The following is a 121,896-nucleotide window of genomic DNA, read 5'->3' as shown; positions in this document are numbered from 1 at the left end:
AATGCTTTCCAGGATTTACCTTAAAATCTGCCTCTTTGCAAAAGCAGCCATTGGCATATTAAACTCACTTAATATTGACCGACGTATATTGAAGGCTTTCTAAGTTCAAGACACAACTCCAAAAGCCTTGTGTTTACTCTTTATCTCAATGGTATCTTGTACATGATGAGGCTCATAACATCCCATTTTATACATCATACAACTGAGGCATGGAAAGGTTAATTTGCCCAGATAATACAGCTGGCAAACGGAGGACCAGGTAACTACTAAAATTAGTAACTACTCACATTGTGCTAGTTAAGATAGGACTCTAACTAATGCTCACAGTAGGACCACATCATCTAGTTCAGTGACTCTCAGTTAGGAGGGATTTTCTTCCAGGGAACATTTGGGCAATGGTCCGGAGAAATTTTTGGTTGTCACAGCTGTGGGGTGGGTGCTACTGGCATCTAGTGGGTAGAAGCCAGGAGTGCTGCTAAACATGCTACAATGCACAGGACAGCCCCCTCCTCCCACCGAAGAATGATTCAACACAGAATGTGAGCAGTGCCAAGGTTGAAGTAGTAGGCACTACTACTGAAGAGGTCGCAGAGTCTCTCACGTTCCAAAACAGGTAGCTTGACGTGCAGCCAGAAAATCTCATGGACTTTGTCACAAGAAACCCTTTTAAACAATGACCTGGAGCCAAATTGCAGGCACATTCATCTTGCCATCAGATAAGGCAATGGAAAGCACTAAATGGGATGAGGTGGTTGGGTAGAAAGGAACAGGGAAACATGGAACATGACAAGAGTCAAAATGATAGCCAACAGCTGCTAGTACGAGGAATGGAGACAAAAGGAGAAGCAGGAATAAGCTCTTAGCAGAAGCCTTGGCCGTAAAAACCCCTGGAACAGACAGCCACGTGCACAGAGGCAGCTCGTGGGACCAGGCGGAGAGGGTGCGTGGGCAGAGAGGTACATGCCAGGACATCGGGATAAGGGGCAGGCCACCAACAGCACCTGGTTCATCACACGTGATTGAGCTTCTGTGATTGCTTTTTTTCTTTTTTTTAAGAAACCCGAGACTGTCAGTTGAAGAAGACAATCAGTACGAAAAGTTGGAGATTTGTCTGGCGACATTTTCTGTATCAACTGCAAAAGAACCAAGTGAGTCAAGTGGGCTTAACTACTTGAACAGGAAGAGGAGGCAGGAAGCTCACCTGAGTATTTTTGCTTTATTGAATCTAATAAACATTTTATTTATATAAAAGACAAAACAATGCATAGAATGAAAATAAGTGCTTGAGACTTTTGATATAAAAAAGAGTATATAACATTCACATTCCTGTTTTAATAAGTGAGTACAGCTGAAGTGTTCCATAAAAGAATAAAACTTTCCCTTTATGTATAGTAGTGAAAAAAAAAGTCAGTATGTTTAGGAACTACAGAATGTTATTCCTTGGTCTTTTTCTTGAATAAGGAAAAAAGAAACATAAAACAAGCCACAGTATCATCTGCCACTACATTCCAGTTTACACTGCCGATAACCCAGAAGTGACAACACTCTTTTGAATCTTGGAAGATCCCATCAATGGACCAGTATTCTAGAAATTCACCACTAGAGGTCAATGAGCAACAGCGATTGGGATGGCAGAAGCAAGCCCAAAGGTGCCAGTGGAATTTCTAGGCACTCTCATGGTGTTGCAGCCAAACTGTCCTTAACTTTCGGCCCCACCACACTGAGCAGGGTGCCTAAAGGTTCCCCCTAACTCCAAACTTCTCCATGTATCCTAAAACCTCAGTGACATGAGATCTTCCAAAATCCAAACAGCGCTGATTTGCTCACTGCTAGTCCCTCTCTAATATTCCTATTTGGCTGTAAATAAGTAGCTTCAAAAACATTTTTTTTTTTTTTTAAAAAGAGATTACTTGCAGCATTAACACTTGTTTGTGGATTAACAAGTTTCCTATGGAGAGTATTAAAGCTCATTCTTTGTTCTTATCCGTGTGGATACAGATTTCTTAACAGCAATTGGGACTTTGGTGTCCCACATATAAGTCCTTGCTCCCAATTTCTGCAAAGGTTGGGAAGGCTGGTGTGATGGAGACTCCGGTCATTACGAGGAAAGCTTCTTGGAGTAAAGAGCTTCCCTCTCTAATGAAGAGGGGAAAAACTATTAACATAGAAGCAAAAGAGACTTGGGTTAACTGGAACCATTTAAAGGATGTCCCCTTTAGTCCAATAAAAGGTCAACTTAAAATCTTAACACCAGGTAAGTAGTCAAAAATCATACTATGTAGCCAGAGAATGACTGCTTGAATGCACATTTCTTACAAGGACTGTGGTCAGGGGCACGTTTAATTCCTGGACTAGGGTCGGGGGGTGGGCAGTGGAGAGGGCATATGTTTACAGTGAGAAGTAAAACAGCTTTATAAGCATGTCCACACCTTCATTTTGTGAATGTGGACTGGAGAGAACTGGAAACCCTCTGCTATCCTTACCTGGGGATCCAGATTTTCCTGCAAAATCTCCAAATATTTAAAAAGTGACATATATTTTTTTTTTTTCAACACTGTGCTGGCCAAGCAAATCACGTATCTAGAGTGCCCAAGGACAGTGGCAGTATTGTGCCACTAGTTCAAATCCTTTCCACTAGGCCAAACTGTGCTTGAGCATTCAGGAGCCCAAAAAAGATGGAACTCACTGGTGTTTGCACAGAGAGCTAAAGACTCACACTAAGTGTGATAAAAAATTTAAACACAATGAACCCCAGAGTAGGGGTCTGTTCCCTTTTAGGGAAGGATGAAGGCTGCAAGTGGAGAATAGTATTATAGATATAGGGGTAAAATAAAAAAAGAAGAACAATCTCTCATTGATAGATGGTATGGCAATTTCATGGGTGGGGAAATGTGATCTTCTGATTTTTCTGCAGCCTGTGAAGGGAAGAAACAGGGTTCAAGATGTTTACGCTTTTAGAAATGGGGCAGTGCTTCTGAACTAGGATGACAAAGGTTGTTCACAAATTAGACGTGGAGCTTGGAGCTCAAGTGAAAAGTCCAGGAAAAACAACGGCACACAGGAACCTCAGGAACATTGGTCCCCAAACAGTGTCACTGCGTTTAGCTCCATGGCCAGAAGAGAACCCCCGTGCAGGGAATGATTGTTTTGCAAAAGCAAGTGCAATGTGGTCATGGCAGGCTCTGAGACATGGGGCCTTTCTCCTAATTCAAAGTGCCCCCGTTCTATAGTCAGAGAACTGTCGCATGTGTGATTGTCAAGTGCTAACGCTGTCATGGGTCCCTTCCTCGTCTGCTGGGTTCTGGAGCTCACCAATAAAACCAATTTCCTGGGAATATTTGATCTTTTTCCTTGTCTCTTTTCAGAGTATGGCTATAGATATAGACATATATAGTCATATATAAAACATAGCTATTCCATATTTATATACAGGCATTAATAAAGTGCAAATGTTATTGGCTATTGTAAAAATCAATCTCATTTCCTGAGGAAGTGCTAACACAGCTTGTCCTATGACAACGTCAAAGGCATAGAATGCTTTATGTCACCCACTCCCTGCCGCTGTTGTTTCTGCTCATCCCCGCAGCTTACAGGGAGGGGGGTGACCCTCTTGGCTTTCCAGGAAGCATCAGTTCAGGGGCAGCTTCCTGCTGCCTCTATTCTTTGGTGAGAGGGATGGCCTCTTTGGACTTGACCCAGCCTGCTCTGGGAGAGCTATTTGGTAGTGTTCAGAGAGCCGTCTTCGGGAATCTTCTCCTCCGAGCAGCTCCTCCCCGAGAGTCTGTCCAGGTGCTCCAGCTCGCTGAAGCGTTCCGCCACACACTGGGCCGTGAGACGGGCCTCCGGGTCATGGTCCCAGCACTCGGTCAGCGTCTCGCACACCATCTGGATGCCCTAAAGTGGGAGAGAGGTCAACAGGGCACCATGAGTTGGTGGGCTCTGCAGACGGCAAGGTGGCCTGCTGACCTCGTTTGTGCGGAGCACGCTAGGTCCAAAAAATGCCTGTGCATTGAACAGGTGCTGGCTGAATGCCTACTGTGTGAGGCCAGCCAGTTCCACAGGAAATGAGGGGTCTTGCAGGTGGCAGCTGCCCTCAAAACCTGCCATACCTGTTTGCTCTGGTCCTACCCAATGGCAGTAGGTCCAGACAGTACAGTGACCCTTTGCTGGACTTCTGGGGTACAGTAACATCCCCAACACCTAAAAATTCCCCATGAAGAGGCCCCTAACACTATTTTCATACCTTTCTAGATTATTTAGAGTAGTTTAGGCACATGGCAAAATTGAGTGGAAAGTAGAGAGCTTCCATGTACCCCTCTTGCTACACGCATGGCCTCCCTCACTTTGACATCTTGCTTCTATATGATACATTAGTTACAATCAATGAACTAACATTGACACACAATCAACCAAAGCTCACAGTTTACATTAGGGTTTCTTCTTGGTGTTGTACATTCTATGGATTTTGACAAATGTATAACGACATGTATCTGCCTTTAAAGTACTATACAGAGTAGTTTCTCTGCCCTAAATATCCTCTGTGCTCCACCTATTCAACCCTTCCTCCCCTTGCCCCCAAACTCCCGGCAATCACAGATCTTTTACTGTCTCTGTAGTTTTGTCTTTTCCAAAGTGTCACACAGCTGGATCATATACACCGTTTTATTTTAACATAGCTGAATACCCCTGGTTTCATTTTGTAAAGTCCACGTGTTTCCTGGAGTGATTCAGTAGCAGCTTCTAAGAGCTGCCAAGGAGGACCTCTGCGATGCCCCATTCCTCTCCAACAATATTAGGTTGAACCCTGTAAACAGCTGTCTTTGTAGATCAGATGTGCTTGACTGTAGGCCATTGCATAGGGTTCATGCGAACACTCAAAAGGCCCCAACCAATGAACCCACCCAGAAAATCCCGCCCAGGCAAGAGTTTTCTCTCACTGGTTTAATTGTTATTTTGCATTGCAAATATTTTTGTTATCATTTCAAGTCCTTTTGGGAAATAAAGAAGGCAGGAATTAAATAGGTAGTGTGATAGGTAGAATTAGAATGTGCTCCTCCCCATTGGAGGATCAATACTACCAATGGTGTTCCCTTTCACAGGAGGCTGGGGGGGGGAGAAGATAAATCCCAACACTGCCTGGGAGAACTGGCACTTTCCCTGCCTGCCTTCTAATACCAACAACTTTCCAACACACCTAAGAGCCTCTCTCTCCCTCCCCACCTTGTGAGTTCATGATGTTGAATTAATTGCATAATTCACCTAAATGATGGTATTGATTGATGGCCCTGTTAAGAGGAGAGTGTTATTGTTGGTACACAAGTAACATTTATTTTATTCTGGCACTGTAATTATAGGCAGTAAATTAAATTAAATATTAAGCATTAACTTGAAATCAATAGGGCAACAAATCTCATTATGAGAAAAATGTATTATGCAAATTCTTTCCAGAATTTTATCATTATGAATAATGGCTTCATTACAAGAACTGTGCAGCAGAGGAGGCAATAGAGTTTGAAAGAAACATAACACTCTAGCACCGTCTGATTTCAGAGTTTATGCAAAACAGTCTTGCATTTTTAGAGTCAAAGAGGATTTGCCCAAAACCTCGGAGAAGGCCTTGACCCGACACAGCCTGGTTCACTGCTGCAACCTCCAGACCTCGACTTTATTAAGGTCTGTCCCCTGCAGTGGCTCAGGGCCAGGACTGGCACAGACCAGGCTTCCTGCCCCATTTGTCTTCCCGATTGCGCCTGACTTGTTTCTGTTTCTTATCTGAACTTGCCTTGCCCTTAGGAAAACCTACAACTTAGCCTCAGCTTTCATGGATGAGGGAATTCATCCAAAAGAGGCCATAAAAGGTTTTAGTCAGTAGAAAGAACGGTTTTGTCAGCGAGATAGGAGTACACTGTTCTCTCTCTCACTCTTTTACGAAGGGCTCTTTCCTGGGTGTGTCAGACCTAGAGACAGTTCTTTCTCACTCACAACATAGTGTTTTCTGCTGTTTTTTTTTTCTTTTTTTCTGACCGTTGCCATCATCGAAGTGCCTCCAAACCAAGAATTTGGATAGTCCTCCCTGTAAGTCAAAACCAATGCCCTGCTATGCAGCCTTAGCCACCCCGTTTCTTGAAAAGAAAACATAAGAAGTCATTAGGATGTTCCCAGCTAGACAGGTTTCCTAAGCCTTCACTGGCATTCTCCTCTTCTTTGCTTTCCTGCATTCCAGAGTGAGGAGCCAGCATCCTCTTTCCCATGTGTGCTCACGCAGGTCCCTCCCAAGTCTGTGAGCACAGTCTGCAAACACCTGTGCATGGCCCTCTGCACGCCGCAGTCCCTTCTCGGTCCAGCTGCCTGACAAACCCTGCTTGTTTCGCATCTGCTAAGTACTTCCTTCCGGAGCTGAAGATTCCCAGCAGAAAACATTTGGAACCCAGAGGGAATGAAATGTAAACTCCCCATGCAAAAGCATGGGAGTGAGTAGCAGAGGTTGCAAAGAAAATATTTTGACCCAGAACCCAGGGGGCTTGGAAATATAGCACAAATGCCCTTCAAATGATGATCCATGAGTTCTCTTTGGATGCTGTGCATACCTGATGGTTGAACTTATAATAGTAGCACCATCCACGTTACTGACATTTTCTTTATAAACAAAACCTAATAGGGTCGTACATAGATCATCAAGGGACCTGCCCTCAGATTTATGACCAATATCCTAGAATTAATTCCTTCCTAAAGAGGCTACTTTGGATGAATCTTACTCTTCTGAACAGTCACTCCTTACCTGGTGGTTGAGCCAGAAGCTGGGAATTTCTGGTCGTCCTCGATCTCTCAACACGTTGTCCTTCATGCTTTCAACGCAGGGGTGCTCCCTCACCTTGGAACCGAATGGAGGCTCATAATCTTTTACTTCTGCGAAGGAAGCAGGCAAATGACACAGGGTCATTGAGAATGGTGTGTGCAGCTGAGGGAAATGAGTGTGGTGAGATGCTTGGCTCTGTAGCATGAGGCACTGAGTGTCAAAACACATCTGTGATTACTGGAAGGGCAATTTTTAATAACAGTGGCTTCAAAGAAGGAGGAAGAAATGGTTAAGGAAGGAGCCTGAGAAGTATTCAACAAATGGTTGTTGAACGATTACTATGTGCTAGGAATTGTGCCACTAGCTGGGGACAGAGTGGACAAGAAGACAGACAGGATCTCGGAGCTTACATTTTAGGCAGGCAATCTCTGCAGGGCAATATTGCCCCAAAGGGGTGAAATTGGTTCTTGGAAAGTAGGAACATTTTACATGTTACAATGGTTTGTGGCCCTCCAAAGTTCCATAGTACACAAACCAGAGTTGATATGTGATATTAAATTTCATGAGCATATTCAGCCATAAAAAGGAATGAAATTCTGACACATGCTACAACATAGATGACCCTTGAAGACATTATGCTAAGTGAAATAAGCCAGACAAAAGGGCAAATATTGTATGATCCCTCTCACACGAGGTACTTTGAACATGTAAATTCATAGAGACAAGTGGTTGCCGGGGGCTGGAAGAAGGGGAAATGAGGAGCTATCCTTCAATGGGTAAAGAGTCTGGGGAAATGAAAGGTATGAAAAAAATGGGAAATAGTGGTGGTTATACAACATTGCGAATATACTTGATGCCAGTAAAATGAACACTTAAAAATGGTTATAATGGTTAATTTTATAATATGTATATTTTACCATAGAAAAAACTCATGGACAGTAGTGGTTAGAAAAACTGTCTATACAGGCCCCTTACAATAGCACTGATGTAAAACAGGTTGAGAAATGCTGTTTCAGTGAGATGAAGGAGGGGATGGATTAACAATAACATCCACAAGCAAAATTTTAAATTTTTTTTTTTTTTTGAATGACAGGGTCTCACTCAGGCTGGTTTCTAACTCCCGACCTCGAACAATCCGCCCACCTCAGCCTCCCAGAGTGCTAGGATTACAGGCGTGAGCCACCACGCCCGGCAACAAGCAAAATTTTAAAATGATAATTTTTCTTGAATTATGCATGCTATAAAGAAAATAATAGAGGATGATGTAACCCTTCACCCAGGGCTTGGGGTTTCAACTGAGGTCTATTTTTTTTTTTTTTTTACAGAAACTTCCCTCAAATCATTTTTGTTCAGAGTTCCTGGGCAGAGCTTTATTTTAGCATGGATCATATTTTAATAGATTCACCTGCTTATTTGTCTCACTCAACTGAACTGTGGGCACTCGGGGGCAGGTTAAGTGTCCCTTTCTCATCCTTGTATTCCTAGTGCCAAGGACAAGGGTCCTCCCACACAGCAGACCTTCAGTGAATGCTCCGTGAGGGAATGAATGAATGTATAAACGAATCTCAGATCTTGCCCAAAGTAGCAGTGCATAAACTTTGGATGAATATTAAAACAACACACTACTTTGAACGAGCAGAACAATATACATGTCAATGGAACGTAGGGCAATTTAAAAGCTAGAAAACATCCTGGTACTATAATAAAACATGACTGGGCTGGAGGGAGAGAATGGGCTGGATTCAACATTTTTCTCCAAAGTAAGTAGGGTCTTTGGCCTTTGGCCTCAAAATGATCTTGTTTCATGAGTAAAACTTCCAACAATTTGCACTTCCAGGCTAAGAATCCAAGAAGATTTCTTTCATGGCAAAACAACATGCTTAAATGCGATGGCTTGTTTTTATCCTTTGTTTGTTTTCTCTTTTCCCCTTTCCCAGAACCCTAATTGCATATTTATCTTCTTCAGCCTCACCCAAATAGAAGGCTACTTTCCTTCTGCCAGGATATTTTCTTTTTTTATATAGTTTGAAATACAGGGAAATTGTGATGAAGGCCTTCCATCACATGGAGACAAGCACAAACTAGCCTCTGCGTGTCTGCTTTTGCCTTCAAGAGCCCAAGCTCTTAATCCACACTGTTCTTGGACTGAGTGCTGAATTTTGATTTGCCTAACATTTATGTGTCTTATTTCTTTTTTCCACTCCCTATCTTCCACCAAACTGTAATTTTCTAAGGCCTCAGGCAAAGGCTGAGTTTTGTCTTTCAATTCCCTGCTCAGCGCCTAAAACTGTGCCTTATACATAGTAGGCATTCAATAAATGAGTTGGGTTAAATTCAAGCAAAAGCAGAAAACTGGGAATCTGAGCTGATTCTCAGTAAGGATTTACTCTGACCTACTTCTTCTCTTCTATAAAATGAATAAACTGAACTGAACAACCTCCATGTTCCTCCCCAGATTTATTTTGTAATCCAATCTAATAAAATAATATGATGTTCTTTAGTATTGCATAGTATAATACAAGATAACGGGATGGGATAGGATTTGTATATGATACATATTGCTCTTTGGATAATGTACAGTTCACAGATTCTCCATTTCCAACCATTTTGGCTGCTGTGATAGTGGTGACTTGTGCCTGCCCAGTTCCCCTTTACCAAGCCAAGCCCAGCAGAGTCCACCTGCCACAGGTGTTGGGTCTTAAGAACTCACACCTTCTCTGAGAGATTGGGTTGATGGGAAATGCTGCCTGGAGATTCCTGGACATGACAGCCTTACTTCCAGGGACAACCTGTAGCCCATAACAAAATGACAGTTGGAAGTTTAACAGTCCAACCCTCTGGGCTCTTGGTGAGATAACTCGATGGTACAATTCACACTCTAGAGCTTCCTGTGAGACCAGGCTGATGCTAGACCTCTCCCCAAACTGCAGGTTTGCTTAAACTCCTTGCATGCTCCTTCCTGCTTCTCCTACTTCCTTCTCCTGAGACCTTATCCTTGTCATTGCACAAAAATCTTTGTGTCAGACTCTACTTCTAGCAAAGCTGGCCAAGACAACTGCCAAGGAAGTGCTTTTTCCTTTCTGCCCAGGTCTCTGTGTCTGCTAAACTGCACCATCTGACTACGGCTGCAAAGCCAGCCCGAGGAAGTCCTGATGTAGTAGTCTCTTCCTCTAAAGCTGAAAGTGCTAAACCAGGAAGCGCATGCAGAACTGCACACTGTATTACTGTTACTCTGGTGAAACTTTTTTTGCCTTTTTAGGAAGCGTTCCTGCTTTCTCCTTTTCACCAAGCAGTTTCAGAGAGTTCTTTCTCCCCTCACCATCAACAATTTCCACAGCCACTCCCAGAAGGGAAGAGGTAGACATGACCAGCGTCAGAGGAGGTAAACGCTGGGGGTCAGGACCAATCCCAGCTGTCAACCTCATAGCAGGGAGCCTTTGAGAACAAAGGAAAAGTTTCCATAGTTAACATTATAATCCAAAGCCAATTTATTTCAAGTCTTAATCTTCAAAGTCACATAAGCCACAGCAATTCATTTTAATTTTGTAAATTCTGTGTGGACCAAAGCAGGTTTCCATGGGGAATGGGAGAAGATGGCACTAGGTGTATTTCTACTTAAAGGAAAAGTAATGAGTGTTCCTGTGGGGGACAAAAAAAAAAAAAAAAAAAAGGCAAAGCCAATAATCCTTTCCCAGAGCAAAGAGATTTGCAAATGGGTTACTTCCTACTTTCCCTAAACCCTTGGAAAGTTGTGAGATTCCCTAGTATGCCCAGGGGATACAAGACCTGCTTCCCATCCTTGACTTGTGGGGATTTCATAGAGGAGGGAGGTCAAGGTTAGTCTGCAAGGCACTGGCAAAGGGACTGACTCCTTGAGCCACACTGGGAAGATCTACTAAATCCTCTGCCTCCTTCTAAATTTAAAATAGGCAAATGTGGGAAATCATCATTTGACCCAAACTAGCATACTCCAATCCCTTAATATTAAAGTGGTTTTCCAGATTAGGAGTGGGGATGGAGATGTGGAAGCGTGTGCATGTTTCAAGATGACCTTTCTTTAACTCCTGGGAAATGTCGTATTTATATTATATATATATATTCCAAAATAGCTACATACATGTTTGCTTTTTTTTCCTATTATGGATTCTTGTGATTCTTCTTTCTTTGCCTTGCTCCCTCATTTCGAACATCCTACTCTCAGCGTTATTTTTCTCATGCCCCGCAATGTGTAGGAAGGCGACTGACTTAGGGCTTGGCAGTGTGTACACATCTGCCTCCCAGTCAACAGCTTTGAGGTTTGATTGCAGCAATCAAGCAGTTTTGCTTGTTTTTCCTCTTGTGGCAATGAAGGTAACTTCATTCTCAGGGCCTCCATTAGGACTTGAAGGATGACCCTTTAACAGACATTATGCTGGGGAGGGCATTTCCTAGCTGCTCCTCATTTATTCTAAGTATCCCTTAGAGTGTCACGGACATTTGCTTTGACCAAGCAAAATAAGGTGTCTACAGACCCCTGGGTGGAAGCCCGAACCTTGGGGGAGGAGGTTAGAGGGCAGGAAGCACTCTGCCAGTTGGGCAGGTACTAATGGTCCTTCCCAGGAAGAGACCTCGTGTACCCAGATAGTTCTAGAGAGTCGGTGACCAGCAACAAGTTGGTGGCCTGGCCCTTTGCATCTCTAACTTTCTCCTCACAGTTTCACACAGCTAGAAGCTGAGATGCTTAATCCACTTTGGCAAAAATCACTGGGCCAAAACCGCATATGGTTTATCACTACCTCTCTACATCTCATGTTAGTGCTTAAAATATTTCGATTTTAGAAAACGCATGTGATTAAAACTATGAAATTACTAAATAAATGTATACAGAGAAAAGCAAATCTCTCTGGCACTCCTAACCCCTAGTTTCTTTCACAAAAATGGCTTGGGTCGAATTGTGGGATTTAAAGTGATTTAAATTTTTCCATTGTTATTTATAAATGAGCACTTATCAATCTATTTTTTTTTATAAAAGACCAAGTGTTTTGCCCTCAATTCATAGATGATAAAGGCTTTGGTAAAACACAGTAGAAATGAATTACAAGAAAAATGAATTCCACTTGGGTGTCGTGGCAACATCAACTTGCTATTAAAGTTACTAAACACCTACTCTCAGTTTCTGTCCTTATCATATTGAAAATCTGAAACAAATAGTTTGCAAACCGGCATCTTCCACAGACCATACTTGAAGCAGCATTGTTCTAAATGTTTCACATGAAATGTGAGTTGTATCTTGCCAGAGGAAAAAGAATACAAGTTACTGAATGTAGTTTAAGGGTTTCAAATGAGTCAGACAGAAAATGTTGAAGAACAGTCTTTAGAGATATGATCAACACCCTCAATTTACAGTTTAGAAAACTGAGGCCCACAGAGTACCCAGGATTCCGGAAAGAACACTTAGAATTACATACTGTATTACTGTTACTCTGAAGAAATCATCTTCCCTTTTTAGGATGCTTTCATGCTTTCTCATCTCTGCCAAGCATCTTAGTGACTTCTTTCCCCCTACCAGAGCAAGGACAGCTGAGGCAGCCCCCTATGTGAACATGCCTGTCACAAATTTGACAGATGTGTCCCTCTCCAACCTTGGTGAGGCCCACCCCACCATATAATCTTGAGAAGGGGAAACTTATGGGGTCTGTTAGATGGCTGTCGTTTGTAATTTCTGAACAAGCTATGCAAAACACTACTTATTATAGAGAGCAGCTTTCTCCCTAGCTGCTATTATTTACCATATTAAACTCAAATACTGTCCTCTCTGAGTTTAGGGAAGTAGGTGGGACTGGTAGTGGTGGAGGGTGGGAGAGAATGAGAATGTCTCACTGTAACCACAGGCGCTAGACCAGGGCATGGCTGGCAACAGGGTTACTGCAATATTTTCTAGAGTTCCTCTTTGCATGTTTGTTCAAATGATGCCCAAACTCGGGCCTCCCTCCTGTGAAGAACTGCAGAGAAAGCAAGTTAAGGGGTGAGTGGGTTGAGTCCAGAGAGAGTGCTACAACTGGCTAACCTATAATAAGAACCACCTTCTAAAATAATTTGGAATTGCCTTTAAGAAAATAGCAAAGAGCTTAGAGAGTAAGACTAAGTTGAGCGCTTAGGGAAAAAAAATAGCACTAACAATATGTATTATAAGGAACAGCATTATTCATTGTTTGTGCCGTGGCTCCTTCATAAACTAGCTATGAGGACTTGGAAAAGAGATGCCATGACCTTGGGCCTTAATTTCCACATCCACAAAATGAGAATAGTTCTATGTGCTCTCTGCCACTGCTGAGCATAATGCTACAGGGCCCTTTGCACAGCCCCTGCATTTGCTCTTCCTTTCATGCTGGCCCAGCTACAGGGGGGCAGGCAGGTAGTGCTGTGGAATTCACCTTCCCAAACTTGGCCTTGAGAAGCTCTCCACCAAAGACAGATGGGAGCTGGAAGATAAACACCCAGTTTCCTTTGAGCTAGGTGGTATGACACTGAGGCATGTGTTCTATGCTGCATGCACTTACACTCCAGTAACCTGTGGTGGTAACCCACTTGATAAGACACCCTTAAAATACCTAGCAATATATTTAACCAAGGAGGTGAAATATCTCTACAAAGATAACTATGAATCACTGAGGAAGGAAACTGCAGATGATGTAAACAAGTGGAAAAACATATCATGCTCATGGATTGGCAGAATCAGCATTGTTAAAATGTCCATACTACCCAAAGCAATTTACAGGTTCAATGCAATCCCCATCAAAATACCAATGTCATTTTTTGCAGATATAGAAAATAATAATTCTACATTTTGTTTGGAACCAGAAAAGAACCCAAATAGCTAAAGCAACCTTAAGCAAAAGTAACAAATCTGAAGGCATCACCTTACCAGACTTCAAGCTATACTACAAGGCTATAGTAACCAAAACAGCATGGGACCGGCAAAAAAATAGAGACATAGACCAATGGAACAGAACAAAGAGCCCACATATAAAACCACCCACATACTGCCATCTGATCTATGACAAAGTAGACAGCAATATACACTGGGGAAAAGAATCCCTATTACATTATTGAATGGTGCTGGGGAAATTGGATAACCAAACGTAGAAGATTGAAACAGAATCTACATCTCTCACCACCCACAAAAATTAATTCAAGATGGATGACAGATTTAAACCTAAGGCATGAAACCATAAGAATTCTAGAAGAAAATGTTGGAAAAAAACTCTTCTAGATATTGGCCTAGGCAAAGAATTTATGAAGAAGACCCCAAGGGCAATCACAGCAACAACAAAAAGAAATAAATGGGACCTGATTAAATTAAAAAGTTTCTGCACAGCCAAGGAAACAAGCAATAGAGCAAATAGACAACCTACAGAATGGAAGAAAATATTTGCATGCTATACATCTGATAAAAGGCTAATAACCAGAATCTACAAGGAACTCAAGCAAATCAGCAAGAAAAAAAAAATCAAACAACCTCATTAAAAATGGGCAAAAGACAAGAACAGAAGCTTTTCAAAAGAAGATAGACTAATGCCCAATAAACACATGAAAAAAATGCTCAACATCACTAATCATCAGAGAAATGCAAATCAAAACCACAATGAGATATCAGCTAACTCCAGTGAAAATGGCTTTTATCAGAAAGTCCCCAAACAATAGATGCTGGCGGGGATGTGAAGAGAAAGGATCACTTACACACTGTTGATGGTACTGCAAACTAATCCAACCTCTATGGAAAACGGTATGGAGATTCCTCAAAGAACTAAAAGTAGACCTACCACATTTGATCCAGCAATTCCAGTATTGGGTATTTACCCAAAAGAAAAAGAAGTCATTTTATCAAAAAAGACACCTCTACTAGAATGTTTATTGCAGCACAATTCACAGTTGCAAAGATGTAGAATCGACCAAGTGCCCATCAATTCATGAGTGGATTAATAAAACGTGGTATATGTGCACCATGGAGTATTGCTCAGCCACAAAAATGAATGAATACCTTTTGCAACAATCTGGAAGGAACTGGAGACCATACTCCTAAGCAAAGCATCACAAGAATGGAAAAACAAACACCACATGTACTCACTGTTAAACTGGACCTAACCAGTCAGCACTCATGTGAACAGATGGAAGTAAAACTCAATGGAAATCAGGCAGGTGGGAGGGGGGATAAGGGGATGGGTGAAATCATACCTAAAGGGTACAATTTACACTATCTGGGTGATGGGCACACTTAAAACTCTGACTCAAGCAGTACAAAAGCAATCCATGTAACCAAAACATTTGTATACCCCTAACATTCTGGGGGAAAAAAAAAAAGATATCCTTTACTGGCTTCCTTCCCTTTCCTGACTCATTTCCCCATTCCATTGCAGTCATTTCCTGTGATCTCTTCCCAAATAAACTACTCGCACTCAAATTCTCAGTGCAGGATCTGGGGCACCCAGCCCAAGGCAGATGTCCACAGAGCAGACTCATTTAATCAAAGCAAGTTCCTGTCTCACTCTCAGACCACTTTCCAAGCCAGGCGTACTGAGACGGAGGACCTCAGTCTTCCTCGGAGTGCCCCAGACAACATCCTTTCTAAGAAACCTCCTGATTTCATTGCCTGAGAACGACTTTCTCTTCCTTCTTTTTCCCTTTTCCTCCTGCCTCTCGCTGCAGTCTTTTCTCAAATGGAAGCCGCCCACAACTGCCCGGCTGGGCCCCGGCAGCCTCTCTGAATTTCTCTCAGGAGGCTGTTAAGATAAACTACGCCAGCCTCTCTCCCTCAGTTCTGCAGCACTCCCTCCCAGGGCAGGTCTCTGAGACAGCAATGGCGTTGCTCAGAAAGTCAGCATCTGGTGCACAGCTGTTGTTTTGATTGTAGCTCCAACTTGACAGGGCGGCAAAATCGCCCACAGTTTCCCCCAAAGCGGTACCCCTGAGTTTTCACGTCTGCTTTCTAAATTGTGCTGCCCTGAAATCCAGGAAGATGAAATGCTCCGATCCAGGTCTCTCTCTCTCTCCTCAGCCTTCTCTCCTACCCCTCCCCTTTTCCCCCGTTCTTCCTGACAACCCCTTTCCTTTCTTTTCGGTTCATTTGCGCTTTTTGTCCACCCCACAGACTGCAGCAACCTGACAATATGCTGAGGAGCCATTCTTGGGGTTGTGTTACTCCGTTCAACACGTGCTCAGCTGGCTGCCATGTGTCAGCTTCTATTCAAAGGCCCTCAATGGCCAGGGATCTAGAAGTCGGTTTGCTCCCGGGCAGCGTTGGCTGGGAATGATGTGAGTATTGCGCCTGCTGTGCTCAGCAAAGGAGGCCTGAATAGGACCCCGCCTTCGCCTCCCGCACACCACACAGATACTTGCGTGAACACCAAACAAACCAAAAGCCTGGGACAGAGACATTTCTTTGTCAAAGACAGCCAGCCTCCAGGTCTGCCCTTGCCTTGCTCAATGGTGATTTCATGACTTTGTTCCTTCTTCTTAAACCAGTAACACACCATCTCTGTCCTGTTCTTTCTTCAAACAACTCTGAAAGACTTGTGTTCTTGGTTTGCCTTTTGTATTCTTTCAGAGGATTGAAGTGTCTGAAATGACACCCTCCTCCATCATTACCTATCCCCTGCGGCTACTTTGTTTTTCTTTCTACAATCATCATACCCACCGTCCATCCCTCCCCCAACATCTATGTAAATCTATTTGTTCATTACCCATCTTTCTAGATTATTAGCTCTTCACTAGATCCCCTGTCCCTTGGGGAGAGACACTCCTATTTAAACTCCCAGATCCCTGGCATTTTGAATAATGCCTATTAATCAGAAGGTACCCAGTAAGTACTTTTTTGAGTGAATGAATGATGGATATATTTTCTGAGACGTAAAAATAAGGAAGTTATCTCAAATTTTAAGGCACTGATACTGTGACGAGCTACAGAAGTGAACAGCCTTGGGATTCTGTTAACAAGGATTCACCCAGAGAAGTGAGGCCATCACTGCATGCTCCTCCAGCGTGCGACAGCCTCACCACATCTTCTAGAAAGGTTTCACATCAACCTCCAGGGTACACGGAGTAGCTCTGATGACCCCGTTCATAATAATAACCGAAATCACAGCTACTATTTTTTAAACATGCTCTCCATCCGTCAGGCCAGCACTATACCAGGAAGGTTAAAGCCCATGGGCTATAAAGCCAGACACAGCAGGGCTTTGATTCCTGCCTGAACAACTTTCCCACATCCCGAAGCCTCAATTTGCTCGTCTGTAAAATGGGGTTAATAACAGTACATACTTCAAAGAGTTCTTGACACATTAAATGAATTGATCTATGGAGCAAGTTCTCAAGCCATGGTAGCTATAATTCTTTTGTGGCTTTCTTCATCTGAACCAAACCTACTTCCAATAGGAAGTCTTTGTCTTTTGACTACCGTCTTCACTTATTACCACCCATCTCTTGAGCTCTCCAGTGGAATTTCATGCTAAATGAAGCTGTACCATCTGGCTTCAGAAGGGCGCTATTATTATCTGTTTACATTTTCTCACCCAAGGCTTCTCCAGTATAGTGCTGTATCTTTCTCTGCTTCCCCTGTGCTGCCTTGCACAGAGGAGAGGCCAGCAGACAAAGACGTAACTAAAAAAGACACCCCTGAGTCTTCCTCTTCCTTTAAGAGCCGACTTAACCCTCCTTCCCTGCCCCTAGCCAGCACTCCCTTTAGAGCAGGGGTCCCCAACCTATGGTGAGTTGTAGAATTATTTCATTATATATTACAATGTAATAATAATAGAAATAAAGTGCACAGCAAATGTAATGTGCTTGAATCATCCCAAAACCATCCCTCCTTCAACCTCCATGGAATAATTGTCCTCTTCACCCTCCATGAAAACAGTCCCTGGTGCAAAAAAGGTTGGGGACTGCTGCTTTAGAGGACCTAAGCATTCAGTCCCCTGTGACCACCGCCTTCCCTTGCTGCAGCGTTTATCACAACTGCATTTCACCTGCCTGTTTAAAAAGCCTATTTCAGTGTTCCAGTGCCAGTAAATAGCACGAGACAGAGCACAGAGGTGAAACCTAAGATATTCATAATAATGAATGCAAAATAAGAATATGGTATGGAGATTAGCCTAGAGTTGGCCCTTAACATCCACGTAAGGAGTTTAGGCTCAACCATAAGAACAGAATGGAGTCACTTAAAGGCAGGAGAGGTGGGATTTCACGTTCTTCTGTGAAACCTTCTCTCCCCTAATGCTTAGTATCCTACTTCCTTCAGTTAGATGATCTGCTATCCTTAGAACATTTTTTTCAAGTAGTGAGTAGCGTAATGTTAGCATCCAAGAAAGTAAAAAAAAAAACTAGTCACCTCTGCAGTAGCTTATGAACAACTGGTAACAGATAGAGGTCAATGTTACTGAGCTTTTTTTTAAAAAAAAAAGTATGGATAAAATTGTGTCCCCCTTAACTATAGGATGGGGTGCTGTATCCACATTACCAATGATGGTCACCCTAAGAAATGCAAGCAGCCACAGCCACCCTCCTTCAGGGAGAAGATCCACTCTAGTTGTCATGTAGATCAGCTACATGTGTCACTGGGAGACTCAGATCCAACCATCTTCCTGCACATGGTAGAGGTGCACTGTACCTCCTGATTGGCTTCTCTGTTGGTGCTTGGTAGGTGGCTCGAAGAGCCAGATAATAGCCCTTCCAGGTCATAGGAGTATCCCTGAAACATGACCCCATAAGCATAGAACCATGACCCCACACAGCCAGAACCTACAGAGACTGACCCCCGAAATCTGTTCCCTTCACTGCCCACATAGTTGTGAAATAAAATGTTGACCTCTATAATTCATCATACTAAGGTAAGCATCTTCCACGTCTCCTGTTTCGAAATGAGACGGCCAGTAAAAAACAGTAAGTACAATAAAAACTGTGTGTATTGCAAAAAGACGCAGAAAAGAAGTTTAAACTTAAGGAAAAAAAACGTCAACATCCCTTCCTCTTCCTTACACTTTATATAAACGAAAGTCTAACATCAACTAGAAGAATGCGTTTCCTCTTTTATTCGTAAGGTAACAAACATACCTGCGTGTATGCATTTTTTAAAAAACAAAGGAGAAAAAAAATGAATGCCTGTTTTCAGTTGACTGCAAGCTTCTTGAGGTCAGGGCCTGTCCCTGCATCTGCGTCTCTACTGCAGCTGGCGCGAGGAAAACACAAAGCCACACGCACCTGGGGGAAGCGCGTCTGCCTTTAGGGTTTACGTGCTTTCCAGAGGACTTTTTGAATGTAAGAGAAAAGTCTCTGAAACCAAGACTAGACTAAAAAAAAGTCTGTCTTTGAGGTTTTAAAGACATACCCAGAAGAAAGAGAAAACAAAAAACAAGGATGCTTTTAGAAGAAGCAGCCACGGTAAGAGAAGGAGCTTACTACGTGAAGTCAGCACGCATGCTCGGTTAAGGGAAGGGCTCTGTGTGCAGGGGAGAAGGGAGAGATAACGCCAGTGTCTGCAGCCCGAGCAGAGATGGGAGAAGCAGCACTGTGGGCTTACGATCAAACAAAATCAGAACCAGGATGGCCTCTTTCCGGCTCCCCCAGAGCCCGTCTGTTCTTATCCTAAAGGTTATGAAAGATTGCTTTTTTGAGACTAGCTGAACAAACCAGAGCCTGTTCCTTCCTTGGGAAAGCTTGTTTATACTGTATCCGCTTTTAGACCTCGTAAAAGTTGGTGAACTTGGTTCTTCCCTCTTAGCCTAAATTCTTCTGTACTCAGCAAGTATCAACAGGAAAAGGGCTTTCGTCCTAGATAACGGAGGGAGAACAGGGAGCTCACCTAGGGCCTTAATAAGCTGGCTGCACTGACAGAAAGACGGAGACACAATCTCCAGCTCATGTTTATAGAATAACAAGTTTGAAAGGCTAGGGGAAGATACCGAAATCCAGGTAAATTTATTCTGACAGTGACAACAGCATTGTCTCTGACACAACTCATACCCGTCTAAAGATTCATTTTGGAACTGTCAAAGCTTTCAAGCAGAAAATTATTCGCAGTGGCTGAAACTTGCTTAAACAAATTTCACCGTGCAAGGAAAAACAAAGTTACTTTTGGAATTGTTATGGGGGGAAGAAAGCTGAGGCAGGAAACCAAGAAATAACAGCGTCAGCCAGATAGGAAGTGCCATCCACGTAAAGGGGCCCAGGAAAATAAGTGATGGTTCAGCAAGATGCAGGGTCAGGGGAGTGACCTGTACCCACCCTCAAGAGTCTAGTCGGCTACACGTGTTCAGAACCAGATGAAGAATCAGCCAGCAACCGCTGCGAACTGAATCTGCCTTAGGCAAAACACTGGAGAGTTTGGCCCCATGACTGCAACTGTGGTGATCTGAGTAACAATATAAGTAGTGACAATGCTGGATACCCTCAGAATATATTTTCAAAATTTCATACCTCCATAAATACATAATTAATACACAGGTAACAAGGGTTAGTAAGAGAAAAGACAGATCTTCCTTACAGTAAAATGCCTATTAAATGTAGAAGGAATAAGAAAAATAGAAAATCTTCATTAAGCAAACATTACATTAATAATCGTTATAGGCAAAGAGTTATTGACCGATCCTTGAATTAGTGCATAAAATTATGAAAAAAGTTTCTAGTACATTTACTAAAGAGGTGTTTAGTATTTTTAGAAACATGTCAAAGTATCTTCCCAATAGGCATGTGTTAATTACAAATGGACAAATAGTATCTTTACAGGGAAGAAATCTGGCTGATCCCACTGTAACAGAGTGATCAAATTCAATATTAATATTCAGACATAGGGGCATTTTGTGCTCCCTTGATATCATGCACTGGGAAGGGCACGCCATCATTTCTGTGGTATTCTTGCTCAATAATCTCAACCTAATCATGAGAAACCCAAAGTGAGAGACAGTCTGTAAAATAACTGGTCTAAACTTTCACAAGTGTCAAGGTCATAAAAGACGAAAACAGACTGAGGAACTGTCACCAGGTGAAGCAGACTAAGTAGGCAGGCACAGTACGTCAATGAGGGGTCCTGGGCTGGATCCCATTCCAGAAAAGGACATTACTTAGAACTTAGAAGTGCAAATAAGGTCTATAAATTAAGAGCATGTACCAATGCTAATTTCTTGTATTATGGTTTAGGTTGGATGTTAACAGTAGGGAAAGCTGGGTTAGGAGTATAAGGAACTCTCTGTGCTATTTTTGCAACTCTTCCACAAATTCGAAGTTATTATAAAACAAAAAGTTAAAAAATAGAATCGGGGTTAGCTTGGCTTTATTTGGCAGCCAAGCAGGACTCAGGTGGGATACATATATTTCTCAGGTGAGACCTAAGACTCTGATGGAAACTACGGACAGGAGTGTCAGAAAAGGATACAGTAATGTAGACCTCAGCCATTCTCAACCTCCTGGACAGCAAGAGGGACAATCCACTCTAGAACAAGGGCCTTGCTCCTGCACCCCAGGTGTTGCCAATCCTCACATACATTCTCACCTGTCAGTCGTAGGAATAGCCTCTAACAGTGAAAAGGACTGAGCATGCAAGATGATGGAGCAGAGGAATCTGGGAAGCCCTAGCAGTGTTGTCAGGGAGAAATGACTCTAAAAGAGAAACAGAAAGTAATTGGCTGAACTTGGGGAAAAAAGAGCAAGCCAGATGGACCACCTTGGGTTTGCAGAGGAAAAACAGGAGAAAAGTAAGTCTCCCAATCAGTCGTGGAGGCTTAACTGGAGAGAGGATGGCCTTCCTCAATAACCTCTTTACTGGATTTTTTAAAACCTAAATAAAGACATCAAACCATTCTGCTTGTTTTGCCCAACTAAAGAAAGTCATATCCATAAAAGTAAATTTTGAGTCAAATCCTTTTTCCCCAGACCTTATAGTTTGGAAAAACCTTAAAATAAAAAAAAAAAAGAAACAAAAGTCAGATGCTCATCTATATACTATTATCTAGTTGATAGAGATAATTCTTATAAATATTGTCATATATCTGTGGAGAGATGTGTTAAGAGAAGAGTAATTATACAAAATTTTATGAAAAAATATATAGAGTTTTACACTCCAAACATGGCTTTCAGCTTAAAAAAACCTAAGCTCTTTATAATAATCCCAAATAACTCTAGGATGGCTGTATAATACCAGATCTCAACAACCTCTTATTATGGAGTTTACTGATTTGGAACCCCTGGAAGAAAATAACATGATATCATTTTGAAGACGAGCCCACCACTACACCAAGATAGTGGTCTGCACATACCTCCCACTGCATTACAGCGAGAAGTCATTTCCCAGAGCACCAGAGCCATGGAGTAGACATCGGTCTGCTTGAAGGACTCAACATTCTCCAAATTCATTCTGGATTCTAGGACTTCTGGAGCCATGTATCTTGCAGTTCCCACCTGTAAGCAAAAACAAACAGTGAGGCCAATCATTTCATTCCAGCTGCATTTTTGCTTGCACAATAATATAGTTAATGCTTCTTGCTCACAGGTGCAGATGATCGCCTAAAAAAGTCACAATGCTGTTTTAAATAAAGGGAAAGGTACAGCATAAATGGTTATTTTAATAAATATGTGTTCTCTGCTTGAAAACCCTACAAAGACTATAATTAAAGTATGTCAAAAATAAGGAAGTGCCAAGTCCCAGAGCTGCCTTATCTAGCCCCAAGATACATGTTATCACATTTTTCAATAACATCCTTAGAGATACCCTGGGAGACAATATTTGTGATATTTTAGATGTTTGTTTTTGCTTTTGAAAACTAAATATTTTTTCACTCCTAATACTCCAAGACTTATGCTAAAAATAAAAATTGCTATCAGTTTTGATCATTTAAGGACGCAGTCTTAATCTTTGTTTACCCCATGGCACACTCCAGTGATTCAAGGATATAGTATAATTTCATAAAATCCCTATGAAATTAAGTTGCATGAAAGTATTTGCACAGTAAAAGATCGAATCTGGATCACTTTATAATTTTGATGTGTGTGCCATGTAGTTTTATTTTGACTTTTAGGCCTGCACTAATCTCTGTGACTGACTACATGAAAACATGGGATCCACAGGAAAAAGGAAAAAAAAATATTTTCTAGAGAATGGATCACTTAAATATTTGATATCGTAGTAGTCTGTATAGATGGACTAAATAACAATAAAGTCCTACCTTCCCAGACAGAGGTCTAAGGAAGGCCAAGAGAGCTAATTTATCCTTCCAAGGAATGTTTCTTATTGGCATGTATTAGAAGAAATTTTTCTTTTTAACAGGTCATTGCATGACTCATTACTCCGGCACATTAGTTTCCGTGTGTTTCGGTACCTCAACACTGCACATGCTGCCATGGACACAGAGGCCTACTGGGTTGTGGCTGAATGCTGCAGAAGCATGCCCAGCCACCTGGCTAGAGACAAGAATGGTGCTCTGGATGGATGACAATGCATTGTGTAAAAACGAGAGGTCCATCATTCGTACAAGATGTCATGATAATTTCCAATTACTTTTCAATAGTTCCTTAGCCAAAAAGGCTTCCATTTTCATCTGTCAGAATCCTTCAGAATGCAATTGCAATGATTGCAATAATCACACAATGAATACCTATTGGTCACTTTCACTGTTCAAGGTATTGCACTATGTATCTTGGGTGACCACATGGACGTAGATTTGGACTTCAAGGAGATCGCCCTCTAGAATGGTACAAAGAAACTAATATAACTACCAATGGTATAGGGTAGAAAAAAACTGAGTACAACTACAAAACAGTGAAAAAATAGAGGTAAAGTGCTCACAGCGTTTGAAGCAAAGAAAAAACATTTGCAAATGGAAGAGAAAGGAGGACTGAGTCAGGGGGAACAATGTCTCTCCTGAGTTGGGAAAGATCTGAAGGCAGGAGGAGAAATACTACCTATCAGCAAAGATACCTAAGCAGGGGAGAGAGAGGTCTGCCCAAGGCAGACTCCGTACTCTGGCCAGATTCCCGAGACAAGCGTCCGGAGGCAGGGCTGTTTCAGACAAGAGGCAGTAGACACGGTTCAGGAGGTGAAGTAAGGCCAGGCTCAATAAAAACGGGATCTAGCACCAGCTCTTACTTACCTGCCCACTGTTGGCCAGGTCATCCACAGACAGAGTAGGGTCCAGACGCAGGGAAAGCCCAAAGTCACAGAGGCAGCAGGTCAGGTCATTTTTCACGAGGATGTTGGAGCTCTTGAGGTCCCTGTGCACGATGGGCATCTTGGGCCTCCCGCAGGGAGTGTGGTCACTGTGGAGGTGAGCAATGCCCCGGGCGAGGGAGCTGCCCAGCTTGCGCAGGTCCTCCCAGCTGATGACATGCCGCGTCAGGTACTCCTGCAGGTTGCCCTTGGCGTGGAAAGCGGTGATCAGCCAATACTGCTTCCCCAGCTCTGTCTTCCGCTCCTCAGCTGTCAGGAACTGGAGTATGTTCTCATGCTTCAGGTTGATGTCCGAGAAGATGTCCTTCTCCGTCTTCCAAGAGGCATATTCCTCGTAAGGGAAGATCTTGACTGCCACGGTCTCGAACTGCTCTGAAGTGTTCTGCTTCAGCTTGGCCTTATAGACCTCGGCGAAGCGGCCCTTCCCCACCAGGGTGTCGAGCTCGATGGGCAGCAGCTCCGTGTTGTGGTTGATGTTGTTGGCGCATGTGGAGCTGATGTCGGAACGGTCATCTTCTATGATGATGGCACAGTTCTCGCTGTACTCCATGAGCTTCCTCTGCTTGCCGGTTTCCCAGGATGGGCTCAGCTTCTGCTGCCGGTTGACACGGTAGCAGTAGAAGGTGATGATGACAGCTATGGCGATTCCCAGCGGTGGCAGGAGGCTGACGCCCGTCACTTGGAATATGACTACCCACAAGTCAGGATTGCTGCTGTTATAGTCTGATGTGGAGACAAAAGAAGGAGACGAGGAGTTGGGTTCAGCAGGTGTCAGAAAATGGGTCCACGCCTCAAGCGTCTATCCAGGCTTCCCTGCCTCAGGCCACTCGTTCAACATTTCCTACTCTTCCCCCCAACTTTCAGCTTAAATGTCACTGCTCAAGGGAAGCCTAGGAAAACTTGGAAAAATGATGTCTTATTTTATACATTCTCATAGCACCATACACTTTTCCTATGTAACAATGCAACACAATTTAAACTAAATAAGTATAACCCCACTTAATGGTTTTGTATCTGTCTCTCATTACTCTCCCCAGCCCCTGCAGGCTGGAAACTCCACACTGGCAAGGAACATGTCTTTCTTTTTCACTACCGTAAACCATACTTGGCACACACTACCGTAAACCACACTTATATACAAATACCTGGCAATATCAGGTCCTCAATATTGTTGACTAAAGAGACAAAGCATGTGCTGAGTGTTAACTAAGCTCAAGGCATTGCAGGAGGCATTGGGTATATAGAAGAAATGACAGAGCACCTGCCTTTAAAAAGCTGGTATATACGGTATCTGGTAAAAATAAAGAGACTGCCACAGTTCTGCCCTAGTCTTTGTTTTTTTTCTTCCAAGCTTCAACTTGTTCTGCTCTGATCAGCACCCAGGCTACCTTGGAACACCAACTCTGGGCGTATGGGTGGTGGGGAGAGGAGTTTGTGGAAAGGGTCTCTTTGGAAAGTTGTCTTATATCCACTCAATTTTCCTCCTTGCAGTGTGCATGCAATTTATAGTTTGACGGAACTGAAATATTTAATAGCAATAATGGGAACATTGCTGCAGAGGTAAGAGACGTTAAAGATGGCAATGCAGCCAGTGTTATGACTTGGAACACTGAAGCAGGCCCTTGTGAGTTGATGGAGTTGAATTCTTAGCAACAACTTCTAAGTACAATGTCTTGTACATCCAAGTTTGGTTCATGTGCTAGCCTTGTTGGCTCTGGTTAAATAGTTTTCCTCTAGGGAAGAAGGAGATGAATAGAAACATACAGTAGGCAGGAGATAGCAAAAGACAGTCAAAGTTTAATGAGAGCTTGTGCTGGGCTGCTTCCACTGGGGAAGACTGCCAGAATTTTATCACTTTATGTGTCATTCATTTGCCCTCAAAGGCACCCACTGACAAGCAGGTCTCACACTCAGATGCTAGATTTATTTATTAAATATATCATGGCTGTCTACCATGGCATTGTACTGCCAAGAATAGCCAGTAGAGGAGTTAGGGCATATATACAAATACCTGGCAATATCTGGTACCCGGGGTGGGAGCTAAACATATGGCACAACCTAGGTATTGGTGGAGTGCGGAAAAGCTTAGAGAAACATGGAAGGTGCAGTGACAAGTACTGCCTTTGAATTGGTCTCTAAAGAAAGGGAAAATTTAGTGATGGGTGGAAAGAGTGTTCTGTTATGGAGAAAGAGCATTTCTCCCAAGCTGACTACTCTGCAGGGGAGAATAGAAAAGAAAAGGTTGGGTAGGTGATATGGAGCCAGATTTCATTTCAGAGAAGGGTCTTGTTATTACTCAATTGTCAGTTTTCACCTACTGTAGGTGTTTGACAAAAAAAAAAAAAAGTGATGAAGTTGATGAGGTGAGGAGAGTACATTCCAGGTGGAATGAGAATAACCATAATCTCTTGCAGGAAACCCATTACCTACATGGTATTTGATACCATCACTTAACGAAACAGTGAGAAATGAAACTTGTGCATGCCAATCTGGAATGTTTAGGTTTAATCTAATTCACTACCTGTTCTTAAGGTGAGTCTAAGTGGAAATGGCAACTTGCAATGACTGTATATTATAGATGAAAATCTTAGGTCTTAAGTCGAGTTGATGACACTAAAACTGGGTAAGCAACACCAAAGCGTCAGAATTTCAGCAATCAGGAGAAAAGAAATACAATTTTTCTGAAACATATATTAAAACATTTAAAAAATAAAGGGAGAGATATGAAAGTTGGATTGGGACACAGAATAGGCAGGACTCGGGTAGAAGTGGCAGAGGGACAAAGCCGTTATAGAAAGACTGGAATGCAAAAGAAAAAAAATGCTCTTGTGGAGACCTACGCACTGTCCCTATTGCCCTGCAAAGTATGACCCTGGCGAGCAAAATCAAGGGGACAGAAGAAATCACGTTCAAGTGCAACAGCAGATCGCAATGTTCCTCCCTGAAACTCCACCTCTGTTATCTGAAGTACCCAATGAATGTGTTTGCTTGAAGAACACACTTGTTTCAATTCCCCAGGTCTGTAACTACATGCAATGTCTTACAATCATAAATGGGGTTGATGGTTGACTGCTTCTCTCACGACAAAGTCAAGTCATGGCCAGGTCTATTTTGATCACCATAGCACCTGGCACAGAATGGGACAATTTATGGGACTCAACAAATGTTTGTTGTAGAAGTTGAATGTATGATTACTTATGTAGAATAATATTCCTTACATTTTTTTATGTTCTACAGGGGACATACTTTGGGAAACTATGGCTCAAGGGCTGATGGTCTGTTTTTGTATAGCCCTGTTGACCTAAGAATCGTTTTTTGTTTTTTGGGTTGTTTTTTTTTTTTCCATTTTTAAAGGGTTGTTCAAAAAAAATAAAAAGAACCAACAAGTTCATGCAATAGAGATCATGTCTGGCTTAGAAAGCCTAAAATATCTACTGCCTGGGCCTTCATAGAAAAAGTTTGCTGACCCTTGTCCTACAGGTGTTGTTTTAATAATCTGTCATATACTGGCAGAATCTGGAGAGAATTCACTGGTCAAATGTGAATATTTGGCCAAATGTGAATAGGCTTTTTCACATATGAGGAAAGTAATTAGAAAATTTTAAATATTAACTGATATTTTTAATATTGATTAAATATTATTAATTTTAAATATTAACTAATACAACTAATTACTGAGTTGTATCTCCAATTCATTAAAGCATCCAAATGCCTTTTTCATTTAACACAGTAATTTTATAATTCCTAGCCATACTGAAAAGGGTCTTCCTTGCTACTTTATATTCCTTTTCAGGCTAAAGGAAACACAAAAACAAAAATCCCCTGAAGTTTATGTGTGGCATTGATCGAACCACATTTTAGAAATCCCCACCCAGTTCAATGTCAGAAACCAAAGACTCACTTTCCCCTCAAATTTCCTTTGAAAACCTACAAGTAAAAACCTTTAGGGGTGGGGAAGAATTATTGAACAACATCTATCAATCATGAAACTTCAAAGAGGTAGTGAAAAACCCTAACAATAACAAACCAGGCTGGAAGGAAACTTTGGGATGTGGCTTTATCTAAACAGGAGCCACCCACACATGCTGTGGCAGTATTAACCCTTGGGCTGCTGCTAGAAGGACCAACAGCTATGGGTGCAGGTACAAGCTAGCATCTCCTTTACTCAGAGACCAACAGGAAGTATTTCTTCTTACCAACCCCCAATTACAGAGAAACTCATACACTGAACTTTTAGTATATATGGCACCGTGTGCTAACGATTTTTACATGATATGTAAATTTAATTAACAGAAAAACCCTACGATGCTGAAACTGCTATTATTATAAACCCCATCTTGCAGATAAGGAAGCTAAAGATCAAACAGTTTAAGTAATTTTCCAAGATCATAAATTTAGGCAGCAGCAAAGCTGACATTTGAAATTAGCTCTACCCCATTGAAAAGACCCCTGATCTTAAACCCACGCCTGATCTCTAAACGTCACATTGTCAAATGTCGACAGCCAATTAAGAATGACATCACGTAAGCTCTCAATTTAAGAAAGTGGTTTTCTTTATTGGGCAGAGGCTGGACTAAGTGATTTTATAGCCATCCAATGAGTGATAGTGCCAATTCTTGGATAATGTGTCTATAGCGGTATATTCTAGGAGACTATTTCTGTTGGTTCATAACTAAAAACCACAGTTGTAGTGTCCTTGCAAATATGTATCTTTTCCCCGCCTGGGAAGAAAAAGTTTTACATGAAGGAAAACCTGAAAATCATTCTTTTTTTTTTTTTTTTTTTTGAGACAGAGTCTCGCTTTGTTGCCCAGGCTAGAGTGAGTGCCATGGCGTCAGCCTAGCTCACAGCAACCTCAAACTCCTGGCTCAAGCAATCCTGCTGCCTCAGCCTCCCAAGTAGCTGGGACTACAGGCATTCGCCACCATGCCCGGCTAATTTTTTGTATATATATTAGTTGGCCAATTAATTTCTTTCTATTTATAGTAGAGACGGGGTCTCACTCTTGCTCAGGCTGGTTTCGAACTCCTGACCTCGAGCAATCCGCCCGCCTCAGCCTCCCAGAGAGCTAGGATTACAGGCGTGAGCCACCGCGCCCGGCTTGAAAATCATTCTTGTTCTTTCCTCAGGACCTATCTCAGTGCCTAGAACATAGGGGGACTCAACACATAATTGTTGAACTACTGGAACCTTCTATAATAGTAACAATATCAAACTAGATACAGCTCTGACGGCTATTATCAAATAAGGGCTGACTTTCTCCGAGGTTCATAAAAAATGAGGCTTTACACTATAATAGTAAACATTGTTAGCCTGGGCTTTATAAATAAAGTTCAGTGAGTCTGTGAATTTAAATGAGCAAAACTTGCATCTTTTTATTTTCTCTAACCTTTAATTAAAAATTAACATTTCCAACTCTTAGTTGTACTGGTGGCTTTGCCACCAATAGAAACCACAGAGTTTCCATACCACATCATATTTGTTGCAGATGTCTCAGCACACTTACACTCATCACTTAGACATTTCAATGTTTTTGTATCTGCTACTACCATGTTTCCCCCAAAATAAGATCTACCCATAAAATAAGCCCTAGCAAGATTTCTAAGTACTTGCTCAATAGAAGACCTACCCCAAAAATAAGACCTAGTGATGGGCGTGGCTACGCAGCGCATCTGCACAACCCATGCATTTCATCGCAGAGCGGTAAAGAAGAGGAGCAGCCCTTCTCATCTGCCCCATGAGAGCTCAATCGCTCCACATGAGAGATTGGGGCCAATGGTTCTAAAGGAAATAGAGTCACAAGAAATTCAGGATGGAATTTGGGGTTTGGAGAGTTATGATGTTCCAGAAGAAGACAACTTAACTATATTTGAATAAAAGTAGATGGTTGTACCATACTTAAAAAAAAAATAACACATCCCCTGAAAATAAGCCCTAGGGTGTCTTCTTGAGGAAAAAATAAATATTAAGACCCTGTCTTATTTTTGGGGAAACATGGTATATCTGTTACTTAAAACATTACTATAGAAACACCCATGACTGTATCACGAATTCATTGTAATAATATTAGATCACTATATTTCAATGTAATTGGTTTTCTTTGAAATACTGTATATTTTAAACGTTTAGAAACATCACTCTGAGAAGGGGGTGCCACCGGCTTCACCACTTCAAGAAGTCCATGGCACACACTCAACAAAAAGCAAAGTGCCCTTGGCAGAGTGAAGGCATTTGAGCTCTATTCTCTTTGCCAGGATTTCCTAGAAGACATTTTGAGATTCGTTCCTTTCTTTGGGGAGTCGGTAACTTGTGCCAATGGGAGATCCGTCTGTCTCAATGTGTTGTGCTCCACAGGGCCAACAGTGATTATCAGAGCTTCTGCCCATTGTGAAGGGAGCTCTGCAGTGGAGAACGATGGGAAACCCTCCTTTGAAATCTCTTAATGAAAAAGGTGACTAACATATAATGTGCTTTACTGGGTTGCAGACTGAGCGATTCATCTTATAAACACCATCTTATCTTATTTCCCCAAAAACCCTGAGAGTCAGATTCTACTATTACCCTTATTTTACAGAGGAGGATATTGTTTACTTAGTAAATAAGTATTCTTACTAAGTAAAAGCTGCCCCTAGTCGGTGCTCAATAAAAGAATGCTATCCTTTTAATGTTATATAATTAACATAATGACTTGAGACAGGAAGTTCTTCCTTTCCCTCAGCATATCTCTATTTAGCAAGATTTCCCTCTCTGGAACTCAGGCAGTTGCATGTATACTGTGTTGCTTTAAGTGAACACACTGGTGAACACCTTTGTGATTAGATCTTTACTGTCAGCTTCACAAGAATCTCTTGGTATGTGATGTTCCTTAGTATACCAATGCACCAAAGTGTGTGGAAAGCTATCATCTGTGCCCCCTTCTGTTGCTCAGATAAATTAATATCTTAGCAAATTTTTGCCCTAAGCTCCTTTATTGAATGGAGGAGTTGCCAAAGCAATTCAAATATTAAAGTAGGAGTCTATCTCTCAAATTTGGCTGTGTTGATTTGTTTTTTTATCAAGATGCATTAACTGACCCACTTTGGCTTTTTACCATGTTGGCCTTAATTTAATGTCTTTTTTATTACACCAAGTGATTTTTATTTAAAATCATGAATTAGAGAGGTTCAGTTTTAAAATCCTTTTAGAAATAGTGTCAGCATGACAAAAGATTTGAAAGGGGGTGGGAGCAACCTGTTTTCACTGGCCCCTTGTGTGTGTGCGTGTATGTGTGTGTGTGTGTGTGTGTGTATGTGTGTGTGTATGTGAGCATGCATGCACATACCCATACTCAAGTTATAAAGCAACTTGTTTACTTTTCAATCATTCTAAAGCAAAGTATACCATGGGATTTCCCCTTGAGGTTTTCTGCCAGTTTTTTTTTTTTTTTTTTTTTAATGGCATACTAACATTTATCTTTGGGAAACCAAGAAAAAAAAGAAAAAGGAAAGAAAGAAAGAAAAAAGAATCTGACATTTGTCTTTAAAAAATATTTATTTATTAAGACTCTGACATTTGCAAATGTCTCCTTATTTTGCAACTAAGTCTGGCCTCTCTATGTGAGACATATGTGGTTGGAAATTTTCAGCATTATTAAACAGAACTCTAGATTCACTGTTAGGCAGGCAGCCTGGTAGTACGGAAAGAACAAAGGCTTTGGAGCCATTGAGACCTGGAGGAAAAGGGGCTCCACCTGCCAGCTGGGTGCCCTGGAGAGAATCACTGTTCTTCTTAATTACTTACTCCTAAAATGGAACTAATATTTGGAAGGGGGATTCTGAGTATGAAATGAGATTACATATTTGAAATTCCTGGAACATAGTAGGTAGTCAAAATATAAAAAGTAGTTAGTTCCCCCTTCCTCTTTCCTTTCTCCCAGGAGGATATGAATTCATATACTTAGCCCAGGAGCAAGGCATGGCCTTCCTAAATTATTATTCTGATTTCCTCTCTTGTAAAAAACCGAATTCACTCCAAAATAAAACACAAACACAGAAAAGCACATAAAACAAACATCTGGCTTAATGAATTATTAAAAGATGAACACTCTTGTAACTACTATTCAGGTGAAAAAACATAACTTTGCTAGCCACCCAAGAAGTCCCTCCTTGTTCCCCAACTCAATCACAGACTCCTCCCTCCCTCCAGAAAGTAACCACTATTCCTGACTTTTATAGTTATCACTTCCTTGAGTTTTTGTTTTGTTTTGTTTTTTAAATGGTTTATCATCTAAGTGTGTTTCTGCAGTTTTCTTGGTACAAATAATATGACTGCATACACATGGCAGAATTTGTTTTTTTCAGAATTATTGTAAACAAAAATCCTCCTACAATAAAAAAACGCCAGTATAATCCTATTAAAAATATTTAATCAGAAACTAATCAAGTGGGAAACATCAGATAAATACATGAAGTCCTTCTAACAATATAAATGAAATGGCCTGGCTTGTCCAAAGTCAATGTCATGAAAAACAAAAAACATATTAAAGAGGCAAAACAATCAAATTAAATTTGTGGTCCTTGACTGGATTCTGAATTTAAACCACAAACTCATAACTTTGGGGAAATTTGAATGTGGACTGTAATATATACATATATATACACATACATACATACATATATATCTATTTACATGTATATACATGTGTATCTGGGCATTTATATACATACATACATATACACACATATACATATATATATAGAGAGAGAGAGAGAGAGAAATCCAAGCTATGACACTAAATATATGCTTTGCAACTGTAGAGTTCAAAGATCTTACCACTGTTTTCTGCATCTTTAAAAACTTTTGTTAGCATGTTGCAGGAAGAATATTTTGTCACCCTGTTATTTAAAGTGTGGTTGCCAGACCAAGCAGCATCAGCCACACCTGGGAACTTAGTGGCAATGCAGATTCTCAACCCTGTCCTAAACTAGCTGCATCTGCATTTAAAAGTTTGTTAGGTGATTCATTTACACATTAAAGTTTCAGAGGCACTGCTTTAGCAAAAATAGAGGATTGTTCTTTGGTACTCTGCCACAGGGAAGCTTCCCTCTTAACAATAAAATTCTTAGTGGCATTGTTTGCAAAGCTCTGGTACAACTGTATCCAGTACTAGACAGAGAGAAAATGAACCCTGAGAATGTTCTAGTCAATTAACTGGTGGAGGAGTGCAGAATGAGATATGATTCCCCATCCATCATCCCAACAGAAAGCAAACAAATTCAGGCTAACAATAAAAACAATCATTTAAATTAAACAACACGAGCGCAGTGAGTTCACGAGGTATACAGGATTTAATTTAACTTTCAGCATATTGACAGTGCTGTTTAACATTCTGGACAGATTTTGAGAATATTTTTCCCCAAATGATGGAAGAAGCCTTCTCTCCAATCAAAATGTGATGGTTTTATTCCAATTGCACATATTTCACAACTAAGCTATACCTCACCACTCCAAATCCATTCCACCATCTCCTCTGTATTATTTCCTTCTTGCCTCTCTCCCCAACGAAAGAGCTTTACATGTAGTCTCTAATCCAGCATGACAACCTCTTCTGGAATACTCCTGAGATGTAGGGGTAAAATCTCTGCCTGAAAATGTTACACTTGAGGGACACCACTCCTCTGTTATCATCCCATAATCAAATTTCAATATAGCTAACTGCAAATCTATTTGGATAAACTTTAAGATATTTTAAAAAATTATTCCTTATATTAAGTAAAATGTAGCTTCATTGTACCTCTACTTACTACTGTTCCTCATGTTGCTCTCTAAAGCAAAAGACAACAAAAATATTCCTTTTTCTATGGGATGAGAGCTCTTAAACTCCTGTTGGACATTAAGCCCATATCCCTAAACCATTTCTTTTTCAAATGGAATATCCTTACTTCCTTTAATTACTTTTCAAAAGGTATATTTATCAGACCCTAAAGTCTGATGATGTATTTATCAGACCCTAAATTCAGCCTGCCAAGCATGTAGCACCCAATGAATGCCAGGACCTGTTTTCTAAGTATAAAGTGATCTATTCTCTGAAACCATTCTTGCTATTTAAGATTCTCCATGATGTGTTTTGCCAGTTACAACGCTTAGAATGTAATCCGTGCAGCAAGGATTACAATGGGACTGGTACCTCCTCTTCTACTAAGTGCAGTTTAAGACTACTGACAGTTTATTTTTTTGTTGTTTTTATTCTTTCAACCAGATTATCTTGATTTCAGAATGACCTTAACTCATCTCTAAGCCCCTGAGTCTTCAAAACATGAACAGAGGCAAGCAGCAATGTATTTCTCATTTCCACATCTTCTCCAACAGGAAGACTAACTAGATGCTTGGGGAAAGCACATTAATTATTCACACTATCAATACCTGTTGGGCCACCAAAATACATCCTCTCTTTTCTTCTGGCTCTCTGTGGGAGCCACAGGTTTCGGCAGTTCCTTCCCCACTGAGTATCTTCACCTCCTAAAACCATGCACGCTGCCTCCCTGGTCCCTGCCTTGTCTTTGCCAACAGAGTGGCCCCCAAACCTTGTCATCTAACCTTTGGACACATTAAGGTTTAAAATGTGCTTTCCCTTAATGTAGAATGTAATGAGCTTTAAAACCTCCGATGCCTATTCCCAGTGAGGCCACCCTTACCCTCATTCTGAAGTTATTGCTTGTAAATTGTAGAAAACACAATAATATCCTGTAGTAAAGAATCCTGGTATTCCTAAGGGATGGGGTAATATCGCTGTGTGTTTGGTTTTCTCCTCTTCTAACCTTAGAAGGCTGAATTCCGGCTACTTCCTGTGTTGGTTGCCATTCTCTAATTGTTACCGTCCTTTTCCAGGTTATATGGGGAACAGGATGAAAAATATAAAAAGATTTGGCAGAATAAACTGTCTTGAGTCCAGTGGTTTCCACTGTTGGCTGCATATTGGAATATCTTGGGGAATTAAAAAAAAAAAAGTCTTGATACCAGGCTCCAGACCAATTAAGTCAGAAACTGTTAAGACCCAGTTAATGAGTAGTTTTTAAAGCTTCTCAGGTGTTTCCATTGTGCAGCCAAGGCTGAGACTGACTACATTTGCCTGGTGGGAGAAATAGATATTTTGAATAGGATGGGGCCCAGAAAATGGAAGAAATTTTAATGATTGAATTTTGGATCAATTGTTTTTAACATTGAAACCAATTATATCCTCTACTGAGGCAACACAAGATACATATATTTTTTTTAAGTAGAAAAGCAAATATAAATTATTTCTTTGCAGTTAACTTTTTAAAAATAAGCATAATAACTGATGGCAAAATTGATAATTTACATAACAGGCAGCACACAAGAGTGAGTTAGGGTCAGAAAAGATTTTCTCAAGGCAAGTCAGACAGATGTTCGAATGGTAGTGAATACAGCCACAGGAGTTTTTTAGGGTAAAAATGAAAAGTCAGCCTCACAGTGGCTAGCTAGCTCCCTGAGGTTTTTCCTCCTGGCAGCACACTGGAACACTTACAAAGTAGCAAAAAGTCTCTGTAGACCCTTTTTGCTGTTGCCGATCGGTATGGGGTTTATGGAACACATGGAAACCACAGTGGCAGAGACAGGAGACTGCAGAGGAATCCCCAAACACTGCTGCAATGCCAGCAGTATGGATCCAACTGCTTTATTGGCCACTCATACACACTGGATGGAATTCAAGACAATCTATGTCCACACTGGATTTCCCTCTGCAATGATTCATATCAGAATGAGAGTCTAGTGGATAAACATTCACAACCAGAAATCACAACTGGTCTCAGGGCATCTTTGTTTACTTTGCTGCTTAGGGGAGAAAAAAAAAATCTAAAAAAGTGAGTTGCTTTGCCTTAAGTCACTTCAAATACAGTCTGAGTTTCGCTTTACTGAGTCACCATGCCGTCTAGCACGGACAATCTTTATTATTTCCTTGGCCCGACACGGGCCATATTGACAGAGTCAGAGCTTGCTTTCTAACTGAAGTTTGTTCACAATCAAAGGCTCCTTCAGCTCTGAGTCACCACCTCAAATAACTGATTTCTCTTCCCAGGAATGAGACTAGTGACTTTAATCCACAATTTTCTTCCTCTTTTAACAACTTTTCTCAACCATATTTCCACACTTATTTTTTTTTTCTTCTGCATTTAGACCGGAAAAGCAAATCTGGTTTGTTTCTTTTGAAACAAAAATGCACAGCTGGCAAGCCGACTATTTTGAGGAATGAGTGCACAGTTCTAAGGCAGCACACCCAGAATCCTCCAGAGCTGCCAAAGCACCATTTATTTTATTCATTTCTTGTACACAAGAACCAAGCGTTTCCCCTAGAAGCCAGCTTCCCGATGTTGGAGCTGAATGAACACAAAATGAGATCTGGGAGAAAGAGAGCATTTCTAAGTCTTCCCTTACTCAGAAAGCAACGCAAGTCAACAAAATGTGCAAGGCATGTGATCAATACACAGAAAGGATTTGCTGCATGCTGTGTAGCAACGACATGAAGGGTCACATGGGCCAGAGGGAACCAACTAGCTGAGATGTTCTGCTAGCAAGTGAAACATAGACAGGAAACCGTGTGTCTGATACTGTAAAAAAAAAAAAAATCATTTGTCTTCCTGCCAGAGTTAGGCTTGCAAGCCAAAGAGGCTGCTTTCATTTAAAAGAAATTCTACAATAATGAGAGAGGGAGGAATGAAACTTTGTGGCTACGAGAAGTCCTCTTCTCCTCCCTTCTCTCGGCTTCACAGATTAGAGAGCGTGCGTCACCACGCTAACTGCTAACACCCGCACATAGCTTTCAGGTCAGCAATGTGCACCACTGGGTGACAGCGTATATCTGATGGTCTGCTTCCCTATTTTACCACATAGGTTAACATTTGAGGCAGAAGTGGTTTCTACAGTCCTGCTTTCTACGCTAGCTAGTTATAATTGATGCATTTGCTTATAGCCCTATCCTGTTACAAAAAAAGAAAAAAAGAAAAGAAATTAAAAAGATCTCATGCAACCTACAAACAGACACAGTGAAAGAGGATAGAGGAAAAGTCAAAATAGGAGCAGGAATTATAACAAATGGGATATAAATGTGAGAAAACAGGGTAAAAACAGATAACCAAGCAAGGGTGGTATCAGCATACAAATTGTGTGCACACATACTTGCTAGAAGCATGACTCAGGTTTGACCATAAGTTTTTCTGATAGTTAGAGTTTTAAGAGGGAAATACAAAAAAAAAAAAAACACAATTACTTCTACCAGGCACTGGCCTGAGACCTGTTTTTGTAAATGAAGTTGCATTGGACCACAGCCACGTGCAATCGCTTGCATACTGTCTGTGGCTGCTTCCACGGCAGAGGTGATGAGCTGCAACAGAAGACTATCCCCTGCAAAGCTGAAAATCTTTATTATCCTGGCCCTTTATGAAAGAAGTTTGTCAACCCCTGCTTGACATCCTTCAAAGAGGCCTTAAGATCCGAGAAGCATGAGGAGAACACGCTTCATGAGGAGAAGAACATCTTTCTAAGGCAGAGAGGTAAAAGAAACTTCTGGCTTCCTCATGAAGATGACAATACAATGCAGCGTATAGCATCCTCAGCGTTCTTTACAGTCGACATATCACTCTGATTCACAGGACTGCTTATGACGGATGGCACCTCAACACAATTCACGTGGAGGGATTTTCAGGAAGGAGGAGAATAAGTGATGTTGCTACAAAGCTCCTCACTCATCTAGCTAAAGCCAAACATAAGACATTTCAATCTAATGGAATAACAGTAACTATTTACTGCCAAAATTTATTGAATACTTGCTCTGGGCCAGGGACTGTGCTAAATTCTCCACATAAATAAATTCATTCATCCTCAAAATAATCCTCTTTAAGATTAAGAGTGGCCTAATTTGTATAATGTAATAAAGTCAGACAAAAGGCATAATACTTCATATAATAGTTTCAGGATTTTCAATATATAAAATATGTCCACTCCTACCTAGACATGTCTCATTAAAAAATGGAAGATTTTAAATAATTTCCTTACAGATGTTTTATTTAAGCAGGTAGCACAATCTACTAATGTTGTTTCATCGGTGTTTGTTACATTGGTTGTAATTAATTTTTTAATTCATAAACTAGCAGAAAATGTATTAAATTAACTATTAACTACATTCACCTTGTAAATTACTGTATAAAACTTGTTTACAATGTACTGACTTTAGAAAGATGTTAATGTACATATACGGAGTGTAAATAAAATAGTATGGATGTACTGAAATATGAACTGTACAAAGAGTATTGGTAATTGTATATGGAGTGTACCTGTTTATCTGTAACTATTAAACTATTATCCAAACAAATTAACTACTGTGGATGCCTAAAAAAAAAAAAAAAAAAAAAAAAGATACTCATTATTTCTAACCCCATTTTTCAGAAGGAAAAACTGAGGCAAAGTAGTTCACCCAAGGACAAAGAGTTTATGAATGGCTGAGTTGGGATTTGAACCCAGATAATCTTACCAGGGAAACCATGGCTTTAACCTCTACCCTATGTTGTCTTCTCAAAGGATGAGTGTCGTGCTGACCAGCATGCAGGAACCTCATTCCTCACAGACACAGGACAGCGTTGCTGTTCAGCACACAGAACGGGGAGCCTCTCAGTGAGGAGCTCAGCCTCCTGTGTCTGTAAGATGGATAAAAAAAGCACACACACATCCCAGCCGCGGGAATAATGTGGAAGGGTCAGGGTATTCCTTGAAGAAGGGGTAAGATTCTCTAATTCTTCTATGCTTTTCCTATGGACAAAAGGTGGGGAACTCAAGCTACTCTCTGGAGACCCACTTCTCTGTCATTAAAAATGAAAAGCTCGGATAAGCCAATTTCATGGGTTTCGTTTCAGCATAAAAATGTAATAATTCCACGAAACAAGACAACACACCTGAAAGTGGGTAGCACAGCTGAGCACATCCAGAGTAGGCTCCAATCCGGGGCAGTGATCGTCACTACTGCAGTTCTGTGAGTACCCACAGCCTGGGCCACAGGCACGGTGCCACCTTGCCTATACATCAGTTAAGGAAGGGGTGGGCTCCTGGCCTTGCAACACAACTGCTGGAAGTCCAGGACTGAAGTCCAATGCTAATTCCCTTTCCTACATGGCCATAGGACCTCTCGTTTTCCAGAACAAGCAGCTTAGCTCTCCGTTAGAGGAAAGGTAGGATGGCCAGGATCCAGACACGGGGGAGCTGGAAGCAGTCCAAAAGCACTCCTCCCTTAATTCTCCACGGGTTACCATCCTGTTTTCCATGTCCCCAACTCCAGCAGACGATTGTGACAAACAGCCAAGGAACAAACTGACTCAGGACAACTCTTTTTAATGCCACATTGTTACTCCTCTGGGGCTTCCCGGAGCCACCAAACATCTTCTTAGCCCCAATTCAGAACAATATCTTGTAAAATGCATCTTGAAAACATTTCGAAGTGTCTTCTTGCTCTGGGAAATATTAAGGGACAGTCCCACAGGAAAACTAATACAAATACAATAAACTACTATGAACATGATCATGGAAACAAAAGAAATGCTTACTGAAAAGGTGTCTTGTTTTCCCTACATCCAGATTCACACCAGAACAACATTTGTGGAGTATATTTTAAAAATGAGCTTTAATATCACTGCTTAATAAGACCCACGTATCACTGGGGGTTTCTGTTATTCTGTTTCACGAGCAGACTGAGTAAAGCATATTTAGATCATTTCCAAATGACCAGATTTAAGACCAGATTTATTCCTCATGAGCCTATTAGCTCAGCAAGTTACTGGCATAAAGTTACAAGACCCCAATCTCTGGTTCCACCCCTACCTTGGGGAGTTCACACCAGTGCTTCTCATACTTCCGTGTGCAAACCATTCACCGAGGACCTTGTTACAGGCAGGGGGACCAGGAGGGCCGGAAGTTGTGCAGTTCTAACAAGCTCCCTGGTAATGCTGCTGCTGCTGGTCTGTAGACACTTTCAGTAGCAAGGGTTTTCACCATTCAGAAGGGGCATGTTCCCTGGCATAGAGTGTTCTCCTTAACCAGGGGAGGAAAGAGTAAGGAAGGAGGCAGCCTGTTGTGCACCAGCCATGGTACTGGGCGCTCCCAATCTCCTTGAATCCTGCAACACCCCGCAGGTGCCATGAACAGCACTAGCTCGCCACCAGTGGCCCCACTATTCAAAGAGAAGGCCACGTGCCCCAAAGCAAGTTTTCCATGGAAAAAAAGAAGAGAGAATGAATCCCTTTGGCAAGTACAGAACTGCGATTACCCTAATCACTGATCTGAAAGGCACTTGTGAGTCGTTGCAGTTTTATTTAGCTGCTTCCTGCTGTGATTCTGAGTCAAAACAGGAACAACGTGCCTAATTTGTAATATTATCCAACAATGTCAGGGATGTGGTTAGCTTTGATTAGAAATTCTAGACCCAGCATGCCCCCCTTGCCTCTGTGAAGGCATGTGGAGAAAAAGAGAAACTGGATGAGGGAGGGATTAACACATTGATTGCCACACTAGAAAAAAAACTTTTTTCTTTGGGGCCGTGGTGTTTTATTCCGAAAATAGAATAGAAACTTCAAAAACAAAACAATCCTTTCTAACTTAATGAAAAACTTGTTATTTTTTTTTATTGTTTGCCATACATGAGCTGGATGCAATTAAATTGTCAATATTAACTGTAACAGCAAGAACATCAACAAGTAAGATTTTCATGAACCAACTGCAGGGTTTTTCCCAGGGGGCCACCCATCATGTAACACGTATGTTACAACATGGCAGTGTGAGTTGACTGCACACCATGTGGCTCCTAAGGTAAAGAGACATGTGAGTTACATATGCTTCATGAGGCCTCAAGCTCAAAACTAGCGTGAGTGAAATACAACTCACATGGGAATTAATGTGTCAAAGCAAAGCAAGCCCCTCCAAAACACTTCGGTGTGATTCCTACGTATCTGAACGTTCTGCTTGTTTGCCATGGTCAAAACTCAACAACGAAACCTCAATGTTGGAATAAACCTAAGGCTAAGCTTAGGTTTGGCTTCCTGCAATCAGACAAGCACAAGTCCCCAACCCTATAAAAAGCCCGACTACTACTAACAGCTAGCGGATAGCGACTACCTGTGACATGCCAGGCACTGTTGCAAGCACTTTACATGTATTAATCTACTCAATCCTCACAACACCTCCCACTCCCTTTGGAGTTCCATTTTACAGAGAGGACCGAAGCCCAGAGATGTCAGGCCAGGTCACTGGCCTAAGGTAGCAGAGCTAAGTAAACAGTAGAATAGGCCTTAAATCCAGGAGACCACCTCTGGCTCTCATTCTTGAGCATTACACTAGACTGTTTTTACCTAAAACAGCAGAAATCATCTCCTTGCTCATCGTTCCGCAAATTAAACGTCTTTACTGCACTTGGACACCATTTATGAAATGAATGAAACTGAGTGGTTGTGCTTGATTCTTAAAGGTTCAATGAAAGATCAATAACCACAGCATGTCTCTGCAAAGCAGGAATGCCATGTGCAAGTAAACGGCAGCTGTTTGCTCAGGACCCTTTCCTCTCCCACGTCCTGTGCTGGCTTCAGTCCTGCTGCCTCTCAGGACTGAAGCCTGATTGACAGCTGTCACCAGGCCATCAGTCATGACCAACTCAAACGCCTTCTCTCCTAAGTGGAATTTTTTTGCGTTGGTGAGTACAAGGGTAGATTTTTACTTCCTCAGCATTCTACACAAAATCTTTTGGCAAGAGGAACTCTTCAGAGACAGGACGTGACTGTTAGAGAGCAGCCGTGAAAGCAGAGCTTGTTTTATTCTAGTTATTTCTCTACTCTGCCTGCCCTTGGCCACTGCTGGGAGGCAGGGGACCCTCACAAGAGGGAATTCAGGGGCAAGGGTAGGTACCTGGTTCAAAGAGAAAAAAACAGCAAGGTTTTTTGTTTTTTTGGTTTTTTTTAACTCTTTCATTCTAGAACAATGGTTTGCAAACTCAAGAAATCTAGCAACATACTTTTCTGGAATCCCTATGTTCTACTGGAGCTCAGTATACAGGGCAGGTAGAGGAAGGCTGCCCCATCCCTTCACTCTCTGTTCTGCAGAGCAGCCCCTAATGCCCTTTAGAAGGCAGCTTTCAAACCCTCTACTAGGGAAACAAACCAGAGTCCAGACTCTGGAGACAGTAAGCTGTATTCCCAGCTTGCCACTTAACTAGCTGAGTAATGGCAGGCAAGTCACTTAACTTCTGTGTCCCTGGTTTCCTCCATCATCACCTCCAGGTAGTAATCTAATCACCCTGCTGGGACTTAGAAGGATTATCTCGATGCATCTTCAATGCATTTTCTGTATATGTCTCCTGTATAGAAAGTAAAAGTGCCTCAACACAATGGACAAGACCATAGGCATATAAGCCACGATTGCAAATTGACCTCCAGGATCAGGAAATGAGTGGAGATGGAAAAGCCTAGAGCTTAAATGCAGGCCCATCCTCCCACCAAACCACCTGCCAGGCCTCATGACCATTCACTGCATGGTATACAGACAGGCTACCTGGAATGGCAGAGAAAATGTATGGTCAATGGAGCAGAGATTTAACATTGGTTCCTCTTTTTTTGTTATTAGACTAGGCTTGGGTGTCTGTAGAGGCAGGGGAACAAACACAGCAACATCTTGGCATCAGAGGCCGGGGAGCATTCTTCAGAGATGCCCATTCTCCAGAGGACTGAGGACATGTTCTTCCTTAGCTGAGTATTTTAATTGGAAGTCACAAAATATAGGAAGGAAACAAACAAGTTTTTAAAATAAATCTAAAAATCCCAGTGGCAACCACAAAAGGGCATGAGGAAACTTACTGTGAGTCACGGAAACGTTCTCTATTGACTGTGGGGGCAGTTGTATACACTTGTTGCAATTCAGCAATTTAAAACTAAATTAAATTTAGAGAGTAAACTTTATTTTATGTATATCATATGTCCATAAATCTGACTTTTAAGAAACCTCAAGGATGTGCTTTATCAAATTCAGGGTGTATCCATAATTCCATGCAGAAAAATCTCTCTGGAAGAATGGATGATCAACTGTTAACAATGGCCCTGAGGGACAGGGAGGTTAGGAGATGAACTGGAAGAAAGATTGTCTTTTCTTTGTACCTTATTTTGTGGCATTTGAATATTTTTTCATGTGCATATATTATCTGTTTAAAAGACAGAAAAAGAAACAGAGACATAAAGAGAAAGAAGGAAATAAAAACAGAGAGGAAAGAGAAAGAAAGAAAGAAAGAAAGAAAGAAAGAAAGAAAGAAAGAAAGAAAGAAAGAAAGAAAGAAAGAAAGAAAGAAAGAAAGAAAGAAAAGAAAGAGAGGGAGAGAGGAAGAGAGGGGAGAGAGAGAGGGAGGGAGAGGGAAGAAGGGAAGGAAGGAAGGAAGGAAGGAAGGAAGGAAGGAAGGAAGGAAGGAAGGAAGGAAGGAAGGAAGGAAGGAAGGAAGGAAGGAAGGAAGGAAGGAAAAAAGGAAGTTGTGGAGTGTGGGGTTTTGGGAATAAAAAGGAAAGAAAGCAGAAAGGAAAATCTTTTCAGGTTTTAGTGCCACACATAGCCCATTGTAAATCCTAGCTCTGATATTCACTAGCTGTTTGATACTGGACAAAGTTAAAATCTCTAAGCTTGGTATCCTCCTGCATAAATGGGGATACTAACAGTGCCTACCCTCATGGGAGGGCCATGATATGAAATGAGGGACCATGGCTTGGAAAGGACTGAGCACCCTGCACAGAAACAGTAGGTTTTCTATGAATACTGACTATCATTAATGCTGGCACCAGAAATAAAGATCTACACTTAAATCTGTGTCTCCACTTATTCTTTTTTTCTTACATATTGAAGAAAAGTGGAAGATGTATGTAATTATCATTCATGTGTGGCTGCAGATCAGATATATGGCAATGAGAACAGTGCTAATAATAACTAATAATGAGTACTAATAATAATACAGTGCAACACACTCTACAGCCTTTGTGTTTACCAACCTGTTTGACTTGGAGTGGAGAAACAAAAATTATTCCAGGAGTTTTCATTCCTTAGTATAAAGAAGAGAGGGTGGCAATAAGAGGAGAAATGGAACACAAAAGGTTGCTCCTAATATCTGCTTTTTTTTTAGGTGGGGGAAATATTCTACCGCAGAGAAGAGAGATGCTTAAAAAGCGAACACTGCCCACCCAGCCACCCACCCCCGCAGCATCTTAGATGACTCTGAAATCACCCAGACATTTGAGTCATCAGCTGTGTGTGGGGGTTCCTGAGCTGTACAATGGGAAACTGTCTTCATGCTCATTATCTCACTTCATAAGGAAAGAAATATTAATCGGAGAATAAATAAGAGGGGAAATAAGATGGATACCCATGATTATCACCTGAGTTGAAATACTCTGAAAACTGAAGTCATTAATAATTTGAAAGGCTCATAGTAAAATATATATTTCCAACTTGCAGGCCATTTATTAACTTTTATCCTTTTGGGTGAAATAAATTCTTGCATTGTAGACAAGCTAGTATACACAATGAGAGAAAAGTTTCATAGATGGTAGTTAACATGCCTATACATTCTACTATTAGAAATTAATTCCTTTGGTTTAGTATAGGTCTTCTTTTGAAAGGTGAACTATTTTAGGAAAGCTGACATGTTAAGCCAGGTATCAGGCGTTACTATGCTTGGTGTGATTTAATCTATTTATATCTCCCCTCCTAACTCAAATCGCATAAGGAAAATGAGAGAAATGGACCATTTATTGCATGATAAAATAGGAAGGAGGAGAGATTTAGGAAAGTATTGCCCTGACAAGATGTGCATAAGTGTCTCCAGTTCACTGAGAAGTTGGCACAGGTGGGGAGTTGGACAGGAAGAGACAGAGAATGGCGATGGGTGAAGGACATAGAGAGAGAAAGAGCTGGATTCGCAGGGCTGCTGGGCACCAAACACAAAACACGAGAACTTACCATTTCCCACAGTCGAGACACACATGGTAGCAGGTATAGTGTGTAGACCAGCGCTTGTGTTCCAAAATGATTTTTTTATTAAATCAGACCTATTTTTGAGTAACTTAACCCTTCTCCACTCTGAATTTACATTTCTAGGTCCCAGAGAGTATTATTTACACTATCAGACTGACAAAAGTGAAAGCCCTATTCATCTCCGTGTGGGAGAAGGTACATGGAAATATACATGCTCACATATCTTGTTGGGAAGAGAATAATCTAGTAGTGGTTATTCCAATTTAAAATATATATAACTTCTAATCCAGAAATTTCACTTCTAGCAACCTATCTTGCAGACATATTAACACAAATATTTATAAGATATTTTTACAAAGGTGTTCAATGAAGCATGAAGTGGAAAACTGGAGATACCTAAGTAAGCCACCAACAGGAGAAGAGTGATCAGTCATGGAAGATAATATATATTATGGAATTCTAGACTACAATTAAAATATGTGCAGTGTATCTATATATACTATCTTGTTAAGAAGGAAGTATAAAACCAGTTGGGTGAAAAAAGTGCTGCAAAACAGCATTTATAGTATGATCAAAGATTTGCACTGAAAGATGAATGAGTGAATGGCATGGATGGAAGGATGGACAGATGGATGAAAGGATGGAAAGAGGACAGGAGCAAGGAAGGGACTGGGGAGGGAGAGGAAGAAGGGAGAGATAGTAGGAAGGAATAATAGAGACCTGTGTGTATATCCAACCAACTGTCAATGTAGATTATCTGTTGGTTTGGGAATGAGAGGATGAGAGAAATGTACTTTCTTTCTTTCTTTTTTTTTTTGGTTGAAACTTGAAAACATTTTATTTAGTAACATAAACCAGTCACAAAAAGACAAATACTGCATGATTCCACTTACATTACATATCTAGGGTAGTCAAAATTCAAAGAAACATAAAGTAGAATGGTGGCTGCCAGGGGCTGCAGAGACAGGGCAAAGATTCGTTGTTTAATGATTTGTAGAGTTTCAGATATAGAAGATGAAAAGTTTCAGAGATCTGTTTCACAATAATGTGAATATACCTATCACTTCTGAACTGTACACTTAAAATGATCAAGATGATAAATTTTATTTTTTTTACCATAATAAAAAGTGATCCAATAATACAATAGCAACAGAAAGCAAACCAATTTCTTCCTAAAGGTGGAGTTGGGGAGGTTTGGCTATAAAGGAGTATGAAGGAATATCTTGATTTTCATGATGGTTACTCTACTTCAAGGGTGTGAAAAAACTTATAGAATTGTAAACCAAAAACTGAATTTTACTGTTTACTTCATGGGTGTGAAGAAACTTATAGAATTTTAAAATCCAAACTGAATTTTACTGTTTAAGTTAAACTTTAATTAAAAAAAAAAGTATAGGCACTGGAAAAAAAGAAATAAATCGTTCTAATGATAAATAAAATTATTTCATAAAATATGAGAGTGTGAAAGCAACATTTTGATATTGTAACAGTTTATGTTCTAATAAAAAATAAAATATATGTTTGATTATTTTATCTTCCTGATTTAAAGTTTTTCTATTTATGTTTGTCAAAGGAAAGATTTAGAAACAGGAAAACTTTAATTGGAAATGAGGAATCTCTTAGGTGAGTATTTAGTTGGAATTAATAAACTAAAATTTGTTTAACAATGTAGTATTGATTGCTATTTAATTTGATGCAATTATTTTGTCACTATAAAAAATCCTATTGATTTAAAATATATCCTATATACTCATGTTTTTACTTTCATGGTGTAAGGTCCTAGGAGTAGGCTGTATATATATAGTATTAATTCAATAGCTATATGTATATATTTTTAAGCTTTTCTGAGGTATATTTGATATACAAAAAAACTATACATGTACTTTAATTTTTAACTTTCACTACTGTTGGATTGTTTGAATTTTTTTTTGTAAGGAACATATACTACTTTTGTAATTAAAAACCACAAACTAAGGCCGGGTGCGGTGGCTCACGCCTGTAATCCTAGCTCTCTGGGAGGCCGAGGCGGGCGGATTGCTCAAGGTCAGGAGTTCAAAACCAGCCTGAGCAAGAGCGAGACCCCGTCTCTACTATAAATAGAAAGAAATTAATTGGCCAACTGATATGTATATAAAAAATTAGCCGGGCATGGTGGCGCATGCCTGTAGTCCTAGCTACTCGGGAGGCTGAGGCAGAAGGATCACTCGAACCCAGGAGTTTGAGGTTGCTGTGAGCTAGGCTGATGCCACGGCACTCACTCTCGCCTGGACAACAAAGTGAGACTCTGTCTCAAAAAAAAAACAAAAAAAAACCACAAACTAGTTTTCTAAATTCAAGGAATAGTGTGTGCCTTCTTTACAAGCTGAACTTCAAGGATAGAGGTTAACATTTAATCTAGTCTTCCCCTGGTTCCATGGGTAAATTCGGCTCACTACTTTCCCTCCGCATTTCAGTTATTTTCTCAAATGGGACCAATGGTAACTACACTAAAGAAAAATCCTAGAAATATGTATACAAAACTACTTCAGTTATAAATAAAGTCCCTCTCCAGGATCAAGTAGCCCCTGCCAAATCTCTAGACCAGGGGTTCTCAAATTTTAGCTGCATCAGAATCACCTGGAGGGCTTGTTAAAACACAATGTTTCTGAATTAGTTGTGGTCGGGGCCTGGGAATCTGCATTTTGAACAAGTTCCCAGGTGATTCTGATGCTGGCTACTCCAAGGACTATACTTTGAGAACCATTGCTTCAGGTGAAAGAAATATTTGTTAAAGACAAGTAATAGGCCGCGTGCAGTGGCTCATGCCTGTAATCCGAGCACTCTGGGAGCCTGAGGCGGGCGGATTGCTCGAGATCAGGAGTTTGAAACCAGCCTGAGCAAGAGCGAGACCCCAGTCTCTACTATAAAAATAGAAAGCAATTAATTGGCCAACTAATATACATAGAAAATATTAGCCGGGCATGGTGGCGCATGCCTGTAGTCCCAGCTACTCGGGAGGCTGAGGCAGAAGGATCACTTGAGCCCAGGAGTTTGAGGTTGCTGTGAGCTAGGCTGATGCCACGGCATTCACTCTAGCTTGGGCAACAAAGTGAGACTTTGTCTCAAAAAAGAAAAGACAAGTAATAATGTGAGCCCAGTAACCAGACTTGATAAGGACTGAAACCAACCCTGCTACGTCCTAAGCATCCATTTTCCCCAGGCAAATGGGTTCCTAATCCACTCTCCAGCATCAGCCACAGGATGACAGACCCTACAAGACTGCAGACCAAGGATGCAAAACATCTACAGAGAAAATGTCCAGCCCCAGTCCCTTAAGAGAAGAATACTCACCTTCTGAGAAGATGATGTTGTCATTGCACTCGTCGGCACTACAGGAACACATAAAGAAAGTCTCGCCAAACTTTTTTTTTTCCTTCATAATGCACTTTGTAGAAGCAGCATCTTCCAGAATAAAATCATGGTAGGGGAGCTTGGGGTCGTGGCAAACTGTCTCTAGCGTTATGTTCTCATCGTTCTTTCTCCTAGAGTGCAGAAGTTCATTTGGTGAGGGGAGGATGGGGAGTAGAGAAAGAGAAAGAGAAAAAGAGAATGAATGGCATGTTCTCTGCACAGAGAGGCAATCTGGACTATTTTTCCTTCATAGAGCTTTTCCTAACAATGGCAGCTGGTTCCTGTTCTCTAACATTAGCAGGTTGTCCTATAGTCTCCTGTGCATTTTCTGCTCATTTATGTTTTTGCTTTGCTTATTCTCAGAACCCACTTGTGATTATAAATATGATGGCTTTCTTTGGGGGCAGTCCTGCTGGAGAATTTTGCATATTAAATCTTAATGAAATCATTAAAGGGGAGGGAAGGGAAAGAAAGAACATTCATAGGTACTCAGGATGATTTTAAACCTTTCGTCCTAAATGTACTGCAAGACTCTCATCATATCCCTAGTTCATTTGGCAGAATCTGTCCTGTCTAACTAAACCGGTCTCAAAGAGCAGGCCTGGGGAAGTAGTCACAGTTCCTCTTTTTTGTTTGCTGGGCCCCAGCAACAAAAAAAAGGGCATATTCCATGTCAGCAGCTGGTTCTGCCAAGAAAAACGGGAAGAAACATCCCAGATAAAGAAGTGCAGTTTCCAGAATTATAGAAAGGAGCAATAGAGAAAAAAAAAATTAAAACGCACAGGAAAAAATCTCAGGATTTCTTCATTTACAGTTCAATGAAATATTTTGCAGTGTCATAAACTGATTACTTTTAAATTTTGTATCCGTTTGCATCACATATATGGAGACTAATTCGGCTCAGGGCTCAGAGAATCTCTCACAAAGCATTTTCCTTGGGCCCCAGGAAAAGCTCAGCTGGCTCTAAATGTGCGTCACATTTTTAAATGACATGATTAATGTGCGCTGTTATAATTGCAAAAGCCAAAATAAAACTCTGGCATCCTAAGAAAAGGGCATCACCTCTCTACCCAATTCCCTCTGCAGCCTCATGAGCATACAATCCTGGATGGTATTGCTGGTGCCCAACACCAAGACTAGTCTGACATCCTCCTTCCCATCTCTGCCTTTTTCAGATGCAAAAACCTGTTGTCTTGAAAGACATTCTCCAGATCTAGAGGGGGGACTGAGGGAAGGGCTAATTAGGTCCAGTTTTGCTAGGTGTCATCTTCCACGAAAAGGATTCTGAGAGCCCATGCATATATGAGGGCACACATGTGCCAACACATACATGTGCTCACTCACCACCTCCTCCCCACCAACACGCACAAGCTCACTGTTCACAGCAACGAAAATGAAAGGCAGACTGGAAGCAAGAGGGAGCTAAGTCGCAGGTTTCACCTGGAAAAGAAGTGAGCCACCCCAGGAGAGAAAGAGCGACTCTGACTAGTACCACCTTCTTAGGGCTTAATTCGAGGACACTAAAGGACAATATGTCAACAAGGGGATAATAAGAGCGAGAGTGTGGGTGAAGACGGCCCAACCAGGAATGGAGCCAGTGTTTACGGTGTCCACGCGGTTCAGAGCTGACTCTAGCAAAGGCACATGCGCCCATTTGTGAAACAGCTCAAGGACTCTGGAACTAGAACTCCAGAAGGCACAAGAAGAGTGAGCCCTCCTCGCTAAGTAGGTCCCTACTGTCACAGGAAGACAGACAGAATGCTTACCCTAGGCTGGCTATCAGGGCAACAAATGAAACTAAAAGAAAGTCGACAGGATCATACAACAAATGATGTACATTTTAAAATCTACCAATTCTTAACCGCAAAGCTACTGGGAAGTTTTTGCAAAAGTTGTGGCCATGGAACAAGAGCGCCTCTCTCCCTGCCCCCAACAGTTGTGTGTGTGTGTGTGTGTGTGTGTGTGTGTGTGTGTGTGTGTGTGTAGGTTGTTTTTTGTTTTTGGTAATAAAATGAAGGCATGCTGAGTCTTCTACGCTCCCAGGAAAAAGTATGGTCCTTTTTCCTTGTGAAGATTCTAGAGGCCAAAAAAGGAGCTGTGAGCCATGAAGTATAGCTGCTCTATAAGTACTGGGCACTTCTTTCAGAGCCTCTTGTTTTCTACCTCCTAGCTGCTTAGAGAACTAAAATTGCAGAAAGAAAACAACTATAATCCCTGGGCCTGGATAAAGTCTGTAACTGCTTTCTCCACTCACTCCCGTAAGAGTGCTTCCTGCCAGACAGAGCCAACTTTTCCAAACATCTCGAGATACAGCTGAGCATAGAAAGAATAAATACAATGAAGTAAATACAGACTTCTTTTTTGGTTCTGCAACGTTTGCTCTGAGCCACTGAACAAGTTGTCAGTATCTATGAAAATAAGAACCACCATAATAAAATTAACTTTGATTTTAAAATATTTCTATCCTTGGAAGAGCTTAAGCATTTTATAGGGAATGGGTGCACAGTTGACATTAGATAAATGAACGAATGAGTCAATGCATAAACGAAAAGAACACTAAAACTGAATAAAAAAAAAAAACACTGGAATCCACAACCAGAGTGGAGCCTTTTGATTTCCACCTTTGGCTATTTTTACGATAGCTGCTTGTCTTAGTTTGGGTTTCCTAGAAACAGACTGAGGCTGTGAGAGTTCTGTGCAGGAGGTTTTCGGAGATGCACCCATGAGGGATCAGAAGAAGCGGTATTGCACAGAGAGAGAAGCTAAGCTGCAATGCAGGTTGCACCCGAGGCCTCAGCTGACCCCCAGGAAGCTCTGAAAGTGTGATGGTTTTCAGAGTTGTCCCAAACTGAGGCAAAGTGGCCATACGATGCTGGCTGCCCATGAAGTGGGTCCAAGGTGAATGGAGCAGCTCCCATCAGTGGAGGGAGGGGAAGTCCCTGCTGAGACTTAGGGGTGATCCCTCAGCAGCCAGCGATCCCAGGGAGTGAATGCCCCAGTCCTAAAGAGGAATCAGGGAGGCAACCACAGCACGCATGGCTCTTCCCTTGTCATTAGGGACACCCCTGCTCAGCAGCAAAATTTGCCTTTGCCAAGGCAGGTCAGAGGATGTTCACCACATTTACTCTTTAGAGGTGGGATACAGGGGAGACAGGGAAGCTTCCTTTCTCCCACATGTTCACATTTTTTGAGATTAGCAAAGCCTCTATTCCAGAGAGACTTGATCCACATTCAATCATTTGAGCTGATTATTCCCGGTCAGAAAAAAAAAAAAAAATTAACGGAAAGAGCCTGTTTTTGGTAGCAGAAGTAAGTTCTCACATCACAGTGGGCATACTTAAGCGTCCAGGCCACCTAGACTGGTGTCTCAGTCTCTCCGGCTCTCTATTTGGCATGAGGTGGTTCAGCCTCTCCTGAACTTCTCTTGACACTTCCAGAGAAGGAAGCCTGTTCTCTTCCTGGGAAACCATGATTATGGAAACCTCTAAATTTATGCTGAGCACATGTCTGTCCTCTTGTAAATGCTATGGATCCTCCCTCTTCCCTTCAGAGTTATGCAAAACATGCTTATTATATTTTCTACCTGAGAGCCTTTCAATTTCTCTCAACAGAACCCATGTCCTTTCTTCACTGCACTAACCACGTCTACTTGCCTAAGCCGTTCCTCAGATGGCATGCTTTCTAGACCCATAACCACACTGGTCCCTCTCCTCTGAATATATTTTGTCAAAATCTCTCCTTCAAAAGTACTGGTAGAACCTGACATGCATCAGGCAGGCAGGTACAGCAAGCTGTCATGACACGTCTTTGCTGCTAACATTCCTTTAGTTCTTAAGAAACCAGTTCATCCCCTGGTATGTAAGTAAGGAAACTTGCAAGGTTATTAGATCTAATCAACAAGGCTAACCCTATGTGGTCTGAATAAAGTCTCAAAAGACTCATTCCCCCAAAACAGGAAGAGATATTTGGATTTATATTCTTGTTTGCCAATTGGCCGGGAGACACATAAGCTAATACAAAAAAGATGCCAATAAATCAAAGACATCAGAACAAGTCTGCAAAATGTCACATCTCATTAATGAACTTACACGTTTTTATAGAATTGGGACTCTTTCAATCATCAAGGTTATCTTTTGCTCATGCTTCCAATCCGTACCCATGAATTAATCAAATGACTCATGAACACCCACTGTGTATGTATAAAGAATTATTTGAGATGTTGTGTATGTGTATGGTTTGTGTTGGAGGAAACGGGAGGTGGAGAGACTGAGACAGAGAGATACAGAAAGAGAGTGGAGAATCTAATCAAGAGAAATATTTAGTTCTGACCAAGAGAGAAATGTCATATGTAACCCAATGGTTATATGAGTGACTAAGGAATGGATTACTTTTCTGGTTCTCCTAGCAGCTTTCCCATTTGGGGGAGGTGATTTTCTTTTCCAACAACCAATCTTTCATTTTCTCTCTTCCACAATAGAAACCTGAGATTGCCTCAGAAGGACAAAGCCCCTGGTGTCACTGTGGGGTACTGAGAAGGTGTCAGTTAAATGAGTAGTCAGTGGTGGATCCCTCTTCTTGATACAAGAAAGGGTTTACAGCTTTATTATAAATACTAAAGAGCATCTTATGTACTGTCACACACACATAAATATACACACGTATACATATACACACGTGTGTGTGTGCATGTTTGACAGGGTATAGAACATCCCTGGAAACCACATTTAATAATTGAAAGAGAAATGGTCCAAAAGAAAGAGAAATGGGATAAGTGTCTACTACATTTAGAGGATGGAGCTACACTGACTCTACATACCATGAGCATGCATTACTTATTAATACCAAAGGAGGAAAAGAAAGAACGATTTCTTAAAAAGGCCCCCTTACCAGACGGCCACACAGACTTCTTGTGGCTTCTCGCAGATGGATGTGATGCTGCAGTTGCTCACGCACGACTTCTGGTTGTCACAGGTGGAAAATCTCACATCGCAAAATTTACACAGTTGTGGAAGCTTGACTGCACCGTTGTTGTCAGTGACCATCATGTCATTATTAACTAGGGGAAGAGAAAGATATATTAAATAATTATCCAACTGCTAGGCAGCCTGCCAATGAATTCCTCAAGATGCTACGCAATTTCAAATGAATCTGATACCATGAGAATAATAGGGAGAAAGGCAAAATAATTCCTTCACATCAGATTAGGATTCCCTCATGTGTGCAATTTGTAACAAAAGCCAATGTATGGGGAGTGGGAGGGTAGAAAGGGGGATAGAAAGGTTGAGAATCCTCTTGCTTTTGTCAATGGGCATCATAAGGCCTGCTTTCTGTAACCCTGTCACTCAATAAAGAAACATAGATTGGCCCACTGCACAGTACTGGGTGCATAAAGAAAAGCACCCTTAAGGAAATTATAGTTTAGCTGGGGAAACAGACAGGGTCAGAGTAATCCAAAATAGAAGGAAACACAAAGGATGTGGGAAACAGACAAGTGTCACCAGCCAGATGGGTGGAGAGAGGTCACAACCGAGTGGAGTCTTGAAGTGCAAAAGGTAGCAGGCAACTCAGAGGCGAGACTTTGCCATCACTGCCCTGACCTACTCCTGATAGAGCTATGACAGCCTCTGTGCAAGGGACTGGTGCTACTGACTTCTCTCTGTTGCTCTCAGGAAAACCGGTTCATTCACCAGCGCTTACTGAGAGCCGCCCAGACACAGTCCCAAGCAACGGTGAGGCACTGCAGTCCTGAAGGCAAGTACAGGCTGATTCCACCTCAAGAATGTACCTCCTGCTACCTCTACAACCACATCCCTTATCACCTCCACCGCCACTGTTGGGGCCTCATAGGTCTTTCCGGGAAGAAGCCAAGTTCATTCCTTCCTCAGGCCTTTCACTTCCTATTATCTTAGTCTGGCTTCTTGTCACCTTTCTGGTCTCCTGGTTACATGTCACCTCTTCAACCTAAAGCAACCTGTAAGTAACTATCACAAGGACTCTGTTTTATCATCTGCACAAACTATCTGGCTCATGTACTTGCTTATAATCTATTTATCAAAATGTAAGCTCCATGAGACTTTGTCTACCTTCGTTTATATATCTCCAGTGCCAAAAAGAGAGCTTGTAATACAGAAGGTACCCCAAAATATTTATTGAATAAATGAATGAACAGATGAATACACACGGGCACGAAGAGAAGGAGTTCACATTTGGCTCTTCATACCATGTGGCACAGGATATAGAACTTCATCACTCCGATTAGACAGGGGTGTGCTTATAAATGTGATCATCATTTGCATTCATTCAACAAAATATTGGAGACAGGCTTCTTTACAACACGCATGTTGTGTGCTGAGAGGCGACACAAAAGAGATAACACCCCATTCCTCATTTTTTTCTTCAATGAGATCCATTTCCATTGGTGATGGTGGTAACGAAAGAAATAAGTTTGGAGAGTCAAATGAAGTAAGACAAGGCTACTAGGCACCCAACCAACACACACGAATTAATGCTTGCATTATATGCTAGGCTAAGAAAGATTAAGCACTTAGACTGCACAGACACTAGACCAGTCGCTGGCCCTTAGGAAGCTGGGAGATACTTTCTCAAGGCATTGCCTTTGGGGAGGCCTGAGCAACACCTCCTCACTTTCTCCCTGTGTTACGTGTGCTCCTGCCTAGAGAGGACCAGCTTCAACACCCTTCCATGGGCACTCTCTGCCCTGTGGATTTTAGGTTTCATTGATACTTTGCCCTGCAACTTTCTTTGTAGCTTGGGCATAGCACCTGTTTCCTGGGTCTCTAAAAATATAAACATACATAAATTTCAGATTTGCTTTCTTGTGGTAACAGTAAATATAGAAGAAAAAAATAAACCCATTCATCCCTCTCAGGCCTCAAGTTCATTTCAGGAAGTATATTTTTAGGTAGCAAACTATTTTGAAATTCTCAGTGTCTCCCAGACCAAGAGCTCTATGCTTAGCTAAAAATACAGGCAGAAATGCTCTCTGAATCTTGTGTTAAATTTGGGACTAACACAACAATGAATATATATTTTTTCCTACAATGGTTATATTTGGATCCATTTGTCAACTAATTTAATCCTTTTGATTTCCTTATAAGATATTGCCAAAGCAAAAAAAAAAAAAAAAAGTGAGGCCATATTTTGTTAGATATGTATACATACATACATAGAGTTTATTTTGGAGAAACATTTATTTGCTGATTAGACAGCTTTGTTGTTTTTAAATACGAAATCAGACTTCTATGACTTGTAACTCAGCCTTCCAGCATCTTAGAATTTTAGCCTAGATTAGTGGTGATCAACTGTGAGGGCACGTTAGAATCAGTCATCTGGGGAGCTTTAAAAAATAATAAAGCCTGGGTCCCACTCCCAGATATCCTGATTTAATTGTTCCAGGGGCTGGTCTGGACATCAGAATTTTTAGAAGCAGCTCCTTGATAAAGCTAGACATTCCCTCGTGAGATACATGCAAACAAAGAGAGGCGATTAGCTCTTTTACACCTCAGATAAAAAGCAATCCTTTTCTGGACTGACCAATCCTTTTCTAACAAAACCTTAGAAGTGTGAGAAAAGTGACAGGAGTCAGGAGCGATAAGGTAGAAACGAAAACAGATGAGACTGGTGCTGGGAGCAGCCGTGGCAGCCACAGATATGTTGACAAGTGTAAGAGGCTGAGGTTCGATACCTGCAAAACACAATCAACAGGGAAGAGACAAAAAGGACCGTTGAACGAGAAGGAAGGAGAGAGAGAAAGAGAGAGAGAAAAAGTAGGGGCCATCAATGTGCACCATCACAATGGGCTGTGGAGGCGTGCAGGTGGGCAGTGCATGGCACCTCGTGGGTTGGCCTGACAAAAGAAAGCCTATTGATTGAAAAAAAAAAAAATCCAAACAGCCAACTGCACTCCATCCTTGCAGGCATCAGCATACTGGGGGGAAGGGGCAGTGTACAACAGGAATTTACAAGTATTGAGCACCTACTGTGTACTACGAAAAGTGCTCACATGATAGTATATCACTTCACAAGTTTCCAACCAGGTACGCCTCATTTTTCTCCTTGTTACAGCAAAAGCTACCACTGCTAGGGCTTGACCTACATCTGTCTCTTTTGAAAGCCTTTACACAGGGCATGTTCACCACTGGCTGGTGATTCCCTCTTAGTTGACCCCAGGAATCTCCCCACCTTAACAATTCTGGCCAGCCCCGGAAGTCTCATAAATTTCCAATCTTTGCTTTAAGCCAGTGTTCTCGTTCCTCTATACGATGTGGGCCCTCAGGTCCTTTGTGTTTTGTGTACTGGCAGGACAGGTAGTTAGGTTCAAAGGGCAAAGCATACTCTGATTTTTGCTGGGGTCACCTAAGTTTGATAAGAAACCTTACAAACTCATTATGGGGTGAGGGAAGAGATACAAATATAAAGTTTTGCTCATCGTTTCCGATGGGTCACAGATTTCCTGAGGCTTATAAGCTCCAGCTGAAGAATCCCAGGCCAAACCCAGAATCCTCAAGAGTCACCAATAACCTGCTTAGTGGTATGCTGCTAATCAGAGTAGGATGCAGGCTGTGGGGTGGGAGAGTGGTCATCGTTTGCTGGGAATGCAACATTGCATCTGTGCACCCCAATCCACAGGAAAAGATGGTGCCAGTCGTGACAAGCAACAACTCTTTATGTTTGGTGCATAATGTTGGAAAAGCCAAAGGAATGGAGGGTAAACACATACATGTGAATAGCTAGGAACAAAGATATTACTCTAAATAACAATACAGAATCCACCTAATTCACAAACCCTAATCCAACTTCAAAATTACTTCCAATCCAGGTTATTAAATTACTCTAAGTATCTTTAGCTAAGAAGTCCTCATATTAAGGCAGTATACAGTCTGCCCTCTGTATCTGAGGGTTCCACATCCATTGATTCAGTCAACTGTGGACTGAAATTAAAAAAAAATACCTGTGGATGCAATGAACATATACAGACTTTTTGCCCTGTCATTATTCCCTAAATACTATAGTACAACAACTATTTACATAGCATTTACATGGTATTAGGTATTATAAGTGTTCTAAAAATGATTTAAATTATAAGGGAGGATATGCACTGACTATATGCAACTACTATGCTATTTTATTTATTTATTCATTTATTTTTAATTGCCCTGGGCAAATGGATACTATGCCATTTTATATAAGGGACTTAAGCATCTGTGGATTTTGGTATTCTTGGGTGTTCTGGAACCAATCCCCCATAAATGCCAAGGGACAAGTGTACTTTAATTCCTATAGACCCTCTATGAGCAACAGACCATACTTAGGGAATCTTCTACCCGTAACAAGCAAATTAGTTATTCATAAGTTCTCCAGACATAGGTTCCAATAAGAATGTCTCTCACCTAGAAAGTATTCATTAAAGGAAGTGAACATGGGCAGTTTCTCTCACCATATGATAATGTCACATGGCCCATTGTATTTCACTTCTCTTTAAACAAGCCCATTAGTAATAGCAAGACCTTCACTCTAGGTCATACTGCCTTCCTCATTTTAGCTCACATTTTCCCCAAACTCATTGCCTACAGACAGAGGTTCCAGGTCTCGAGAATATGAATTAACCGCTTAGCTGCATCTATTTCTGGAACAGTACTATTGACTTTGAGGGTAAGGTGAGCAACCTAATAAAGTTTAGACTTGTCCGAGATAAAAATTAGGAAATTTGAATATGACTTCTTAGTCCAAATTTTTACACTGGTGTCTACTATAAGCTGAACCTTTAGGTTCACAAATAATCCTAAACACTTTGTCAGGAATGCATTCGTGTATCTTTGAGTTCATGCATCTTTCAATTGTTATCTGGCAAGTTTTGGAAGGACTTCAGAATTTATTTATTCCACCAACACCTGTGGATGTCTTGTTTTGCGCCATGTATTTCATAGTAGGCCCACTGAAATTGATATGATTAAATGTAGCATCTCAAAGAGTAATCCAGGGCAACCAATGCACAGAACTCAGTATGCCTTAGAACAGTGCTTCTCAAATGTTAATATGCACACAGATCCATGGGGAATATTTTTAACTGGCAGGTGTGGGGTAGCATATTGGCCTCACTCAATTGTATGGGCTGGCAATTCTGAAATTTATAGGGCAGACTGGCAGGCTGGAAATTCAGACAGAAATCCATGCTGCAGTTTTAAGGCAGAATTTCTTCTTTGAGAAACCTCAGTTTTTGCTCTTTAAGCTTTCCAACTGATGGGATGAGGCCCACTCACATTATTGAAGATAACCTCTTTTACTAAGTTCAACTGATCATAGCTGTTAATTACATCTACAAAATACCTTCACAGCAACCTCTAGGTTAGTAGGTACCAGAGCCAGGCCAAGTTCACGTACAACTGACCATCACAGCCAGGAAGTGACATGCTGCTCCCAAGTGACACAGAGGCCACCAGTCCACCACGCGCTGGGTAGGAAAGCTGTGGAAAACCCAGTTTTCACTGGCAATTGTTTCCCTTTCTCCACTGATTTTAGATTTAACAAAATTAAATACCTGTTTCTCACCTTTTCACAGGCAATTCTCATCTTACAGTTCTTTCCATCTGCTTTTCTCTTGAGCCTGACCTCTTAAATGATCACAGGCCCAGAGGCCCTGGTCACCATATGGGCCCAGAATTGAAAGACTTGTTCTCTAAAAGAAGGTTTTTAATTGCAGTTGGCATTTCAGAGTCAGACACTGAGGCAGCCATCTGGCATACAGCTGCCATGGCCTGTGATGCCGGTAACAAACTCCCACAGCCCCGGAGACCAGGCGGGACAAACCTATTGGCTGGTCATACGCCTTCCCCCACGCGGAACAAAGCAGCACGTTAAGCAATCCAGAAGGATTCCCTCTATAGTTCTTCATGAAAGAAAGGCATTCCCAGTCCAATCTAATGCTTTGGTCAATTACTACAACCAACCGATCAAACAAAAAACAACTCAGGATTAAATCAAAGATAGGAACATTTTAGGGGCATTTCCCTTCTCTGAACATCTGCACATAGTAATTGGAACTTCTAATACGATACAAATACCCTTGTGTTAGTTTTTAAAATGTGTCCGAACTCTCACTCCCTATGTAATTAGAAGTATCTCAACAGAGGAGAGGTGGGGTTTTCCTTCAAATGACAATTCCACACAGCCCCTGGGGCACCAGGATCAGTAGTGAAGAAACCATCACTCGGCTAACAGGGAAAGAAACTCAGACAAGGGGCCTGAAAGCATCAATTCACCTTCCCATGCAAATGTTTTTTGTAGTAATAATACTTCTTAAAACCTTCCAAGGATGATATAATTAATACTCTAAAATCTCTGTGAAATGGCAATGTATTATAATCTTGCGTTGAAATAGTAAGTATTAAATAAATGCCAGAAAAATTAAAGCCGTTTTAAATCATGATCAATGTTCACTGGTAACAAATGGTATATCCCACAAGTTCTCTACACTGTGGTTGTAAAAAAAAAAAAAAATGCTGCTTTAAATACTAGATCCTGGCCATGTCACCAGAGAATAAGCTTTAAAATCAATGCATACCAAACCCATTGCTAACAAGAGAAATGCAGATTAAAAATACATGCCACCTCACTCATACTGAGAAAGATCAACCAATCAGATAACACAGTGAGCTGGGCAAGGTGCAGGGAAACAGGCACTCTCATAATGCTGGTGTGTAAGCCAGTGTAACTCCTCAGGGGCATTCGTCAATGATTATCTATCAAAACTACAAATGCAAATAGCTTTTCACCTAGCATTTCCACTTCTAAGAAGATGATATGCATTGATAAATTCATTATAGCACTGTTTATGCAGGCAAACAATTTGCAAACAACCTAACAGTTCATCAATAGATGACTGGTAAAATAAATTAGGCCCATCCAAACAAGGCACAACATGCAATAGTTACAAAGCAGGAGGCAGCTCCATGTGTCTATCTTTATAAGTGTTGATGCCCAGATATATCATTGAAGACAAAAGATAAGGTGCAGACCAAGGTGTAGAGGGACCTGGGCTAGATGTCTTCTATTAACCCTAGGGATCTACTCTCCACCCTTGGTCACCTGACTCTGCCCCAGGAGGCTGATCTTTATGGACAACATCAACCAGCTCTCTGGCCCTCCGTTTCCACTAACCAGGAAGCTCAGCAGAACAGAAGAGGAGCAAAGGGAGTACATTTAAGTTATCTGTGCCTGGCTCCCTCCCTGTGGAACTTTCTCCAGCTGGCTAAGTCCCTCACCTGCAGATGACAGGTTCTCCTGAGGCAGTCGTTTCCAAGACTTACTTCTTCCCCCTACTTGCCCCTTTGGGCCTAGAGAGTCCAGACAGCAGTCAGCAGTCCCAGGTTTCTGCACTATGCTTTCTCCACTACTGTGGCGGTTTCCTTTGACCCTGTCCACTCTTTCATAAATAGTCCCTCTACTAAACTCTTCCCAAATCTTCCTATTTCAAGGGTGCCCCCTGTTTGCAGCTGGAACTCTCACTGGCACATCACACCAAACTGACACTGTTTGTGCTTTTTATTTTTTACAGAAGAGAATACACACACACACACACAAAACACATACATACATAGACATATCTATTTACACTTATATACACAGACTACCTCTGGGAGTAAATCCAAGAATGTGGGAATCAAACATTGTTTGGCTCTATAAAAGGAAAACGAATGACCAGAAAATTGAGGTGGGGAAGAGACTTTTTATTTTATGCCCTTTTTTCATTTTTGAATTTTCTATCACTTTTACGTACTTAAGCATTGTTTGAATTTAAAATAAATGCAAGGCAGATTCTGCCATGGCAGATGTGTGTGGCTTTCATCCAAATGGCAGTGCCACATGGTCTCTGGGGCACCAGGATCAGCAGTGGGGAAACCATCCCTTATCTGACAGGGTGACCGGGGTGTAGGTAGGAAACAGAGAGATAAGTGGCCCAAAAGCATCGATTTTCCTTTTGATGCAAGTGTTTATGTAATACTAATACTGCTTTTAAAATCTTTCAAGAATGACATAATCAACACTCTAAAATCTCTTTGAAAAGGCAGGGAAATCACCTAGTCAAAAACCTAGTGAGAAAAGATATATACATATTTTTTCCACACTGAAACTGCCTGTAACCTGGTCAACAATTAAGAATATCAAATATACGTGCTATTCCCCACACAACAAGAGATATAAAACAAACACCAGGCTGGTCCATTCCCTCCTGCAACTTATAGTCTAGTTTGAGAAGCAAAGTTAACAAATGCAACCTAATGTGAACCAGGTACGTGCCTTGAAGTGCAAACATGAGGTCATAAATGGAGAGGGAGTGTCACAGGAAAATGTCCAATTTCCTTGAAGGATGGGTGGTTCTGAGAGGCTGGGGAAGAAAGTTTCTCCAGGTTGAAAACAGAGCTCACATAAGCAGGCATTGGGCAGAATGAAGGAGCACAGTGATCTCAAGATCTGACTCTGAAGACAGAGAAGCAGTCAACACACACACATCCCCCATTTTACAGATGGAAAGGCTGAGGCACAAGAATGTTTTGGGGGTGTACACAGTTAATAAGATTGGCTTGTCCAAAACTAGGTTTACAAAAGGCAAGATGAGGAAGCAAAGAAAAAGTCCCAGAATAGAATTCCAGCCTTTGTCCACCTACACTCAAAATACAAGTCTTCTGTGCTAAAAGTGATCTATCTGAGTAAACTTGATGCTTAGCTTAAAAACTTAACAGTCAAGGGCTGGCAATAAACCACAGAATCTGAATATGGGCAGTTGCCAACCATCTTAATGCAATTCCAGCCTAAATTCACTATTATGGAGGCAATTACAAATGAACTGGAGGGTGTGTGTGTGTGTGTGTGTGTGTGTGTGTGTGTGTGTGTGTGTGTGTATGTTTATGTGTGAGATTTTCCCCTGTTGGGACTTGTTCAACTGAGGAAGTTTAGCTTTGAGGGTTTGGGTTTCAGTAGTCTTTTGGCCCATGTCTTTAATTGTTCACTATGATTGCTTTAAGAAAACTGCATAAACAGAAGTTTGCCATCACCAAGCAATTAAAGTAAGGGATTTAAGGAATGATTCCCCATGTTTCAAAGAAATTAATCCAATGGGGTACTTTAAATTGAAAACTTGACTGTCCCTTTAAAGTAGGATTTTTAAAAATGTAAATTACAGGAACTTTTTAAAAGTCATCTGTAGAATAAAACAAGCTATAGCTGAATGGAAAAGTAATTGACATTCTCTACTGACAAACATAAAATAACTGATCTGTAATTGCAATTGTATCCTTTCCTATTTAACACTCTGCAGCCTCAGTAACTCCAAATAACTCCTAAAAATGAATACTCTTTTTTTTTTTTTTTTGCTCATTCCTGAATTTCTTGGATCACTGAGGAATGAAGTGCAGTTTGAATTCCCCCAACACTTGCTGAATTCTCCTCTTTTTTGGAGAGGTGAGGGGGATAATATATGTCCCAGTCAGGTTACATAACAGGAAACCAAACCGAAACATTTAAAATGACTCTTACAGGTAGAAGTGGTATTGTTGCCAAAGGCGAATTATTTCAGAATACTAGCATCCATTCTATATTCAAAAAGTTGGAACACTTTTAGCACTCTCAGTCGCCTTCCTTCTTCATCTTTAGTGGGAATCATGTGGGTAAAATATACTTGTGAAAGCCAGGGAGACGTGAGCAATCTGCAGTAAACAGTGTCCTCACTACATGGCATTTTTAGTTTTTCATTGATAAAGCTGATTTTAACAGTGCATTTAACTGGTAACGCCTGACTATAGGACTGTGAGATGAGGCAAAAATCAGAATATAGGCGCTGGGGCTGAAGAAAAGAGGAAGCCAGCTGAAAATTAATTAAGCCACATCAATGCAAATGGATATCCTATGTCAAGTGAGGGAGCAGAATGCGGCACCATTTCACGAACCGTCAAAATAATAACTTTATGCTTGTGTTAAGAAGTGCTTTAAAAGTTGGTATTTTATATAAAGTTATGGCAGCTGAGAAAACAATTCTCCCTCAGTTGAGAGGACTTGGATGGTGTGCTGTAGCAACAAGGAAAATAACTCAGAGATTACCGAAAATAAAAGATGATTAAATAACTTTTTTGGTGATAGTCAAAATAACTTTGGTAAAATGCACAGTCTGATGGAGGCAAGATAATGAGCACACAATTTACACAGTTTTATAACGTTCCAATTCAACTAAACAATTTGTTACCAGAAAAGTTAGTCAACACAAACAAATATGCACTATGTGCTCTGTGACAGCCCTCAAACGAAACTCCTAGAAGGGGTGGACAAGTGTGAGACATGGTCCTTCCCCAAGATGCTTAGGCTCTTGTAGGGAATTTTTAAAATGCACAAAAATGATTTTTATTGAAAGAACTTTGGAAATGGAAAAGGTCTATATGAAGATGTGCTTTTTAAATTAAGTTATTCATTTACCACTGAAATAATACTTTATTTCTAAGTGCTGATGCAGCTTAATGGAAAGAGCAAAAACTAATATAAAATCTGGTAAGAACAGATTTTTTTTTTTAAAGGTAATGACTATTAGAGAAGCAGGAAAATAAGCCCCCGAGGTGAGCCATTTGCTTCAACGAAGCATGGACTTTGGTCCGAATATCGATTTCCTGTGAGGTTAGAATTTTCACTGATAAATTTCTCGATGGAGGCTTTCCCCCCCTTTTTCAAACTGTGCTGTATGGTTCTGGTGCATGCCCAGGGCCTAAAAAGGTTTTTCAATTAGATTTATTAAACAAGTGAAAACATTTGTCAAAACAGATGATTTCCATATTTTCCTTTGGAAAAGGGCCCAAAGTACTACCACGTTCGGGAAAGGAATTTCTTTAAAAGGTGATATAACCAGGTCCAAAATGCTTGGTTTCGGACAAGCAATTAACTTGGGGGTAGACAGGGCTGGGAGAGGCTAAAGCAGAGACTGCTATGACAGGTGCCTGAGCTGGTGACAGTCCACAGGTTGTTCTGTTTGGCCTAAACTCTTCTCTTTTAAAAACGTGAACCAAGTTTCAAAGTCAGAAGATTGCACATGAAAAGGTTTTCCAACTCTACTTAAGAGAATAAAACTATTTGGCACCAGTGGGCCGACATCATCCCATGACAACAGGCAGCTGGTGGTGAGGTGCAATGTTCCCCTAGAGAAGGTGCTTGCATCCTTCCTGCCCAGACCCTGTCACCACTTGAATTTTTACAATGAATAATTGTTTAACCTGCCCATTTGATTCTCTCTTCTAACACTAGAGTTTTAATTGGAATGTAAAGAGACATGATTTAACTCTCTGATATTGGTATTTGAAAATATGCATCCAATTCCCTAATGTGGATAACCACATTTCAGTTCAAGAAAAGGGGCCATCTACCTTAGAAATCAGATCTGTGGTGGAAATAATAATAATGATTACTATTGTCACCATTTATTGAATGCGGACCAAATGCTTAGTCCAGTACTGACTGTTGTCATGATTATTTCATGTATTCGTCACAACAGCCATGTAATTTTATCATCACCATTTTATAGGGGAGGAAATTAAGGGTCAAAGAGATGAAAATAACTTGTTCAAGGTCAACGAGAGACAGCTAATGAGAGACAAAGCCAACGGTGACACATAAGCCTTCATCCTTCCTGACACTCTACGGAAAAATAGATTTTCTCATTATAAAATTCAACAGTCGAGCTTTACACTCATTCCACTAGAAAGCAAAGACACTGGAGATGGCTCGTAGAAGTTAAAGGGAGTTATGTAGGGGGCAGGGAAGCAGTTTCTTATAAAAGAAATTTGTGGGGTTTTTTTGTAATTACTTGCATTATTTTAGGAGACAAATAAGGACAGCTTGGTGAAGCCCAAGAGTTCTAGGTCAAAAACTTGAGCGTGACTTCAGGCCCTGACATGTACGAGCGCTGGGGACTACAGACAAGCCTCTTAACTTCTAGGAACCTCCATTTCCTGATCTATGAAACAGTACCTTCTAGAGTCAAGGTGAAGATCAAACATGCTTGATGTACACGTGAAAATCCTCCAGACAGTAAAAAGTGCCCCACGAGCACTCTCTCCTTAGAAAACGAACGTTCCAGGCAATGCTCTCTCACGCAAACACCGAAGAAAATTACAGGAAAGGAATGACAAGATAATTAAGAGTTGGGTGAATCTGTTCCTACTCATCAATAGAATGCAACAGTGTGATGACGACTAAAAAATCTTTCAGGAAATTTGAGTGAATAGACAAATTGAAATATACTATTTTTTGGTTACTTCTGTGCTCCCAGGCTTTCAAAGATACAATGGAATCAATCTTTGGTACAATTAAGTAAGTTCCCAGGAGTGCTTAGGATCTCTACAGAACCCTTCTAGAACCAAATAATCTGGTTTTAAAATATTGTTCATAACCAGTGTTAAATCTGGCAAATTGGCAGTAACTTGAGAATCGGGTTCAATTTTCAAATCCTCTGCTGACTCTTGCACGTTTATCAGGCGAGAGCCGATCAGCTTTGGCTTTGAGACACTTACTATGTTATATTTGGCAACATGCTAATAAAATTAGTAAGTTTGACATGCAGAGATAGGGAGGCAATGAGGTGCCTTAAGATTGTGGAATTCTAAAATATTGAAATAAAACTGTGTTTGGCTTTCCTTCTCAAGGAAATAAAACCGGCATACTTTGATTCACGGCTGATGAAAGAATTAGAGAAGAAAATGGGCAACAACTTTATTAGATTTTCAAGTATCTAGTGAAGATATGGTCTGTGCCATCCAGATATATGGAAAGCAATATGCCTTCATCTCCTCTCCCTGAGGTCATTGCCTCATGTAAAAATTAATTGTGTAACACTGCGATATGATTTCTCCCAGAGGAGAATGCACCATACTGGGAGTGGAAGCAGGTTGCAGCAGAGAACACTCTGAAGTGACCAAGAACTGGCTTTGTGTTCACGGGCAGTTACTCAACTCCTCTCCATGCCTGCTCTCTGACCAAATAGGTGGCCTAGACATGATGACCTTTTAAGGTCCCTTTCACTTTGAAAAATAGCACAAAAAATGACAAAAAGGCATGTTCGGATTCACTTTGGCTTCTAAGATAACACCAAACACTTTGAAACCTCCCCCTTCATGTTTTTTAAGCAGAGGAAGTGAAATAGAAAAGAAACAAGTTTCAAGCATTGTTAAGGCTTCTAGAAAGGACAACAAAGGGCAGGAAATTCGAAAGGAAATCTGAGAATCTGCCCTTAACCCGGGCAATTCTGCTTGCTTTCTCAGAGTGTAGTTAGATTAAAAAGGGTAAAGGGGTTTGGGGGCAAGACTCCAGATGGAAAGTCTTGGTCAGCACAGGAACTTGGTGGTAACACTGGAGTACAATGTAGATAAGAAAAAGAGTGCAAGTTCGAGAAGGATTACTATCTTACTCAATGCATTACTGAGCCATGTGGGTCCTTAACTTCCTTTATGGACGTGATAGGTCACAGGGCCGTAGTTAAATCTGAGGCAGAGCCACCAGCTATATAATTCGTGGGGTTAGTGCAAAATGAAATTGCAGGGTCCTTGGTCTAAAGCTAGAAAAAAAGTGCTATTAAAAATTCTAAAATGTTTTAAAAAAAAAAAGTGTAAAGTTGTTCTTTGCCTTTCCTGGGCACTGCTCACTACTGTCATGACCTTAATGTTATTTGCAGTAAATAGAATAAAGATCTCTCGCAAGGTAAGTAGCTGCGACTTATATGATGCTACCTTCCAAGCAGTAAAAAATCTACTCCCCTTCAAGTCCTTGCAATTCCACCAAAGTTGGTGTTTTAGTCCATTACAAAATACCTGGGAATAGGCAATTTATAAAGAAAAGAAATTTATTTCTCACGGTTCTGGAGGCTGGAAAGTCCAAGATCAAGGCTCTGGCAGGCTTGGTGTCTGGTGAGGGCCCCAGTCCCTGCTTCCAAGATGGTACCTACGGCTGCATCCGCCACGGGGGATGAGCACCATGTCCCTAATGGCGGAAGGCAGAGGGCAAAAAGGACCTAACCTGGTTACCTCCAGTGCTTTTATATGGGACGAACCCACTCCTGACTTGATCACTTCCCCTAAGTCCCCACCTCTTAATACCACCACAATGGGAATTAAGTTTCAACATGAAGTTTAGAGGGGACACGTCAAACCATAGCAGCTGGTGAGAAGAAAGAACAACACCTACATGATGGCAATGATGTGTGATCGTCAGTGGGCTGTGGAAGAGTCCAGATAGATTGCAGCAGCAATTCTAATATGGAAAATGAGAACCACACTCAAGGTCTCTGAGGTGCATTCTTCTAACATAGTCCTGGAACACAGTTGGCTCCTTCCATCTATGGAGAATGGCCACATTTGTGAGATGAAATAACACTTGGTATTAGAGATAAGAGTGGAATAAGTGACCTAAACTTTGAGATGTTTTGAATTGCCTTTGGCTAGGGAGTCAAATTACAATGCTTTCTCCTTCTTAAGAAAACTTTTTATGCAAGCCCTAGTAGGAACCTCATTTTGGTAACTTCAATTCCCCCCCCACACTCAAATAATCTTATTTATTAAACATACCTCATGCTGGAGTGAGAGCCTGGATGTCTAAAATGCTGCATGGCCAGAGGTGACTGAGAAGTATATTTTGGCTATATTTCACAGTCTCTTATTTGTCTTAGCCTATTCTTTTTACCAATGTAGTTGCAGACTGGCTCTATTTCTTGGGAGTCTGATGTAAAAATGTGTGTCTATAAATGTAACTTATACAGAGAAGCAAATGAGAAACCATGGAGAAGTGGGGAAGGGGGAGGAGATGACACACACACTCTGGTTTTAGGACACTGTCCTTGCTGTTTCTTTTAAACTAGATTGGTCTTACCCCAGAAATCTTCCCTCTTCATCTTCTGACTTCACTCCAATCTCTGCTCAAATAACACCTTATCAAATATGCCATTCTTGACAACCCTTCCTAAAATCACAAACACCTACCATTACTCTCTGCCCTGACCCTGTACTTATCCCCTGACCTATTGGTAGAGTTTTGTTTGTTAACTTGTATACAAGGACTCTGTCTAATTCACTGCTGTACTTCCCAAATCTCATACACTGGCAAGCACATGGTAGTTGGTACTCAATCAACACTCACTGATAGCTTTCAATTTCCCTAAATCCTCCAAAGCCAAGTTTCATAACCCATCCTTAAGTTCCAAGACAAACCTTTTACCCTTCCGATCAATTCCTCTTATATGGCCGGGAACAATGGGTCATGCTTGTAATCCTAGCATTCTGGGAGGTTGAGGCAGGTGGATCATTTGAGCTCAGGAGTTCGAGACCAGCCTGAGCAAGAGTGAGACCCCCGTCTCTACTAAAAATAGAAAGAAACTAGCTGTACAACTAAAAACCTATAGAAAAAATTAGCTGGGCATGGTGGCACATGCCTGTAGTCCCAGCTACTCGGAAGGTTGAGGCAGGAGGATGGCTTGAGCCCAGGAGTTTGAGGTTGCTGTGAGCTAGGCTGACACCTCGGTACTATAGCCCAGGAAAAAGAGTGAGACTCTGTCTCAAAAAAAAAAAATCTTCTTATATTTAAAAAATATTGCACATTTGCAGTTGCTGGGTATGCAATAAGGATATACTCACAGAGAATATAGGACAATAGAGAAAAAAACAAAATAAAAAACAGATTAAACCCAGGTATGGAGGGTGCAAACAGTCAGTGAAGAGCTTTAAAAAGTTAAAAAACTCAATGTTTCATCAGTCAAAATTAGCAGTAAAAGGAAATCGGTTTAGCAATCAAAGAGAATTTCTTTCCTGGGAGGAGCTGGTTCTTGAAGGAGTTGGTTCATGGAGCCAGTCCGTAAAGGCGGAGCCAAGGGAAAGGGCCTCTCTCAAGATATACTGTTCTGCAGTCAAGGCACAATCTGGAGCTACACAACAGAAACCAGCACACATGGATTTTTAAATTTAAATTAACTAAAGTTAAATAAAATCACATGCTCAGTTCACTATCCATTTTCAAATGCTTAATAGCCACATACGGCCAGGAAAAGAGATAGAATGCTTTCATCATCACAGAAAGTTCTACAGTACAATACTGATCTAAAGAAATCCAAAAGGACCTGGGTTACTCAGCTTCCAGGGAGATTTGAAAAGGAAGACCCCAAGGGACCTGGAAGGAGAAGCAGGACAGAGCTAGAAAAGTAATCCCACTAGGAAGGGGACCTGCCCGCTCGCTTGGCTGCCCTGTGTGATTGAAGTTCCATCCCAACTTCTCAGGAATGTGTCTAGTGTTAATATGAAATGATTGGCTGTCTGTAGTATCACTGCTGAGGTCGGGACAGACGACAATTAGGGACAAGGGCTAGCATTCCATGGTAAACCCATAAGCCATGAGTGGCAGCAGCACAAGGTCCTAGAAGTGAGAGAAACGGACAGAGCTAGGTTTGCAACAAGCTGAAACCTGTAAAAGCTCCAGTCAGCTGGCACAACCTCTCAAAATGCAAATCCCTGAGCCTAAGATAAAAGTAAGACTCCTAAGGTATCAAGTAATTCTTATTAAGCCCCATTTCGATGACTGAAACATAATGCAGAGCCCAGGCACACAGATTAAGTTTCCAGCCAAAGCCCACAGAAGCATAAAGTAAGGAAATTAACATTTTTAGAAAAAAAACTGGCGCTTTTTTTTTTTTTTTTTTTTTTTTGCCTAAGGGTTTAAGTCATAGCATGCCAAATAAGGGTGAGTTTCTAGAAGAACATAGCACAAATGTGATCAACTGTGGGGAGAATTTATCAACAGGGGAAAATCCCAATGGCCTCGGGGAAACCACTTCTGCAGGACTCCAGATGAAACTAAACCCAACTAAAAGTCTCCCTTCGGGGCAAGCTTTCTCCTACCTGATCATTTCACTCTCCTTTACCAGGTATTTCCGGGAGTCTGAAGGGTTTACAAGCCCTACCACTCCACACCCATAGACTTTCAGCGTATTTTCCTCCCACAATACAATACTATTTTTACAGCCCTTTAAAGATCAAAACTAAAAACACAGATGATAAAGGAGGCCTGGCTGGATCCTCCTACAATAAAATATTACAATTACAGAGCATTAAAAACAGACTTTAATTCCAAAACACAGGAAGGGAGAGGTAACAGATAATTTAATCTGCCCCACTATGATTACAGGTGCTAAGAAATGACCTGAATGTGGCTCTCTGGGACTTAAAGAGAATTGGAACTTTGAGAAAACCCTTTAACTGTCTTGTCCATTATGGTCACCAATAGCCACATATGGTTATTTAAATTCAAGTTATTTGAAATAAAAAAAAAAAAGTAAAATTCAGTTCCTTAGTTGCACCTGCCACATTTCAAGCCACATGTGACTAATGGTTACCACACTGGACAGCACAGATACAAGATATTTTCATCATTGCAGAAAGTTCTATTGAACAATTCTCTAAGATAGCTACATCAGTTGCCCCAATTTTATAATAGAGATTATGAAACAACAGCACCTCAAATGCCGAGTTTCTAGGCTACTGGCAACCCTCTCCATGCTGGTGAACTACTTGAGGTCACGTACATATGTTGTCCAATCACCCCCATCTCCCCTGTCCCAGGCCTATTGAAATGGCATTAAGTGCAATAAAATGTATCCCACTGTGGCTCAGCCCAGCTGAAACCTAAGTTTCTTCAGAATTCCAAAGTATGATGCATATTTTTGTGACACCTGAAGCAGGGACATGTCAGGTAAATGTCTACGAGTGACACTCAGGAGAAAGAAGGCACTTCCTGGAATTAATCAATTTGTTTCCAGAGGTATCCTCAGGCTACTTTGTGTGGAATGAGGTTTGGACAGAACCTAAGGATAGGTTGGGAAATACTGAAAGTCCTGGGACTCTAAGGAGCTTCCCCATACATGTTTCCAGATGCAATGAAGGAACTATTGTTTTTAAAATATCATGAAGTGCTGATAATGGAACCCAAGGCCCCACATGGGGTCGGGAACAAGAAGGCCCGGGTGCTGGCTTGATGCATGGGGAGGTTGTGGTGGGCTCCCTGCCCTCTGCCAACTGCAGAGGCACTGTGGAAAAACAAGAAAGGGATTCCGTGTCTTCCCACCGCAAACTCCTGGCATTGCAGTGGTTTTATTTATGTCATTCCCCCACTTAACAAATGGCCAGCCCCTCAAAGAATTTAAACCTAAACTACATAACCTGGCATTTAAGGCCCCATATTCTGATAACCTTTCTGCTGAGCAACTCCTTTTATCAGAAACTCTTTGACCTGTTAACTCCTTCTGCCTCCCTATGGCCAGAATTTCCACCTCACCACCAGATCTATGGTAAGGACAAAGAGAACATCACCAGGGTGGCCCGCCAAGTCCCCGAAGGAGTTCAGTGCCTTCTCTGCGGGCTGTGAGGTTGCTGAGTCTAAGGGAGGAGACTCCAAGAACGGCATCTACAAGGATGCCTGGTGTCCAGTGCCACCTGCAAGGAGTGGTCCAACATGGCACACATGCTCATTGTCCACTCTGGCCAAGGCTGATAGAGCCAGAGAACTGCCTTGATGTGAGTTGTGGACACACATTCTGGGCAGGCAAGGCCAGCTTCATTCTGTTTTCTTGAAGCAAGTAGAAAAGTATGGCCTGGGGGCTAACAAGTAGACAAAAGTACCCCTTTTGAAATGTACCCATCCTTTCAGACCCAGGTCAAGGGCTTTTTCCTTTGGAAAGTCATCCTTACAACCCTCTCCCAAGGCACAGTGCTCTGTCTCCTTTGGTCTTCGTTTCTGACCATCTTTACTATGAGGTAGCCTTTCAGATGATCCTGCATTTACCCCATTCTGCAGGTGAGTTTCCAAACTCTTCTAAAATCTTGATCATATTTATTATACTAGACTTAAAGTCAACAGATGGGAAGTTTTGAACCCAGTAAAATGGTACTTCTTTGCTGTGGGGCAGCAAGCAGGTACTCTGACCTCTCTAGTCCAATTCTTCATTTGTAACCTAACTAGATTAGTCTAGATCAGTGTTTCTAAAGCTGAGTTCCACAAAGAATCATCTGGAGATCTTTTAAAAAGATAATGATGCCAGGGCCCTAGCCCAGAGCAATGAATCAGAATTTCTAGATCAGGTGTCCTCAAACTATGGCCCATGGGCCACATGCGGGTGTTTTTGCTCATTTGGTTTTTTTAATTCAAAATAAGATATGTGCAGGATGCATAGGAGTTTGTTCATAGCTTTTTTTAAACTATAGTCCGGCCCTCCAATAGTCTGAGGGACAGTGAACTGGACCCCTGTTTAAAAAGTTTGGGGACCCCAGTTCTAGATGTTTGGCTCAGGCATTGGGATTGTTTTAAAGGCTCTCTGATGATCTCAATGTTCAGCCACGGTGAAAAGAAAACAAATACGGTTGCAAAAGGAGTTATTCTATATGGAGTGGAGAACTAACAGGAGAAAACTTAGCCATTAGAGACGTGGGCAGGGTAGTACTAGACAGAAGTGGTCAGATCTGCAAGCGATGCCTCCCATCTTTGTCTCGAGCTGGCTGCTAGGAAAGTTACAAACTGCATTACAGCAGAACATTATTATAAATGTACACAGGTAAAATCAAGCCCAACTCAAATAATTTGTTTACATAACTCACACTGAATAAAATTTTGTGATGAGGCAGGGGTCGTAAACATAACTGGCTCCAGGACAATGGTTGCCATTGTGTAAATTCTTCCTGAAAGATCATTTTTAGATTAATTTTACAAGTCCCTATTTTTTTAAAGGGTGGAAATCCTTTGCCAATCACCAAGGGGACAATAAACTTAAAGGAAGATGTGTTTGAAAGATCTTAGGAGCAGGTTTCCTGAGAAAGCTGAATTTCTAAAGTGCTTTGACCCTACAAGCCAACATGAATAGTGAGTTCAAGGAGACCAACATGAGAAAGCATATCTCCCGTTAGATAATCTAGCAAAGAAGTTAAGAAGGCAAATAGTTCTTAGATAAGAATTAACAGTTGTGGATAAGCTCTTCCTTCAGACTATCACAAGGCTAAATAGAAGTAAGACAAACAACATCAATTTTAAGTTCGGTTATCCCTGCAATGTAATTACTCTTCCTAGGCTCTGTGATATTTTCCTTTTTTATTCCATTAAACAAATATATATTGAGCACCGTTTATATACTGGATCTGAAGAAGGACTATTTCTGAACTGTTCAAAGTTTGAATATTTTTCTTGGTACAATGACATATGCCTTAATGGAAATTGGTATGTAAAAATTACAGTTTTTTAAAGGATTATATAAAAGGTATTACTCTAGAAGATTGACTATGGAATCCATCTTAAAAATGAAGCACATACAAAGATAATATTGAAATCTATTATAGTTTGAAGAAAAATCTCTCCAATTTTAATAAAGGCATGAACCCAGTCACTGTTTAATGAAGCTCATCTTTGCTAGAAAATCTCCACTAAGAAGGAAGGATCACAATGACCCTCAGTCCCGACTAAGCCCACTGGAAAAAGCATCCTAATGAATACTTGTGGAAAAGGAGAGAAAGAAGTTCAAATCATAGTGTGGGAGCTAATTTACTGTATTCAAAGTTAAATAAAATGACATTGTGACTCCGCTTCTCTTTTTATGTTGTGGGGAAAACAACATTTCTATAGTGCAAGTAGCATGAAAGCAGGAGTCTAAATTAGCTTTGCATGATGGCAAACAATGAATGCTAATCAAAGTGATTCTTTACCATGTTCTTTGAAATTGTCACAGTCCTACATGTAGGCTTCGATACTCCTCAATGTGTACCTTCTTCTATATAAGAGCAATTTGACTAAACATTAGATGTCTGTTCCTTGTGTTCTTCCAGTCAAATATGTTTTGTTCTTCCCTGTATCTTTATTCAGACATCAATGTTTAAGAAGTTCTCGGAAAGGAAGCCAAAAATAATACCTAACCTCTGTGGTCTATATGGTGAAGAAGTGTCCTTCCTATGCAAAGATGCCCATATTCCTGATTATGCTAAGCACTGTGAAGCTCCGGTAAAGAGCAAAACCACGGCGGGACTGTAGCAACTGGTACAGCCTTGTATAAATAGCAACATTTGTCTACTGACAATGGTGACATAACCTTCAAGAAGGCAGCCTACATGGTGTACAAAAGAGAAGCTGTCCCCGCAAGAAAAGGGGAAAAGAAAAATGACTCATTACATAGTTTGAACTCTAGTAAGACTGGTGGACAAAACCCTCAAAGATTCATATCTTGACAGAGGAAATGCTCTAGTCCTAAATGTGGTTTTTAATGTTTAAGGCAAGAACAAGGCTCCTGGTGTCCACCCTTCCATTGCCTCTTCTGCAATTCATCCATGAAAATATCAAAATATGATGGATCATCGATTTTTATCTTAGATTTACTTACAGATGAAGTAGTGAGGAAGCACAATGACTAAAAATGGTACAGTGGATGAAAAGATTAATTCATGATACTTTACCATGTCTCAGTGGATGAACAGTCTTATTACAGCTTGGACAGATGATTTCATCTTTCTGGGTCTCCATTTCCACATCTGTAAAATGGGATAAGTATGCCCATCTCAGAGAGTTTTTTCCCAAGGTTAAATATGACAAGCAAGTGAAACTGTTCTGCAAATAATGAAGCACTCTATGAATGTATGGGATTATTTTATAAAATGATTATAAACAGACATGGTCAATATGTTTTCTTCAAAGTCATCAGACCAGACTTTTTTCCACTGGTGCTCTTTTGCCTGCATGTCTCAATGACAGTAAGATTATTGAAGTTACTTCTCTTTTCTGTTTTCCTAGCACTAGTTTTTTATCTGTCTGGACATGTAGGCAAATGATTATTTTCACAACTTTTTTTTTTTTTTTGCTCTTAATATTCATTTAATAGCTATTCTAACAATGAAAGACACTTTATATGTTCCCGAGAGGTATATACTAAAAAGAGCTACGGGCAGAAATGTTCACTAAAATCAGGACCTTCCACTGTATATTAGTCACCACCAATAAAGTACATACAAGCCCACAGTGAACGACCACAATTATCAACTACCCAGTCTGATCCCTTCATTTTCTTGGAACTTCAAGACACTTCAGTGTAGAGAACACAAAAGCCAAGTTGGCCTCCATGGTCATCTTATGCAACATGGGAAGATGATTTGAGAGAACTGACACCAGATCAATCAAACGTTCCCAAGCTTTTCAGGAGCTCACTCCAAAGGCTTTCTTGAAGATAAATTTTATTAAAGTACTGATCATAATCAAAACAGTACATTGTATCAGAGGTCAAGTATTGTTTTTCACTTCCTTTCCCAGAACTTCTTAAAGATGAATGTTTGAAGACAGATATAGAGAAGAACAAAATTGTTTTGACTGGCAGAAAATGACTTACATCGACATCTAATATCTAGTCAAGTTGTTTTTAATAAAAGAAGTTACACCATGGGAGTAGCGAAGCCAACAGACTTGGCTCATAGACGGTTAATTGTAGCTGCAACAGTTATTCAAGAAGTTAACACGGAATTGTTAAGAAACTGCATCTTTTCCTTTGCCCTGAAGATAACAGGCATCTCATTAACAAACTGATAACAGGCAACACTCTGAGTTTGTGAAAATGCTTTGTAAAGTGCTGAATAAATGTAGGAGATTATATAATTGCCACAAACATCCTCACCAATATCATCATTAAAATCTTGAAAGATAAATGTTTTCAGCAGTTGTGAAAGCTAACCAATGGCATGGCAAATTAAAAGCATTATATTTCAGCCATTTCCAATAAGTGCCACTGAATATTAAGACGTAAGAATATTGAAAGTTTTATTTCATCTCCTTTTCCCTGTAGATAGAGCAGGTAGGACATTGCTAGTTCAAATCTATGGAATGTGTTGAAGTCAGTGGTCACTTCAGAATTCCCACAGAGGAGGGGTTTATGGTGATAATCCAACTGGAAGGGAGGAAGGTGAGAAACATACCTGGAAACTTTTCACAGGAAACACAGAATGGTGCCTAGGCTGCATATGTATTCAGGATGGCTTTGCAGGGAACTATAGTTGTAGACTATGGTGGAGGAGAAGGAGGAAGGCCTTCAAAACCTTCCTTGGAAACCCAACCCACTCCTATTAAGTGCCCAGGTGAGGCACTCTAGGAACCCTATTTGGGTTCCTATTTGAGTCTCTTTAGCATGTGTCATTTTGGTCTCCTTTGTAATAAGACATTCTTGCCCTCAGGCAGGCAGAAGGGTGTCCTCAGGCCTTCTCCATTGCACCAAGATCCCTTCAGCCACCCCTTCTCCAGCAATCTCAATGGCTGGAGATAACCTATGATTCATAAGAAAGAAAGGCCAGAGTGGCGAAAAATTGGCCTGCATCAGACGGTGTGATTTACTTTATGACTCTCTCTGGCCTCTAGAGTCATAATGTGTTGGGGCCTCTATAAAAAATTCAAACACAAGAGAAGAAACGAATCAAAGGCAGTAGACTGTGATGGGTGGAAAAACAACAGCCCTTAACACCCACACAGTGCAGCTTCCTGAAATTCACAGAAACTAAAGACAGCAGACAGGGCAAACCTCCACTGTAAAGAGCAACTCCCACAAAGAAGATCACTCAAGATTTCCCACAAACCTACAGCCATGTCAAACAATACTAAAGGTGGCTTTAAGCCATTGACATTCACACTCAGCAGTGAGAAGGGAAGCAAGCTAAGAGGAAAAAAAAAAAAAAAGCAGTTTTCCTTGCTTTTAAAAGCAATGAATTTTAAACAGTAACAGACACAACAGGTAAGCAAACACATTTAGTGAGTATGTATGCTAAGAGCTAGGTCAGAATCAGACAGAAGATTCTCCCTCAGATAGTTTTCATTCTAGTAAGGGAGTTAAAACACACACGTATAACCACTGGTAGCTTGGCGAACAAGGCCAATATGAGTGAGGACGCAGGGCCTGTTAGAAAGGCTGTGAACAGGACAAAGAATCACACTGAGATGGTAACAGAAGACTCAACAGAAGGGACCTTTCAGGCTCAGCATTATTTCAAAGGGTGGAGGTGGTTGTAGGGCACAGGTAGAGAATAAGAGAATCTGAACAGTGGATAAGTTGGGAAATTTGTAAGCAAAAAGGATGTGTGAAGCAGCCTGGTCCAAGTGGGACCAGAGCACGAAACATGCAAAGGGTGGAATGGAAGATGGGGAAGAGACTTGGCCTCCTTCGGGCATGTAGTCAGCAAACTGGTCCTGCATCCCATCTGTGTGCAAGGCACTGTCTTAAAAGCCAAGGGACACTGAGGTAGCCCCTGACCTCAGAGAGGAAGGGAAGGCTATGTGATCACCTAGGATTCACAGAAAGGATTCATGGAAGGCTTTCTAGCAGGGGTCACCTGTTCAAGATGATGTCTCGGGAGAGATTTAACCAATGGCAATGCATGTGTACTGACAAGAGAAGGGACAAAGAGTGATCATGGGCAAAAACGAATTAGATTCTTAAAGGTGACAGAAAATAACAGCTTAGGTTTGTGTCATGCTAGCATAATTCAAGAGCAAAAATGAAACCAAATGGTTATGCATTTCATGTAACTATTCTGATGAATAAATTGAGATTTGATGCAACAGGAAGCAACAAGAGATATGGGTGGCAATGGAAAGTTTTTCTGTTCTTCTTTTTTTTTTTTTTTTTTTTTTTTGCTAAGTATAGTCAGATGTCACAAGCAAAAAAAAGGTCAGAAAATAAAATTATTTGGAAAAATCTGAAAAACTGGTGGTGAGAACTGGTTAGTGTAGCCACTTTGTTACTTAAGGGCATTAGTAACTGACAGGGACTCATAATTCTAGAAGACAAAAGTAATTGAGGCACAAAAAGCTACCTTATGGTAAGTAAAATGCAGAAGCCAATCAATGAAAAAGCCTAAAGTGACAAAACCATAAAAGTCTAAAATAAATGTTGAGTGATTTAAGAAACATTTAGTAGGTCCTCACTGAGCATCAGCAAAGTTTTTCAAGACAAAAGAGGAAGATTAAAAAAAAATGTTGAAGAGTACAACCACTTCCTGAAAACCTGTCATTAACTCATTAATTTAATGGGTACATGCTCTGTTTAGAGCAGAGTGCTACATATTTTAAGAAACCCCAAGGTATAATAACTCCAGAATGAATTAAAGGCTACATATGTCAAGGCAAACTGTGATTAAATGCCTAATGAGGTAAACATGATTAATGTTGTGAGTTCACAGAGAAGTGGATTCTCTTGGCTTCTATAGTTCATGGTCAAGGGACAAACATCAGTAGATGGAAAACCAATGAAGGATGCTTTGGGAAAACAGACTGGTTAAAAACTGACTCATTTAGTTGACTTGCCACCAGTGTGCTCTCTCTTCTACTGGTTTTAGTATATTAGTTACGCACAGTTAACTAAACAGGCTGTGTAGCTGAGAAGGAGTCGAAAGACTCAAATAACTAAGCACAACTCCTCCTTGAATCCTCCTCTTCCTCACTGGTGGAAATTAGCCTGATGTGATCCACTAAAATCATTACAGATCATTTGACTCTTCCTCGGAAAACGCTTTAATGCTATTAGAGCAGTGCTTCTCAAACTACAAGGAGCACATGAGCCACCAGGGGATCTCGTTAAAATGCACATTCTAATGCAGTGGATCTGGGGAGAGTCCCAGGATTCTGCTGTTCCAATAAATTCTGAGTGATGCTGACGCTGCTGGTTCCTGGACTAGCCTATGAACAGCAAGGTATTAGCACATCTTTAGCTGCTGTTATCGCAAGATGATAGAAAAACCATCGTTTTGGGGGGTCAGAATGCTTGAGCTCAAGATTTGGGCCTTGATGCATACTGTAACTCACGAAATGTCAATGTTCAGGGAGGAGTGGGGATCCAGGAGTGACGAGGTAGAATAAGCAGAGGCTTCAGCAGGAGGTGATGGAAAACAGAAGAGAGCAGCAAAGGAAAAGGCTGGCCCTTTGCTCCTTAGAAGAAATAAATACGTGACGAGAAAGGTGATAAAATTATGAGAATAGAAATTTATCCTAATGATAGAAATTATAAAAATAAAAGTTAAGGTGCCCATGGTGGGTTGAGATTGTTAGAAAGTATTTTATAACAATGTAACTTAAAGGATTCCGAAATAATAACCATAAAATACGTTACTATTGGTTTTCTTCCTTTTCACATATTTGAAGGACACATTGTATCACTTGTCTTTATTTGCCCAATACTATGAGCCCAATACTTTAGAGTATACAACATAAGTGTGATATGTAGTGACAAGATAGTCACTCAAAACAACAGCTAAAATACTCCTCCTCTATGCTAACAAGTGTCTGCAAACTCTACAGAAATGTAATTATGGGACTCAGAAGATACTCTCCTGCCTAAAACAGCAGTCTGAAAACTGCCAATCTGTGGCAAATTCTGTCTTTTCTGAGAATATTTTAAGAAAAGTGGTGGAGAAATCTTTGAAAGGCAACAGAATAGTAATTATGTCCAGACAAGTTTCCTTTCTGTTCCCCCAAAATATGGAAGCTCCTTTAGACTTCACTTCTTCTCCTAGGCATGGCAAAACAGTTCATAATTTTCTACTTTAGGAAAAACCTTCACAGTCACTTTTACCAATTCAGAGGAAGGGGAGAATGAAAACACCATAATTAACAAAGAGAAATGATACTACCACCAAAACCAAGTAAGCCTTTTCTTTAGCAAGAAGCAGTGAGTACTAGCAGAAATGAAAATTCTATTTAGTCAGGATGTATGCCCAGACACCTGTAGTAGGAAATTTTCAAAATAGCTATAGTTTCTTTCTCTTTTCTTTCTTTTTCTTCTTCTTCTTCTTTTTTTTTTTTTTTTATAGTAGTCATCTCCAACAAACTCCAAATGGATGCTTGTGGTATGTGTCAGTTCTGACCTATTTTGACTTTTGGTAGTTTTCTACTTTGATTAAAGATTATGTAAAGATTTTCTAAGTCAACTTCAATAATTTCCTCTACTAACATGAAGAATGAAATGTTTCAGAAGAGAAAACACTGAGAATCTTATCTAGTCCAATTCCTGTTACTGTATAGAAGGAAAATGGAACCCAGTGGGACCAAAGGACTTAACCTGGTCACCCAGACACCTTGATTCCCTGCACAAGGTGCTCTAGTCTTGCCAAGCTCTCTCCTCTAATCTCAAACTAAGGGTCAGTTCTGGGTTACTTTTCATTCAAGATCAAGGTTTGTGATAATTACATATTTGCAACTTCTTTTCTACTTGGCATGGGACACTAAAGTAGAAAATGATGAAGGGTTTAGCTAAACCTGGAGGGGAAAAAAAAAGGTTTTGGTTTAGTGAAATAACAATGCAGACTTCAGTCTCTGTTTGCCATGGGGGGAAGAAGGAGGAGAGAGGCATCTTTAAATTTTATTTTCTAAGCCAACAAGCAAATTCTACCACTAGGCACAGACTTGGGTCTTGTGGAATCTAAAGCTTGTAAATTTCAGGGGCATTCTTTAAGAAAAAAAATTAAAAATTCAGAATAGAAATTTAAGTATGAAAGTATTTATTTAGAATTAAAATGTATCATATAAATTGCAAATTTTAAAAAGCTGCAAATACCACAAATATAAAATTTTTAAAAAAATATTTTTATTAATTAATGAATTGCCAAACCTCTGAACTATTTTTCCTACATTTTTTGTTGCATGCTCTTTGATCGTCTCTTCCAGTAATATTTTGCAATATTCTCTATTGACAGAATAAACAATTCAGTCTTTCCTTTAGAACCACTGATCAGAATTTATATTTTATTCTTGAAAAATTTGGAAAAGTTTATTTCAGCTTCATAACTCATTATAGATAATGTCATATAAATTTTTTGAATTGTCTCAAAATTTAGGAAAACCTCTATCAAGTTTCTTTTATATATGAGCTGTAAGATTCAGGGCATTAAAAGAGTTCTTAAATATTGTTTGACTTCATGACAATTGTTAACTACATTGCTAGGGCCCCTCCTAGGGTTAGGAGATAGGCCTATATCAGGGAGGAGCTCTGAAGGTTAAGTTCCTAGCACTTTATGTTAAATCCACCTGGGTCTACTATATATATTCCCAACATACCTGATGTATCTTTGAACTCTCTCAGCCCTTCCAAATAAAGCACTCATTTTGCTCAGAATACCTAAGTTTTCTGATGGCATAACTGTTCCATGATTCAGCCAAAACAATATCACTTGATGTATATACTTCATTTTCCTTTTGTGGTCACAAGACAGACATGATGTTTCACTACCTGGTGTATGAACTAAGCATTATTTCCCTAAGGAAATTAAATGGGATAATGTATGAATAATGCTAAGGCACTAGAAAAAATCTTCAATATTATCGTTGTTTCTCTTAACCCCTAGCCTTCCAACATTCATGCTATACTGGACAAGTGGTTTATGTCAATTGAGGCAGCCTAGTCTCAGTATAGCATAACAATTAGGCATCTAGATCCCCAAACCAGACCATCTTCTTCGTTCCAATCCCAGCATAATCACTTGCTAACTTGGTGGTCTTGGATACATTTCTTAATCTCCGCAGGACTTATAATGAGCATAACAAAACCCACCTCACAGAGTTTTGAGGGTTAAATAAGATACACGAAGTGCCCAGCAAGATTTCAATAAGTGGAAGCTACTACCAATATTGGGAAACTTGTCCACGAAGTCTCTTTAGTAAAACTACAGGGAGCATAAAGCCAGTTCCATTTCCCTATGTAGAACAGTTTCATAGCTTTAGTATGACAGGTAATCATCCACAAGGCAGCAGGCAGTTGCCTCCCATAGCCAAGGAATCCTTTGTACTGATACACACCTCAACAGATAAAGAGCTGCTGTAGCAAATGCTGAAAATATGCACCCAACCCATATTTTTTTACAAAGGCATTGACCGTTTGTTTAGCCAAAGCTCTAGTTTTCTAAGACCCTCAGTTTTGACAATTCTATACCTCCTATAGCATTAGGAGGGCTTTTTACTCTCTAACCTCTCTAAACAGACTGGGAGGCCCAAAAGCCTCTCCTTTTTAAAGAGACGTGAGGTCATGGATCGTGCAAATAAAATATTTACAATAGGAGAAAACAAAAAGCAGGTAAGCTTCACTTTGCCCTAAGTGGAAAAAATGCAACTAAGGCACTGGAAGATCTAAAAAAAAAAAAAAAATGTGTACGTGAAACATCAGACAGAACAAGTCAAATGGACACAGCCAAAGTTTTCCTCAAGACAACACAAGCTATAAAAAACTAGATTTCCCAAAGGAAATACAACAGTATGGTTACAAATAAACTCTTAGCTTTTTCATCAATGTGCAATGCTCTTGACTTGAGGGGAAATATGATACAATTAACAAAAACTAATTTCTACCCAACACCTCTGCAAAGGAACGTTGCTGAAGCCCGATGCGCCTCTAAGGTGGGAAGGCCTGGTGAAAATAGGGGGCCACACACTGTATGTCCACATTTTTCAAAAGTTACAAATCAAGTTAACAAACTGCTCAATGAAATAGGCTTTATCCTTCTACCCTGACTGAAAAATGTATCTCCCCAGCCTCTTGAAAGACCAGGTACAAGTTCAGAACTCTCTCTCTCTCTCTCTCTCTCTCTCACACACACACACACACACACACACACACACACACACATACACACACACACAGCTGTTCCTTGATCACCCCCCAGGCTGAGGGAGCACAGGCATTGGCAATGAAGGCTGCCGGAAGAAGGATCCAGAAATCTCTGTCAACTGCAGATACTAGTTCGGGCCATCTGGGCAGGGAATCTGAGGTTTCCATGTGCATAAAACATGGTCTGAAAACAGGGGACAGAGTACAGATTGGGAGGTCCCAAAGGTCTCCTCACCCCCAGGGCATGGACCTGACCAGAGAAGAACGAGAGCAGAGAATCCTCTGCTGCAGGCCCCAACCTTTTGGCACCAGGGACCTGTTTCATGGAAGATAATTTTTCCATGGGGTACAGGGTGGGGATGGAGGGGGCCAAGCTCAGGCGGAGATGCGAGCGATGGGGAGTGAGTGACTGTAAACACAGATGGAGCTCTCCACCCCCCTTCCTAAGTTTCATGGAAGACAGTTTTTCCACAGACAGGGGGTGGGGGTTTGGGGACTGCAGCTCTCAAGCTCAGGACAGAGGCCCCTTTTGCCCATACACTAGGCCTATATTTTAGTCCTAGAGCTAAAAAATTTGGAGGAAAATATTCCAACAGAAAAGAGAGAGAAAAAAAAGAAAAGAGTTGCATGTCTTGACCTTTCCCAGATAAAATCTCATGGGTTCAGTCACAGGCACCGGCAGTGCAGCTAAATCCCTTCTAATACTGTTGCTTCAACCCTAGAAACAACACAGATGCTAGGGAATCCTTAAGAACCTAAGCTGGAGGCCATAATTTGACTAAGCTGACTACATCCAAGGGGATGGTTGCTCCATGTTTGGTGCCGAAACCTAGAAACAGGGGTCCTCACACTTTTTAAACAGGGGGCCAGTTCACTGCCCCTCAGACCATTGGAGGGCCGGACTATAGTTTAAAAAAAGAAACTATGAACAAATTCCTATGCACACTGCACATATCTTATTTTGAAGTAAAATAAACAAACGGACAAAAACACCTGCATGTGGCCCGCGGGGCCGTCGTTTGAGGATGCCTGCCTAAAAAGGAGGAGAATCTTAACCATCTGCAAGTTTTCAAATTAACTGGACCTCAAAAGTCAAACTGTCCCCTTTTTCTTTATTATGTTGGATAAATTCTGCTCTTCTTGCCTTCACCAGCAGTTGTTTGAGGCTTGTGCCCAAATGATGGTCCTGCATGCTCAGAATTTGGGGTTTACAATACACATCTCTGAAAATGGTGCATGTCCCACTGCTATAAATGGTCAAAGCATAGGTCACCGCAGTGCGTGCCACCACCAAGGCACCGTTATCAAACTAGGAACGGTTGAATGCTCTTGTGTAAAAAAAAAAACAAAACTCTATCTTGATTTTTCTGTGGTACAAAGATAGAAGAAAGGAGGTAGATCACGCAAGCAAAGCAAATCAATTAAATCAGGAACACTGAACTGATGATATTAGATGGTAAGTTCCCTATCTCTCAAATATGACAGCCCCTTGCCGTTCCCTGGCTGCCCTCCCAACACACATGGACGCATACATAGACCGTGAGCCCAGAAAAATGCAAGCACAAGCTTATAATACACACACGCAGCGTGTGCAACCTTTAGCGGGCTTCATTTTTCCATTTATAAAATAAAGATAATAAAACTTATCTTGCAAGTTTCTTAAGATCAAATTAGATAAGCCATTGTTAAGTGGCTGGCTCAGGGGAGGTTCTCATATGTCAGTTCTCCCTCTTTCCTTTCTCCCTCGCTTCTCCCTGAGATGAGCCAATTTGCCTGTGCAGCATTCCAAACCCTTCTGACACGCCAGGTAAATAAGTATAATAATCACTATCTTGCTTGCCTCAGTCAGAAGCAATAAGTACCTGTGGAGCAAAATATTACAAGGAAAAGAGAGGGCACAAAATAAGCAGTGAGCATTCTTGCTGTTGGTGCACATTTGCTAAGACATTTCTACTGACTATCCTAAGTTAAATCCAATGAAGCCGTGCATAAGGATTTGGAGGGTAGGAGCTAACAAGGTGAGAGAATTATGCTTTTATGTGGAACTTGGCTAAATAATGCCATGTTGTAGCCAGGAAGTATGTTTCCCCAACACCCTATTTTAAACCATTTCAGTGGTTTGCACCAGACCTGAATAATATCCACACTGCTTCACAGCAGACAGTGGTGGCTACAGGACCATACTTCCCTTAGACCAGCTCTGCTTCACCACTTATAAACCAAAACATAAAACCCTGATGAAAAAAGAAAAAAAAAACGTAAAAACTAAATTTAGATTTCAGTACTTCACCTTTAATAAAAGTCTCCTTCTGACAACCTTCTAGAAAGAAAAAGAGGAATCAGTATTTACTGAATAATTTCTTTGGTGAAACTTTTTTAAAGTTTGCAATGCTTTCAATGCCCTACACTAGTTAAAACTTTATTTAACTAAAGGGATTGGGTGAAAACTTCTAGCAGCTTTCCATGATGTTTGTCAGAAGTTGAGACATCTTTTTCCATATTTCATCAGAATACAAGAACCAACTACATAGTATAAAAACAGCCAAATTGCTTATTTTGTTCAGAGCTAAAACTATTCTAACTGAAAGTAAAGATTTTACTGTTCAGACTAAACACCCAATAAACAGTGACTGGTTGTTACAGGCTCCATTTCAGTCACACTACAGCAAGTAGGACGAGTCTCTGATTCCGGTTTAGCATTTCCTAGGTGCTAAATGATGTTCCAGGCATTGCCAGAGGCTCTAGAGATAGAGAACTGAATAAGACATGCCCCTTGCCTTTGAGACCAAGGGAGTCACATAAAGATACAATTTCAGATAGCTATTGTTACCAGCTAAGAGAGAGGTCTATACCCAGATAGAGACAACCTAGGGATTGAACCTAGGGTTGAACCTTAGCTCAACCTAGGGAATTCAAAGCAGGTTTCCTGAAGAAGATGACACTTGAGTTGTCTTAAAAGATGAGTGAAAATTAGCCAGGTAGCAGGAGTTTCAGACAGAAGTTACAGGTGGAAGAAAGGCACAGCCGTCTACTGCTCAGAGCATGGGTGTCCATGGTGATACTGGGAGTGACTGGTGAGTGGACTGGGAAAGTATAGCCCTTCTTTTTTTTTTTTTGAGACAGAGTCTCTCTTTGTTGCCCAGGCTACAGTGAGTGCCGTGGCATCAGCCTAGCTCACAGCAACCTCAAACTCCTGGGCTCAAACGATCCTACTGCCTCAGCCTCCGAGTAGCTGGGACTACAGGCATGCACCACCACGCCTGGCTAATTTTCTTATATATATATATATATATATATATATATATATATATATATATTAGTTGGCCAATTAATTTCTTTCTATTTATAGTAGAGATGGGGTCTCGCTCTTGCTCAGGCTGGTTTCGAACTCCTGACCTCAAGCAATCCTTGGTGGGATACAAAGCTGCAGAGTCAAGTGGGAACCAGGTCACTGAGGCCCTTCTTAGGCCTGGGTAAGGAGTACTAACAATAATAATATTAATAGAAGCTGGCTGGGCGCAGTATCTCATGCCTGTAATACTAGCACTTTGGGGAGGCAAAGGCAGGAGGATCACTTCACCCCCGGAGTTGGAGGTTGCAATGAGCATCATGATGCCACTGCACTCCATATGGGGCCATAGAGCGTCTCAGACCTTATCTCAAGAAAAAGAAATAACAGCAATAACAATAGAACCTGATATTTATTGAGAACTTACTATGTTGCAGGCACTATGTTAAACACCTCAAGGTCTTATTTCATTTAATCCTCATCCTAAATTCCACAATCCTTATTTTACAAATGAGAGTACTGAAGGCTATAAAGTAAAGTAACTGCAACAGATTACACAGCCAGTGAGTGAGAAGTGGGTTTGGAAGCCAGGACAGCCTGATTCCAAAGCTTATATATACCCTACACTCTTCTACCTCCAGCCTATCCTCAACAAAAAGACTGGATGAACACACTGGGTCCGTTATACTGGCTACAAATTGGTGAATGGAATTACACGTGGCCCAACTGGGGTTCTGTTACAAGGCAGGGATAGAAAAGTGAGAATAAATCAATATAAAAAATTCATTCAGAGGGGCTGAGAAGGAAACATTCAATAGGTACCCCCTCCTAGAACATTCAACAAAATAAATGGGCTTTTGGAAATGGAGTCTAGAAAACACAACACCAGTATTCAGCAAGGCTTCCAAGTACAAAAGGTGAAAATGTATATCCTTCTCTTTGCCTGTAACACCTTCCCAGGTGTCAAACTCTATGAGGGCAAAGACCAGGTGTCTCTCAGGCATCCGGATGGTGCCTCCAGGTCTGAATACTGCTGAGAAAAAAAAATTAGTAATGGCCACTTTTTACAGTGACATCAAGGAGATGCCATTTTTGATTGGAAAAACACAGTTAAAAACTAAACTTGCAGAAAAAATTAAAAAGTCCTGTTGATAACTCAGGCACTGTGAACTGAAATAGAAAACAGGTAGCAGTTAAGCTGACTACATAGACGATAAGAAGTCATCACTATGGGATGCTACACTGAAAAGAAAGCACTTAATTCAAAATGTGGTTAGTACTATGTATAAACCATAACTCATTAAAAATAAGGTGTTGTTAAAGGAAGTGGCCTAGAAGTGAAATGTGCTGTATGGGGGTGGGGGAAGCGAGCAGACCAAAGATCAGATTCTGGGCCTGGTGATTTCTAGTCTCTGACCCTAACAATATAAGCATGTCATTACAGTGACTTTAAGAACCTGTGTCCCTATGACACTATTTTCAGTGTTTAGTCCTTAGCAAGAATCTCTTTTTAAACATCTGAAAAGTAAAACTCATATTTTTCAGATCTGAAGAGTTTTCAGACACTTAAAAGTTTTCCCAAAAAAAAGGAATTTCTTAATTTTGAGGATTTAGGAAGAGTGGATCTACTAAGTCAAAAACAAAAATAAAAAAAAGTTTTAATACATTTCTTAGTGAAATTTGTTCTCATACTGAAATCCTTTGCCCACTTGTCAAGATACTATTAAACAGAAGATGGGGTTTTTTTTGTTAATTTTTAAATGACCTAATAAGAGGTTGTAAACAATTTCATTCCCTCATATCATATCTTATGTGAAGATATTCTGAAAAATATTTTCATCTTATCAATTACATTTTAAAAATCCCGAAACTATTTACTTCCATGGAAAATTAAAACATAAGTGGAATTAGGTTTCTCATCTTCACTACAGTTATCTTCAACATTCCACCATCTTTGAAAATTTAACATGAATCAAATGAATACAAATTCAAAATGATTCCTTAGTTCAACCATTTTGAAACTTTAATTCCATAAAAAAAAAACAAGATCTGTGAACTTTGTAAAACTGTTTAAAAACCCAAATATAAAACCACTAGGCTTTCAAGCTAATTGTTTAAAAGTGTGTGTATATAGATGAAATGAAACTGACTCATGAACTATTGAGTCTGGAATTTGCAAATATAAATCTTATCCTTGTAAACAGACCTCAACTAACAAAATCAGGGCCTGGTAATTTCCTTCTTTCATACTCTGAAACAAAAGTTGTAATGATTTCTAACGTACACAGAAAATTAAGGGTGCCATTTTTAATATTTATTTGCAAACTATAACTCAGGTTTTTAAGTCTCCAGTAAAATGAGAGACATATTGAATATTCTGACACTGCAACGTAGGAAAACAGCCAAGAATGAAACACTAAGATTTTATTAAAACCATAGGACTCAAATTTGTATTAAGACTTTTTGCTTGCAAGAGTGCTTCTTCCTAATTCCATTAAAAACTTCCACCTCTGTGCCACTTTCAATATAAGTTATACTTTTTGCAAAGTTCCCAATCCACTTCAAATACTCTGAAATATACATCTTAGACTATGATGCATATTTCTTCTAGACAAACATAAAGGTTAGTCTGCCTATGCCCCTTGGTAAATAAAATGTGTACCTCAGGGGGATGTGGACAGTGAAATCCTCCACATTTCACCCAAAAGCTACACAAGGCATCTCCAAGTAACTAAAAGCAGTTTGGAGGGCGGTGGAGGGCAGGAATGCGGGATGGGACACATGAGATGTTAAAGAGGAAGGTGATGCGAATTATCGAAATTCAACATTGTCATTTTACAGATGAGGAAACTAAGGCCCAGAAAAGAAAAGAATCTGACTTGCCCGAATACTCAGTTATCCAGACCACAGCTGCAGATGCTCAGTTATGTGGATTATACAAATGCTACAGCTCTAGCTTTTGAGGTCTCAGGGGTTTTGCACTTGCCATAACAAATAGGTAAGAACCCAATTCCTGAACGCGTGTTTTTTTTTTTTTTTTCCCCCTTAAAAACATCTTGAGACAGTGACCAGGTGGGCAGCCTATTTACGATTTTAACCCTTCCGTTTCCACCAAGGGATACTTTCGGAGAACCCTCAACTCCCTAAAGGCAGGGCTATCTTGCTCCAGGCAAAATCTCCAGCACCTAGCACCTAGGAGGCACTCGGTGAACACTCCTTCCGCCTTTCCCCTATCTCCACTCCCTGCCCATCCAGGCCCAGCTGTCAGAAGAGCCAGATCATGTTCCTTTTGGCAATCTCTTCATTTCTTGAGACTTGTACCCAACACCTCCGGGCCAAGAAGTCGGCCTGAGGGGAGGATGTGTGGCCGTTTCCAGGAGCTAAGGGCTGAATAACTGGCTTTTTGAGGGGGTGGCTCCGAAAGAACCGGGTGGGCACGCAGCATCGCCGCGGACCGCGGCGGCCCAGGTGTGCCGGGGACTTTGGCAGCTCGGCGGCTGCCGGCCCGGGCCGCCGCTCCCCGCCGCCTTCGGATAGCCAACTTCTCAAACTTCCCTTTCCGGGGGTGGGGGTTCGTCTCGCTCGCTCGCCTCGGACGCGGCCGCCACGACGCCTTTCCTGCTCGCACAAAGGGGACCCAACGCGCCCCGCGCCCCTTGCAACTGAACTTTCCTTCTCTTTTTCCAGAAAAACTCACGCATCCCTGCGGCCCCGGGCGTCGGGCTGCGTGGGTGCCGACAGGGGAAACTTTCCCGGTTTCCGCCCGAGCGCCGGGTTCTCGGGGCCGACTGTCAAGCGCAGCGGCGAGGCGGGGAGCCCAGGGGACCCCCCCCCCCCTGCGCCCCGCACAGCCCGGGCTGGGGGCCACTCACCCGACTTCTGAACGTGCGGCGGGATCGTGCTGGCGATGCGCGTCCACAGGACGATGTGCAGCGGCCACAGGCCCCTGAGCAGCCCCCGACCCATGGCAGACCCCGCTGCTCGTCATAGACCGAGCCCCGAGCGCGGCGGCCGGCTCCTCCTCGGACCCCCGGCCGCGCCTCCGCGCCGCGCCCTCTCCGCACCCCGCGCCCGGCCGGCGGGGCAGATGTGCGGGCCAGAGGTGGCGCCCGCTCGCCAGCTAGCAGGGGTCCTGGAGGCCGGCGAGGCACGGGGAGGCCCCCGGCGGCCGAGGGGAGCTGCGCAGGAGGCCCGCTCCTGCCCCGAGCGTGTGCGCGCGCGGGGGTGTTGTGGGTCCGTGCACGCGAGTGACTCACTCAACTTCAACGGGGCGCTGCGGGGGGAACAGGAAACTCCTCGCCAACAGCTGGGCAGGACCTCTCTCCGCCCGAGAGCCTTCTCCCTCTCCTCGGCTTCCAGCCCTCGCTCTCTCGTAGCTGCCAATCACGTCCCCTAGACCAGCCCCTCCGAGCGCTTTGGCAAACTTTCGGCGGCCCCTCGCCGCCCTCCCACACACCACTCTGGAGTTCCTCGCTCCAAGTATTTACTCAGGAGTGACTAAGTGCGCACGTTTCACAAAGTAACTGTACCCAGAAAGGGTCTCCACTTCCCCATAGCATACCACTAACATCGCCCCCTCCCCCTAACTTTTGAATTGTTCCTAGGTGCTCTAGATTTGCCTTTCCAAACTACGAAGTTGAGACCCAAGAGTGGGTATTGAAAGCTGTTTAGTCGCGAAAACATTTTTTTTCCCCAAATAAAATAGTAACGGTGAGTATTGCTCCATTAAACTTTTGCTTCGGTTATGTCTCTATATTAATCCATGTATGTATTATGCATACACTGTTAAATTGTAAACTGTTTTTCTTCCTTACTGTAGGTCGAAGTCCGAAAGTTTTTCTCAAACTTTAATGTGCATACCGATCCCCTGGGAATCTTGTTAAAATTCAGGTTCTGATTCAGTAGGTCTAGCCTGACATGCTGCATTTCTAATGAGCTCCTAGATAGTACATCCCATTTTGAACTGCCTCTTCCTGGGGGTGACTCTGTGGGTAATTAATTAGAAATGAGTAACTCTCATGGAGCTATAATGGTGGGAAATGTTATTTTCAGAACGTATGGAGTACAGCAGAAAACGTAAAAATAAAAGTGGCTTGGGACTCAGCTTAATGCCTATGTGTGCATTCCAATAAATGCAGGTGAAGATGTGCAAAAGGGCTAACAGTGGGACCAGAACAGTATAAACGTTCAAATTTCCCTTCTTGCTAGGGCAAACAGGCTTGCTCAAGACAATCTTGGTTTATGTCTGCTTTGCAGTTTAAATATTAATAGAACACCCTCCTGTCTTTTTCAGATGTGTCCTGATAGAATAATAAATTATCTGATCAACCTACTTCCAGCTCTCAAAGATCTATATCTATATCTATGTCATCTATATTCTGTTTAGCCCTCTGGTAAGGAGATCTTCCAGCAATTCATACAATAAATTCTTTTACCTGAGAGAAAGATTGTTTGCAGAGGCAGGTTCCAAGTTCACAGGGAATAAAACAAATAGCCCTCCCCCAAAACCAACCTCTGAAATCTTCTGTCAGTCTAAGAGTTCATTTACTTGATCCTAAAATGTTAACTCTTTTCCCACCTAGCACCAAAACTGCCTCTGGATGTGTCTTTTAGGAAAATGCCATTTCCCAGCTCTCATGTTTAAGCTGAGGGAAGTGCAGTGAAATCAGTCAGCACTGGGCGTCGACTTGCACACCAACAGCCTTGCCAAAGCTGGAGCCACTTTAGCAATGGAGAAAGATTCAGTTCAAAATCTGCTTCTCCGCATTTCCTCCTTGACCACGCCACCCATGCCACTGCCATCCCTTGAGCAGGAAGGAATCTTAACCACTCGCTCTCTGTCAGGGCCATTCTAGACCCTTTCACTCAGTTTCTCAAACCAGAGCTGAAGTCAGTTTTCCAAAATGCAAACCTGGTTATACTAACCCTCTGATTCGAATCATTTATTGGCTTCCCACTGCTCTCGAGATAAACAGAAGATAGAAACCAGATCCTTGAACATGCCTGCAAGCCCTGAACTCTCCTGTAACCTTTCAGTGGGCTCCTTGACTACTAAGAGCCTTCTCTAAATTCCTTGAACATACTTTGGTGTTCCTCCTGCACATACAGCCTTTTCTAGCGTGGAATTCTTTTTCTCTGCCCTGCCCTTCCTCTTCACTGGGCCAGCTCCTCCTCTTCCTTGATCTAATCACAGCTTTCTTGATGGGCAAGCTTTCCCTGAACTCTGTGAGTGGATCTGTCACCATAGATTCTCTTAGTTCCATAAGCCTTTCTTTTTTTAGCACTTACTCCAATTGTAATTTTATAATTATTTGTGTCATTCTTTAATTTCTATTCCTATCCCCCACTGAACTCCAAATTTCTTGAGGGTAGACATTATCTCCTTATGTCCACTTAATAATGTATCCCCAATACCAACACATAATAGGTGTTTAATAAATATTTGTTGGATGAATGAATGAATGAAGTAATGAAAATTTGGAAGAAAGTTATTACTTAATTTCCAAGTTACTTCATAACTCTGGAGAAGACAGTCTGCCACCTAATAATTTGAGATGTAATAAACAGACTAGATTTTAGCTGAGGGTGATGTCACCATTACTTCCTTTTCTTGAAAATGGAGAAGTACATGGGTTTCTTTTTTCCCCCTTTAATTTGCCCAAGTTCCTCTGAAAAGCATACATGTTTTTTCTATAATTTTCACAAAGACAGATGTTTTACATTGTTAAATGTTAGGTTTGAGGTACTTGATTCCATTATGAAATGTTTAGTTGGTGGTCTTTGTCATTGTACATCACAAATGTTGATTGTAATTTGGTCTGCCCTTAACATTTCTGATTTAATCCTCAATCTCCTGTGAAATTGAGGAGTGTCTGAATTAGCATTGCCAAGTGCAAACTAGTCTTTCAGAAATCATTATAACAAAATCATAGAGATGTAAAGTCAATGCATATTACAATTTGATAATCTTAAAATTTTTCCAGTGGTATCGGTGACTCATGCTTGTAATCCCAGCACTTTGGAAGGCCCACGCAGGAGGAATGCTTGCAGTCAGGAGTTTGAGACTAACCTGGGCAACATAGAGACCCCCATCTTTACAAACAAACAAAAAAATTAGGTGGGCATGGTTGTGCATGCCTGTAGTCCTAGCTACACAGGAGGCTGAGGAAGAAAGATCCCTTGAGCCCAGGAGTTTGAGGTTGCAATGAGCTATGACGATGCCACTGCACTCCAGACTGGGTGGCAAAACAAGTCTCTGTCTTAAAAAAAAAAAAAAAAATTGTCAATATGCCTTTCCTTTTGGGATTCTCATTGAAAGAGAACTCTGATGTCCCCCATCAAGACATTGTTTTCACACATACTTGTATATTTGGCTTACTATAGTGTTGTATGTATTCACATAGGCAGTAGATGTACATATGCAAAAATTGGGCCATTTCTAAATGGAAACCAAAAATAAAAGCCTGAATCAGGATTTAAAAAACAAGGAAGGCAATTTTTAAGCCCTTACCAGTTGAAAAAATAAAATCAACCTGGACTAAAGTCAAATAACTTGATGTCTTTATTTTTCCAGTTTTACAAATTCTGCACACACACACAAACAAATCAAAGTGTGGTTGATTTAAACTCTGCATTTCTCACTTGTGATGAAGAAAGAACTTCCTACTCCCCTGAACTTTTTGACATGCAGCTGTTGAGGTTACTGGCATCTAAAGCCTTTGACAAGGAATTCCTCTTCTTGTAAATCAATCATTCTGCATTCTTAACTCTTATAACCAGTTTTCCTTCTATTGTGCCTCAAACCAGTAAGTACTGAGACAATAGTTAATTTGTGAGGATCACCTACCCTTTATGAGCCATCTGTGATGCTAGCTCTTCAGGAAACATTTTATGATCTTCCACCGAATATGATTACTCCTCTCCCAGGGATAGCCCAGTGAGCATTTAGTTTATTTAACCTATTTTTTTAATGTTTGTCCTATTCTGACATGGAATACATTATTGTTATTCATTTATTTTTTCGAATTCTACCCTACCAAATGTAAAGTCCTTGAAAGCACAAAATAGTCCTTTTTCAACTTAGAACCACACTCTATGCCCTACAGATAATAAGTACTCATTGTGTGTTTCTTGTCTTCAGTAGAGGGAAAAATGAGAATATCACTTTTCTTAATTCATTTTTTTGCTTGCAGTTCTTCACAGATAGTAATAGAACCTGCATTTATGCCACACATTTGCAGAAAGCATTAATAGTGTCTTTTTGAAAAAAAACATACTTTTTTTTAAATTACAAAAGTGATATATGTTAATTATAGAATAGGTAGAAAAAATATGAAATACAGATAAGCCAAAGACAGAAATTAAAACGGATTCTTAACTCTATTACCCAAAGATAATCCTTGTTGAATTTTGGAGCATGCCCTTGCAGTACTATTCTAATCTTCCTTTTACAGATGAAGAATTTGAGGATTAGAGAGATTAAGTATTTGGCAAAGGTCACATAATCAGTAAGAGACAGAGCCAGGTTTGGATTCAGTCTTGTCTAGGTCCAGAGTCTACACTTTAGAATAAGTTGATCAGCTGGTAGATCTTAACCACCTGACCAGTGAAGGAGTTCAGGAAATGCCACCCCAAAATATGCTGCTTTGGTTTACTGATCACTTGAAGTCACTTGGAGAACAGCAAAGTCAGGGAGGAGATTGACAGACATGTGACACAGATGTGGACCTAACCTCCTGCTTGAATCCAAGCCCAACTTCTATCAACCAATCTCAAGCCTCCTGCCAGCCAACCCATAGATGTGCAAGTAAGAATAGATGAAAATGAATTCTCTTTAAATCACAGAATTCTGGGGTGTTTTAGCATCGGAATTTTCGAGGCATAGCTAAGAGATATAAGAGATGTGAAGGATGAAGAATCATGGAAAAATGAGGCTAAGTAAGTATTCAGGTGGTTAAGACCATGAAATTCTTACAGGTAAAAATTATCACGGGGTTTCTTATGAGGGCTGGAGATGGTCAAGACAGTAGGTCTCTAATTTAGATTCTTTGGATCATCTACAAATTCACTCATATATACAGTTAAAGAATGTGGCCAACAGCATTTCTTGCTTACCTAAAATCCATTCTCTCCCAGCTTGTCATTGGGAATCTAATTTTGCTTAGGACTTGGCATGGCTCCATCTTAAGGAAAAGGTCTATCCTCGTCCAAGGGCGTTATGCGATTCATTTCTGGTAAAAGAGATGCAAGAAAAAATCTTATGGAGGCTGTGGGCAAAGTTTTTTTTTTTTTCCCTACTTGATAAGAAAGAAGAGCTGAAGGAGAATGACTGTGTCCCTTACCTCTGCCTGTTTCCTACCTTTGAATGCAATTGTAGGATAAAACAGTTGGAGATGCTCCAGTCACCTTTCAACAATGACAGGAAAGCCATAAGTGTCAGAGAGTGGAACCACTGAGTCAAGACCAGCAACTACCTCAATGTAGGCATTATTTCAGTGTGGTAGATGGTCTTTAACGATGGCTATTATCTCTCTCTTTTTTTTTTTTTTCATCATGTTCACATGTTGGTCCTCACATTGAGAGGTGCAATAGAGTCTATTTTCTATTTTTCATTTCCTTGAATCTAGGCTAGTTTTGTAACTTGCTTTCATCAACAGAATATAGCAGAAGTGACTTAGTGCCAATTCTGGGCATGGCCTCAAAAAGAGACTTCCTTTCTCAGAAACCAGTTACACCAGGCATGGTGGCATGTGCCCATAGTCCCAGCTACTCAGGAGGTTAAAAAGCAGGAGGATCGCTTCAGCCCAGGAGTTACAGTACAGCCTAGGCGATATGGTGAGACTCCATAAAAAAAATTAAAATAAAATAAAAATAAACCAATTACCAGGTAGAAGTTCAAATACACAGAGACCATCATGCTGTACAGAAGTTCAAGGTAGCCAAGTGAGAGGCCACATGGAAAGAGAAAGGATGCACAGCTAGCTATCAGCTCTTCCAGCCCATAAATGGGGCACCAGACATGTGAGTAAAGAAGCTATCTTGGACTTTCCAGCCCTAGCAAATGCCAGGGGGAGAAGAACCAGCAAGGCCAGCAAGATGATCCTAGTCCAGATTATAGAATTGTGAGAAATAATTAACTGATATTGTATAAATTGTTAGTTCTAGCCAAATTCATTTCTAACTAATACAGAGAAATCCACTGATAAAACTGAAAGAGAAAGATGTTCCAGTCACCATATGGCTGCCAACCTGTGTACCAAATACACAGCCATATCAAGGATGAATTGTGGCCAGGTGTGGTGGCTCACGCCTGTAATCCTAGCTCTCTGGGAGGCTGAGGTGGGTGGATCGGTCAAAGTCAGGAGTTCGAGACCAGCCTGAGCAAGAGTGAGACCTCAGACCTCATCTCTACTGAAAATAGAAAGAAATTAATTGGCCAACTAAAATATATAGAAAAAAAAGAATTAGCCAGGCATGGTGGCACATGCCTGTAGTCCCAGCTACTCAGGAGGCTGAGGCAGAAGGATCGCTTGAGCCCAGGAGTTTGAGGATGCTGTGAGCTAGACCGTTGCCATGGCACTCTAGCCTGGGCAACAAAGTGAGACTCTGTCTAAAAGAAAAAACAAACAAAAAAAAAGGATGAATTGAGAAGTGTATGATTTGTCTAATTATCTTGTGAATCACATAAGTACATATATTTTTATATTTGTGTTTAAAGTGATTATATGTTACAAGCATGTAAATAAATGTACAAAGTTTTGTGGTTTTATTTTAGTGTGCATTCATTTTTTATACACTAATGAGGAATCTCAACACCCAAGAGTGGCCCAGAACAACTTAAGCTCTGAGAGGCCTTGTTTTTCATTTCAGAATGTAGACAATAAAAGGGTATGAAAGGAGATTTTGACCAGGAGAGGGAGAGGCTCAGAGATAATCAGATAAGATTTTCAAGTGCGTGTTAAGAGAGTCTGGTAGATGTAGCCAGGGGCCTATGACTGTGTCAGGAAAACAAGTGTGAAATAACCAAAGGCTGGACCAAAGCCATGATCATAGGAATAGATGGAAGTCAATAGATAAGAACGATAATAAGGAGCTCAGTTTGGCGGGAATTGGTGTTTGAGTTGACTGGGAGAACACAGAGGGATATTCTTGCAGAAGACAGCTCCCAAAACAACCTACATTTAGTATAATAATTATATTCAACATGTCCTGCACATTTATTACCATGTGCCACACACTGTTCTGTATTTTATATGAATAAATGCCTTTGGTCCTTGCAACAATCCTAGGAGGTATGTAGTACCATCATGCCCATTTAATAGGTGGGGAAACTGAATCACTTAATCGCTGAAGAGGTTAAGTGATGGCAGAGCCAGGATTCTCTAAGCCAGGTTCTAAACCACTCTGTCATCTGCTGCCATTCCACTGGCCACCACCTCTGAGTCTCCCCAAACAGGCTATGATATCTTCTTGAGACAGGGACTGTGTCTTTCACGTCTTTAGCTCCTTGTGCCTGATCCATATTCATTGCTCAATAAATACCAATGGATAAGAGGATGATTGAGTGAATAAACTCTATAATCTGTAACATTCAAGAACTAGGACTTTGAAGGTTGTGAATTTGGTAAATAAAAGTCTGCATTGTCCTCAATGTCTGACTACAAAATGAGGCTGGTAATGCTTATCATAGAATTAAAGCACCAGCACAAACTTCCTCTGAAAAGGCTGAAAAATGCTTCCTAAAAGTAAAAATGGCACAAACATATAAGAATAAATTTCACTTCCAAAGAGAGAATTTATATCCTTGACAGTTACATTAATCACTTTCACCCTGGTAAAACATTCATATCTAATTCTTAAATTTTTTAAAAAAGGAAAGTTACAACAAAAGAGTTTTAAATCTTTTTGTCTAACTCAATATTTTCTTCCTTGGAAATGTGAAATTGTAACAGAAAAATGTCACAGAAAAATGATGACAGCAACCATTTTAAGAGCTACATTTAATATATATGTACTTCAAATCCATGGCATTACACATCTTAGAGCACATAAAAATGTATGTGTGCTAATTAGATTCAATGAATACTTGAGATTTGCTGGTAAAAATTTTGTACCCTAATCAAGGTATTTTGTACCCTAAATACCTTGATTTTGTACCCTAAATACCAAAAAATTATTTTGTACCCTAAATATTTCAAGGATGTGGTAGTTTTTGGAAAGTTCTTATCAAAACGTTGCAACCCTGGGCAGCTTCTCCCGCTGCGTTTGTCATCTGTATCTTCTATCAACTCCAGAAGGTTTGTTAATTGGCATACTGGAGGTCAGAAATAAATTTTCATTGGTGAAATGATTGGTGCTCAAGATATTTAGATTGGCTTAAAGGATTGTACAGGCACTCCTTCTGTGAAGTGAAGAGGGCATAAGATCTTATGTCCTTTCAACTGGAGTTACATACCCAGTTCTGTTGTTAGGGTGGACACTACGGGCCACCAAATGTTAGGGTTGGAAAAGCCTAGTAGGTGCTCATGGCATGGGTGGAGAAAGATTTCTTATGCAGAGATTAAGATATGAAAGTAAAAACGTTTATTTTACCCTTTAGAAGAACAGAGAGAATGAGAGAGAGAGAGAGAGAGAGAGAGAGAGAGAGAGAGAGAGAGAGAGAGAGAGAGGGAGGAAGGGAGGTGGTTAGAGAAAGTAGAGCGATGAAGTGGCATCCCAAAGAAAGAAAAGGGAGATGCCAGCAGCAAGGCCAAGTGGTTTTGCTGTTTTTATGAGGACAAAGAGAAAAATAGTAATTGTGGAGTAATTAGCAGGCAGCTGTGAGACATCAGGTTGTCTGATCTTTCTTGTTCCTTCTGTTCCTGGAGACTTGGTTATCTCTGAGATGTAGTCAGGCTTATGGCAAGCGATATAATTTTGCCCCTGAGATATGGTTTTGGGCAGGAGTTTACCCCTCTGCTGCCCACTGGGGAGCTTCTCAGGAACTCCTTGAGGCTACAGAAACAGATTCCAAAGCCTGTGAGCTGGTTAATGTAAAGAGAAAGATTTACATTTCCTTTGGCTCTTTTCAGATGTTTCTGAAAACTGAGTCCCTGCAAGGTACCTACAAGCTTGGGAGAGAAACAGCAGAGAGAGTGCATAGGATTGATCTTTAGCTGTTATTAGAAACTTGTGAGATTAGGCATTTTCTTGTTACTTTAGCAAGGCTGTCCTTACACCTATGTTCAGCCATTTTTGGAAAATTATGACACCTGATTTCAGTTTGACAGTATCCTGCTGCCAGAAATTTTTCACATTTTCCTGGAATGATGATTTCCTACAAAACACTGTCACAGCATGCAAAAGGACCAAGAGCAAAAGTCTTCACTTGGTTTACACAAGAGATCAATGCTGGTTAGCTAATAAACGTTTGTACATGTGGCAGAATTCAATCTGAGACGTACCTTCATGGTTAAACATTACCTGGTAGCAAGGATGTGGGGAGACCTTGAATTCTAGCCCATTTCTAACTTCTATCAACTCCATTTAATCAAATATTTGTCAATGACAAATGGAGTTGGTCATTTCACAGTGGCTCTCTAAATGCAGAACCCTTAGATTAACTGCCAAGAAAGACTGCGAAGAATATTAGGTAACAAAACACTTATGCTTTAGCGTATCAAGGGTGAAGCATGCACAGTGTGATGTGTGCTCTTGCATAATCATTTGCGTAAGTCTCAAGAGGCTCTTAATGATAAAGCTGCGGAATCATTGGAAAAGCATGTGCCACTTGGGCCTTCAGGCATTTCAAAGGGTTGCCTCCTTCCCGAAGTTGACAGTAGGCTCATTGGTTATTGTTTAGAATTGCCATGGTAAATACTTATCTCCAAGTCAGAACAAAATTCAACCATCTGCTCCTCACTTAGTCATTCCTCACCTAAAGGATATCAGAATGCTACCAGTTCTTTAGGCTCCAGAGGAAGTAGTTCAGAGAGGCTGCCTTTGAAATTTATTGTTATCGTTTTTGTCTCCACACACAAAACAAACTCCTGAAAGAAAATAAAAAAAAAAATTGAACTAGTTTTACAACACAATATTTTAGTTGAGTGATTTTATAGACACCTTTTATTATGATCTACATTTTTCCATCTCAGCCATCTGCTCCAGTGAAACATATTTGCTTTTCTTTAATGGGGAATACCCATGTTCCCTAGAACATTTTTTCTCTAAGTAGAGAAATCTAGATCACGTTTATACCATAGAATTTTTATAGGCATTCATATCAAGTTCTGTACATAAATTTCTTACAAAAAGTAACAGTTCTGTACATAAAATCCTACTCTAACTGTATAATCTCTAGCTAGACCTAAAAAATAATATTGGTATAGTGTTTTCCAATTCAGAAAGAGTCTCCACTTTTATAATCTTATTCATTACACACAAAACCCAAATGATGTAAGAAATTATTAATGTAAAGATTGTTATTATTGTTATTGTAGCCATTTTACAGGTGAAGACATTGATATTCTAAGATATTAGTGACTTGTCCAAGGCTACACAGCCAGTAAAAGTAAGAATATAAATTGGTTACCTATTTTTTCCTCTACCCCTCATAGACTTCTTAACCCATCTTTTCCATTGGCTTACATTTCTCTAACTGTAAGTTAGGCTTTCAACTCTGTTCCCAGCTTAGGGTATACTGATATGCTTGGTCCATTCCCAAAGTACAAGTAATGTTCTTTGCTTCCTATCCAGAAGGGGCCCAGAAGTGCTCTGGAGCCAGAGAGCTCAGAGGGCATTGCTACAGCACATCCAGCATGGTGAGCATAAATCAGCAGACGGTATCTATACACACAGAGTAGCCCAGTGGTGCTGCCAGCCCAGAACAGTCATCCCTGGGGGCAGCATGGGTGAGTGTGGTAGGACAGGGGAATCCTGGGGGTGTCTTCTGTTGACACTCCCATGATGCCATTGTAGTTGTCCTCTCCTCCCCATACATGGTCTTGGAGCCTCTTTATCCACTCTTGAACCAGTAAATAGCCTTTCAGAATGTGATTCTCTGCTTTATCCTCATAAATGTGGCTTTTCTCCTCCCCATATATAGGCCTACAACATGCTTTTTTTTAAACCAGGAAATCCTAACTTAGAATTCATGGGATTAATCCAAATAACGTGCAAAATTTTGTACGTGTTTACATAAATATATTTTTCAAAAGAGAGTATCCTAGCTTTTATCAGATTCGCAAAGGGGTATGTGGTCAAAAAAACAAGTTTACTAATAATATTTATAGCGAGTGATAGATCTAGGAATAAGATTCCAGCCATCTCATTCTAGAGTACTTATTCTTAACCCATTTGCTTATTTTCCACCTTCTAACTGGGTGACCATAAGCAATTTATTCAACATTTCTGAGTCCAATTTATTTTTTATAATCATGCCAGACTTTTGTTTTCAGGAAGATGGCATAGGCACACGTTTCCCTATTCCTCCTATTAAGTACAACTAAAACCCACAGACATAATGTATAAGACAAACATAAGAAGATGATAAAAGGTGGAGAGATAAAGGCAGGCTAGCTTGAGACCACTGGACCTAAAGAAATCACATGGCAGTGATTTCCCTGGGATTTCTTCTTGCTTCATATAGCCCAGACATAAAGCTGAAGAAGCCAGCAACCTATAAACACCAGTTGGTAAGATGAAATAAAATTAAATAAAAATCCCCATGGGAAGCCTCTATTCTTTAGCCAAAAGATTGGGAAAGAGGCAACATACCAAGGTAGTAAAATTTTAGGCAATAAGCTCTTCAACAAGATATCACATAAATACTGTAGTGCCACTCCTATCCATGGCAGCATAGGATGACAGGGGACCCTAGATGTCTACCTCATAAAGTTGTAATGAGGAACCCTAACACCTCCACTAGGGTAGCTGTCTGAGAAGGCCAACTGAGGAAGCAGGATTTTAATTCTTTCTGGCCAGTAATGAGATCCCCACCCTGTTCTCCCTACCTTCTTGGTGTCAGTGGAGACCACACAGACAACTTGAACTTCAATCCCCATCCAGCAATAACAAGATGTCCCTATCCCTCCTCACTGTGGTGGTATTAGAGGAGACTTAGTGGAAATTCAAGACTTTCACTATTGGCCAGGCGCAATGAGACCACCTCTACCACCATATCAGTGGTGACCACATAGGCAGGTTGGACTCTAACCTGCATCCAGCAATAATGAGGAGGTTCTCCCTACTCCCACCACTCCAGTGTCATTGGAGCTCAACCTGGGCTTCTACCTGCACATGGCAGTAACAAGGTGGTGCCTTCCACCCAACTGGAGCAGTGTCCAAAAAATTAAAACAGAAGTTTTCCCTAAGATCTTGAGGGTTATAATACAAAAATGTCCAATCCTCCATAAAAAATGACTCACCGTTACCATGAGCCAGGAATATTTCAAACTGACTGAAAAATGATAATAAACACCAACATCAAGATAACAGAAATGTTTTCTACCAAATATTTTGAAGCAGCCATGATAAAAGTGCTTCAACAAGCCATTAGAAACATGTCAGAAACAAAAAAAATAAAAATAAAAAGCCTCAACGAAGAAATAGAAACTATAAAAAAGAAACAAATCAAAATTTAGAACTAAATATATAATAACTGAAATAAAAACTTCAGTGGATAAAATCAATAATAGATTGGAGAGGACAGAGGAAAGAATTGATGAATTAGAAGACAGAACAATAGAAAGAAATAGGCAGAAAAAACTCCAGAGACTTTAGTTACCTGTGGGACTATAAAAATATGTCTAGCATTCATGTCATCAGAATCCTGGGAGAAGAGAAAGAATGCAGAAGTGAAAAAATACTAAAGGAAATAATGGTTGAAAGGTCCCTAAATTTGGAAAAGACATAAATCTATAGATTCAAGAAGCTGAAGAAAGCCTGAAGAAAATAAAGCCAAGAAGTCAATGCCAAGATACACATAGTTAAAATCTTGAAAACTAAAGATGAAGAAAAAATGTTGAAGCAGACAGAGAAAAACAACACCTTACCTATAGAAGGAAAAACTTAGAATGACAGTAGATTTCTCTTCTAAAACTATGGCAGTCAGAAGGAAGGAAGTGTCATCATATTTCAGGCACTGAAAGCAAGACTGTAAATCCATAATCCTTTTTTCAACAAAAATATCCTTTCAGGAAAAAAAAGAGGAAATCAAGACATTCTCATATAAAAGACAATTAAGAAAACATGTTGCCTGCAGATTTACCCTAGGGTAAAACAGGAATCATTTTGATAGAATAACTAGACAAAACCCAATACATTTCCCTCATTCTCTTTAGTTTTCTAAATCATGTTTTATTGTATAACACTGTCTGATGTGGCTATAAAGGCATGTAGAGGAAATATCTAACATATTATAAATGCAGAAAGGTAAAAGATGAAAAGACAGGTGATATTTCTATATGTAATTCAAACTGATAAAATAGTGACACCAGTAGACTATAAGTTATGTATAATATATAGCATGAAAAATCACTAAAGTATCTATATAAGAATTACACTTAAAACACTATAGGCCAATCAAAACAGAATTTTAAAAAAATTTGCGTGTAAGGAAGGAAAATGTAAACAGAGAAATGAAAAAACAGAGAAATAAGTAGGAAAACCAAAGTAGACTTAAGCACTAACATATCAATAAATACACTGAATATGAATGGTCTAAATACATAAGAAGACAGATTGGAAGAATGTGTTAAAAAATCATGACTGAACTATATAGTGTTCAGCTATAGAGCTGAGGATAAGTAGAAGTGTATTAGGCAAAAAAAAAAAAAATAATAATGTTTTGGGAAGGAGCATGAAGGGTGACACTGTATTTCCTGTCTCGCTAACTAAGCACTCTATTAAATGAGGGCATGGCCCAAACTTCTCAAACTTCTGTATTCTCCATCATTCCTGACAACCATGGGGATGACCCAACCATGGGGATACCCAGTGTATATAGTGTCTACAAAAAAATTTACTTCAAATATAATGATATAGGCAGATGAAAATTAAAATTCTAGAAAAATATATATTATGCAAAAATTAATCTAAGATAAATAGGAGTGGCTGTATTAAAATCTGATAAATAGACTTCGTAATAAAGAAAATTAGCAGAAGAGGAAAGGAACATCATTATATAATTATATAGTGGCAATACACCAAAAAGACATAGCAGTTCTAAATACATATACACCAAATAACAGATCTCCAAAATACATGAAGCAAAATGGACATCACTGAAAGGAGAAATACATAAATCAGCAATTATAGTTGGAGAGATTTTAAGATACTTCGCTCACTAATTGATAGAACAACTAGACAAGAGTCAGCAAGGATAGAGAAGAATGCCACTACCCAACAGAATCTAATAGACATTTATTCAACACTCCACCCAACCACAGAAAAATGTAGATTCTTTTGAAGTGCTCACAGAACATATTTCAAGATAGACTATATCATGAGCCATGAAACAAACCTCAACAAATTTAAAAGATTTAAAATCATACAGAATATGTTTTGAGACTATAATAGAATCAAACTAGAAATCAGTAACACAAAGATAACAGAAAAATCTCCAAGCACTTAGAAACTAAATGACATACTTCTAAATTATTTTAAATATAAAATAATTCTCATGGGAAATCAAGCAATACATTGAAATGAATAAAAATGAAAATACAACATGTTAAAATTGTGAGATATAGCTAAACAATGCTGAGAGGGAAATTTATAGCATTAAATACACACATTAGGAAAAAGAAAAAAGTCTCCAATAAATAATCTAAGCTCCTACCTGAAGAACCTTGAAAAAGAGAAACAAAACAAACCCAAAGCAAGCAGAATAAATCAAGCAATAAAGATAAGAGCAGAAATCAATGAAATTGAAAACAGAAAGTCATAGAGAAAGATCGATGAAACAAAGAGCAGTTTCTTTGAAAAGACTGATAAAATCGGCCTAACTCTGGCAAGACTGGCAAAGAAAAAAAGGAGTGAAGACACAAATTATGAATACTGGGAATAAAATGTGGGTGCCTCCACAGATGTTGCAGACATCAATAGTGGAATATTATGGACAACTCTACGCACATAATTTGACAACTTAGATGTTGAGGGCCAATTCCTTCAAAAACAAACCACCATAACTCATTAAATATAAAATAGATAATGTGAATGACCTATAACTATTAAGCAAATTGAATTTATAATTTTAGATCTCTAAAAAATAAATTTCCAGACCCAGATGGTTTTACTGAAGAATTCTACCAAGCATATAAAGAATTAACATCAATTCTATGCACTTTCTTCCAGAAAATAGAAAATTGGAGGGAGCAGTTTCCAATTCATTTACTGAAGCTGCATTGTGCTGATACCACAACCAGACAAAGACAGTACAAAAATAAACAAACCAAAAACCCTAAAGGTGAATGTCCTCATGAATGTAAATACAAAAATGCTTAATAAAATATTAGCAAATAGAATTCAACAACATAGAAAATGAATTATATATGATGACCAAGCATGGTTTTTTGTATGGATACAAGGTGGTCCAATATCAAAAATCAATGAATCTAATCCACCATATTAACCAGCTATAAGAAAAATCTCATAATTATATCAATTCACATAGAACAAGCATTTGATAAAAGTCAACATTCACTCATGATTTTAAAAAATACTGTCTTAAAAATAGCAATAGAGGAGAAGTTATTTAATTTGATAAAGATCATCTACAAAAAACTTGCAGCTAAAATTATACTTAGTGGTCAAAGCCAAAATGATTTTCTCCTAAGGCAGAGAACAAAGCAAGGCTTCCACTGTTCTTATTCAACATAGTGCTGGATTTCAAGCCAGTGCAAAAAGGCAAAAAAATAAATAAAAATAAAAAATAAAAGATATACAGATCAGAAAGAAAAAGGGAAAACTGTCCCTGTTTGTGGATGACAATATACAAAAAAAAAAAATCTCCTAGATACCATAGGTGAGTTCAGCATGGTCACAGGCTACAAGATAATTAATGTCATCATATTTCTACACTAACAATGATCATATGAAATCTAAAATTAAAACCACAATATCATTTACATAGCTCAAAATAATGAAATACTTATGTGTAAATTTAACAAAACATGTATAGAACTTTCATGCTAAAAATCAAACAACATTGTGAAAGAAATTAGGGAAAGTCTAAAATAGAGAAACACACTGTGTCCACAGATTGTAATATTCAAAATAATAAAGATGTCAATTCTCCCTAAATTGATGCACAAGTTTAATGCGATTTCTATGAAAATACCAGCAATATTTTTGTAGATATAAAAATATTTTAATATAAAAATGTATTCTAAAAATTTATTTGGAATGTCTGAGAAACTTAAATAGCTAAAAATAATTTTGAAAGAGAATAAAAAACATGGAAAAATCAGTCTACCTGCTTTTAAGCTACAGGAATCAAGACTGTGGTATTAGCAAAAGGATAGACACATAGACCAATGGAACAGAATAGAAAGCCCAGAAATAGCCCCACATAAGTACGCCCAAATGACTTTTTACAAATGTACAAAGCAATTCAATGAAGATTGACTTTACAACAAATTGTGCTGGACCATATGGCTTTTGTATTTTCACACGCAGCAGCCCCCAACACACACACACAATAAAAAAAAAACCCACTCAATCTACTTCTCATAGTTTGTACAAAAATTAACTTAAAATGGATCAGAGTCTTCAATGAATGTAAAAAGTACAACTACAAGAGTTTTAGAAAAATAAACATATGAAACATCTTTGGCATCTAGCTGTGAGTTCATAGTCTTGAGAACAAAAGCACATTCATAAAAGAAAAAAATCAATAAATTGGATTTCACAATTTTAAAATCTACTCTGTGGGAAGGCCCCATTAAGAAGATGAAAAGCCAAGCTACAAAATGAGAGAAAATATTTGGAAACTATAAATCTGATAAAGAACTATTATGTACAATATACAAAGAACTCTCAAAACTCAACAGTGCAAAGTAAATAATTCAGTTAGACATGGGCAAACAATGTGAGAGGACATTTTACCAACAAAGACAGACATATGGATGGCAGATGAGCACCTAAAAAGTGTTCAACATCATTAGCTATTAGAAAATTGCAAATTAAAACCACAATGAAATATAACTAGATACCTGTATGGCTAAAATAAAAAGCAATGACATTGTATTTCTGTGCCTAGGTTTTTTCATGTAGCATAATTTCCTCTAGGTTTATCCATTTATTAAAAATAATAGGATTTCCTTCTTTTTTAAGGCTGCATAATATTCATTGCATACTCACACACACACACACACACATATATACACATAGACCACATTTCTTTATCCATTCCTCTGTCAATGGACAACACTTAGGTTAATTCCATATTTTACCTATTTGTGAATAATGCTGCAATGAACATGGGAGTGAAGATATCTCTTTGAGACACTTATTTCACTTTTTTTCAGATATATACCCAAAAGCGGGACTGCTGGATCTTATTAAATCTCACTTATATGTGGAATCTAAAAAAGTTGAACTCATAGAAGCAGAGAGTAGAATAGGAGGTTGCTAGGGGCTAGGAGGTAGGAGAAATGTTTATCAAACAGTACAAAGTTTCAGTCTGCAAAATGAATATGTTTTGAAGATCTAATGTATAGCATGGTGCCTATAATAAATAATACCATATTGTATACTTGAAATTTACTAAGACAGTAGATCTTAAATGTTCTCACTACACACATCAAAAAGGTAGTAACTGAGAGAATGCATGTGTTCCTTAGCTTGGTAGTGATAATCATCTCACGGTGCATACATATATCAAAATATCACATTATACATATGTATAATATATATGCATACATATATATGTATGCATACACAGCACATACATATATCAAAATATCACATTATAAGATAGATATATATATCTTAAATGTATACAATTTTTATTTGTCAGTTAAACCTCAATAAATATGGGGGTGGGAAAGTAATGACAACACCAAATGCTGATGAGGATAGAGAGAAACTGTATCACTAAGACATTACTGGTGGCAACGTATAATAAAATGTTACAGCCACTCTGGAAAACAGTTTGGCAGTTTCTTAAATAACCAAACAAGCAACTGTCATATAACCTAACCATTTCACTCATAGGTATTTATTCCAGAAAAAAAGAAGATATATGTTCCCAAAAGAAAATGGACAAGGATGTTTAATAGCAGATTTATCTATAATAGTCCCAAACTGGGAATGACACAGATGCCCTTGGGAATCTATGCCACGGTAATAGTAACTCAGCAATAAAAAGAAATGAACTACTGATACGTGCAACAACCTGGGTAAACATCCAGAGAAATATGCCCAACTGAATAAAGCTGACCGAAAAAGTTACATGCCGTATGCTTCTATTTAAATAGCAATCTTGAAATAACAGAAATATCAAAATGAAGAACAGACTAGTGGCTGTCAGGGGTTAAGGAGGCAGTGAGACAGTAGACAGCGGGTGTGACTGTCACGAGGAAGCCTGTGGTGAGAGAAATGTTCTGTAACTTGACTGTATCAATAGCAATATCTTGGTTGTGATATGACACTATGTTTTTGCAATGCTCCCATTGAGGGAAAACTGCATTTGGTGTACATGAAATCTCTCTGCATCATTTCTAACAATTATATGTGAATTGACAATTATCTCAAAATAACAGTTTCATTTAAAAAAAAAAATCATGTTTAACTGTTCATGTTTCCTTGACAATAAGATGTGATAATGTCTATAAAAGCTCTCTGTAACTTGTAAGGCACTGATAAATGTTAATTTACATATGTATATATAATTTACTGATAAATTTTAATTTAAATGTCTCTATATAATTAATTATTAACATTAAGCTTTTCTTTACGGATATCTGAATCTGGCATTCCATCAGTCTATTGCACTCAATGCCTTTTCAAGCATCTGGTTGTCAGGTTCTCGAGTGTACGTGGAATGAGAAATAATTAATGAGCATGCAGTCCTGATCCTAATTACAATGAGAGATAGATAAAAACACCCCTGAGTTAACATACACAATGTGGCTTTTGTGTTTGAGGATCTTGCTGCCAACAACATAATTAGCTATCAATGATGCACCCGTGAATGGATTCCAAAATTGGCCTCAAAAGTAATGGCTGGAGATCACGGGCAACTTTCTCAAAGCGGGGTTGGGAAGATTACATAAGAGAATGTTTGTAAATAATTAAACTTAGTCCCAAGCCCACAGTAAGTGTAAAATAGGTATTTGTCGGCCGTATGAATGACATACTACTAAATAAATGGTAGCAGTTTGTACTACCATTAAATCTGCACTATGGGCTCATGCCTGTAATCCTAGCACTTTGGGAGGCCGAGGCAGGCGGATTGCTCAAGGTCAGGAGTTCGAAACCAGCCTGAGCAAGAGCGAGACCCCCGTCTCTACTAAAAACAGAAAGAAATTAATTGGCCAACTAATATATATATATATATATAGCCGGGCATGGTGGCTTGTGCCTGTAGTCCCACCTACTCGGGAGTCTGAGGCAGGAGGATTGCTTGAGCCCAGGAGTTTGAGGTTGCTGTGAGCTAGGCTGACGCCACGGCACTCACTCTAGCCTGGGCAACAAAGTGAGACTCTGTCTCAAAAAAAAAAAAAAAAAAAATCTGCACTATGATGTTCTGCAGACACCTCAGACTCCTTCTATCCATTCCTGAACTGGCACTTCTAGCTCTGCAACCAAACCAGAAACTTCTCCTGCATTTCTCTCTTAACCGATGACAGCAACATGCGTCAATATTTGTCATATGTCATACCAGAAAGCTTGAAGTCTTTCTAGACTCCTTTTCCATACCCCACGTCAAACTGGAAATCAAGTACGTAGAATCTCCTTAGTTGTCCAACCTCTTCACCCTCACAATTTCTGGCTATCCTTCCTTGTCATTTATCATCTGGGAAATTTCACATTATCTCTCTCGTCAATGGTCAGAGTGATTCATCTTGTAGGAAGCTTCCCTGATCACACCAAGCGTGTTTTAGATAACATCAGCTACCATTCAGTGAGCTCTTGCGAATACCATGCACTGTGCTGAGCTCCTTTCCCACACTAACGCTGAGGGTGGTGTAGTAGGTATTTTGGTCACCTTCCCAAATTGATTCCACCCATTCTCAACCACACTCTCAACTCCATATAACTTTTCCTTCCTGGATTTCCTTCCAGATTTTGTTCAATTCCTTTTTCTCTGTGTATCCACATGTTCTGGAAAAAAGCTTCTTCCCTGTGTATTTCAAGAGGATAAATATTGACTAGTCCAGGCCAATCATGCCATTTTACTAGCTTTACCAGATGAAGGTTAAGACGTGGGCATCTGATGCAATTCTGGACAACTAAGAGGAAGTTTTGCCAGTAGTGGGTAGACAAGAGAAGAGTGGCTTCTCGCAAGGAGTTTTGTTGCTCTTGAAAAGAGTTGCATAACTTCCCTTTTGGGACCTATTGCCATGGCTATATGGAGAGTCCCCTGTAACCATCTAGCAAATACGACGGGGTCACACTGAGGGCAAACACTAGCATGACTCGAGGAAGCTTGGTCCTTAATGACATCACCAAGGCGCTGAGTTAATCACCTCTGGCCTTCTCTAAGGTGAGGTAACTGATGTTTTTATTGTTAAAATAATTTCAGTTTGGTTTCGTATCACTTGTAGCTGAACCTATCATGAATGATAAAGTGCTTTATTTTAGAGGAAATGTGTATGAAGCCTTGCAACTGTTGGGTAGCAGAGCTTGAAGCTGAGCCCCATATAATTCCAAGACTGTGTTTCTAACATTCATAGTACTTATCACATAATATTGCATTTATTGACCACTGAACTCTCTCCTCTCCTGTAATTTCCTTATGGGTAAATTTTTCGCAATCTAATCTGAGTTCTTCCAGTCCAGGAACCATATAGTTTCATGGTTTTATAGGATTGGCTATGACATTAGGGCAAGTCAATAGTACACTTTAGAAATATTGCTTTATCTGCTTTGGCAGTTGCTTCTCAAGGATTTGTTTCACCTTTTTCCCCATGGATAGCAGACATAAAGTTTATAAGAGATTGACCACATCCTCAGCTCTAGTGGTCACGATTGGCCCAAATCAATCAAGGTAATCACATCCTTTTTCTGATGTTTATGGTTTGGAGATGATGATATGATAGAGCATAATCCAATCAATGTGATGCTTTGGATTTTTAATTGATTATTGGGGTAACAGTAATCTCCCCAACCTGGAAGTGAAGAAAGAGCTCCTGAGCCCAGGAAATCACTGGCAGTCATCTTCCTACCTCCCCTGCATGAAGGAAGCCAGCCAAGGATGAAGAAAAAATACAGAGGAAGAAAAGGAGAGAATTTCAGGAAAATGAGGCCTGATGACATTGTACACCTTTGGCTCAAACCTAAAGCCTGCATCTAATTCTGAATTTTCCAACCCATGAGTCAATACATTCACTTCTTATATTAATCAATCTGGGTTGAGCTTTCTATTACATGCAAATAAAGAGTGCTCACTGATACCATCTTAATTATATTTTAAATTAAAATCTATTCCAGATAAAAGATTATACTGCAAATAATGCAAATATAGACTCCAGTCTACATTATCTACACTATAATAATAGCATTTATTACTCATGCTCCTTTTTAGTTACATTCTTGAGGCACTGGAATTTTATATCTGATATTGCATTGCTTAGTGTAAGCCATTTAAGAATTTTAGGAAGTGATCAGATGTGAACATTAACTTTAAGAAAAGAAAAAAAGGAAATTTTGCCTATGTATAATTAATTCCTTTTTGGGTATTAGTCAAATTGTGATTTGGGCATAAATACTAATCTTTCATATTAAAGAGAAATGGATGCAGGGGGTGTCCCAAAGAAGGGAGGAAAGCCCCCGGAACTTGCCGAGTGGGTTCTTGGCTTCATGCAGGAATGAATTCAAGAATGAGTCAACTAGCTACAGTAAGGTTTTATTGAGACAGAGACAGACAACAGATCAGACTCCACAGACAGAAAAGGGGTCCTTTTTCCAGCAGGAGGGGGACCCCTCATGGGGCACTGGTAAAGTTTTTAAGTGTTCAGAAACCCCATACGTGACCAGCATTGTCTTCAGGGCAGGCCACGAAGGTTAATCATAAACTGCTGTCACAGAAAGATACCCACAAATAGTTTGTAAGGCATCCTACTTAGTAATCCATCTATGCTTGGGTGGTCCTGGACTGCAACTTGCTGGTGACTTCCTTGTTCAGGGTGGTTAGCATCTGATATCTGTCAAAAGAACTGCACTTGAGCTCTCTCAACCTTCCTTTTCTGTCTTATCCCTACATTAAAATGAGACTAGTGTATTATTGCAGCTAAGTCTGGGACTCTGATATCATGACTCTTCTATCCACTGTAGAAACTTAAATCATACAAACCTTAGAGCTTATTTTTTGTAAATGAAGCATTGTGTGAAATGATTTCTGTGTATATATAATTATGAGGTTTATATTCTCTTTATGAAGGCAGAGTTTAATTTTTAAGATCTGGATAATATATCTGTTGGATAAATAAATGAATGTGGCAAAAATTTTTGGTGAGTCTTTTAAGGGGGGCACAGAGTCTCACCTAGGCTAGAGTACAGTGGCATCATCATAGCTCACTACAACTTCAAACTACTGGGTTCAAGGGATCCTCCTGCCTCGGCCTCCTGGGTAGCTGGGACTATAGGTACATTCCACTGCACCCACCCAGCTAATTTTTCTATTTTTAGTAGAGATCACCCTGCTCTTGGTAAGGCTGGTCTCGAACTCCTGAGCTCAAGTAATCCTCCCGCCTCACCCTCCCAGAGAGCTAGGATTATAGGTGTGAGCCACCATACCCAGCCATATTTTTGGTAAGGTTTTATAAAGAGTTCAAGAAAGCCTTAAATTTGGTCTATTTGGGGAATTTGCTTTTGGAAAAATTGTTGGAGATGAGGAAGTGGAGAAGGGACTTAAATATTCTGATTCAAAAACGGAAATCTATATACCATATATGAAGTTCACAGGCAATGAATAAAGAGATAAAAGTGAAAAAATTCATTCTTTGACTATTAATGTTGAAAGTGAGTTCAATAGCCATGAGACTGCTATTGAAGTTAGAGACATAATGCTGTGAAACAAATGGGCTCTTTTATTTGTCTTTATGAAAACTTGGTTGTACCCTTAGGAGGATTTTACAGTCCTTCACAATAAAAGTTTAACCATCAGGCAATAATATGACTACTTGGTCTTGCTTATAACTTGCAGCTTAATGACTTTAAAGCTGCCTATCTACTTTTACCTGCTTTTATCTCTCTCATTCTTCCACTTGACTTTGCCCTTTTGATAAAGAATGAAGGTTTTATCAAGTCTTCAAAAGGAATGGAGCAAAAGAATGAAGGGGAGTGGTAGGAAATGAGAATACAATGGTAGCCAAAGCCAATCATGAGGGAATTTTATCAAGAAAGCTCTAGAGAGCCCCTGAAGGAACGTCAACAAAGGAAAATCCCTTGACAGTCAGGTTTGATTATTCCTTTAGTGGAGGCTGGTATAGTTCTAAAAGAGATTTCTCCTTATCCCTAAACTCATCCATATTCCCATGTGGCTGAGTTTACTTTCCCTGTGCCTTATTTATTCCTCTACTCACTTCCATAGACCAGGGATCTCCAAAGGTTTTTGCTTGCACATCTTTATTAGATTTTTAAAAAGTGAAAATAAAACAACCTTTCTTATATATAAAATAAACCTGGGAATGGAACTTTCAGGCTCAGTGGGGGATCCATGTTGTAGCAAGCTCTTTCTATCTTTCTGCATCCATATCCTATGTGTGGCTCCTTTCTTCAAAGAGACGAGATGGCAAGTGGAACTCTGACCATCATACCTGGGCCCAAGAAGGGAAAAACGGACGTGTTACTGAAAACCCGGCACTTGTCCATGAGGCCGAATCAGAAGAAGCAGGACAAGTGTTTTGGGGAGAAGGAAAGAGATTTTACTTTGACAGCAAAGGAAGAAAAAGGGAAGAACGTCTCTTCTCAAAATCAAAATTTCCTGAACATAATCAGAAATACAGAGTTTTTAAAGGGAGGGTCCCTCCATTCTAGGCTATTGTGGTTAACTATTCTAATCATCCCATCTCTGCCAAGGACAAAGCCTGTGAACTCTGCCACCTGTCTACCTGGGAGGCTGGCACAGCCTGGGATAAGAACAAAAGGTCTTCTCCCTGCTCTTCCCTGCCACTAGGCTGAGGCAGGGATGCAGGTTTCAGTTCTCAAAAAGAGTGGGGGGGAGTTTCAAAGAGAAATATATTTTTTTCAGGCCATTCTTTCTGTTACAGAAGGACATTGGCCAAAAAGGCTGTATCCCATGTTTCTGTTCTTCCTTTAAAGGAGACTGCCCAGGGGTTCCAGCCAACACCTTTACCTAATTGTTCAGAATCTAACCACTTGACTATAACATAGTTGTAAAGGAGGCTGGAGTCTTTTAAGTGGGCACACTGCCTCTCCCAACAAATATTACAGGAAGAGAATACCATTCCTGACATTTTGCTCCAGAATCCTGTTTTATTTTTCTCCTAGTCTAAGCAACCATAGTTCTTATATAAAATATTCTTATGAATATATCATTTCTTGTACACACATCTTTTCTTGAGTAATTTTCCAAAATGTATTTCTTCAGGTATCACAAAGAAATTTGGGGAATAACATAAGCTGAGACAAGTTAACACATCTATATTTTTATTTTGTGTGATTGGTTTCTAATATTTGTCTCTTTTCTATCTCCAGAAATGACTTTCATGCATTTTCCAGTTAGTTTGCTGGCAAATACCTTTTAGTTTGTTGCTACATTGCACCTTGATGTTATTTCAGCTATTTTTACTACGGCAGAAGGAAATAACCATTTATAATTGTTGAGTGGTATTTTGTAAAGCACTGGATTGAGAATATTGTAACTTACACTTCATTGGATATCCTGGATATTTGGCTTTTGGTTATCATGTTAAACACTGTAACCGGGCACTATGAACAAATTTCAATGACCCTTATATATTTTTCATAATCCTCTCCCTTAACTAACTGTTTGATTTTTTTGAGTTGTTTCCCATAAATGATGGATTTTCTGTAAGACGTAGGAGTTGGGATTCTGAAGATCCCAGAGCAGACTCCCTGATGCCAGGACTAATCATCCCCCTCGACCTGCCTCAAGGCACGTGGCTCCTCTTTAAAAAGCCCATGATCTCCATTAGTTGGACAGACACATTTGAGGCAGCAGCTTCTACTGTTCTAACAAGAAGTCTGTTGTATTAAAGTTCCTTTCTTCCTTGGCAATCCTCATTGTCTCAATAATTGGATCTTTGTATGAGGAGCAACTGGACCTAGACTAAAACCTCTTGTGGTTTTGACACATATTAGCTATAAATTCAAGTTGCCTCTCTTTAGAAATTTTTAGTATTAATATATTGATCCAGGACTGGGCTCTATGTTATTAACATGATGTAATCCTATGCCTTAAATTTCTCAGATCAGTGTTGTTTAATAGACTTTTAACGTAAACCACATTTGTAATTTTAAAATTTCTAGTAGCCACATTAAAAAGTATAAAAAAAAACAAATAAGGTTACTTTTAATAATATGTATTATTTAACCTAATATATCCAAAATATGATTTCAAGACATAATCCATATAAAAATATTAGAGATAGTTTTTTTGTACTGTCTTAGATTTTCATCATATAGTTTACATTTACAGCACGTATTAATTCAGACTAGCCACATTTTGAGTGCTCAACAGCCGTCTGTGATGAATGGCCAAGTGAGCATAGGCCAAGATCTTACCACATCTCTCCACATGCTGGAGATGGACACATGGATCTTGTGACTTCCTAAACTCAAGGTCAATTCCCAGTATTCCTTATCCCAGTTAATTCCTTCAAGGATTAAGTTGTTTCTCCATCATAATGTAAGACAGCGGCAATGATATCTGGTCATGTGACACAACTCCTCATGCCCTCCCCATTTCTCTCAATGGTCTTAAAGTTTCATTAGTGGATATGAAGCCTGCTGGTTTGGTTTAACTTCCTAGAATTCTTGAGGTGTATATGTAAATGAGACCTTATAGAAACATATATTTAGCATACGCCTATTAATACTTCTCCCAGAAATACCCTTTGTCCTTCAGTGAATGCCAGATCCCTTTGCTCTGTCTTATACTAGCAATCAAAGCCTGTCCTTTATACCTATATCATGTTATGTACCTTTTCTGACCTGGATTTCCCAATCAAAGCCCATTAGCCTCTATCTCATTTCTTAGGAAGCTTCAAGCTGCATGTAGCAGAAAAACCTTGTACTGTGTTCAGACATAAGGAACTGTCCTGGTGCACATGACTGGAAGAACAGAGACAAGGCAGGTATCAGGTATGGTGTAAGCGTGCTTTCAAGCATTGTCTTACTCTGTGTTCCCAAGAAGGAAAACCTGAGATAGGAATTTGGGTCCATGCAATTTATGGAGGAAGAACCCTCAGGAGAAGGGAAGCAAGGGAAACAGGGGCAGTGGGAGGAGCTATGCAGACAGGTAGTATCAGTTGGTGTTGGCTTCCGCCTAATCTCATGGGGAGGGGGAGTTCTGGAACATGAATTGCACCGCAAAGCTAGTCCCAAGTTGAGGCGAGATGATGGTCTTTTGGATCTCCGTGGCAGTCAGTCACGTGCTGCAGGTTATTCCAAGAATGGAGGGAGTGAGTAACTTTTGGTGGGGAGTAGGGGGGTCAGGCTTCTCATCCAGAGGGAGCAATTCTTTGGAGGAAAGTACAGCCATTAGCTGTTTGTAGCCAGTGCCCCTAAAAGTGGCATGTGTTAGTATGGTAAAGACAGTCACAGCAGGGCACCCACAGCATCCACTGCAGCTGCATGTTTCTGCCATTCTCTTAGATGTCTCTTTGTCTGGATATGGATTTCATTTTCAGCATTTCTTCTCTCAAGGTTGCTATGATGACTTCCAGCAACCACCTGGAAAACTTGTTTAATTATAGAGATCCCTGGGGAGTCAGAGTGTTAGAATTTCTATGAGTCTTTCAAAAGAGTTAGGAACATCTTCCCAGAAGCCCCCAACAAACTTCTCCTTGTTGCTTATTGGCCAAAATGTGGTCTCATGATTATTCCTGAGGTTTCTTTAAGCAAGGAGGATGGGATTAAATTTAGACCAATCCATTTCACACCTTAATCTGAGGTCAGTTCCCACTGAGGAAGAAGTAGAATAGACCGTAGAGTGTTAGTCTCAATGTATACAACTCACCTTGAGAGAGAGCCTAAGAAACTAATTGGTGCCAAGATATAAATAACTGTAATAATTTCTAGGAAGACTGTCTGTCTGTCAGGGACTTTTTCTTTTTTCTAATGCAAAAAAGGGAGGATATTGCCAAAGAATATTTTTATAGAACATATTGTCACATAGTGCAAATGTACGTTGTTGCAACTTAATTTTTCTAACAAGTTAGTAAAAAGAAACATAAATAAAAAGGAGAACTTACATATTTTTTATGTGTGTACACACACACACACACACACACACACACACACAGGGGCAAGCTTTACGTTAATGAGCTGAAATAGTCGTTGGTTACCAGATCCCTCTAATATAAGAAACTGTATACCTGTGCTTATGTATTTGAATGTACTTTTTTTCCATTCACTCTACAAAGTGGATCAGATTGCATCATGAGTTAGAAATCCTGGATTTTACTCAGGGCTGTACCATTTACTAGCTGTGTGATTCCGGGAAACTAATTTAATCTCTCTGAATTTCACTTTTTTTTGTTTCCAACATAAGGGAAAAGATTTCTCCTGCTTAGAGAAGGGTATTGTGACATAATGAGTTAATGGATGTAAAAGTGCCTTAGGAAGGATATGTTTACATATTTTACTACTTACTACAGTATCATTACAAAAGGAATTGATTTTGGGCATTCTCATCTATAACATTTCTGGAGTTCCAATAATATTCTAGGTATTGGGCCTGATGCTTTTAAATATAGCATCTATGTGCTGTCCTCCGAAATCTGAGAGGGCTGGAACATGCACACTACTTGCAGAGCATGGTGAAAATGATGCTTTGTGAATTTCAAGGCTAGGTTATAAAAGGCCATTCAGCTTCCACCTTGCTTGCTGGAACACTTGCTGTTAAAATCCTGAGCTGTGTATAAAAAATCTGACCACCCTTAGGATAACCATGATGGAGAAACCTGCAGGAGAAATCACATGGGGAGGCCCTGACCCTACAATGAAAGAGATGCCCAGGAGCCTCAGTCATTTGAGTCTTCCTCGTCCATGTGCCAGACATGAAAGCGAAGACGTATCCAGATAATTCTAGCCTCCAGCCATTCAAGTTAACCCCAGCCAGTTGAGTCTTCCCAGCTGAGGTTCCAGACATAGTGGAGTATAGTCAAGCCACGTTATTATACCAAGCTCTGGAGTGGTTTGTTAGATAGTAATAAATACCTGGAACACTTTCTCGATTTCCATTAAACACCGCATTAACTCAATATTTATAGATGGAAACAGAGAGAGAACTTAAGTAACTTTTAGTCCTACTGTTGGTATTAGTAGACTTAGGATTTGAACTCAGGTCTGCCTTGGGGCAGAATCAATGTTCTTTCAACCACAGCCGGGCTGACCTCTGAGGGATGTGCAGAATCAGACTGCCGAGTCCACGGGGTGGAGAGGCAGAAGGAGTAACACACATCCTTGCTGTGATGTATGTTTGTCTCCAGGACTTCTGCCGGATGATTATCCGAGGAGCCGATTGCATTTGTTATTATCTGCCTCAGACATCTTAATTAAATGCTTTAGAGTCCTCTACCACACAATCAAAACTCTAAGCCCTTTTCTCTCTTTGGAAAAAATAAAAGTAAACTAAAATTCCTGTCTACTACTTGGAGTCCAGCTATTGATTTCTGCTCTTGCTTTCAACCTATTTTCTCTCCGAGAATGCAAGTCCCCCAACAAGAGAAAAATACATAAAGGGGAGTCAGTGCCACCTGAGTGAAAGGGGAAGGGGAAATTAGAATCCCCTGCTAAGGGGCTGGGTTGAGGGTTCAGTAGAAGGGTTGTGGGACCTTAAGTCAAACTAGTTTGAACTTGAAAAACCCTTTCTTGAAACCCCAGCAGAAGGTCCTTTGATTTTCACAGTGAACTTTGCTCCACATATCCTCTCACGATAAGAATAAGAAACGGAAAAGTTAAGAGAGAGGAAACAAGAAAGCAAAGGGACCGTGCGTTAAGCAGTGAAATGGCGTTTCTGAGGTGGCAGACAAGTTATGAGGCAGGGCCTGAAGCTGCCTGGGTTCCGTCTCTTGCTCCCTCGCTATGTTGTCCATATTTATTTTCATTCCATGCAATTGCTGTGACCGATGTTTGCTTTGCATAAAATTGGGCCCCTTTGTTTCTGTGCAGCCATATTTATTAATAGAATAAGAGTGGCTGACAGATTATTAGAGTGAGAAGTAGAGCAAGAAAGAATACACTTTGTTTGAAAGGTAGAACATGACTATCATTTTAGCAACTCTAATTTATTGAGCACCTAGATCATCTATGCAGGGTTCCTGTTAGGTGATTGTTTACATATGTTATTAACATTTCATTTAATCTTCACAACAATTACCTGAAATCTTTGTATCTCTGTATTTGTGTGAAGCATTGGCTTTTAACAAGGTTAAGTTACATTGCAAGTGGCAAGTCTATGTTCATTCCCCCGTGCCAGCGTTTCCTGTGGTACATACAAGGTGACTTTAGGTAGTACTAGGATGGACATGATATGTTTCAAATATTTATGTATTATTTTAGTGTGCATTAGAAATAATGTAACAGGCATGCAAAATCTAAATATTCATAGATATTATTTCTTACAATAGGAATAAGGTGTATGTTTAAGTTTTTAAAAAGTGAGTAGAGTTAGATCAACAATATCTACTAAATAATCACATGTATAAATAAAAAAATTGAAGGGTTATGCAATGATTGAAGTTTGGGGAACTGTGCTATACTGGGATGTCCTCATATCATTGATTCATTATTTAAGCATCTCAAAAGAATTTGTTCAGATTTACTGACATTTAACGCAAATGTGGTCTGATTTTAAAGTGATATCAATAGTACTGAGTTCAAGTATGCTCTTTTTTTTTAATTATTTTTTTTATTTTGGCATATTATGGGGGTACAGATTTTAAGGTTTCAATAAATGCCCATTTCCGCCCCTCCCCCCAAAAGTCTGAGTCTCCATCATGACCATCCCCCAGATGGTGCACATCTCACTCACTATGTATGTATATACCCGCCCCCCTCCCCCCTCCCACCTGCCCAATACCCTATTACTGTAGCACCTATGTGTCCACTTAGGTGCTACTCAGTTAATACCAGTTTGCTGGAGAATATATCTGGTGCTTGTTTTTCCATTCTTGGGATACTTCACTTAGTAGTATGGGTTCCAGCTCTAACCAGGAAAATATAAGGTGTGCTATATCACCATTGTTTCTTAGAGCTGAATAGTACTCCATGGTGTACATATACCACATTTTATTAATCCATTCTTTGATTGATGGGCACTTGGGCTGTTTCCACAGCCTTGCAATTATGAATTGTGCTGCTATAAACATTCGAGTGCAGGTGTCTTTTTTGTAGAGTGTCACTGGATCATTTGGGTAGATGCCCAGCAATGGGATTGCTGGATCAAATGGTAGATTCACTTGTATCGCTTTAAGGTATCTCCATATTGCTTTCCACAGAGGTTGAACTAGTTTGCAGTCCCACCAGCAGTGTAGGAGTGTTCCTCTCTCTCCGCAACCACGCCAACATTTATTGTTTGGAGATTTTTTGATGAAGGCCATTCTCACTGGGGTTAAGTGATATCTCATTAGGAAGAAAAAATCAAATAACCCCATTAAAAAGTGGGCAAAGGACTTGAACAGAAATTTTTCTAAAGAAGACAGAAGAATGGCTCTTAAAGAAAAAGTGTCATTCCTTTCAAATGTGTTTAATTTGGTAGGAATGTTAGTGTCATGTATTCATCAAGTATTATTCACAGATGAGAACATCATCCTTTTATTCATTCATTCATTCATCTAGGCAACGAAATTTATTGAGTACCTGAAACGTCGTAGAAGTTGATTAATTAATGCACATTCCGTGTTTTGTAGGAGATCATGTTTATTGAAGGAGACAATCTCTAAACATTTATTCATGACATATTTATTTTTGGACAAAATGCTATGGGATCAACCAAGGAGATAATCACTCTCTAATTCTCCAGGAGTGGGGCCACTGAGAAAACCTCACAACACAGAGAATTCTATAGATAATAAATGGGCACTAAATTCAGTGCAGATGATGGCAGTGGAAAACCTGCTACCTACATCTGATAAATGATATGAATCTAGTTTGGGGTTAAGGTAGTACTTTAT

General features: G+C 40.3%; 1 protein-coding gene across 3 annotated transcripts; it reads right to left on the bottom strand.

Annotated features, from left to right (window-relative positions):
* Window positions 1–1,197: 1,197 nt before the first annotated feature.
* TGFBR2 (transforming growth factor beta receptor 2) lies at window positions 1,198–90,931 on the bottom strand. 3 transcript variants are annotated; one of them, XM_076005945.1, is made up of 8 exons: window positions 90,625–90,931; window positions 74,915–74,989; window positions 53,292–53,460; window positions 48,345–48,535; window positions 23,908–24,707; window positions 22,078–22,219; window positions 6,779–6,906; window positions 1,198–3,894 (listed from the first exon to the last, which is right to left on the bottom strand). In XM_076005945.1, exons 2-8 carry the CDS (start codon window positions 74,979–74,981, stop codon window positions 3,715–3,717), a joined length of 1,677 nt encoding a protein of 558 aa, XP_075862060.1. In that variant the 5' UTR covers window positions 74,982–74,989; window positions 90,625–90,931; the 3' UTR covers window positions 1,198–3,714. The 3 variants fall into 3 exon arrangements, with proteins under 3 accessions (XP_075862060.1, XP_012642060.1, XP_012642066.1); XM_012786606.2 differs by lacking the exon at window positions 90,625–90,931 and adding an exon at window positions 90,241–90,618; XM_012786612.2 differs by lacking the exons at window positions 74,915–74,989; window positions 90,625–90,931 and adding an exon at window positions 90,241–90,618.
* Between the last annotated feature and the right edge of the window lie 30,965 nt (window positions 90,932–121,896).

This window comes from Microcebus murinus, chromosome 1 (genome assembly GCF_040939455.1).
Source record: "Microcebus murinus isolate Inina chromosome 1, M.murinus_Inina_mat1.0, whole genome shotgun sequence".
Taxonomy (NCBI): Eukaryota; Metazoa; Chordata; class Mammalia; order Primates; family Cheirogaleidae; genus Microcebus; species Microcebus murinus.
This window is presented reverse-complemented; position numbering and strand designations above follow the sequence as displayed.

What these genes read in the sequence shown, in the direction of transcription:
- TGFBR2 (XM_012786606.2), bottom strand. Translation starts at nt 90,334, where the DNA reads ATGGGTCGGGGGCTGCTCAGGGGCCTGTGGCCGCTGCACATCGTCCTG. An exon ending in GAAGTCTGTGTGGCCGTCTG is followed by an intron (nt 48,536 to 53,291) that starts GTAAGGGGGCCT and finishes TCTGCACTCTAG; the next exon opens with GAGAAAGAACGATGAGAACA. An exon ending in CAACATCATCTTCTCAGAAG is followed by an intron (nt 24,708 to 48,344) that starts GTGAGTATTCTT and finishes TCTCCACATCAG; the next exon opens with ACTATAACAGCAGCAATCCT.